This window comes from Chiloscyllium plagiosum, unplaced genomic scaffold, assembly GCF_037043375.1.
Source record: "Chiloscyllium plagiosum isolate Xiang-an unplaced genomic scaffold, Cpla_swu_hap1 HiC_scaffold_32, whole genome shotgun sequence".
Lineage (NCBI taxonomy): Eukaryota > Metazoa > Chordata > Chondrichthyes > Orectolobiformes > Hemiscylliidae > Chiloscyllium > Chiloscyllium plagiosum.
In genome coordinates this window covers 43,358,766-43,502,944 of record NW_028270170.1, presented here as the reverse complement: position 1 = coordinate 43,502,944, position 144,179 = coordinate 43,358,766, and the positions used below count along the sequence as shown (strand labels likewise).

Sequence of the window (144,179 nt, the reverse complement as noted above, 5' to 3'; positions counted from 1 at the left end):
ATTTAACTCAATGAGTAGAGCTTACCTCATGACTTCAATGTCTCGAGCTAAACGCATTCATTCAATAAATACAAACTGTATTCATTTATTCTTGGAATCAAACATCAATCGTGCATTCAAGGAATCAAGCGTATTTCTTTGATTCAATGAAACAAACTTTACACAGTCTGTAATGGAATCCTTTTGCACTCTTTTAATGAAACAAACATTCAAAACACGTTCATTTCATGACAACCAACTGCATTCATTCATTCATTTCATCACATTTTAATCGTACATTCAATGAATCAACAGCTATATATTGATTCGATGAAACTTTGTTAACACGTTTACTTCATGAAATTAAATGCATTCATTCTTTCATTCATGGAAGCAAATTGCACGTGTTAATTCAATGAGTAGAGCTTATCCCATTCATTCCTTGCCATATTCATGCAATGCAACAAACTGAACCAAACTTCAAATTGATGGAAACATTCTTCACTCATTCGTTTAATGGATCCATTTGCATTCATTCATTCAATGTCTCAAGCTGAACTCCCTCATTGAAAGAATCAAACTGTATACATTGATATGTTGAATGGAACTTCAAGCATGCATTCAATGAATCAAGCATTGCTTATTGATTTTATCAAACCTAACACGAACATTGACTGAATCAAACTGCACTAACTTATTTATTGAAACAAACCGCATTGATTCATTAATTGTGAGAATTAAATTGAACTCATTCAGTTCATGAAGTAATCTGTACGTTTTATGGCAATGAGTAGAACTTATCTCAATCATTCAATATCTCGACTTAAACGCATTCATTCAATGAAACAAGCTGCATTCATCCATTTATGGAATCAGACGTCAACCGTACATTCAATGAATCAAGCGTTATTCATTGATTCAATGAAACACACTTAAAATATTCATTCAAGGGATAGTTTTGCATTCATTCAATGCAACAAACTGAACGTGTTCATTAAATGAAGAGAGCTTATCTCATTCATTCAATATCTCGACTTTAATGCATTCATTCAATGAAACACCCTGCATTCATTCACTGAATGAAACTTCAATCGTACATTCAATAAATCGAACGTTATTCATTGATTCAATGAAACATTCTTAAAACTTAATGAATCAGACTGTACTCAGTCATTCAATGAAACACACTGCACGTTTTAATGCAAAGAGTCGAGCTTAGTTCCTTAATAGAGTACATCGAGCTGAACGCATTCATTCAACGAAATAACCTGCATTCATTCATTTAATGAATCATAGGTCAACCGTACATTCAGTGAATCAAGCGTTATTCATTGATTCAATGAAACAAACTTAACATATTCATGCACGGGATAGTTTTGCATTCATTCAATGTCACAAACGGAACATGCTCATTAAATTGATGAACATTTTAATGAATCAGACTGTACTCAGTCATACAATGAAACACACTGCACGAGTTAATGCCAATGAGTAGACCTTTTCTCATTGATTCAAGACCACCAACTTAACTTGTTTATTCAGAGATTAAACTGCATTCGTTCTTTCATTGAATCAAACTGCATTCATTCTTTCTTTCAATGAAACAAACTGCACATGTTAATTCAACGAGTAGAGCTTATCCCATTCATTCAATGCCACCAGCGTGACATATTCATTCAATGCAACAAACTGAACCAAACTTCAATTTGATGGAAACATTCTTGACACATTTGTTTAATGGCTTCAACCGCATTCATTCATTCAATGTATCAAACTGTACTCAGTTTTTCTATAAAGCAACGACATAATGCAACGAGTAGAGCTCATCTCGTTTATTCAATACCACAAGTTTAACTCGTTAATTCGAACGTTAAAACTGCATTCGGTCTGTCTTTGAATCAAACTGCATGCATTCTTCTTTTCAATGTCTCGAGCTGATCGCATTCTTTCAATGAACGAAACTGCATTCATTCATTCATAGAATCCAACGTCAATCGTGCATTCAATGAATCATTCTTTACACATTCATTGAATGAATCCTACCGTACTCATTCATTCTATGAAACAATCTGTACAAGTTATTTCAATTAAATGAGCTCATCTCATGATGTAAATATCTCGACCTTAACGCATTTATTCAATGAAACAAACTGCACTCATTCATTGAATCTTACTTCAATCGTACAGTCAAATTGTATTGTTTCAATGAGAGTTCTACTCATTGGCAATTAGTCGTGCAGTCATTGAATCAAACTGCATGCAATCTGTCTTTCAATGGACCAAACTGCATGTATTAATTCAATGAGTAGAGCTTCTCTCATTTATTCAATGACTCGAGCTGAGCGCATTCTTTCAATGAAACAAACTGCATTCAAGGAATCAAACGCCAATCGTACATACAATGAATCAAACGTTATTCATTGATTCAATGAAACTTTCTGAACACATTCGTTTAATGGATCCATTTGCATTCAATGTGTCAGACTGTACTCAGTCATTCAATGAAACAGACTGCACGAGTTAATGCCAATGAGTAGAGCTTCTCTCATTGATCCATTTATATGTTGAATGGAAGTTCAAACATGCATTCAATGAATCAAGCAGTATTCAATGAAACAAACTGCACTCATTCATTGAATCTTACTTCAATCGTACAATCAATGAATCAAACATTATTCATTGATTCAATGCAACAAACGTAACATATTCATTTCATGAGACCAATTGCATTCATTCATTCATTCGGAGAATCAAACTGCTCTCGTTCATTCAATGAAACAAACTGCACCATTTAACTCAATGAGTAGAGCTTACCTCATGACTTCAATGTCTCGAGCTAAACGCATTCATTCAATAAATACAAACTGTATTCATTTATTCTTGGAATCAAACATCAATCGTGCATTCAAGGAATCAAGCGTATTTCTTTGATTCAATGAAACAAACTTTACACAGTCTGTAATGGAATCCTTTTGCACTCTTTTAATGAAACAAACATTCAAAACACGTTCATTTCATGACAACCAACTGCATTCATTCATTCATTTCATCACATTTTAATCGTACATTCAATGAATCAACAGCTATATATTGATTCGATGAAACTTTGTTAACACGTTTACTTCATGAAATTAAATGCATTCATTCTTTCATTCATGGAAGCAAATTGCACGTGTTAATTCAATGAGTAGAGCTTATCCCATTCATTCCTTGCCATATTCATGCAATGCAACAAACTGAACCAAACTTCAAATTGATGGAAACATTCTTCACTCATTCGTTTAATGGATCCATTTGCATTCATTCATTCAATGTCTCAAGCTGAACCCCCTCATTGAAAGAATCAAACTGTATACATTGATATGTTGAATGGAACTTCAAGCATGCATTCAATGAATCAAGCATTGCTTATTGATTTTATCAGACCTAACACGAACATTGACTGAATCAAACTGCACTAACTTATTTATTGAAACAAACCGCATTGATTCATTAATTGTGAGAATTAAATTGAACTCATTCAGTTCATGAAGTAATCTGTACGTTTTATGGCAATGAGTAGAACTTATCTCAATCATTCAATATCTCGACTTAAACGCATTCATTCAATGAAACAAGCTGCATTCATCCATTTATGGAATCAGACGTCAACCGTACATTCAATGAATCAAGCGTTATTCATTGATTCAATGAAACACACTTCAAATATTCATTCAAGGGATAGTTTTGCATTCATTCAATGCAACAAACTGAACGTGTTCATTAAATGAAGAGAGCTTATCTCATTCATTCAATATCTCGACTTTAATGCATTCATTCAATGAAACACCCTGCATTCATTCACTGAATGAAACTTCAATCGTACATTCAATGAATCGAACGTTATTCATTGATTCAATGAAACATTCTTAAAACTTAATGAATCAGACTGTACTCAGTCATTCAATGAAACACACTGCACGTTTTAATGCAAAGAGTCGAGCTTAGTTCCTTAATAGAGTACCTCGAGCTGAACGCATTCATTCAACGAAACAACCTGCATTCATTCATTTAATGAATCATAGGTCAACCGTACATTCAGTGAATCAAGCGTTATTCATTGATTCAATGAAACAAACTTCACATATTCATGCACGGGATAGTTTTGCATTCATTCAATGTCACAAACGGAACATGCTCATTAAATTGATGAACATTTTAATGAATCAGACTGTACTCAGTCATACAATGAAACACACTGCACGAGTTAATGCCAATGAGTAGACCTTTTCTCATTGATTCAAGACCACCAACTTAACTTGTTTATTCAGAGATTAAACTGCATTCGTTCTTTCATTGAATCAAACTGCATTCATTCTTTCTTTCAATGAAACAAACTGCACATGTTAATTCAACGAGTAGAGCTTATCCCATTCATTCAATGCCACCAGCGTGACATATTCATTCAATGCAACAAACTGAACCAAACTTCAATTTGATGGAAACATTCTTGACACATTCGTTTAATGGCTTCAACCGCATTCATTCATTCAATGTATCAAACTGTACTCAGTTTTTCTATAAAGCAACGACATAATGCAACGAGTAGAGCTCATCTCGTTTATTCAATACCACAAGTTTAACTCGTTAATTCGAACGTTAAAGCTGCATTCGGTCTGTCTTTGAATCAAACTGCGTGCATTCTTCTTTTCAATGTCTCGAGCCGATCGCATTCTTTCAATGAACGAAACTGCATTCATTCATTCATAGAATCCAACGTCAATCGTGCATTCAATGAATCATTCTTTACACATTCATTGAATGAATCCTACCGTACTCATTCATTCTATGAAACAATCTGTGCAAGTTATTTCAATTAAATGAGCTCATCTCATGATGTAAATATCTCGACCTTAACGCATTTATTCAATGAAACAAACTGCACTCATTCATTGAATCTTACTTCAATTGTACAGTCAAATTGTATTGTTTCAATGAGAGTTCTACTCATTGGCAATAAGTCGTGCAGTCATTGAATCAAACTGCATGCAATCTGTCTTTCAATGGACCAAACTGCATGTATTAATTCAATGAGTAGAGCTTCTCTCATTTATTCAATGACTCGAGCTGAGCGCATTCTTTCAATGAAACAAACTGCATTCAAGGAATCAAACGCCAATCGTACATACAATGAATCAAACGTTATTCATTGATTCAATGAAACATTCTGAACACATTGGTTTAATGGATCCATTTGCATTCATTCATTCAATGTGTCAGACTGTACTCAGTCATTCAATGAAACACACTGCACGAGTTAATGCCAATGAGTAGAGCTTCTCTCATTGATCCATTTATATGTTGAATGGAAGTTCAAAAATGCATTCAATGAATCAAGCAGTATTCAATGAAACAAACTGCACTCATTCATTGAATCTTACTTCAATCGTACAATCAATGAATCAAACATTATTCATTGATTCAATGCAACAAACATAACATATTCATTTCATGAGACCAATTGCATTCATTCATTCATTCGGAGAATCAAACTGCTCTCGTTCATTCAATGAAACAAACTGCACCATTTAACTCAATGAGTAGAGCTTACCTCATGACTTCAATGTCTCGAGCTAAACGCATTCATTCAATAAATACAAACTGTATTCATTTATTCTTGGAATCAAACATCAATCGTGCATTCAAGGAATCAAGCGTATTTCTTTGATTCAATGAAACAAACTTTACACAGTCTGTAATGGAATCCTTTTGCACTCTTTTAATGAAACAAACATTCAAAACACGTTCATTTCATGACAACCAACTGCATTCATTCATTCATTCATTCATTTCATCACATTTTAATCGTACATTCAATGAATCAACTGTTATATATTGATTCGATGAAACATTGTTAACACGTTTACTTCATGAAATTAAATGCATTCATTCTTTCATTCATGGAAGCAAATTGCACGTGTTAATTCAATGAGTCGAGCTTATCCCATTCATTCCTTGCCACCAGCGTGACATATTCATGCAATGCAACAAACTGAACCAAACTTCAATTTGATGGAAACATTCTTGACACATTCGTTTAATGGATACATTTGCATTCATTCATTCAATGTCTCAAGCTGAACTCCCTCATTGAAAGACTCAAAGTGTATACATTGATATGTTCAATGGAACTTCAAGCATGCATTCAATGAATCAAGCATTGCTTATTGATTTTATCAAACCTAACACGAACATTGACTGAATCAAACTGCACTAACTTATTTATTGAAACAAACCGCATTGATTCATTAATGGTGAGAATTAAATTGAACTCATTCAGTTCATGAAGTAATCTGTACGTTTTATGGCAATGGGTAGAACTTATCTCAATCATTCAATATCTCGACTTAAACGCATTCATTCAATGAAACAAGCTGCATTCATCCATTTATGGAATCAGACGTCAACCGCACATTCAATGAATCAAGCGTTATTCATTGATTCAATGAAACACACTTAAAATATTCATTCAAGGGATAGTTTTGCATTCATTCAATGCAACAAACTGAACGTGTTCATTAAATGAAGAGAGCTTATCTCATTCATTCAATATCTCGACTTTAATGCATTCATTCAATGAAACACCCTGCATTCATTCACTGAATGAAACTTCAATCGTACATTCAATGAATCGAACGTTATTCATTGATTCAATGAAACATTCTTAAAACTTAATGAATCAGACTGTACTCAGTCATTCAATGAAACACACTGCACGTTTTAATGCAAAGAGTCGAGCTTAGTTCCTTAATAGAGTACCTCGAGCTGAACGCATTCATTCAACGAAACAACCTGCATTCATTCATTTAATGAATCATAGGTCAACCGTACATTCAGTGAATCAAGCGTTATTCATTGATTCAATGAAACAAACTTCACATATTCATGCAAGGGATAGTTTTGCATTCATTCAATGTCACAAACGGAACATGCTCATTAAATTGATGAACATTTTAATGAATCAGACTGTACTCAGTCATACAATGAAACACACTGCACGAGTTAATGCCAATGAGTAGACCTTTTCTCATTGATTCAAGACCACCAACTTAACTTGTTTATTCAGAGATTAAACTGCATTCGTTCTTTCATTGAATCAAACTGCATTCATTCTTTCTTTCAATGAAACAAACTGCACATGTTAATTCAACGAGTAGAGCTTATCCCATTCATTCAATGCCACCAGCGTGACATATTCATTCAATGCAACAAACTGAACCAAACTTCAATTTGATGGAAACATTCTTGACACATTCGTTTAATGGCTTCAACCGCATTCATTCATTCAATGTATCAAACTGTACTCAGTTTTTCTATAAAGCAACGACATAATGCAACGAGTAGAGCTCATCTCGTTTATTCAATACCACAAGTTTAACTCGTTAATTCGAACGTTAAAGCTGCATTCGGTCTGTCTTTGAATCAAACTGCGTGCATTCTTCTTTTCAATGTCTCGAGCCGATCGCATTCTTTCAATGAACGAAACTGCATTCATTCATTCATAGAATCCAACGTCAATCGTGCATTCAATGAATCATTCTTTACACATTCATTGAATGAATCCTACCGTACTCATTCATTCTATGAAACAATCTGTGCAAGTTATTTCAATTAAATGAGCTCATCTCATGATGTAAATATCTCGACCTTAACGCATTTATTCAATGAAACAAACTGCACTCATTCATTGAATCTTACTTCAATCGTACAGTCAAATTGTATTGTTTCAATGAGAGTTCTACTCATTGGCAATAAGTCGTGCAGTCATTGAATCAAACTGCATGCAATCTGTCTTTCAATGGACCAAACTGCATGTATTAATTCAATGAGTAGAGCTTCTCTCATTTATTCAATGACTCGAGCTGAGCGCATTCTTTCAATGAAACAAACTGCATTCAAGGAATCAAACGCCAATCGTACATACAATGAATCAAACGTTATTCATTGATTCAATGAAACATTCTGAACACATTCGTTTAATGGATCCATTTGCATTCATTCATTCAATGTGTCAGACTGTACTCAGTCATTCAATGAAACACACTGCACGAGTTAATGCCAATGAGTAGAGCTTCTCTCATTGATCCATTTATATGTTGAATGGAAGTTCAAAAATGCATTCAATGAATCAAGCAGTATTCAATGAAACAAACTGCACTCATTCATTGAATCTTACTTCAATCGTACAATCAATGAATCAAACATTATTCATTGATTCAATGCAACAAACATAACATATTCATTTCATGAGACCAATTGCATTCATTCATTCATTCGGAGAATCAAACTGCTCTCGTTCATTCAATGAAACAAACTGCACCATTTAACTCAATGAGTAGAGCTTACCTCATGACTTCAATGTCTCGAGCTAAACGCATTCATTCAATAAATACAAACTGTATTCATTTATTCTTGGAATCAAACATCAATCGTGCATTCAAGGAATCAAGCGTATTTCTTTGATTCAATGAAACAAACTTTACACAGTCTGTAATGGAATCCTTTTGCACTCTTTTAATGAAACAAACATTCAAAACACGTTCATTTCATGACAACCAACTGCATTCATTCATTCATTCATTCATTTCATCACATTTTAATCGTACATTCAATGAATCAACTGTTATATATTGATTCGATGAAACATTGTTAACACGTTTACTTCATGAAATTAAATGCATTCATTCTTTCATTCATGGAAGCAAATTGCACGTGTTAATTCAATGAGTCGAGCTTATCCCATTCATTCCTTGCCACCAGCGTGACATATTCATGCAATGCAACAAACTGAACCAAACTTCAATTTGATGGAAACATTCTTGACACATTCGTTTAATGGATACATTTGCATTCATTCATTCAATGTCTCAAGCTGAACTCCCTCATTGAAAGACTCAAAGTGTATACATTGATATGTTCAATGGAACTTCAAGCATGCATTCAATGAATCGAACGTTATTCATTGATTGAATGAAACATTCTAAAAACGTAATGAATCAGACTGTACTCAGTCATTCAATGAAACACACTGCACGTTTTAATGCAAAGAGTCGAGCTTAGTTCCTTAATAGAGTACCTCGAGCTGAACGCATTCATTCAACGAAACAACTTGCATTCATTCATTTAATGAATCATAGGTCAACCGTACATTCAGTGAATCAAGCGTTATTCATTGATTCAATGAAACAAACTTAACATATTCATGCACGGGATAGTTTTGCATTCATTCAATGTCACAAACGGAACATTGAATTGATGAACATTTTAATGAATCAGACTGTACTCAGTCATACAATGAATCACACTGCACGAGTTAATGCCAATGAGTAGACCTTTTCTCATTGATTCAAGACCACCAACTTAACTTGTTTATTCAGAGATTAAACTGCATTCGTTCTTTCATTGAATCAAACTGCATTCATTTTTTCTTTCAATGAAACAAACTGCACGTGTTAATTCAATGAGTAGAGCTTATCCCATTCATTCAATGCCACCAGCGTGACATATTCATTCAATGCAACAAACTGAACCAAACTCAATTTGATGGAAACATTCTTGACACATTCGTTTAATGGATCCAACTGCATTCATTCATTCAATGTCTCAAGCTGAACTCCCTCATTCAATGAATCAAACTGTTTATATTCATTCGTTGAATGTAACTTCAAACATGCATTCAATGAATCAAGCATTATTTATTGATTTGATCAAACAAACTAAACTCACACTTTGACTGAATCAAACTGCACAAACTTATTTACTGAAACAAACCGCATTGATTCATTAATTCTGACAATCAAACTTAACTCATTCAGTTCATGAAATAATCTGTACGTGTTATTGCAACGAGTAAAACCTATCCAAGTCATTCAATATCTCGAGCTACACACAATCATTCAATGAAACAAACTGCATTCAGTCATTCATTGAATCAAACTTCAATCGTGCATTCAATAAATGAAACGTTATACATTGAATCAATGAAACATTCTTAACACGTTCATATAATGAATCCGACATACAATGACACACACTGCACGAGTAAATGCCATTAGTAGACCTTCTCGAATTGATTCAATACCACCAATCAATCTGCATTCATTCTTCCTTTCAATGAAACAAACTGCAAATGTTAATTCAACGAGTAGAGCTTATTTACTTAATACAATGCCTCGAGCTGAACGCATTCATTCAATGAAACATTCATTCATTTATGGAATCAGACGGCAGCCATACATTCAACGAATCCAGCGTTAATCATTGATTCACTGAAACAAACGTAACATATTCAATGCAACAAACTGAACCAAACTTCAATTTGATGGAAATATTCTTGACACATTCGTTCAATGGATCCAATTGCATTCATTCATTCAATGTCTCAAGCTGAACTCCCTCATTCAAAGAATCAAACTGTATACATTTATATATTGAAAGGAACTTCAAACAGGCATTCAATGAATCAAGCGCTACTTATTGATTTGATCAAACAAACTTAACTCGCACATTGAAAGAATCAAACTGCACTATCTTATTCACTGAAACAAACCGCATTGATTCATTAATTCTGAGCATCAAATTGAGCTCATTCAGTTCATGAAATAATCTGTACGTGTTATTGCAATGAGTAGAACTTATCCCATTCGTTCAATATCTCGACCTTAACGCATTCATTCAATGAAACAAACTGCATTCATTCATTCATTGAATCAAACTTCAATCGTGCATTCAATAAATGAAACGTTATACATTGAATCAATGAAACATTCTTAACACGTTCATATAATGAATCGGACTGTACTCAGTCATACAATGAAACACACTGCACGAGTTAATGCCAGTGAGTGGAGCTACTCTCATTGATTCAATACCACCAGCTTAACTTGACTAATCAGAAATTAAAATTCATTGGTTCTGTCATTGAATCAAACTGCATTCATTCTTTCTTTCAATGAAACAAACTGCACGTGTTAATTCAATGAGTAGAGCTTGTCCCATTCATTCAATGCCACCGGCGTGACATATTCATTCAATGCAACAAAGTGAATCAGTCTTCAACCCTACATTCAATGAAACATTCTTGACACATTCGTTTAATGGATCCATTCATTCAATGTCTCAAGCTGAACTCCCTCATTCAATGAATCAACCTGATTATATTCATTCGTTGAATGTAACTTCAAACATGCATTCAATGAATCAAGCATTATTTATTGATATGATCAACAAACGTAACTCGAACATTGAATGAATCAATCTGCAGTAAGCTATCTACTGAAACAAACCGCATTGATTCATTGATTCAGAGAATAAACTGAACTTATTCAATTCACTTAATGCTTCAAGTAAGCTGATTTAAGATGGTGTCTGTGATTTCTACACTGCCAGGTCACATGCTGTGACATATTGATCATATCATTAGCATAATTTGGAGATGTCGGTGTTGGACTGGGATGTACAAAGTTAAACATCACACAACACCAGGTTATAGTCCAACAGACTTAATTGGAAGCACTAGCTTTCGAAGCACTGCTCTGAAAACACCTCATGAAGGACCAGCGCTCGAAAATCAGTGCTTCCAATTAAATCTGTTGGTCTATAACCTGGTGTTGTCTGATTTTCATCATTAGCATATATCTTAAAGATATACTGATTTACTAACTATGAGATGACACATCCCCAATTGCCCTTGAACTGAATAACAGACTAGGCAATTTCAAAGGACAGTTATGAGTCAATTACATTAATGTAGATTTGGAGGCTTACATGAACTAGACCAGACTAGATGGATGACACATTTCCTTCTCTGAAGGAGGTTTGTAAACTACAGTAAGTGCATTATTAAAAAATAACTGATGATAGTTTTGTGGTCACTTTTACTGAGGCAAGCTTCATATTCCAGATTTCATGAACTGAATTTAAATTCCACCAGGTGCTGTGATGTTATTCAAATCTGTGGCTCCACAATATTTGCCTGGGTCTCTGATTTACTAGGCCAGTGACATTATAATGCTACCATCTCCCCAACTGAGACGGACAATAAACTATGATTGAATATACCACAGGGAATATATCTCAGCAAACTTCCTCAAATCTCTCATTGGGCTCATCAGGTCACATTAAATTTCAGGCAGGATTATAAATCTTCTCTTTTGCTGATCTGACTTGATTGTCTATTTCAGGTGTTATTCTGTTATGGACTTCCTCATTGGCAGCTCCCATTCTGGTTGATCACCCTTTCTTGGATCGGCAACATCTTATTGGGATTGTATTATAGACCCCCTAATAGTCAGAGGGAAATTGAGAAACAAACTTATAAGGAGATCTCAGCTATTTGAAAAAATAATAGGGTGGTTATGGTAGGGGATTTTAACTTTCCAAACATCGACTGGGACTGCCACAGTGCTAAAAGTTTAGATGGAGAGGAAATTGTTAAATGCGTACAAAACAATTTTCTGATTCAGTATGTGTATGTACCTACTAGAGAAGGTGCAAAACCTGACCTCTTGGGAAATAAGGCAGGGCAGGTGACTGAGGTGTCAGTGGGGGTGCACTTTGGGGCCGGCAACCATAATTCTATTAGATTTAAAATAGTGATGGAAAAGGATAGAACAGATCTAAAAGATCTAAAAATTGGAGAAAGGCCAATTTTGAGCAAGAACTTTCAAAAGCTGATTGGGGGCAGATGTTCGCAGGTACAGAGACGCTGGAAAATGAGAAGCCTTCAGAAATGAGATTACGAGAATCCAGAGAAAGTATATTGCTGTCAGGGTGAAAGGAAAGGCTGGTAGGTATAGGGAATGCTGGATGACTGGATAAATTGAGGGTTTGGTTAAGAAAAAGAAGGAAGCATATGTAAGCTATAGACAGGATAGATCGAGTGAAATCTTAGAAGAGTATAAAGGAAGTAGGAGTTTACTTAAGAGGAAAATCAGGAGGGCAAAAAGGGGACTTGAGATAGCTTTGGCAAATAGAAATAAGGAGACTCCAAAGGGTTTTTACAAATATATTAAGGACAAAAGGGTAACGAGGGAGGGAATAGGGCCCCTCAAAGATCAGCAAGGCGGACTTTGTGTAGAGCCACAGAAAATGGGGGAGATACTAAATGAGTATTTTGCATCAGTATTTACAATGGAAAATGATATGGAAGATTTGGATTGTAGAGACATAGATGGTGATATCTTGCAAAATGTCCAGATTACAGGACCTGATCAGATGTACCCGAGAACTCTGTGGGAAGCTCGAGAAGTGATTGTTGGGCGTCTTGTTGTAATATTTGTATCATTGATAGTCACAGGGAGTGTTGCTGAAAAAAAGAGACCTTGGAGTGCAGATTCATAGCACCTTGAAAGTGGAGTCGCAGGTAGAATGGATAGTAAAGAAGGCGTTTGGTATGCTTTCCTTTATTGGTCAGAGTATTGAGTACAGGGCATGTTGCGGCTGTACAGGACATTGGTTAGGCCACTATTGGAATATTGCATGCAATTCTGGTCTCCTTCCTATCGGAAAGATGTTGTGAAACTTGAAAGGGTTCAGAAAAGATTTACAAGGGATGTTGCCTGGGTTGGAGGATTTGAGTATAGGGAGAGGCTGAACGGGCTGGGGCTGTTTTCCCTGGAGCGTCGGAGGCTGAGGGGCATGAATAGTGTAAATAGGCCAAGTCTTTTCCCTGGTGAGTCCAGAACTAGAGGGCATAGGTTTAGGATGAGAGGGGAAAGATATAAAAGAGACGTAAGGGGCAACCTTTTCACACAGAGGGTGGAATGAGCTGCCAGAGGATGTGGTGGAGGCTGGTACAATTGCAACATTTAGGAGGCATTTGGATGGGTACATGAATAGGAAGGGTTTGGAGGGATATGGGCCGGGTGCTGGCAGGTGGGACTAGATTGGGTTGGAATATCTGGTTGGCATGGACGGGTTGGACCGAAGGGTCTGTTTCCATGCTGTACATCTCTATGACTCTAAGTGATGTACTGCTGCTGATGGGTGCAATAGGAACCAAGGGCAGTGTTGGTGCCATCAAAAGGGATTGTCCAACCATTCATGAAGTGTCAGAAGTGCGATTTACTGTTCGTCCTTCCCTGTGTCAGGTAAGGCTTTCCAAAGCTATTGGAATATTACCAAAACATTTTTCCAATTTTTTCAGATTGACTGGCCAGTTCAACCAAGTCGCAAGAATGGTGACCATGGGAACCAGTTGCAGATATGTTGTTTCTGTAAAGGATTCAGAATGGGGAAGAGACAAAGAAGAGTAAGCCCACAAACTTCCTATGTATCAGTGTGGGCCTGGCTCTGAGCTGATATACTTGCAGCTGTAAACAGAGATAGAAAATAGAAAACCTGATAATATATTTCTGAAGAAGGGCTTATGCCTGAAACGTCGATTCTCCTGCTCCTTGGATGCTGCCTGACCTGCTGTGATTTTCCAGCAACACATTTTTCAGTTTAAATTATGCCCCAAGTTCCCAAAACCCAATTGAATTTGAAAAAAAGATAATGTTTTCGCAACACTAAACCAATGAAATGATCCGATGTTTTGGGGTATAAATAGCAGACATTGTGAACAGTTACTCACGTTGGCAAAGAGCAGCCAGCATCAACAACTAGAGAGACTGCTTGCAGAAAGATCTGCTCTCTTAAAGGTAACTTCATCTCTCAAAGACCTGGGAAGCAGAATTCCAAAAAGGAAAAGACAGAGAAAAATCTACAGAGGACACTTGCAAAGCTGACTGGTTTTAAAGCACGATTTTTTTTGTCAATCATCCCCAGGATTATTTATCAGACCTGTATTGTAGAGGGGAAGGTCAAAGAGGTTTAGAGAAAGGAGTTACGAATAGTTGTTAGTTAAGTATTCTCTGTTTGACTTTAAAGAAAAGTTGTTAATTTTTAATTTAAATAATGACTTTTGGGATAGATCTTTGTCTCTCAAATTTTAACAGACTGCAGCATTGGGTGAATCTTTTCTGTGTTGCTGTTTTTCTGTGTAACATGGCACTGTTCAATTCGAATACCGCCAACCAGATGTCAGAATTGACAGATGACACAGGTCGTGGTGAGATTCACCATAAGGGTTTGCTTCAGAAAAGCTACAATGGGCATATATTAAAAATTCGCTGAAGGGATATGGGCATTGCTGTAAGTCATCAGTGAACTTCTCCATCTTATGATGGAATGAAGATCATTGATGAAGCAACTGAAGATGGTTAGACTTGACTATGAGAACTCCTGCAGAAGCATCCTGGAAATGATTGACCTTCAACAACCACAGTTATCTTTCTTTGTGTGAGCAATGACTTGAATCATCGAATGCGAGTGCTTTCCCTTGTATTTTTATGGACTTCAGTTTTGCTAAGACTCCTTGATACCACACTTGGTCAAATGATGCTTTGATGTCTAGTAGAATCGCTCTCATCTCACCTCTGGAATTCAGCTCTTTTTTCTGGTGTGGACGAAAGTTATAATGAGGTGTGAAGCTGAACAGAACCTAAACTGAGCATCAGTGAGAAAGTTATGTACATAGATATTCTGTCTGTTGATGATTTTACTGCGCTGTAATGTTCTATGTTCTATTTCCAGGCATTATCATCGTAAGGTATGAGTCGAACATTTGGGGGTGATAAAGTTATTTCAATTTTCATTAAAGGGGAAATAGTGGCTTGCCACTATGTTCTATGTTCTATGTTGGCTAGAACACAATTCTGGCACCATTAGTTTAAATGGTGAAGCTATTGCACAATTTTCTCATAACGTGAGATCGCATGAGAATGGAACTATTGTGTGACATTAGAACTGACAGTATTATGTATTTATAACAATTCTGCTTTTACATCCTTTTACAATAGATTCTAGTTTTTTTCGACTGACAGAAGTTAAGCCAATTCGCCTACTTACCCCTCTTTTCATCTCGATTCGTTTTTGAAGAAGGGTGCTACATTGGCAATGTTACTGTGTTGTAGGTAGCTTGTTAAAGTACTGTTAATATGATTTCTGCGCACCATATGTTGTTTATTGGTTGCACACAGCAGCAGGGGAACTAATGTTGCTGGTTGTTGCTACTACCTGAAGGCAACTTGTTCATGGTGAAGTGCATCATGACTACGAGAAGCAGTCATTTGAAATGTGTATCTGAACTCTAATAAACATGTAACAGAATGTGTACCAAGGTTTTCAGACACTTTGCTGGAGGTTTTGGGGCATGAGGTGGAAATGAGAAATATCCTGTAACAACAGCAAGAGGCTGTCTCGAGATTACCCAGAAGGAAATGGAAGCAACTAGCAGGAGAGGTCAATGCGCCAAATATGGATCTCGATCAAAGAATCATATAGTAAAGAAGAGGCCCTTCGGTTCATCGAGTCTGTATCACCAAAAATACACTACCTATGCTAGTGCCACTCTACACTCATAGACTTAAATGTTATGACACTCCAAATGTTTGTCCAAGTACTTTCGACAAGTTATGAGGCCATCCACCTCAACCACCCTCTAAGGCAGTGCATTCTGTTGCCCAGATATGGTGCCAAAAGTTCAAAATTGGGTGGTTCTTCTGCACAGAGCATCAGTGAGCTGGAAAATAGCCGAACTGCTTCCTTAGCAGACATTGCAAATAAGGGTGCCCAAAAGCAGCCCAAACCTCACAAATTGAGAGTGGTGCGACCTTCATATTCCCAGATGGAAAAATACTAGTTGATTCGTGACCTTTCAGATTTTGTTGAATCACCAGGTTATAGTTCAACAGGTTCATGTAGAAGTTCAAGCTTTTACAGCGTTGCCCCTTCGTCAGGTAGCTAGTGGAGTAAGATCATAGGGAACAGAATTTATAGCAAAAAATCATGGTGTCATACATTGATGCAACATATTGAACAGTGGTCAAAGACATTTGACCTCAGATTTTCAGGTGACCGTCCTTCAAAGCGGACTTCGGTACCTGTGGGGATGGCCTCAACCGGGACCATGGGTTCATGTCACACTACAGGTGACCCCACGACACTATACACTCTCCCACACACACACACAAGCACACTTAGACACAAGCTCTTACATAGTCATACACTCACACAGACCCTCTCTCATACACATGCTCTCTCAGGCACATACACACCCCCCAACACTCACACCCATGCGCACACTGTCTCACAGGGATATACTCCATCACACACACACACACTCTCATTCACATGCATGCACACACACATATGGGGTGAATTTGCATTTGCAGCATTGTATTCGCAGATACATTCTATTTTGTTCAAAAACCACACAATCTGAAGGCAGTCAATTTTTTTTATAATCCATATGACATTTTATAAATTTCCACTTTGCAAATAGAACCAGTCTGACTCAAGATTGGAATACATACAGACTCTACTCTCACACCTTTACAATACTGTCAGAGCTGAGATATCTTTTCAAAAATAAAACCTGAAGTTATCTCAGGAATGTGACTTGAAAGAAGTTCTGGGATTTACATATTAATAAATTGAAACCTGCAACCCCATTCTAAAAGATGAAAGGCTGAACAGCAATGTAGGTTTGTTCAAAACATTGCATCACTATGATCTTTTGCTATAAATTCTGTGCCCTATGATGCTGCTCCACAAGCTACCTGATGAAAGAGCAGCTTTCTGAAAGCCACTACTTCCAAATAAACCTGTTGGACTATAATCTAGTGTTGTGTAATTGTTATCAGTTTCTGAAGCAATGTGTCGTTCAGCAGTACTTTTCAAACATTTTTCCACCGTGATTCCCATTTCAAAAAGTGTCCTGGGCCTTCTGAGAGAGCAGGTCGGAGTTGGGAAGACCTGTGAAGACAGGGTAGGAGGTAGAAGATGTCAGGGGGAGGTGGTGTGGGTGGACGTACAAGGTAGCAGGTACTCATGTGACTCAGCCAACGTTGTTGATCTTATACATTGCAGGGAAGGATGCCCTGAGGGATGGTACATTGGTGAAACCGAGCAAAGGCTACGACAATGGATGAATGGGCACTGCATAACAATCAACAGACAGGAGGGTTCCATCCCAGTTGGGGAACACCTCAGTGGTCCAGGGCATTTGACCTCAGACCTTCGTGTGACCATCCTCCAAGGCGGACTTCAGGTCAGGCAGCATGGAGGGCCTCAACCAGGACCTTGGGTTCATGTCACATTACCGGTGACCACCATTGCACTAAAAACACTCACACACACACAAACAGGCATTTCTATATACACACATACACACGGACACACATATACACAGACACACACACACCCTTACAGACACCCACACTCACACAGGGACTTAGACCACTCATGCACACACATATACACTCTCGCTCACAGACACTCACAACCCCCCAGCCCAGACACGCGCACACACTCCCACACTCACACATGCACCCCTTCACAGACTTAAGGCACTCTACACTCACTACACACACATATACACTCCCTCTCACACTCACAACCCCCAACCCAGACAGACACACACACTGACAGACAAAGACCCACATGCACACATACATTTTGTGGGGTGAATTTGTACTTGCAAAGTTACATTGTACTTTGCTCAAACACTGCATGAATCCATGTAAAATTATGTTATCTCACTGCTTAGATTAGAATCAATCTAAACATCATGGCATAGACAGAGAACACAGGGGGCTAAACACCTTGAACATATTGTCTAGCTACACCCATTGTTACAGCTAAACTGAGAACGCAACTTTTATATAAAAAGTTAAAAATCACAGGTTATAGTCCAACAGGTTTAATTGGAAGCACACTAGCTTTCGGAGTGACACTCCTTCATCAGGTGACACTGGAGGGCTTAATCGTAACACAGAATTTATAACAACAATTTACAGTGTGATGTAACTGAAATTATACATTAGAAAATTGATTGTCTGTTAAGCCTTTCATCTGTTAGAATACAGTGATAGTTTCACTTCTTTCATGTGTAAATCACAAAACATTTTTTTAAAAGTTGCATTCTCGGGTTAGCTGTTAACAATGATGATAGCTAGACAATGTTGAAGGTATTAGCCCCCTGTGTTCTCTGTCTATGATGTTTAGATTGATTCTAATCTAAAAAGTGAAATAACAGAGTTTTACATAAATTCATGCAGTTTTTGAGCTCACAGTTCTACATGAATGAATGCAGTTTTTAAGCAAAGTGCAATGTAACTCTGCAAGTACAAATTCACCCCACAAAATATATGTGTGCATGTGGGTCTTTGTTTGTCTGTGTGTGTGTGTCTGTCTGGAATGGGGGTGGTGAGTGTGAGAGTGCGTCTATGTGTGTGTGTGTGTAGTGAGTGCAGAGTGTCTCAAGTCTGTGAGGGGGTGCATGTGTGAGTGTGGGAGTGTGTGTGTCTATAAGGGTTTGTGTGGGTGTCTGTGTCCGTGTGTGTGTGAGAGTGTGTGTAGGAACATATGTGTGTGTGTGTGTGTGTGTGTGTGTAGTGCAATGGTGATCACCTGTAATGTGACATGAACCCAAGGTCCCGGTTGAGGCCCTCCCTATGGGTACCGAACTTAGCTATCTGACTCTGCTCGGCCACTTTCCTCAGCTGTCTGTCCCGAAGTCCATCTTGGAGGATGTTCACACGAAGGTCCGAGGCTGAATGTCCTGGACCACTGAAGTGTTCCCCAACTGGGAGGGAACCCTCCTGTCTGTTGATTGTTGTGCAGTACCCATTCATCTGTTGTCGTAGCCTTTGTTCGGTTTCCCCAATGTACCATGCCTCCGGGCATCCTTGCCTGCAACGTATAAGATAGACAACATTTGCTGAGTCACATGGGTACCTGCCATGTACAAGGTGGGAGGTGTTCCCATGCGTAATAGTGGTATCTATGTCCACAATCTGACACGTCTTGCAGCGTCCACTGTGACAGGGGTGTATGGAGTTGTCGTGAGAGCCGGGCAGCTTGCTATGAACAATGATCTGCTTGAGGTTTGGCGGTTGTTTAAAGGCAAGTAGCGGAGGTCTTGGTGAGGTGCTCATCCTCATTGATAATGTGTTGCAGGTCACGAAGAACATGGCGTAATATATCAGCCCCTGGGAAGTACTGAACAACGAAAGGTACTCTGTCAGTTGCAACAAGTGTCTGTCTTCTGAGGAGGTCATTACGGTTCCTTGCTGTGGCACGTCTGAACTGGCGGTCGATGAGTTGAGCATTGTACCTCATTCTTGTGAGGGCATCCTTGAGTACTTCCAGGTGTCCGTCACATTCCTTCTCATCTGAACAGGTCCGGTGTAGGCGTAGGGCTTGTCCATAGGGAATGGCTGTTTTAATATGTTTTGGGTGGAAGCTGGAGAAGTGTAGCATTGTGAGGTTGTCTGTGGGTTTGCAGTAGAGTGTGGTGCTAAAGTGTCCATCCTTGATGGAGGTGCGTGTGTCCAAGAATGAGACAGACAGTCGAGAGTAGTCCATGATGAGTTTGATGGTGGGATGAAACTTGTTGATGTCACTGTGTAGTTTTATCAGTGACTCCTCGCCATGGGTCCAGAGCATGAAAATGTTGTCAATGTACCTGGTGTACAATGTTGGTTGGAGATCCTGCATAGAGAAGAAATCTGTGCATAAAAATGTTGGCAAATTTGGTCTCCATGGCTGTTCCGTGTGTCTGGATGAAGAATTGGTAGTCAAAGGTCGTTATGATCGAGGATAAAGCGGAAAAGTTGTAGGATGGTGTTTGGAGACTGGCAGTTGTTGGTGTTGAGTACTGAGGCTGTTGCCGCGATGCCATCATTGTTGGGGATGCTGGTGCAGAGTGCGGAAACATCCATTGTGACAAGGAATGTTCCCAGTTCGACTGGTCCGTGGGTGTTGAGTTTCTGTAAGAAAAACATAGTGTCATGACAGAAGCTGGAGAAACCCGTTACAAGAATGAATGAATGAATGAATGCAGTTTGTTAAGGTCGAGAAATTGAATTAATGAAATCAGCTCTCTTCATTTAATGAGCACGTTCAGTTTGTTACATTGAATGAATGCAAAACTACCCCTTGCATGAATGTGTTAAGTTTGTTTCAGTGAATCAATCAATAACGCTTGATTAATTGAATAGACGGTTGACGTCTGATTCCATCAATGAATGAATGCAGTTTGTTTCATTGAATGAATGCGTTCAGCTCGAGGCATTGTATTAAGGAAATAAGCTCTACTCGTTGAATTAACATGTGCAGTTTGTTTCATCAAATGAAAGAAAGAATGCATTTTAATCTCTGAATGAACAAGTTAAGTTGGTGGTATTGAATCAATTCGAGAAGCTCTACTCATTGGCATTAACTCGTGTAGTGTGTGTCATTGTATGACTGAGTACAAGTCCGATTCATTATATGAACGTGTTAAGAATGTTTCATTGATTCAATGAATAACGTTTGATTTATTGAATGCACGATTGAAGTTTGATTCAATGAATGAATGAATGCAGTTTGTTTCATTGAATGAATGCGTTAAGGTCTAGATATTGAATGATATTGACAGATTCCAGCTTGAGATTCCAGCATTATGTCGTTGTTTCATGGAAAAGCTGAGTACAGTTTGATCAATTGAATGAATGAATGCACTTGGAGTCGTTAAATGAATGTGTTCAGAATGTTTCATTGAATCAATGAACTTTTGGTTCACTGATTGTACTGAAGTTTGATTGAATGGATGAATGAATTCAGTTTGTTAAGGTCGAGAAATTGAATTAATGAGATAAGCTCTCTTCATTTAATGAGCATTCTTATCACATTCATTGAATGAATCCTACCGCACTCATTCATTGTATGAAACATACTGTACAATTAAATGAGATAATCTCATGATGTAAATATCTCGACGTGAACGCATTCATTCAATGAAACAAACTGCATTCATTCATTTAATCTTACTTCAATCATACAATCAATGAATCAATTGATTCAATGAAACAAACATAACATATTCATTTCATCAGACCAATTGCGTTCAGAGAATCAAACTGCTCTCGTTCATTCAATGAAATAAACTACACCAGTTAATTCAATGTGTAGAGCTTACCTCATGACTTCAATGTCTCGAACCTAACGCATTCATTCAATGAAACAAATTGCATTCATTCATGGAATCTAACATCAATCGTGCATTCAATGAGTAAAGCGTAATTCATTGATTCAATGAAACAAACTTTTCACAGTCTGTAATGGAACCCTTTTGCACTCTTTCAATGAGACAAAAATTCAAAGCACATTCATTACATGACAACCAAGTGCATTCATTCGTTCATTTCATCAAACTTTAATCGTGCATTCAATGTATCAACAGTTATGTCTTGATTCGATGAAACATTTTTAACACGTTTATTTCATGAAACCAAATGCATTCATTCATTTATTCATGGAATCAAACTGCATGTATGAATGAACCAAACTGCACGTATTAATTCAATGAGTACAGCATATCCCATTCATTCCATGCCACCAGCATGACATATTCATTCAATGCAACAAAGTGAATCAAACTTCAATTTGATGGAAACATTCTTGACACATTCGTTTAATGGATCCAACTGCAATCATTCATTCAATGTCTCAAGCTGTAATCTCTCATTCAAAGAATCAAACTGTATACATTTACTCCTTGAATGAAACTTCAAACATGCATTCAATGAATCAAGCATTACTTATTGATTTAACCAAACAAATCTAACTCGAACACTGACTGAATCAAAATGCACTAACATATTTACTGAAACAAACCGCATTGATTCATTAATTCTGATAATCAAACTGAACACATTCAGTTCATGAAATAATCTGTACGTGTTAACTTATCGCATTCATTTAATATCTCGACCTTAACGCATTCATTCAATGAAACAAACTGCATTCATTCATTCACTGAATCAAACTTCTATTGTACATTCAATGAACCAAACGTTATTCATTGATTCAATGAAACATTCTTAACACATTCACTTCACGACACGAAGTGCATTCTTTCATTCAATGGATCAAACTGTACTCAGCTTTTCTATGAAACAACGACATAATACATGAGTAGAGATTCTCTCCTTCATTCAATACCGCAAGTATAACTCGTTAATTCGAACATTAAAGCTGCATTCGGTCTGTCATTGAATTAAACTGCTTGCATTCTTTCTTTCAATGAACCAAACAGCACGTGTTCATTCAATGAGTAGAGCTTATCCCATTCATTCAATGCCACCAGCGTGACATATTCATGCAATGCAACGAACTGAATCAAATTTCAATTTGATTGAAACATTCTTGACACATTCGTTTTATGGATCCAACGGCATTCATTCATTTGATGTCTCAAGCTGAACTCACTCATGCAAAGAATCAAACTGTATGCATTAATATGTTGAATGGAACTTCAAACATGCATTCAATAAATCAAGCATTATTTTTTGGTTTGTGCAAACTTTACTCGAACATTGACTTAATCAAACTGCACTAACGTATTTACTGAAACAAACCGCGTTGGTTCATTAATTCTGAGAATCAAACTGAACACATTCAATTCATGAAATAATCTGTACGTGTTATTGCAATGAGTAGAACTTATCGCATTCATTCAATATCTCGACCTTAACGCATTCATTCAATGAAACAAACTGCATTCATTCATTCACTGAATCAAACGTTATTCATTGATTCAATGAACCAAACGTTTTTCATTGATTCAATGAAACATTCTTAACACATTCAGTTAACGACTCCAAGAGCATTCATTCATTCAATGTATCAAACTGTACTCAGTTTTTCGATGAAACAACGACATAATGCAACGAATAGAGCTTATCTCATTTATTCAATACCACGAGTTTAACTCGTTAATTCGAACACTGAAGCTGCATTCGGTCTGTCATTGAATCAAACTGCATGCATTCTTCCTTTCAATGAAACAAATTGCACGTGCTAATTCAATGAGGAGAGCTTATCGCATTTATTCAATGTCTCGAGCTGAGCGCATTCTTTCAATGAACGAAACTGCATTCATTCATTCATGGAATCAAACGTCAATCGTACATTCAATGAATCATTCTTAACACATTCATTGAATGAATCCTACCGCTCTCATTCATTCTATGAAACAAACTGTACAAGTTATTTCAATGAAAGGAGCAAATCTCATGATGTAAATATCTCGACCTTAAGGCATTGATTCAATGAAACAAACATAACATATTCATTTTATGAGACAAATTGCGTTCATTCATTCAGAGAATCAAACTGCTCTCGTTTATTCAATGAAATAAACTGCACCAGTTAATTCAATGAGTAGAGCTTACCTCATTGACTTCAATGTCTCGAGCTTAATGCATTCATTCAATAAAACAAACTGCATTCAATCATTCATGGAATCAAGCATCAATCGTGCATTCAAATAATCACCGTAATTCATTGATTCAATGAAACAAACTTTACACAGTCTGTAATGGAATCCTTTTGCACTCTTTCAATGAGACAAACATTCAAAACACGTTCATTTCATGACAATCAAGTGCATTCCTTCGTTCATTTCATCAAACTTTATTCGTGCATTCAATGAATCAACAGTTATGTCTTGATTCGATGAAACATTTTTAACACGTTTGTTCCATGAAACCAAATGCATTCATTCTTTCATTCATGGATTCAAACTGCATGTATCAATGAACCAAACTGCACGTATTAATTCAATGAGTAGAGCTTATCCCATTCATTCCATGCCACCAGCATGACATATTCATTCAATGCAACAAAGTGAATCAAACTTCAATTTGATGGAAACATTCTTGACACATTCGATTAATGGATCCAACTGCAATCATTCATTCAATGTCTCAAGCTGTAATCTCTCATTCAAAGAATCAAACTGTATACATTCACTCCTTGAATGAAACTTCAAACATGCATTCAATGAATCAAGCATTACTTATTGATTTAACCAGACAAATTTAACTCGAACACTGACTGAATCAAAATGCACTAACATATTTACTGAAACAAACCGCATTGATTCATTAATTCTGATAATCAAACTGAACAGATTCAGTTCATGAAATAATCTGTATGTGTTAACTTATCGCATTCATTCAATATCTCGACCTTAACGTATTCATTCAATGAAACAAACTGCATTCATTCAATCACTGAATCAAACTTCTATTGTTCATTCAATGGACCAAACGTTATTCATTGATTCAATGAAACATTCTTAACACATTCATTTAACGATTCATTCAATGTATCAAACTGTACTCAGTTTTTCTATGAAACAACGACATAATGCAATGAGTAGAGATTCTCTCCTTCATTCAATACCGCAAGTTTAACTTGTTAATTCGAACATTAAAGCTGCATTCGGTCTGTCATTGAATTAAACTGCATGCATTCTTTCTTTCAATGAACCAAACAGCACGTGTTCATTCAATGAATAGAGCTTATCCCATTCATTCAATGCCACCAGCGTCACATATTCATGCAACTGAATCAAACTTCAATTTGATTGAAACATTCTTGACATTCTTTTTATGGATCCAACGGCATTCATTCATTTGATGTCTCAAGATGAACTTACTCATGCAAATAATCAAACTGTATGCATTAATATGTTGAATGGAACTTCAAACATGCATTCAATAAATCAAGCATTATTTTTGATTTGAGCATACTGAACTCGAACATTGACTGAATCAAACTGCACTAACGTATTTACTGAAACAAACCGCATTGGTTCATGAATTCTGGGAATCAAACTGAACACATTCAGTTCATGAAATAATCTGTACGTGTTATTGCAATGAGTAGAACTTATCCCATTCATTCAATATCTCGACCTTATCGCATTCATTCAATGAAACAAATTGCATTCATTCATTCATTGAATCAAACTTCAATCGTGCAATCAATAAATGAAACGTTATTCATTGAATCAATGAAACATTCTCAACACGTTCATATAATGAATCGGACTGTACTCAGTCATACAATGAAACACACTGCACGAGTTAATGCCAATGAGTAGAGCTTCTCTCATTGATCCAATACCACCAACTTAACTTGTTCATTCAGAGATTAAACTGCAATCTTTCTTTCATTGAATGAATCTGCATTCATTCTTCCTTTCAATGAAACAAACTCCAGATGTGAATTCAACGAGTAGAGCTTATTTCCTTAATACAATGCCTCGAGCTGAACGCATTCATTCAATGAAACAAACTTCATTCTTTCATTTGTGGAAACAGACGTCAAGCGTTATTCATTGATTCACTGAAACAAAACTTAACATATTCATGCAAGGGATAGTTTTGCATTCATTCAATGTAACAAACTGAACGTGCTCATTAAATGAATAGACCTTATCTCATTAATTCAATTTCTCGACCTTAACGCACTCATTCCATGAAACAAACTGCATTCATTCGTTCATTGAATCAAATTTCAATCGTTCATTCAATGAACCAAACGTTATTCATTGATTCAATGAAACAGTCTTCACAAATTCATTTAACGACTCCCAGTGCATTCATTCATTCAATGGATCAAACTGTACTCAGTTTTTCTACGAAACAACGTCATAATGCAACGATTAGAGCTTATCTCATTTATTCAATACCACAAGTTTAACTCGTTAACTCGATCACTAAAGCTGCATTCGGTCTGTCATTGAATCAAATTGCATGCATTCTTCCTTTCAATGAAACAAACTGCAGATGTTAAGTCAATGAGTAGAGCTTATCTCATTCAATGACTCGAGCTGAGCGCATTCTTTCAATGAACGAAACTGCATTCATTCATTCATGGAATCAAACGTCAATCGTACATTCAATGAATCAAGCGTTATTCATTGATTCAACGAATCATCCTTAACTCATTCATTGAATGAATCCTACCGCACTCATTCATTCAATGAAACAAACTGCACTCATTCATTGAATCTAACTTCAATCGTATAATCAATGAATTAAAGATTATTCATTGATTCAATGAAATAAACATAACATATTCATTTCATGAGACCAATTGCGTTCTTTCATTCATTCAGAGAATCAAACTGCTCTCGTTCATTCAATGAAACAAACTGCACCATCTAACTCAATGAGTAGAGCTTACCTCATGACCTCAATATCTCGAACTTAATGCATTCATTCAATGAAACAAACTGCATTCATTCATGGAATCAAACATCAATCGTGCATTCAATGACTCAGCGTAATTCTTTGATTCAATGAAACAAACTTTACACAGTCTGTAATGGAATCCTTTTGCACTCTTTCAATGAGACAAACATTCTAAACACGTTCATTTGATCACAACCAACTGCAGTCATTCATTCATTCATTGCATCAAACTTTAATTGTACATTCAATGATTAAAAAGTTATGTATTGATTCGATGAACGTTGTGAACACGTTCATTTCATGAAACCAAATGCATTCATTCTTTCATTCATGGAATCAAACTGCAGTGGTTCATTCAATCTACCAAACTGCACGTTTTAATTCAATGAGTAGAGCTTACCCCATTCATTCAATGGGGTGACATATTCAATCAATGCAACAAAGTGAATCAGTCTTCAATCGTACATTCAATGAAACAATCTTGACACATTCGTTTTATGGATCCAACTGCATTCATTCATTCTATGACTCAAGCTGAAATCCCTCATTCAATGAATCAAACTGTTTATTAACTGTTGAATGGAACTTCAAACATGCATTCAATGAATCAAGCATTATTTATTGATTTGATAAAGCAAATTTAACTCGAACATTGACTGAATCAAACGTATTTACTGAAACAAACCTCATTGATTCATTAATTCTGAGAATCAAACTGAGCTCATTCAGTTCACGAAATAATCTGTACGTGTTATTGCAATGAGTAGAACTTATCCCATTTGTTCAATATCTCGACCTTAACGCATTCATTCAATGAAACAAACTGCATTCATTCATTCATTGAATCAAACTTCAATCGTGCATTCAATAAATGAAACGTTATTCATTGAATCAATGAAACATTCTTAACACGTTCATATAATGAATCGGACTGTACTCAGTCATACAATGAAACACACTGCACGAGTTAATGCCAATGAGGAGAGCTTCTCTCATTGCTCCAATACCACCAACTTAACTTGTTCGTTCAGAGATTAAACTGCATTCTTTCTTTCATTGAATCAATCTGCATTCATTCTTCCTTTTGATGAAACAAACTCCAGATGTGAATTCAATGAGTAGAGCTTATTTCCTAAATACAATGCTGAACGCATTCATTCAATGGAACAAACTGCATTCATTCATTTATGGAAACAGACGTCAACCGTGCATTCAATGAATCAAGCGTTATTCATTGATTCAATGAAACAAACTTAACATATTCATGCAAGGGATAGTTTTGCATTCATTCAATGTAACAAACTGAACGTACTCATTAAATGAAGAGAGCTTATCTCATTGATTCAATTTCTCGACCTTAAGAAACTGCATCATTCATTCATTCAATCAAACTTCAATCGTACATTCAATGGACCAAACGTTATTCATTGATTCAATGAAACATTCTTAACACATTCATTTAACGACTCCAAAGTGCATTCATTCATTCAATGAATCCAACTGTACTCAGTTTTTCTATGAAACAACGACATAATGCAATGAGTAGAGATTCACTCCTTCATTCAATACCGCAAGTTTAACTCGTTAATTCGAATATTAAAGCTGCATTCGGTCTGCCACTGAATCAACTGCACGCATTCTTTCTTTCAAGGAAACAAACTGCACGTGTTAATGCAATGAGTAGAGCTTATCTCACTTATTCAATGACTCGAGCTGAGCGCATTCTTTCAATGAAACAAACTGCATTCATTGATTCATGGATTCAAACGTCAATCGTACATTCAATGAATCAAGCGTTATTCATTGATTCAATGAATCATTCTTAACATATTCATTGAATGAATCCTACCGCTCTCATTCATTCTCTGAAAGAAACTGTACAAGTTATTTCAATTAAATGAGCTCATCTCATGATGTAAATATCTCGACCTTAACGCATTCACTCAATGAAACAAACTGCACTCATTCATTGAATCTAACTTCAATTGTATAGTCAATGAATCAAACATTATTCATTGATTCAATGAAACAAACATAACATATTCATTTCATGCGACCAATTGCATTCATTCATTCATTCAGAGAATCAAACTGCTCTGGTTCATTCAATGAAACAAACTGCACCAGTTAATTCAATGAGTAGAGCTTACCTCATGACTTCAATGTCTCGAGCTTAACTCACCCAGACCCATTCCCCTACCCTATTACATTTACCCCTAACCCCACACATCCCTGAACACTTTGGGTAATTTAGCAAAGCCAATTCACCTAACCTGCACATTTTTAGACTGTGTGAAGAAACCGTAGCACCCGGAGGAAGCCGAGGCAGACACTGGGAGAATGTGCAAACTCCACACACACAATTGTCTGAGGCTGGAATCGAACCCGGGTCCCTGTGAGGCAGCAGCGCTTACTATTGAGTCACCATGCCACCCCATTTGTACATTATATAAATATGCCCTTGTGTGTAATACAGAGACGCATGTACGTTAGAGAGAACAATAATCCCTGTCTTTATTGTAGACAACTGCTGTCCCTGCCTTCGATGAAGAGAACAACAATTGCTATCTTTGTTATACAGATCACTGCGGAGTGATTGTAGAGTACTAGGAAAACAGTTAAAAACCAGGACCTCGATGGTAGTAATCTCTGGATTACTTCCAGTGCCACGCGTTATCGAGGGTAGGAACAGAAGAATGTGATGGATGAACATATGGCTAAAGCAATGGATTCAGATTCTTAGATCATTGGTATCTCTTCTATGGCAGAGGTCACCTATTCAAGAGCGTGGGTTGCACGTAAACTGAAGGGGGACCAATATTTAGGGGGGCAGATCTGTTAGTCTTCAAGGGGAGGTTTAAACAAGTTTGGTAGGAGAGTGGGATCCTCAACAGTGGGGAGACAAGTGCGAGGTTGGAAGGAGATATAATAATCAGAAATAATAAGCTGAAGAGATTGGTCAGGCTGGAACATGATAAGGAACGAGGAATGCTATTGGATTAAATTGAATCTATTTCAATGCAAGAGGGCTAACAGGTAAGTCCGATGAAATCAAGGCATGGATAGAGACGTGGCACTGGGATATTATAGCCATTACAGAAACATGGTTAAGAACATAGAACATAGAACAGTACAGCACAGAACAGGCCCTTCAGCCCACGATGTTGTGCCGACCACTGATCCTCATGTATGCACCCTCAAATTTCTGTGACCATATGTATGTCGAGGAATCTCTTAAAGGTCCCCAATGACCCTGCCTCCACAACTGCTGCTGGCAACGCATTCCATGCTCTCACAACGCTCTGTGTAAAGAACCCGCCTCTGACATCCCCTCTATACTTTCCTCCAACCAGCTTAAAACTATGACCCGTCGTGTTAGTCATTTCTGCCCTGGGAAATAGTCTCTGGCTATCGACGCCTCTCATTATCATGTATACCTCAAAGAGGTCCCCTCTTCTTCTCCCTTTCTCCAATGAAAAATGTCCGAGCTCAGTCAACCTTTCCTTATAAGATAAGCCCTCCAGTCCAGGCAGCATCCTTGTAAACCTCCTCTGAACCCTCTCCAAAGCATCCACATCTTTCTTATAATAGGGCGACCAGAACTGGACGCAGTATTCCAAGTGCAGTCTAACCAAAGTTTTATAGAGCTGCAACAAGATCTCACGACTCTTAAACTTAATCCCCCTGTTAATGAAAGCCAAAACACCATATGCTTTCTTAACAACCCTGTTCACTTGGGGGGCCATTTTAAGGGATCTATTTACCTGCACCCCAAGATCCCTCTGTTCCTCCACACTACCAAGAATCCTATCCTTAATCCTGTACTCAGCTTTCAAATTTGACCTTCCAAAATGCATCACCTCACGTTTATCCAGGTTGAACTCCATCTGCCACCTCTCAGCCCATCTCTGCATCCTGTCAATGTCCAGCTGCAGCCGACAACAGCCCTCTATACTGTCAACGACACCTCCAACCTTTGTGTCATCTGCAAACTTGCTGACCCATCCTTCAATCCCCACATCCAAGTCATTAATAAAAATTACTAACAATAGAGACCCAAGGACAGATCCCTGTGGAACACCACTCACCACAGACTTCCAGGTAGAATATTTTCCTTCTATTACCACTCGCTGCCTTCTGTTGGCCAGCCAATTCTGAATCCAGGCAGCTATGTTCCCCTGAATCCCATTACTCCTGACCTTCTGAATGAGCCTACCATGGGGAATCTTGTCAAATGCCTTGCTAAAGTCCATATACACCACATCCACAGCTCGACCCTCATCAACTTTTCTAGTCACATCCTCAAAGAACTCGATAAGGTTTGTGAGGCATGACCTGCCCCTCACAAAGCCGTGCTGACTGCATTTAATCAAGCCATGCTCTTCCAGATGGTTATAAATCCTATCCCTCAGAATCCTTTCTAACACCTTGCAGACGACAGACAAGGGACAAGACTGGGTCAAGACTGGCAGCTTAATGTGCCACGGTACAGGTGCTTTAGGCAAGACAGAAGTGGTGGAAACAGGGCAGGGGAAGTTGCATTTTTAATTAAAGTTCCAAATAGCCAATCGGAATCAAAGGAACAAAGATGCAAAAGGAGACTGGGGAGACTTGCAGGAGCAATAGACCTATCATTGTAGGGGCCTTATTTTTTTCTAACACAGACTGGAACTGCCAGATTGTTAAGGACATAGTTGGGGTAGAATGTGTTAACTGTGTTCAGGAAAGTTTCCACAAGCAGTACATAGAGGGTCCAACTCAAAAAGGTCCAAAACCTGAGCTATTCTTGTGAAAAAGGGCAGGAACGGGTGATGGAGGTGAAAGTGGACAGTGACCATAGTTCTATTAAATTTAAAATAGTTCTGGAGAGGGAAAACCTTGTCCACAAGTTCAAGTTCTAAACTGTGGCAAGGCAAATTTTGGTGGAATTAAACAGGAGCTTACACGGGATGATTGGAATAGTTTGGCAGGGATAGTGAACCTTAGATGACAAGAGATGTTGAGGCTTTGACCAGAAAACAAAAGGAGGCATGGGTCATGGACAGGCAGCTGGGATCAAGGGAATCGCTGGAGGTACATCGGGGATATGAAACTTTACGGAAGAAGGAAATCAGGAGGGCAAAAAGGTGGCATGAGATAACTGAGATAACATAACTGAGAAGATTAGGGTGAATCCAAAAGGTTCTTTAAGCATATTAAAGGAAAATGAATAACTAAAGAGAGAATAGAATCCTTGAAGGACCATTGTGGACATGTATTTGTGGAACTGCAGGTGGGTGAGGTCCTCAATGAATATTTCTCCTCTGTGTTTACATGGTGAAAGACATGAAGACTTGGGAACTTGGGTGATATCTTGGGGACAATACATATCACAGTAGAGGAGATGTCAGACATATTAGAATGTATGAAAGTATCTAAATCTCCTGGTCCTGATCAGATATATCCAGGAACACTGCAAAAGATTAGAGAAGAAATTGTGTGTGTGGGGGGGGGGGGCTGGCTGTTTTTTGGATTATTGTTAGCCACAAAAGAAGTCCTGAAAGACTGGAGCGTAGCAAACATTGTGCCATTATTCAAGAAGGACTTCAAAGAAAAACTGAGGAACTACAGAGAGGCGAAACTAATATTTGTGGAAGGTAAGTTACTTGAGAAGATTCTGAGAGATAAAATATACATGTTTTTGGAAAGAGAGTGTATGATTAGGAGTATGTGTGCAAGATCATTCCTCACAAATTTGCTAGAGTTCATTGATGAAGTGACCAGGAAGATTGGTGAGGGCAGAGTGGGTAGATGTAGTCATGTCATCTACAAATGGATTTCATTAAGGCTTTTGGTAAGGTTCCACATGGTAGGCTGCTTTTTTAGATTACCTACAGTGTGGAAACAGGCCCTACAGCTCAACAAGTCCACACCGACCCTCTGAAGAGTAACCCACCCAGACCCATTTCCCTCTGATTAATGCATCTAACACTATGGGCAATTTAGCATGGCCAATCCACCAGACCTGCACATCTTTGGACTGTGGGAGAGAACCGGAGCACCCGGAGGAAACCGACGCAGACACGGGGAGAATGCGCAAACTCCACACAGACAATCACCCAAGGCTGGAATCGAACCCAGGTCCCTGCCACTGTGAGCCAGCATTGCTAACAACTGAGCCACTGTGCTGCCCCTAAACTCCTGCTCTGGGAGTTAAGATCACATAGAATCTAGGAGAGCTGGCCAATTGATGGCAGGAAGCAGAGGGGAATAGTAGAAAGATGCTTGTCAGACTAGAGGCCTGTGACAAGTGGTGTGACTCAGGGGTCGGTGCTGGGCACATTGCTGTTTATTATCCATACTTGGATTTGGATGAAAACATACAAGGCATGACTGGTAAGTCTATAGATGACACAAATGTAGGTGCTACTGTGACCAGTGATGAAGGTTATTAAATATCGCAGCAGGATCTTGATCAGCTGGGGAAGTGGGTTGAGATATGGCAAATAGAGTTTAATAAAGATAAGTGTGAGGTCTTCCGTTTTGGAAAGTCAAATCAAGGTAGGGGTTTCATGGAAAATGGAGTGCAGTGGAACTGAAGAATCTTAAAGGTCAGGTGCTCTGAAAGTGGAGTCACAGGTAGACAGTGCAGTGAAGATGGTTTTTGGCACACTGGCCTTTATCAATCAGGCCATTGAGTACAGAGATTGGGAAGTTATGTTGCAATAGTACAGGATGCTGGTGAGGCCACACTTGGAGTTGTGGTCACCTTGCTATGGGAAATTTGATATTAAACTGGAAAGGGTGCAGAAGAAATTCACATTGATGGTGCTAGGGATCAATGGTCTGAGTAATAGACAGAGGTTGGAGAAGCCAAGCCTTTTTTTCGTTAGAGGGTAGGAGACTGCTGGTGGATCTTCTCGAAGTGTATAAGATCATGACAGGCATGGATAGGGTGAATGCCTTTTTCCCAGGTTTGGGGAATGAGCTCGTATGGAATGAGCTGTCAGCAATAGTGGTTGAGTCATGTACACTAACAAGATTTAAAAGACATTTGGACAAATACGTGTAGAAAATGTTTAGAAGGATATAGGCCAAGTGCAGGGAAATGGAAGAACATTTTAGCCGGCGTGGACCAGTTTGGGCTAAAACGTTGGTCTCTGTGCTGTACGACTCCACAACTCTATGAGCAGTCCCTGTTGTTAATGTACAGAACTGCAGTTCCCCTGTCGTCAAATGCAGCACTGCCTGTTGTAGAGAGGCGCAGTCTCATCATTATTGTAAAGAATAGCAACCCCTGTCTTTATTGTAGACTACAGCAGTCCCTGTTGTTGGTAAAGAGAACAGCAGACCCAGTCATTTCTGTAGAGAACGCTGTATATCTAATATAGAGAACAGCAATTCCTGTGAATATTACCAGCAGTCCCTTTGTTATGAGAGAGAACAGTAGTCACCACCTTTCCTGTAGGAAAGAGCAGGCCTTGTCTCTGTCATAGAGAACAGAAGTCCCTGCTGTTATTACTGAAAACATCAGTCTTTGAGGAGAGAATGCTCATTAAAGTGAACAAATGTCCCTGTCCCTGTACTATAGAAAATAGCACTTCCTGTCTTCATCATTGTGAACATCAGTCTCTGATCTTAATACAGAGAACATCAGCCCATGTCTTGATCATAGAAAGCAGCCGTCCCTATCTTTGTCAAACAAAACAGCAGTCCAGTCCCTGTTCCAGTTCTTAAAGCAAATAGCAGTCACTGTCTTTATTATTGATTACAGCAGTCCCTGTCCCTGTCATAAAGAACAGCAGTCTCTGTCATTATTATGGAAAACATCAATGCCTGTCTTCATTACGGAGAACAACAGTATCTGCACATCTTGTCGAGAATATCAGTTCCTGTGATACTAAATCTGTGATAACACATCTATGGCCTGCATCATGCATGAGTTTTAAATTAAAAGTCTGTAACATAAGACTCCAATGAAATAGTTGCATATTTTAGTCTTTAAACATCCCCAAAAATGTGAGAGGATTGTGGTTCGTCCATCCATCTCTGACACAACTATCTCTGACTTATTGTTCATCACGTAAACATTAAGATGTTGTAAGGTCAGTACCAAACTCAATCATTCTTTCTCTATGGAAGTGTATCTTCTATGGTGGGTATTGAATTTTTTTTGAAAATTGATTGTTCAATTCCAGCATCATCTTCCTGCATCAGTACAGCTTTAATTCCTGTATCACGAGCATTGATTGAAACTTTGAAGGGTTTCAAAAAATTTGATGTCACTAAAAAGTGATGTAATGGTTAATATAATTTTTAAATTCTCAAATGCCTCCTGGCATTGTTTTGTCCACCGAAATTTTTTTGTTCTTCTTTAGTAAATCCATCAGTGATGCCACCACGCTGCTGAAGTTGGAACAAACTTCCAGTAGAATCCATTCAGTCCCACTTCTTTCTTTGAGGATGGTCATGGAAATTCGTTTTTGGCTTTCGTCTTCAATGCCCGTGGTATGCCCCAAGAATGTCACCTCTGCCATCGCAAATTTTATTTTCTCTCAGTTTATTGAGGTTTGCTTTTCATAATCACTTAAAGAGCTCTGCCAACTACGCCATTTGATCTTTCCAAGACTTGCTAAAGTTCACTACATCATCGAGATATAACACAGAACCCAGAACTCAGAAGACAACAGTACAGCACAGTACAGGCTCTTCAGCCCTCAATGTTGTGCTGACCTTTTATCCTATTCTAAGATCAAACTAACCTACATACCCTTCATTTTACTATCATCCATGTGCCTATCCAAGTGTCAATTAAATGTCCCGAATCTACTACCACTGCTGGAAGTGCATTTCACACACTCACCACTCTCTGTGTATCTCCCCCAAACCTTCCTCCAATCACCTTAAAATTATGCTATCTTGTGATAGCCATTTCCACCATGGGAAGAGGTCTCTGTCTATTCATTCTATGCCTCTCATCATCTTGTACATCTCTATCAAGTAACCTCTCATTCTTCTTCACTCCAATGAGAAAAGCCCCCCATTATACGACCTACACCATCATACCTCCAGTACAGGCAGCATCTTGGTAAATCTGCTCTGTACCCTCTCTAAAGTTTCCACATCCTTCCTACAAGGAGGCAACCAGAACGGAACACAATATTCCAAGCATGGCCGAACCAGACTTTAGAGAGCTGCAGCATAACCTCGCAGCTTTTAAACTCGATCCTCCTGCTAATGAAAGCCAAAACACCATATGCCTTCTTAACAACCCTATCAACCTGGGTGGCAGCTTTGAGGGATCTATAGACGTGGACCATATGATTCCACTGTACTTCCACACTGTCAAGAATCCTGCCTTTAACCTTGCATTCAAATTCGACCTTCCAAAATTAATCACTTCACAGTTCCAGGTTGAACTCCATTTGCCACTTCGCAGTCCAGATCTGCATTCTGCCAATGTCCCATTGCAACCTACAACAGTCCTTCATACTATCCACAACTCCACCAACCGTTGCGATCAGCAAACTTACTAACCCAACCTTCCACTTCCTTTTTTGCGTCATTTAGAGAAGTCACAAAGATCCCAGAACAGATCCCTGTGGTCACTGAACTCCAGGCTGAATACTTTCCATCTATTACCACCCTCTGTCTTTTATGGGCCAGCCAATTCTGTACCCAGACAGCCAAATTTACCTATATCCCATGCCACCTTACTTTCTGAATGAGCCCATCATGGGGAACCTTATCAAATGCCTTGCAAAAATCCATGTACACCACATCTACCTTCGATCAATATATTCTGTCACATTCTTAAAGAATTTGTTACGAGGTTGAAGGCATGTATTGTACCTTTATGAGAGAGTGAATGCTGCTTTGCACTGAGAGCTTAGAAGTACCTGTCCTATGACGAACTAGCAGTCTCAGAGTGTACTGGAAAATTGAAAATATGTAACATTTGGTTTTGAAATAGATACCTGAATTCGTTGCTATTTTGACAACAATTCGAATTAGCTAATCAGTTTAAATTATGCCACAGGATACTAAAACCCGAACGATTTTGAATGTATTGTTTTCCCAAAATCAAACCAATGAGACAATCCGGTATTGGTGGAATAAAAGAGGCAGGCAGTTTAAAAGTCATACAGAGTAACTGCCACCAGGAGAGTAATTGCCATCGAGAGAGTAACTAGGAGAAAGTGAGGACTGCAGATGCTGGAGATCAGAGCTTAAAAATGTGTTGCTGGAAAAGCACAGCTGGTCAGGCAGCATCAAAAGAGCAGGAGAATCAACTTTTCGGGCATAAGCCCTTCTTCAGGAATGAGGAGGGTGTGCCAAGCAGGCTAAGATAAAAGGTAGGGAGGAGGGACTTGGGGGAGGGTTGTTGGGAATGCGATAGGTGGAAAGAAGTTAAGGTGAGGGTGATAGGCTGGAGATGTCGGGAAGAAGATTGCAGGTCAAGATGGCGGTGCTGAGTCCGAGGGTTGGGATGGGAAATGAGGAAGCTGGAGAAATCTGTATTCATCCCTTGTGGTTGGAGGGTTCCTAGGCAGAAGATGAGGCGCTCTTCCTCCAGGCATCGTGTTACCATGGTCTGGCGATGGAGGAGGCCAAGGACATGCATGTCCTTGGCGGAGTGGGAGGGGGAGTTAAAGTGTTCAGCCACAGGGCGGTTGGGTTGGTTTGTGCGGGTATCCCAGAGGTGTTCACTGAAATGTTCCGCAAGTAGGCGGCTTGTCTCCCCAATGTAGAGGAGGCCACATCGGGTGCAGCGGATGCAGTAAACGATGTGAGTGGAGGTGCAGGTGAATTTGTGACGGATATGGAAGGATCCCTTGGGGCCTTGGAGGGAAGTGAGGGGGGAGGTGTGGGCGCAGGTTTTGCATTTCTTGCAGTTGCAGGGGAAGGTGCCGGGAGTGGAGGTTGTGTTGGTGGGAGGGGTGTGGACCTGACGAGGGAGTCGCGGAGGGAGTGGTCTTTCCGGAACGCTGATAGGGGAGGGGAAGAAAATATTTGGAGATGGCAGAAATGACGAAGGATGATGCGATGTATCTGGAGGTTGCAGGAGCGGGAAGTGGAGGAGACATGGTTGACGATGCTCTCCACCGCATCTCCTCCGCCCTTGAACACCGCCCCTCCAATCGCCACCAGGACAGAACCCCACTGGTCCTCACCTACCACCCCACTAACCTCCAGATATATCGCATCATTCTTCGTTATTTCCGCCACCTCGAAACAGACCCCACCACCAAGGATATATTTCCCTCCCCTCCCCTAACAGTGTTCCGGAAAGACCACTCCCTCCGCGACTCCCTCGTCAGGTCCACACCCCCCACCAACCCAACCTCCACTCCCGGCACCTTCCCCTGCAATCGCAAGAAATGCAAAACTTGCACCCACACCTCCCCCATCACGTCCCTCCAAGGCCCCAAGGGATCCTTCCATATAGAACATAGAACATAGAAGAATACAGCGCAGTACAGGCCCTTCGGCCCTCGATGTTGCGCCGATCCAAGCCCACCTAACCTACACTAGCCCACTATCCTCCATTTGCCTCTCCAATGCCCACTTAAATGCCCATAATGAGGGAGAGTCCACCACTGCTACTGGCAGGGCATTCCATGAACTCACGACTCGCTGAGTAAAGAACCTACCCCCAACATCTGTCCTATACCTACCACCCCTTAATTTAAAGCTATGCCCCCTTGTAATAGCTGATTCCATACGTGGAAAAAGATTCTCACTGTCGACCCTATCTAAACCCCTAATCCGTCACAAATTCACCTGCACCTCCACACACATCATTTACTGCATCCACTGCACCCGATGTGGCCTCTTCTACATTGGGGAGACAGGCCGCCTACATGCAGAACATTTCATAGAACACCTATGGGGCACCCGCACCAACCAACCCAACCGCCCTTGGCTGAACACTTTAACTTCCCCTCCCACTCCGCCAAGGACATGCAGGTCCTGGGCCTCCTCCATCGCCAGACCATGGCAACACGACGCCTGGAGGAAGAGCGCCTCATCTTCCGCCTAGGAACCCTCCCACCACAAGGGATGAATACAGATTTCTCCAGCTTCCTCATTTCCCCTGCCCCCACCTTATCTCAGTCACAACCTTCGGACTCAGCACCGCCTTCTTGACCTGCAATCTTCTTCCCGACCTCTCAGCCCACCCCCTCTCCAGCCTATCACCCTCACCTTAACCTCCTTCCATCTATCGCATTCCCAACGCCCCTCCCCCAAGTTCCTCCTCCCTACCTTTTACCTTAGCCTGCTTGGCACACCCTCCTCATTTCTGAAGAAGGGCTTATACCCGAAGCGTCGATTCTCCAGTCCCTTGGATGCTTCCTGACCTGCTGCGCTTTTCAGCAACACATTTTTCAGCTCTGATCTCCAGCATCTGCAGTCCTCACTTTCTCCAAGCTGGTAGTCAGCCTCAGTTTGGCTGCTGTAACCGAGTAGCATAAACCTCTTTCACATCTTGAGTTTCCAATGCAGATTTTAACTAGAGAGACAGTATCGTAATTTAAAAGAACCTATATAACTGCAAGGTTACTCTGCAAATAGACAGGTTTCATAGAACAATGTACATATATCTCAGGTATTTCAACAATAATAAACCACCTCTCATAGTGAACCAGGTCTCATCAGCAAGTAATTCAGACTGAAATAACACTGACAAGGGTTATTCCAGATTTCAAATAGGAGGTTGAAATAATTATTGCCTCTGCAGAAACAACAAGTGCAGATTCATAGCTCCTTGAAAGTGGAGTCGCAGGTAGATAGGTTAGTGAAGTATGCTTTCCTTTATTGGTCAGAGTACTGAGTACAAGAGTTGGGAGGTCATGTTGTAGCTGTACAGGACATTGGTTAGGCCACTGTTGGAATATTGTGTGGAATTCTGGTCTCCTTCCTATCAGAAAGATGTTGTGAAACTTGAAAGGTTTCAGAAAAGATTTACAAGGACGTTGCCAGGGTTGGAGGATTTGAGCTATAGGGAGAGATTGAAAAGGCTTGGGCTATTTTGGGACTGTTTCCCCTGGAGGCTGATGAGTGACCTTATAGAGGTTTACAAAATTATGAGGGGCATGAATAGGGTAAACAGGCAAAGTCTTTTCCCTGGGGTCAGGGAGTCTAGAACTAGAGGGCATAGGTTTAGGGTGAGAGGGAAAAGATATAAAAGAGACCTAAGGGACACGTTTTTCACACAGAGGGTGGTATGTGTATGGAATGAACTGCCAGAGGAGTTGGTGGAGACTGGTACAATTGCAACATTTAAGAGACATTTGGATGGGTATATAAATAGGAAGGGTTTGGAGGGATATGGACCAGGTGCTGGCAGGTGGGACGAGATTTGGTTGGGATACTTGGTCGGCATGGATGGGTTGGTCTGTTTGCATGCTGTACATCTGTATAATCCGAGTTTACAAACTATAGCTGGAAATGTGTTGCTGGAAAAGCACAGCAGGTCAAGCAGCATCCAAGGAGCAGGAGAATCGACGTTTCGGGTATGAGCCCTTCTTCAGGAATGCCCGAAACGTTGATTCTCCTGTTCCCTGGATGCTGCCTGACCTGCTGCGCTTTTCCAGCAACACATTTCCAGCTCTGATCTCCAGCATCTGCAGACCTCACTTTCTCCTTTACAAACTATAGGCCTTGCTGACCATAGGGTAAGTGAAGGAAACAGTTTAATAAAATGCTGGAGATTCTTAGTTGATTGGGTTGCTACTAGCCAAGATGAGTTGAGTAATTCTACTTGACCTACATATTCTCTTTTGTTCAGCGGACAGGAGCCTGGACTATCCAGAAACCACCATCCCTGGTATAAAGTAATCAGCCGACAATTGAAGGGAAACTTTGGCAGTCAACAGCAGAATGTTGCATTCTGGAATGTGGGGAGCATATCACTGCATCTTCTAAAATTTTACAGGGAAGAAGTCTTTAAAAAGTTTCAACTTGCGAAATAATCTTAAGCCTAAAAAGAATTTGGATTCCTACAGATAAAATACCAATACTGGAGGTTATCACAAATTTTAAGTTTTCCATTCATGAATTCACCAGCGACAATTCTGATGAGGTTAACTCACAATTTGAAGTTAACCCCCACCACAGTTTAATCCAGACCTAAGTCAGTCCAGCTGTCTGTCTCTCCCTCTGTCTCTCCCTCACCCTTCAAAACTCTAAAGAGCAGAGTTAATTAGATTCTCTTTGGCCCAACAAGTCCATACCAGCCCTCTGAAGAGGCACCCACCCAGACCCATTCCTCATATTTACTACTGCCTATGGGGAATTTAGCATGAGCAATTCACCTAAACTGCACATTTTTGGACACTGGAGGAACAGGAGGAAACCCCCACAGACACGGGGAAAATGTGCATACTCCACACAGTCACCCAAGGAGGGAATTGAACCTGGGTCCCTGGCACTGAGGCAACAGTGCTAACCACTGAGCCACCACAAACTCCTACAGAAATACTTTGTTGTTTATATGGTATTTCGAATGTTCAGCCAACTTCAATATTAAGCTAAACATTCAAACTAGTACAACAGCTTCCACAAATAGAGATCCATTCAACTGTAACACAATATTCATAACAGGGAGCCTCAATTTACAGAGATACTTGCAGTAGTCTGAAGCCTTTAACATAAAACATAAAAGCGCAGTAGAGGCCCTTCAGCCCTCTACTGCACCAACCTGCACCAACCTGCGAAACCAATCTGAAGCCAATCTAACCTACACTATTCCATTCGCATCCATATGTTTATCCAAGGACCATTTAAATGCCCTTAAAGTTGGCAAGTCTACTACTGTTGCAGGCAGTGTGTTCCACGCCCCTACTACTGAATAAAGTAATTACCTCTGACATCTGTCCTATATCTATCACCCTTTAATTTAAAGCTATGTCCCCTTGTGTTAGCCATTGTCATCAGAGGAAAATGGCCTTCACTGTCCACCCTATTATCCTCTGATTATCTTAGATGTCTCAATTAATTCACCTCTCAACCTTCTTCGTTCTAAAGAAAACAGGCTCAAGTCCCTCAGGTTTTCCTTGTAAGACCTTCCCTCCATACCAGGCAACATCCTAATAAGTCTCCTCTGAACCCCTTCCAAAGCTTCCATAGCCTTCCTATAATACGGTGACCAGAACTGTACGCAATACTCCACATGTGGCCATACCAGTGTTTTGTACAGCTGTAGCACAACCTCATGGTTCCAAGTGTCAACCCCTCTACCAATAAAAGCTAACACACCATATGCCTTCTTAACAACCCTATCCAGCTGGGTGGCAATTTTCAAGGATCTATATACCTGGACACATCTACAATACCAAGAATCTTACTATTAGCATTCCTGTTAATCCTTCCAAAGTGAATCACCTCCACTTTTCTGCAGCAAACTCCATTTGCCAGCCTTGCAGCTTATTTATGTCCCTCTGTTAACCTACAACATCCTTTGTCACTATCCACACTCTACTGACCTTCGTCTCATAGGACAGTAGCAGCAATTATATTGCCCATTCCTGGCAGAGGAAGATATAGAATATTGGGATGAGGTTTTTGCTGTATTTTATGCATTAATATTCCACGAAATTCCCCTCACCACTACCTCCAGGTGATTCTTCCCCCTTTTTCCTCCCTTATCTTCTCTACATTCTAATTCATTACACCCATCTCTCTTAACTACTGATATGGGATTGTGACCATTTCTATCACATTGTAGTTGCAATTGTGTTTTAAACAGGATCAACTGATTAATAGATGGATTCTGGATTAGAGGTGTTGGAAAAGCACAGCAGTTCAGGTAGCATCCAAGGAGCAGTAAAATTGACGTTTCGGGCAAAAGCCCTTCATCAGGAATACAGGCAGAGTGCCTGAAGGGTGGAGAGATAAATGAGTTGGGGGGTGGGGGGGGGGGGGGGGGGTGGGGAGAATAGCAAAAAGCAAGACCTTCAGGGCAGAGGAAATGACCTGGGAGTTGCAGTGGGAGAGGGACTCCCTGAGATTCTTGGAGAGAGGAGGAGGGTTATGGAACCAGTCCACTACTTCATTGATTCAATTCAATTTTCAGATCCAACAGTCCCAGGGAGAATGTGCCATTTATAAATCTCCTCTGCAACTTTTCCAATGCTTCCATATCCTTCCTGAAATATGGCGACCAGAACTTTACACAATATTCCAAGTGAGGCCACACTAGTGTTTTGTACAGTTACAGCATGACATCACAGCTCCGGAACTCAATCCCTCTACCAATAAAATTTAACCACTTTAAGGCTTCTTAACAGTGGTATCAACATGGGAGGCAACTTGTAGGGATCTATGTACATGGACACCAAGATCTCTCTGCACATCCACACGACCAAGAATCTTGCCATTGACCCAGTATTCTGCCTTCCTGTTATTCTTCCCAATGTGAATCACCTCACATTTATCCGCATTGAACTCCATTTACCACCTCTTAGCCCAATTCTCCAATTTATCCAAGTCCCCTTGCAACTTTCAATATTCTTCCACACAGTCCACCCCACTGACTTTAGTGTCATCTGCAAGCTTACCTATTCACCCAAGCTTGCATCGAAGTCATTTATAAAAATGACCAACAGCAGTGGTCCCAAAACAGATCCTTGTGGCACACAACCAGTAACTGGACTCCAGGCTGAATATTTTATATCAACCACCACCTTCTTACTTAAGCCAGTTTCTAATCCAAACTGATAAATCACCGTCAATCCTATGCCTCCGCATTTTCTCCAAAAGGATACCACGTGGAACCTTATCATAGGTTTTACTGAAGTCCATGAACACCATTTCAACTGCCCTACCCTCATCCACATGCTTCTGGATTAGTGGTGCTGGAAAAGCACAACAGTTCAGGCAGCATCCAAGTTACAGTAAAATCGATGTTTTGGGTAAAAGCCCTGCTTGGTCACCTTCTCAAAAAACTCAGTGGCTTGTGAGACATGATCTGCCCTTGACAAAATTATGTTGACTACCTGAAATCAAATTGTTGCTTTCTAGATGATTATAAATCTCATCTCTTATAATCCTTTCCAAATCTTTTTCTACAACAGACATAAGACTCACTGGTCTATAATACCTTGGTCATCTCTGCTGCCCTTCTTGAACATTTGCAATCCTCCAGTTCTCTGGTACTAAATCTGATGACTCAAAGATCAAAGCCAAAAGCTCTGCCCTTCCTTCCCAGAGAATCCTTGGATAAATCCCACCCGGCCCAGGGGACTTATCTACTTCCACTCCTTTGAGAATTGATAACATGTCCTCCTTACTAACCTCAATCATTTCTACTCTAATAGCCTACATCTCAGTCATCTCCTCTACAATATTCTCCCTTTCCTGAATGAAAACAGATGACAAATATTCATTTAGCACCTCTCCGATCTCTGCAGGGTCCACACACAACTTCCCACTTCTATCTTTGACAGACCCTATTTCTACTCAAATCTTCCTTTTATTCCACACATACCTACTGAAAGTGCGAGCACTCTCCTTTATTCCACCTGCTAATGACTGCTCATTTCCACTCCTTGCTCTTTAAATCCTTCCTGGCTAATCTGTAACTCTCCATGGCCTCGCCTGAATGATTTTGCCTCAACATCACATAAGCCTCCATATTCTGCTTAACAAGAAATGCAATTTCTTTAGTAAACCACAGTTCCCTTATGTTATCACACTCTCCCTGTCTGACAGGGACATACCTATCAAGGACATGCAATACCCGTTCTTTAAACCAGCTCCACAATTCGATTGCCCGCATCCCCTGCATTTTGCTAGCCCATTCTATGCCTCCGAAGTCTTGCCTAATCACATTATAATTGTCCTTCCCCCATCTCTCTCCAAAGTGCTCACCTACCACTAAATTAAACACATGGCCTGGATAATTACCAAGTACCAGATCCAGTGTGGCCTCCCCTCTTGTCAGCCACACTGTCAGTTTTATTAGATACTTAAGACTGATCATGGTTTTGTCTCATTGCTGTCTCAGTACGCACACAATCTAGATTCACTTTCACTCCCTAGTGTCAATTAAAAGCTTTTATAATTAACCAGTCAGATCATTAATTAGACATTGTCAGCCCTTCCTTCCATCACTGCTTCATTTTACAATTCAAAGTTTAACTTTCATACTGTGGAGGTGCTGGTGTTGGACAGCACACAACACCAGGTTATGGTACCAAATACTTACAAGTCAACCCAGTTTGACTATAGTACCAAATACAGTCAAGTAAACCTGTTTGACTATAACCTCATTGATACAAGAATTTTATACAGTAGTCCCATAATCCCTCTCAGTACTAACAGACTTTGTCTAGGAATTGGAAGATTTGTAAGCTTCCCTATATAGTGAAATACATGAATGTAAAACAAGGAGGGCACAACTCCGGCTGTTGGCCAGGAACAATCTGCTCCAACACCTTCAACTGGTTTCCCAGACTGAGGAAGGACCTGAATACTCTCTTTGACAGTTAAACCATGTAGAGCAAGTTCCTGCAAAAGCAATCCTCCTTTGCTGAACTAGCTATCCTTGACCCCCCCCCCCGCAGCTCAGGAAGCTCCCTATCCACACAGCCACCATAACTAAAATAAACAGCTCTAACCCACAAGCTCTTTTAATAAGCTGCCAATCATGTCATTAGCTGCTTCAGCTGAGCAATGAATTAATAAGAGATGGAAAACAAAGTGATCCTGAGTGGATGGAACAGACACAAAGAAACTATTTAATTAGACAAACATGAACAAAACCTCATTTGAAAATGTGGAAGAAAACTGGGAGAGAGGAAAAGTTAAACATTTCAAGGTTTTAAATTTATTCTCTGTATTCTATCAATATTGCAGGAAATAACATTGCCTAATATTCCCATTAAAATGGAGTGGTTCCAATCTTGTAATGTGTGAGACTAACCTGAATTAATTGCAGATTAACAATTAAGAGGTACTGGTGTAGTGAGAATGTCACTGAACCAGCAATCCATAGCCCCATGTTAATGCTTTAGGGGCATGTGTTCAAATCTGACCATGGCAGATCATGAAATTTGAATTAAATAAATTTCTGGAATTAGAAGTTAGTCTCATGGCAACCATGTAACTATTTTCATAAAAACCACTGTGGGTCGCTAATGTCCTTTATGGATAAAATTCTGCCATCCTAATCTTGTCTGGCCTAAATGGGCGGTTCACATGTGGAATGAACTTCCTGAAGAAGTGATGGTTATCAATACAATTACAACATTTAAAAGACATTTGGATAAGTACATGAATAGGAAAGGTTTGGAAAGATATGGGCCATAAGCAGGCAGGCAAGTGGGACTAGTTTTGTTAGGGATTATGGTCTGGTTGGACCCAACGTGTCTGTGCCCGTTCTCTGTGACTCGATGACATGTGATTCCAGACCCGTGGGATGGACGATAAATACTGGACCGGCCAGTGCTATCCAAGTTGCATGAATGAGTAAAACAAGAAGATCTTAGGGTGCTCTTGTTGAAAAGGTTAAAGATTTTATCACATCCACTGCACAAATTCTGTGTGCAGTTACTTGATGCACATTCTCACCTGAGTAACAGCATGTATTTAAAAATTATTTTTAATGTAAAGGAAAAGATCTTCCCAGAGTTTGAAGACAAACTATATTAGATTAGATTACTTACAGTGTGGAAACAGACCATTCGGCCCAACAAGTTCACACCGACCCTCCGAAGAGCAACCCACCCAGACCCATTCTCCTAAATTTACCCCTTCATCTGACACAACGGGCAATTTAGCATGGCCAATTCACCTGACCTGCACATCTTTGGACTGTGGGAAGAAACCGGAGCACTTGGAGGAAACCCACGCAGACACGGGGAGAATGTGCAAACTCCACACAGACAGTTGCCCAAGGCGGGAATTGAATCCGGGTTCCTGCCACAGTGCCGCCCAACCAATTAAGTTCATATGGGGGAGGAGTCAGTGGCAAGATTTAAGGTGAGAAGTTTGGAAGGACATAGATAACTGAGGATATGCCTGCCTTTGGTTGACAGCTCTTTCCAAACTCATGTCCTCTTCCAGCTAGAGACAAAAGACTGCAGATGCTGGAATGCAAAAGAGACAGGCTGGAAGAACACAGCAAGCCAGGCAGCATCAGGCAGTAGAGATGTCGACATTTTGGGTGTGACTGTTTTTCAGGAAAGGGGGTGGGTGTAGGGGAAGCTGCTGGTAAAGGCTGGGGAGTGGTTGGGCAGGGAGTTGGGGCTGGGGAGGGAGGTTATTTTAAATTGGGGAACTCAATGTTGAGTCCTCTGGGCTGAAGACTGCCTAGGTGGAAGATGAAGTGTTGTTCCTCCAATTTGTGGTGTGGCTCATTGAGCCATTGGAGGAGGCCAACGATGGTCATGTTGAAAAGGGAGTGGTTAGAGGAACTGAAATGGTCAGTGACTGGTCAGTTCCTATGAGCCCGGCTATGATGATCAGTGAACCAAGTTTAAGTTTGCTCTCCCCGATGTCGAGAAGACCACAAAGGGAGCACCTGATGCAGTAAACTAGGTTGGAAGAGAGGCAGTGGAACCTCTGTTTTGGGCCCTGGATGGAGATGAGCAGGGTGATGTGCCGGGAGGTTTCGTATCTTTTCCGGTTGCAGAAGTACCTGGGGATTCGGGTGTGTTAGTGGGGAGAGTGGTGCAACCCATGGACTGTCAAATGGAACAGTCCTTGCAGAAGGCAGAGAGGGATGGGGAGGGGAAGATATTCTTGGGACCCGAATGGGCCTGGCTATTTCTGCCTCTTTTTTGGCTATATCAAACAGTTCCTCTTCAGTTCCTACACCAGCACCTTGCTCCAACTCTTCCACCGCTACATCAATGATAGCATCGGTGCAGCGTCCTGCATCTGGGCTGAACTGGAACAGTTCATCAACTTTGCTCAGAACTTCCAGCCCTCCCTCAAATTCACTTGGTCCATCTTGGACAACTCCCTCCCCTTTCTTGACCTCTCGTTCCATCTCCGGGGACAGTCTCCAGATGAATGTTTACTACAAATCCACAGACTTCCATACATACCTGGACTACACCTCCTGCAATCCAGTATCCTGCAAGCACTCCATCCCATTCTCTCAAATACTCTGCCTCTACCGCATCTGCTCGGATGAGGAGACATTCCATTGTGAGCATTCTAGATGTCCACCTATTTAGAACAACGTGCTTTTCCTCCCTCTGTCATCCACACAGCCCTCTGCCATACTACCTCCACTGCTCTAAACCCTCCTCTCCCAACATAATAAAGACAGATTCGCCCTTGTCCTCACTTCCCTCCCCACCAGTCTCCACATCAAACGAATCATCCTTAAACACTTCTGCGGACTCCAACTAGACCCCACCACCAAGGACATCTTCCCCTCCCCACCCATCTCTGCCTTCCATAAGGACTGTTCATGGCTTGCACCACTCTCCCCACCGACACTCCCAAACCTTCTTTTCTGACATGACCATCCTTGGCCTCCTCCATTGGCACAAAAAACCACATTGCAAATTGGAGAGACAACACCTCATCTTCTGCGTGGGCAGCCTACATTGAGTTCTTCAATTTCAAATAACCTTCCTTTCCATTCCTTGACTCCCTTCCTATCCCTTCCACTCCTCCCTGACACCAACAGGATTCATTCCTCCTATTAACTAACCAGGGTCATACCTTCAACCCATCTTCACCTATTCCCCACCTTCATCACCCCCTTTATCTGTACCTTCCCCTACATCCACCCTCAGTCCTGAAGAAGGGTTACACCTGAAACACCGACTTCTCCACCTCCTTGCTGTGTTCTTCCAGTCTCTGCCTCTTCCAACTAGAGGCTAGGAGAGCAGGCACATGGAACACTACCATCATATGATCCAACCATCCCACATTACACACAATCCTGACTTGAAGCGATCTCTTTGCTGTTTCTAGGGTCCATGAGGGCTGATAGGCATCAGGCGATGAAGGCGTTGGGAGAGGGCAAGATGGGCACAGGTGTGCACAGGACATAGGTAAAGCCGTGCAAGGTAGATACATGGACATCGATTGAGGATGTCAAACAGGATGTTTCCCTCCAAGCAGCTTATGGAATGAATGAATGTGAGTCACTTTACGCTATGCATGTCGTACAAGTTACTTGCTGGATAGTACGAGTGCTACTTACCCATTGTAAAGCCGTTATATACCAATTGGAATGACTCTATTTTCCTATCCGCCTATAAGAAAAGGGAGCTCACACTGAAGTGATTACTAGGACATGATGCCCATGAAATTAGAATATTGACCTCCTCTGAAGACGAAGGTGTGGAACTGAACAGAAATGAATGAGGATGATTATATGTAGAAAGCAGTGCTAGAGTTTCAAAGTATTCACTTGACAATGCCTCCAGCTGGGTGCACAAAATTGGGTGTTCCTGACAGTGACAGTGATGGGAAATCAGATTGAATATGACTTTGAGCTAATTCTCTGTGTTCTGTACAAGCACAAGTGGGAGGTGGCCTGCTCCAGTTCCACATCTGAGGGGAAAGAGGTAATACATTCAGATGAAACAGTATTACAGCCTCACCCTCCACCTGCTCAGAGACAATCACCTCAGCTGCTTGACATTCTAGGTTCAGCTCAGGTTGCATGCCGTGATATATCATGGATATGGCAGATGGTGGCTGAGAGAACAATGGTGTCTGATATGAAGAATGGCTGGAGCCCAGGCCTGCTGAGCCCTGTCCAGATGTTATGTCTCCACACTGGCCTTCACAAACCTGCTGCTGATACTGAGATGGTCAGTAGTGTCCTGGCACAGATTTGAATGAAAGGGGGCTCCATGCATTCAAGACCAAGGTGCTGGGATACGTCCCACTGCATGCACTTGACTTTCACCATGCAGAAGTTGCTGATCTGTGGTGAGAGAGCCGGGCTGAGCATTCAGTATCTGTCAGTTATGTTCCCAGACCAGCATTTGTCTCAATTCATTGTGCTGAGGCCCTTCTACAGTTGCTAGGCAAGAGAAGGGTGAGGAGCATTGGCCACTCTTCCAGTGTTCTTTCTCCTCCCAGATTCAGGGAGGTGCTTTCATAAACAGGACATTGTTGCCGATGTGAATACTGAGTCAATTAATTAGAATGGATGGCTTTGCGGTGTGTAGGGAAGAGGTGTAGGAAATTCTGGAAAGGGTGGCACAGTGGTTAGCACTGCTGCCTCACAGTGCTAGAGACCCGGGTTCAATTCCCGCCTCAGGCGACTGACTATGTGGAGTTTGCACGTTCTCCCCGCGTCTGCGTGGGTTTCCTCCGGGTGCTCCGGTTTCCTCCCACAGTCCAAAGATGTGCAGGTCAAGTGAATTGGCCATGCTAAATTGCCCGTAGTGTTAGGTAAGGGGTAAATGTAGGGGTATGGGTGGGTTGCATTTCGGCGGGGCGGTGTGGACTTGTTGGGCCGAAGGGCCTGTTTCCACACTGTAAGTAATCTAATCTAATTTCCTGGGTGAAAATAGATAAATCCCCTGGGCCTGATGGCATTTATCCTAGGATTCTCTGGGAAGCAAGGGAGGAGATTGCAGAGCCATTAGCCTTGATTTTTATGTCCTCGTTGTCTACAGGAATAGTGCCAGAAGACTGGAGGATAGCAAATATGGTTCCCTTGTTCAAGAAGGGGAGTAGGGATAACCCTAGTAACTATAGGCCAGTGAGTCTCACTTCTGTTGTGGGCAAAGTCTTAGAGAGAATTGTAAGGGATAGGATTTATGAACATCTGGATAGAAATAATGTGATCAAGGATAGTCAGCATGGTTTTGTGAAGGGCAAGTCGTGCCTCACAAACCTTATTGAATTCTTTGAGAAGGTGACTAAGGAGGTGGACGAGGGGAAAGCGATAGATGTGGTGTATATGGATTTTAGTAAGGCGTTTGATAAGGTTCCCCATGGTAGGCTACTGCAAAAAATACGGAGGTATGGCATTGAGGGTGAGTTGGAGGTTTGGATTAGGAATTGGCTGGCTGGAAGAAGACAGAGGGTAGTAGTTGATGGTAAAGGTTCATCTTGGAGTGCAGTTACTAGCGGTGTTCCGCAAGGATCTGTTTTGGGACCATTGCTGTTTGTCATTTTTATAAATGACCTGGAGGAGTGGCTAGTAAGTTTGCGGATGATACGAAAGTCGTTGGAGTTGTTGACAGTGAGGAAGGATGTGTCAGGTTACAGTGGGCTATAGATAAGCTGCAGAGCTGGGCAGAAAGGTGGCAAATGGAGTTCAATGTAGGTAAGTGTGAGGTGATTCACTTTGGTATGAGTAACAAAAAGATGGGGTACTGGGCTAATGGTCGGATACTTGGTAGTGTGGATGAGCAGAGGGATCTTAGTGTCCAAGTACACAGATCTCTGAAAGTTGCCACCCAGGTAAATAGTGCGGTGAAGAAGGCATATGGTGTAGAGGAATTGGTAGAGGAATTGAGTTCCAGAGTCCTGAGGTCATGTTGCAGTTGTTTAGGACTCTGGTGCGGCCGCACCTGGAGTATTGTGTGCAGTTTTGGTCGCCATACTATAGGAAGGATGTGGAACAGGTGCAGGGGAGGTTTACCAGGATGTTGCCTGGTATGGCAGGAAGATCGTATGAGGAAAGGCTGAGGCACCTGGGGCTGTTTTCATTGGAGAAAAGAAGGTTTAGGGGTGACTTGATAGAGGTGTACAAGATGATTAGGGGTTTAGATAGGGTTGACCATGAGAATCTTTTTCCACGTATGGAGTCAGCTATTACGAGGGGGCATAGCTTTAAATTAAGGGGTGGTAGGTAGAGGACAGGTGTTGGGGGTAGATTCTTTACTCAGCGAGTCGTGAGTTCATGGAATGCCCTGCCAGTAGCAGTGATGGACTCTCCCTCTTTATGGGCATTGAAACGGGCATTGGATAGGCATATGGAGGATAGTGGGCTAGTGTAGGTTAGGTGGGCTTGGATCGGTGCAACATCGAGGGCGAAAGGGCCTGTACTGCGCTGTATTTTTCGATGTTCTAAAAACATTGTTCTATGTTCTAAACCAACAGGAAGAATGCCCCAGATATGGGTTTACTCGACTGATTATTTGGACAGCAGGACTGACATGTGAAGATACCCTGAATCAGTCTGAACTATATAGTATCTAATTCCCAGAACATTGAAGCTGCCCGTCCTGACTCTCCCTCAGCCACGTTTCTGTGTTGGTTTGATACCCTCGTTCCATGATCCCATACATGTCCTGAGTTCATTTGTCTTACCTATCAGACCTCTTGCATTGAAATAAATGCAATTACATTTTTCAGAATTTCCCTCATTCTCTGACTTGCTCTTTCCTGCCTTGTCTAATAACACTCTCTTTAAACAATTTGGATTGGAATTTAGGAGGTAAATTTGCAAGTAACATCAAAATAAATGACATAGTGTACAGTGAAGAAGGTTATCTAAGACTAAGAGAAATCTTAATCAATTAGCTCTATGGGCTGAGGAGTGCCAGATTGAGTTTAATTTGGATAAATGCGAAGTATTGCAGGTTGTAAGTTAGCTCGCTGAGCTGGAAGTTTTTTTTTGTTTGTTAAGGTGGGCGATATCATTTCCAGTTCTTTTTCTCAGCAGTTGGTAAATGGGGTTCAAATCAATGTGTTTATTGATAGAGCTCCGGTTTGAATGCCAGGACTCTCAGAATTTCCGTGCATGTCTTTGTTTAGCCTGTCTTAGGATGAATGTGTTATTCCAGTCAAAATGGTGCACTGCTTCATCTGTGCGTAAAGATACTAGTCATAGTTGGTCAAGTCTATGGTTAGTTGGTGCTCATGTATCCTGGTGCTACTTTCCTGCCTGTCTGTCTGACTCTGCAAGGTCTGCAGCAAAGACTACATACGATATTATTAAATTGGAGAGGGTTCAGAAAAGGTTTACCAGGATGTTGCTGGGACTGGAAGGTCTTTCACTGGAGCATAGCAGGTTGAGAGGTGAGCTTATTGAGACTTATAAAATCATGAAAGTCATAGACAAGGAGAATTGCATAGGTCTTTTTCCTAAGCTGGGAGAGTTCAAAACTAGGGAGTATAGTTTTAAGGTGAGAGGAAAAAGACCTAAAAGGGATGTGAGGGGAAACCTTTTCACACAGAGGGTGATTCAAATGTGGAAAAACAACCAGAGGAAGTGGCAGATGCAGATACAATTCCAAAATTTAAAAGACATTTGGATGGATACATGAATAGGAAAGGTTTAGTGGGAAATGGACCAAAAGGAAGCAAGAGACACTAGTGTGGTTTGGAAGTCTGTTTCCATGCTATATGACACGATGGCTCTATATTCACTGAAGGTTAGAAAAATATAGGGGGAGTCTCAGAAAATTTCGAACAGGATCATACACGATAAATGCAGGATGAATGTACTTGACGACCAGGGAGCTCAGCACCAGGGGTCACAATCAAGGGATACGAAGTAGGCCATTTAAGACTGAGATGGAGAAATTTCTTCACCAGAGAATGGAGAGTTTGTGGAATGCTCTGCCACAGAAAGTGGTTGAATGTGTTGAAAAGGGAGTTAGATATACTTCTTAGGAGTAAAGGGATAAAAAGGGAGAAAGAAGGAGCAGGGCACTAAGCTGGATGATCAAAGGGCTAAATGGGCAAAAGTGGGTACTGTAGATGCTGGAGATGCTAGAGTAGTGCTAGAAAAGTACAGCAATTCAGGCAGCATCCAAGGAGCAGGAAAATTGATGTTCCGTTAAAAGTCCTTTATCAGGAATTCCAGCACTACTGAAAGGGCTAAATGGCCTATCTCTCCTCCTATTTTCTATGTGAAGGAGCATTAGCAATCCACCCATGTGCCAAGGGACTGCAACATTTTTCCATCTAGTGTAGCAGTTTGGGATTATAATTTGTTCTGGTTCTGCTAGGAGTCCCACTACTAGAATCTGGATGTAAGAAGTATGTAGTTTATCATCGCTAACTGTTGCTGGTACCACCTTGCTTAGAAACATCATCTTTTTCCTCCTTGTCTGAGGAGGTACTGTGCTCCCCCATTTCCCTGATGGAAAGTTCTTCCCCCTTCCCTGCCTGAGCTTGTGTCGCGAGCAGTAGGCCACAGTGATCCTGCAAACTCTCTCTGTGGAAGGTGGTGCCAATTTCAGCTGCCCCATGTTCTGTTTTCATGCTTCCCATTTGTTGAGTCTGCAGTAGGTTTTGAGGTGATCTCAGTTTGCCCTAGTCTGAGGCCGATGCTGTGATTTTGCATTCACTCTTCATTGAATGTTCATGATACTTTCAATATTGTGCTCACCATTCTATGGACCATGAGTGAACCTGCATGCTCAGCTGGTCCTCTCTTCTATAGACTGTATTGTCCGAGAACAGGGGTATTGGAAATGTTGTAAGTGAACTCAGAGCCTTGCAAGTATCCTGCCTGTCAATGGCCTGAGATGGACACACATCTCAACAGTTTTGCCACCACTGTTTAGGACCATCATGTTTTTCTGGGACTGACTAGCCCAGCACCCTTTGTCCTCATCCCATCCAGGACTTCAGGCCCTTCCAACATCACCCCGACATGACTCATCTCCCAACCTCTGTCCACTCTGGAGTCCTCCTTCCTCTTCTATTTGCCCCTTACACCATTCCATGCCCATCTCCCACCACTACAGCCCCTTGCCATCCTGAGACTCTTCTGTCACTCTTCTGCTGTCCCACCTTGAGCCATAGAGTGAAACATGGAAATCCATAGATCCCAGAGAGAATTGCACCGGCATCGACTGGCACCAACTGAGATATCCCTGCCTTACCTTTAAACACATCTCTACCAGTGCCACAGAATTCTCACACATCGCTGACATTTTGTTAAGATGTATGATTTTATAAATGGCTCACGCTAATGGATATTTTCTGGCTGAGCTCAGACTTGTTCCAAACAGGTTGCTGACTCATGTCATCCCACTGGTCAGGAAATCAGGATTTCACATCTTGCTGAACTCACCCTGCTTTTGTGTCTCCTGCTTTTGTGGGATACATAAACCTCCCTAGTTTGGAAACCAGACAACCAGGATAATCGGATTCACTACAATCTCTTTCAGCTGATGGTAAAAAGATTTAAATAAAAGTAAACTACTGCAGATGCTGGAAATGTTCAGTTCCAAAGAAACGTTACACCAGACTTGAAATGTTAACTCTGTTTCTCTCTGCACAGATGTTGCCAAATCTGTTGAGTTTCTGCAGAAATTTCTGTTTTTATTTGATCTGACTTTGTTTCCTCTAAGAGCCTTAAATTCTTTCCCCAATAGAGTCATAGAGTAATACAGCATGGAAACAAGCCCTTCGGTGCAAACTGGTCCATGCTGACCATGGTACCTACTCAGCTTGTTCAATTGCCCACATGTCCATCTTTCCCATTTGTGTACTTTCCAAATGTTTCTGAAATGTTGCTATTGTAACTGCACTTTCTCTGGCAGCCCTTTCCATATACGCACTACTCTCTGCATGAAGAAGTTGTTGCCCAGGTCCTTCTTAAATCTTTCCCCTCTCACCTTAAACCCACGCCCTCTAGCTTTCAATTCTCCATTCCAGGGGAAAAGACTTATATACATTCATTCCATTTATGCCCCTCATAATTTTATTTACTTCAATAAGATCACCCCTCATTCTCCTACGTTCCAAAGAATAAATTCCTACCCTGGCTAACCTCTCCATATAACTCAGGCTTACTAGTCATGGCAACATCCTTGCAAATCTTCTTTGCACTTTTTCCTCTTGCCCTCTGCAGAAAAATGATCTATGTCTCAATCTATGAAAAGCTTGTGTCAAAATCTTAAAGTATACTGAAGACTTGTTGGATGACACAACATTATGGACAGACATACGTGCAACATTAATTTCTAATACTTTCAATTTTTCAGTCACTGTTGGGTAATTTGAGTAATCCCTCTGTTAATGCTGAAAAATGTGTTGCTGGAAAAGCGCAGCAGGTCAGGCAGCATCCAACGAGCAGGAGAACCAAAGGGCTTATGCCCGAAACGTCGATTCTCCTGCTCCTTGGATGCTGCCTATCCTGCTGCGCTTTTCCAGCAACACATTTTTCAGCTCTGATCTCCAGCATCTGCAGTCCTCACTTTCTCCTAATCCCTCTGTTAGACCAGTAGAGGGCAGCAGCAAAGTGTTCCTGTCTGAAATGTAAAGTGCACACTCTGAAGTTTCCAAACTTTTCACGTCACAAGCAAAATAACAACAGTTGAACAAATGATTAAACTGTGAAACTATAACAGTGTCTCCAGTGGGTTGTCAACTAGGATCGAATGTATCGAAGAAACTCAGCATGTCGGCGGTATCTGTGCAGAAAAAAAACCAAAGTCAACGTTTCCAGTCCAATGACCCTTCTTCACAACTGGTTATTGAAGTGACTTAATGCATCCTGGAGGTTTCAACACATGATTGCCCATTGCTCCGTCCATTGTTCAGCCAACATATATTCATCCATGTGATGCACTACCTCCTATCACCAATCTGAAAGTTAAAAGACTCATTGTCCAGTTGGATGGAACTTGACTGCCAATCAAATGGGCATCTTTCTCCTGTTTTAAATGCTTTTTTATGTCTGGTAACTGTTGTGTTAACACATTAATTATGGCATAAATTCTAGTCCAAATAAGCCTGTGCCTTTAAGTCAGTTACCTGGCATCAGGACATGTTACGTTCAAGTATAAAGGTACCCACCTCACCCTGAGTCACTCTGATGGTGTCATGGAGTCAGTATATTGTGTTCATCAGTCGTATAGTAAGATCAGTGAGCATAAAATCCAAACTTCGCATAAGTCTCTGATATTTAACTTTATGTTGTTCGTGAACTTCAAGGTTCTGTCTTAACAAAGGCCTGACTCTTTGAGATACGTATTATATGGGCTAATATGTAGAAAACAACCAAGAACATCAGTAATGAGAAAAATAAAAAGCGTCTGACAGAAAACAGAATTTTGTTATGTCCCGACGATTTCTCTCCAGGGTTGCACATAGCAGTGTAATTTTCAACTTTGCTTCACTTTTTCAATTTCAATTTGATTTTCAATTCATGGAGTCTCCATGCCATTTATAGAAGTATAACAATTTAGAGATCTGCACTGATGGCAAACCAATTAGCTGGACTGGAATTGTCTATTGGGCACAATAGTCTATGGTAATTTTCCATATTGTTGGGTGATGTTCAGTGATATGGATGTGCAGGAGCAGATTGTCGAGGGGCATGACTAGGTCTGGAGTATGGGTCTTTGATATGGAGTCAGAATATTGTCAGGATCAATAGCCTGTGCTGTATCCCATACATTAAATAGTTTCTTGATACCACATTGAATTAATCCACTTGAGTGACAAATAGCCTCTGTGATGATGGGATCTCAGGAGTGCTGAGTTCAATCAGCTGACAGAAATTGATTGCAAAATCTTGTCTTGTGTTCCACATGTTGGGCTCCACCATTGTTGCAGTTGAAATGTTCATTGAGACGCTTTATCCTGTCAGATATCTCATTTTACACTGCTTTCATGACAGGATGTGGCAGGACTACAATGAATCTACAAAGCATTGACTTGATCAGTTGGTTGGGACATCAGTCAGCTTCTGAAAGTGAGGACTGCAGATGCTGGAGATCAGAGTCAAAATTAGAGTGGTGCTGGAAAAGCACAGCCGGTCAGGAGCAGGAAAATTGACATTTCGGGCAGGAGACCTTCATCACCTCATTCCTGATTTTCCTGCTCCTCGGATGCTGCCAGAACTGCTGTGCTTTTCCAGCACCACTATAATCACTCAGCTCTGTCTATCACTTGCTATTTCTGCTGACTACCCCCCACATTGTCTTGTGTTATATCTTCACTGGATTGATCGCTCATATTTAGATATTCCTGATGTTGCTATTGGCTTGCTCTTCTGCAATCTTCAGTGAACAAGGGTTGATCCTCTGTCTTGATTGTGATGGTAGTATGGGGGCAGGGAGATGCTAGGCCAGGAGCTATAGATTGTAATTGAAAATAATTCTGCTACGGCTGGTGGTCCACAACACATCAATGATGCCCACATTTGAGTTGTGGAAAGGATGTTTCCATAAGTACATAAGACACAGGAGCAGAAATTAGGCCATTCAGCCCATCAAGTCTGCTCTACCATTCAATCATGGTTGATAAGTTTCTCAAACATAGTCTCCCGCTTTTTCCCTGTAATCCTTCATCCGCTTGACACTCAATGCGCTTGACACTTAAATGTACTCAATAACCTGGCCTCTACAGCCTTCTGTGGCAATGAATTCCATAGATTCACCACTCTGTAGCTGAAGAAGTTTCTCCTTATCTCAGTTCTAAAAGGTCATCCCTTTACTCTAAGCCTGTGCTCTCATGTCCTAGTCTCTCCTACCAATGGAAGCATCTTCCCAACATTCACTCTGTCTAGGGCAATCAGTATTCAATTAGATCCCCTCTCATCCTTCTAAACTCCATCACGTACAGGCCCAGAGTCCTCAAACATTCCTCATATGTTAAGCTGTTTTTTTCTTGGGACCATTCTCATGAACCTCCTCTGAACATGCACCAGGGCCAGTAGATCCTTCCTCAGATATGATTCTCAAAACTGCACACAATACTCCAAATGTGGTCTGACCAGAGTTTTATAGAGCTTCAGAAGTACACCACTGCTTTTATATTCAAGTCCTCTCAAAATAAATGCCATAACTGCATTTGCCTTCCTAACTACTTATTCAAACTGTAGGTGTACCTTGAGAGAATCCTGGACTAGAACTCCCAAGTCCCTTTGCACTTCAGATTTCTGAATTTTCTGCCTATTTCAAAAATAGTCCATGCCTCTATTCTTCCTACCAAAATGCATGACTTCACACTTTCTCATGTTGTACTCCATCTGCCACTTTGCCCACTCTCCTAAACTGCCCCAATCCTTCTATAGCCTCCCCGCCTCCTCAATGCTACATATCCCTCTAACTATCTTTGTAATGTCTGCAAACCTAGGTGCCCTCAGTTCCTACACTTTGATTGTTAAAGTAAATTTGTGGTGCCAACACTGAATTTGGGTGCCCTTGGGGAACACCACTTGTCACCAGCTGTCATCCTGAGAAGGACTCTTTTATCCCCACTCTCTGCTTTTTGCCATACAGCCAAGCTTCTATCTATGCTAGCACTTTGCCTCTAACACCGTTACTCAGTAGCCTCCTGTGCAGCACCTTGTCAAAGGCCTTCTTGAAGTCCAAGTAGATAACATCCATTGGCTCTCCTTGGTCTAGCCTGCTCATTACCTCCTCAAAGAAGTCTGTAAGATTTGACAGGTATGACCTCCCCTTGATGAAACCATGCTGAGTTTACCCTATTTTACCATACACTTTCATGTATTCAGAAATCTCATCCTTCACAATGGATTCTAGGGTCTTACCCACAACCGAGGTTAGGCTAATCAGTTTGTAATTTTCTGTCTTTTGCCTTGCTCCTTTTTTAAACAGGGGTGCCATGTTAGTGATTTTCCAGTGCTCTGGGAGCCTTCCTGATTCTAGAGATTCCTGAAAGATCACCACTAACGCCTCTACTATCTCTTCAGCTATCTCCCTTAGAACTCTGAGTCTTAGTCCACCAGTCCAGGTGGTTTATCCACCTTCATGCCTTTCAGTTTTTCATTTTCTTCTTGTGGGTGAATCTACAATAAGAATCATAGTTTAAAAATAAGGGGTACCCTCATTTAAAACCGAGATATGGAAACTTCCTTTTCACAAAATCCCTACATTATGGAAACAGGCCATTTAGCTCACCAAGTCCACACCGACCCTCCAAAAAGCAGCCCACCCAACTCCACTTCCCTGTCCTATCCCTGTAACCCTACATTTCCCATGGCCAATCCACCTAACTTACACATCTTTGGTCAGTGGAAGGAAACCAGCACACTCAGACACTGCACTGCCCTTTGGGCAATTGGGAATGGGCAATAAATTCTGACCTGGACAGTGATGCCCTCATCCCTGAATGAATTTTTAAAAAAGTTGAATACAAATGAACTGCTGGTCAGTTCAGAGGGCAGATTAAAGTCAACAATATTGTTTTTGGTATGGAGTCACATATACCTAGACTGGATGAGGATGGGAGATTTCCCTCCCTGAATGATATTAGTGTATCAGATAGGGTTTTAAATATAAATCCAATAATTTCTTTAGCAATGCAAAATTTTGTGCTTCTGATCTATTTAATGCACTGAATTTACATTGCACAGCTGCCATGGTGGGATTTGAACTCCTATATCTGGATCATTAGTCCAGATTCATTGGATTACCAGTCTACTACATAACTACTATCTTTGTTCCAACTTTCATTGCTCTGGTACTGTGAGGGTGAACAATGAATAAATGCCACATATTTTGATAGCAGGAATGATTATCAATAGGGAAAGGGAAAGTAGCTGACTCTACCTGCTTTGGAGTAACTGGTCATTAAACTTCCTCTGCATAAGAATCCACTTGCATTGAGGAGGAAGCACTTAGTACCTCCACAAAGTGGGTATCAGACTATTCATTGGCTTTTAACCATGAGCAGCACCTTCCCATGCTCTAAGGGTGTGCCATAATGACCGAATGTTTCTGCCATTCCAGAGCTGGTTGCATGTGTGCTAAGTAACATGAAGCTTCAGACCCATCACAAATATTAACCAATCCCAGAGTTTATGACAAGATCAGTCCCACTTTGTGAGGTGGATGAAACTTTGTTGTATCTTCATGTTTGGACTTTTAAGGGAAAAGGATTTCGACAGTAACTCCAGTATGAAGAATCAAGGAGAGTTTAAGTTAAATCATGGGTCCAACTTGATCTATCATGGAGTCACAGAGCCATGGAGTCATAGTCATAGAGCCATACAGCATGGAAACATCCCCTTCAATTCAACCAGTTCATGCTAACCATAATCTCAAATTAAACTAGTCCCATCTGCCTGCTCCTTATCCATATTCCTCCAAATCTTTCTTATTCATATACTTATCTAAACATTTTTAAACATCGTAACTGTACTCCACCACTTCCTTTGGCAGTTCCTTCCACAAATAGGCCACTCTCTGAGGGGGGGGGGGGGAGTTGTTAGTTGCCCCTTTTTCAATCTTTCTCCAGTCATCTTAAAACTATGCCTCCTAGTTTTGAAATCCCTCAACCTAGAGAAAAGACACTTGACATTGACCTTACCTGTACACATCATGGTTTTATAAAGCTCTCTAAGGTCATCCCTCAGCCTCTTACACTCCCCTGAAAAACAAATCAGTCTGTCTAGCATCTCCTTATAACTTAAACCCTCCAGTCCCGGCAACATTCTGGTAAATCTTTTCTGAACCCTCTCCGATTTATTAATACCGTTCCTATAACAGGGCAATCAGAACTAGTCAGCATAGTCCAGAAAAGGCCTCACCAACCTCCTGTGTAACTTTAATATGTCGTCTCAACTCCTATCCTCAAAAGGTCTGAGCAATGAAGGCAAGCATGGTAAACGCCTTCTTACCCACCTTGTCTACCCATGGTACAGGCACAATGTTTTCAAATTGCCAGCTGTAGAAGCCAATGGATGGTCAGACAAGGACTACTGAGGACATTATTGGGATGAGGAGCTCAAAAGCTGACTTCCAGATTGACATTGAACTAATAAATAACCATTAGTTTATAGTCCAATTTGCCTGCTGGACTGGGTTAGGGGAGGAGTTGTGAAAAGTCAGTGACCAGGAGAGAAAGGTTCACAATCTCAGAGACTTCTTTTGGATTTAATTCAGTAAAAGTAGTGACAGTAACAGGAATTGTTAATGTAAGGCTGTCTATATATACTGGCCTACATCAAAGCAAAAGAAGCACAGCCTGAGTATTTCAATACACATGCAAAAGGTCTTAATATTATCATGAAGGGGCCTCACCAACTCTGGAATCATAGCAGGAGTTTAACATGGCCCAAAACTTTGGGAATTAGAAACACAAAGCAAATCAGGTTAGTGTTAATTGATAGGTAGGATATAAAGGTGACGAAAGTTGGGAAAAGTGGACCAAAGAAAGTAGTCAGGCACCTACAAAATGACTATATTAAAATATAGTAATTATCAGATGAAACTTCAAACAAGTAATAGATATAAAGGAACAAAGTGAGAAATTGCTGGGAAAAACCCAGCAGTCCGACAGTATAGTGGAGAGAAATCAGAATTAACTTTTTGGTTCCGGTGACCCTTCTTCAGAACTGATCCTAGCAAGGAAAAGGTTAATACGTATGCAGGAGATGGGATGGGGGGGAGGAGTAAATGATAGGTGGAGATTGAGCCCAAAAAGAAAGAAAAACAGTTGGACAGAACAAGGACCGGCTGAAGGTTAGTCTGGGAGAATGAATAGCTGTTATAAGGGACTATTAGGAGCTGACAATGAGTTGTGTGTGGTAGAAGCCCATGTGATAACAAGGCCTGATGTGTGGGGTTCGGGTAAGGACATGGGAGAAGATGCCTCAAGCCCCAAAATTGGTGAACTCGATATTGAGTCCAGAAGGCTGCAGAGTTGCTAAACGGAAAATGAGGTGGTCTTCTTCCAGCTTGGACTAAGATTCATGGCAAGCTTGAGATGGAGATGTTGGCCAGAGAACAAAGTGATGTGTTGAAGCATTAGTAATCCTGGAAGCCAAGGATCAATTTTGCAGAGAGAACAAATAAAGGATTTGGGGTATCGTATGTAAAAGCAGGAAGTTACGTTGAACTTTTATGTACCTTTTGTTAGACTACAGTTAGAGACTGTGAAAGCTGTGAGGGTTCTTGAAAGGGGACACGAGGGAGTTCTTTGAACAGTTGCAAGGATGAGAGATTGCATTTACAATATTGGAGTGGAAAAGCTGACATTGTTCTCCTTGGAGCTCATGGGATTGTGGGCAGATTTAATAGAAGTGTAGAAAAATATGAGGTTTTGAAAAAACAGGGAAAAGCCGTTGTGATTTTTTTGACGGTACAATGACGAGGGGGCACAGTTTTAAGGTTCAGAGCAAAGGGTACAGGAAATTAGTGTTTTTCATGCAGCAATGAATAGTAACCTAGAACTTGCTGCCTGTAAGTGTAATAGAAACAGAGATAAAGAACAATTCAAAAAGAAAATGGCATGGGTATTCAAAGTAAATCAGGAGATGGCATGGTGAAATGAGATTGACTGGATTGTGCCAGATGGGCTCAATACGTCAGATGGCAGCCTTACTGTGCTGACTTTATAACAATAACCCTATTGCAAGTCACAGGAAAACAGGTTTGACATGCTCATTTAGGATTGTGATTTTATCTGAACCCAGGAAAAATGCACAATTCTGCAGCTCACAAAATATACACCTGGCCGATTGTGTGACTGTACAAAGCTTTTTTGCTGTTTTCACTGGGAGCGAGAGTTGTTGTATTTGTGAGCCGTGAGAAAGGTGACATGGAGTATGGTTGAGGAGGGCCAGTAGGGGTGACCATTTTCAGCAGCTAATTTCTAACACTGTTTCAAGAGCCCCCTAAATAATGTCCCTCAGCTTCTTATACCTCCACCCACCCTATGTCAGTTCATGCTATATACAATTCCCCCCAACCCACCACTTTGCCACCTCACCACTGCCCCCAGCACCCCCCACCCCCAGCCATACTATGTATCGTCCATATACTATGACCAGTATACACACAGATTTATTAGGAAGTTTGTTGGTCGACATCACAAGGGAATTTAAGTACTCAAGTAAAGATGCCTTCTTGCAATTGTATAGCAATACTCACCTGGAGTATTGTGTACAGTGTTCGTATTTTTATCTAAGAAGGTATTTGCTTGCCATCAAGGGAGTGCAACCAAGGCTCACTAGATAACCCCTGAGATTGAAAATATTGGATCTGTACTTCTTGGAGTTTCAAACAATAATGGGAGATCTCTTTGGAACTCTTACAATATGTATTAGAATTGATGCAAATAAATGTTTCCCTGGTTGGTGAGTCGAAAACCAGGCAACATAAACTCTAATAATGGTTTTAAAACTGAGATTGGAGGATTTCTTCTTTGAAGATCATATCATCATAAAGTCATACAGTACGAAATGAGATTCTTTGGTCCAACCAGTCCATACTGACCTTAATCCCAAACTAAACTGGTCCCTCTTCCCTGGTCCTGGTCCATATCTCTCCAAACCTTTCCTATTCATGTACTTACCTTTTAAACATTGTAACGGTGCTCAAATCCACCACAACCTCAGGAAGTTTCTTCCACACACAAACTACCATCTGAGTAAAAAGATTGGCCCTCATGTCTTTACTAAATCTCTCTCCTCTCACCTTAAAAAATGCCTTGAAATCCCGAGGGAAAAGACACTCTATATATATATATATATATATATATACACACACACCTCTCTTGATTTTATAAACCTTTATAAAGCTACCTCTCAACCTCCTACACTTCTGTGAAAAACGTCCCAGCCTGTCAGCCTTTCTTAAAAACTCAAACCTTCCATATCTGGCAACATGCTGGTAAATCTCTTCTGAACCCTCTCCAGCTTGATAAAATCCTTCCTATAACTAGGCAACCAGAACTGGACACAATTATCCATAAGAGGCTATTTGTTCAGGTTAACTCCAAGGTGCCTTGTGATTGAACATTGCTTTTTGTTCAGCCCCAACTGATTGATATAAATTATTTAGCTGGTTTGATTTAATATAGATGGAAAAGACACAGAGTTACTAAGTTTGTCTGAGTATGACAGTGTGATCTATAATCCTCATAAAGACGTAGAATATTATCAGGACTCTGTAATAAAACAGCAACATCAGTCACAGATAGAGAGTGTCATGTATATTTGTTTTAAAATATAATGTCTTCTCCTACATACCTCACTTACATTCTCAAAACAACCACTCTCATTGGCAAAGTGGTCTTTGCAGATGGAAGGTTGCTGCCATCAATCCTCTTTCTTTTGGCTAAGTCAAAAGGTTTAATTGGTTCACAGAGATACAGAGTCAACAACTAGTGAGTCTTAACAAGAAGAGACTCGTATCTTAACAAGAACTGGTTTATTGTATGATAGCAATTAGGAACAAGTTTGGCTAGCTAGTTGGGCATTGTAACTAAGACTATAAGGAGACCAGTGGAGATTGATCTATGCTCAATGAGATAAGATGTTCTGCTTTATCTCCATCTCAGTCTGTATGATTGGGTAAAACTTAATATATTAACCCTTTCAGAATCATTACCTTACACGACAGAGTCCCATGTAAGAGTAGAACATGCTGAAATAGGCACACAACACTGAACAGTAATCCAATGATCAGTAATACAGGCTGCCAAATTAAAAACAATACTGCATTGCACAAGAGCTCAGAATAGTGTTAAAATACTACATCAGGATTTATACTAATACCAAACTGACTCATTGAATCACCCCCAATTATATCACATCACAATTATCAATAACTCAATCATTAATTCAGATTGCTGTATTACAATACAATACTGCATTGTATCAAAACACTATTTTGCAAATAATACTGTGCTGTATTATGTGCTGTAATCCTGCATAGTAACACTGTGCTATATCAGAACAAAGATATAAATACAGAGATAAAGAAAAGCAAAGAAGATGCTAAAAATCTGAAATAAGAACAGAAATTGCTGGAGTATCTCAGCACATTTGGAGAGAGAAATCTGAAGTCTACTTTCTCCTGCAATTTCTGTTTTTAATTTATAAATACCTCAGATCACAACATAGAAACATTCATGTTGGTCCCACCAGATCTGTTGCTGTTCACCTGCTTTGTGGGAATTTGTTTTTTCAATCACAGGATGAGGGCATTGATGAATTGGCCAGCCTTTATTGCCCATCTCTAATTGTACAGAGGGTTGTGGGTTTAGATTTAGATTTTTAAATTCACTAGTGTGGAAACAGGCCCTTCGGCCCAACAATTCCACACCGATCCTCCGAAGAGCAACCCACCCAGACCTTTTCCTCTACATTCACCCCTGACTAATGCACCTAACACTATGGGCAATTTAGCGTGGCCAGTTCCCCTAACCTGCACATCATTGGACTGTGGGAGGAAACCGGAGCAGCTGGAGGAAACCTATATATAGGCCAGACCAGGTAAGGATGGCAGTTTCCATCCCTAAAAAACATTTGTGAACCAGATGAGTTTCCCCCAATAACAAATTCTAAGTTATCATTAGACTGTTAATTCCAGATATTTGTGAATTTAAATTCCATCTGCCATTGCAGGTTTTGAACCTAGGTCCCCAGAATGTTACCTGGGTCTCTAGATTAATAGGTCAAGTGATAACACCGCTAGGCTATCACCTACTGCTGTGAGGCAGCAGTGCTAACCACTGAGCTATCGAGACATGTTTAGCTGCCAGCACTCTGAGCTCAACCCAATAACTGTGAGAACTGTTGTCACTGGCCAGCATGGTGGCTCAGTGGTTAGCACTGTTGCCTCACAGCACCAGGGTCCTGGGTTTGATTGCTGCCTGTCTGTGTGGAGTTTGCACATTCTCCCTGTGTCTGCATGGGTTTCCTTTGGGTGCTCTGGTTTCCACCCACAGTGCAAAGATGTGCAGGTCAGGTGAATTGGCCATTATTATTGATGATAGGTATAGAAAGCTGTAAATGTGATTGAGGCTCTAAGATAGTGTGGCCATTGTTACTGATTCAAAGTAGGTTCTGAGGAGATTTAATAAAGATTATCTTAAATTGATTGAGTTGATTGAGTATGTAGTAACTATTTGTCCTGGTTAGTGAGTTAATGTTTGGGATCAAGTGATTGAAATCACATTTACCTTTTATACCAATATAGGTAGGAAAGCAAGTGAGGATGACATACAAGGTCAGTGGAGGGATTTTGGTTAGGTGTTAGGTGCATTAGTCAGAGGGAAAAAGGGTTTGGGTGGGTTACTCTTCGGAGGGTTGGTGTGGACTTGTTGGGCTGAAGGGCCTGTTTCCACATTGTAGGGAATCTAAACCTGTTGCAGGGACACTTGCTAACCATTGGAGAGAGATAACCCCATTCTCACAGTAATAGGGATGAGCTCAGCTAAACAGATTCCGAGATAGTTACAACTCAGTAAAAGGCCATTCAACTCGCTAGGTCTATACTGGATTTTGTGAGACCAATCCAAAACTAATTCCACTGTCACAAACTTTCCCTAAATCACACATTTGCTTCAGTTCCAAACGTGTTCAATTTTCTCCTAAAAGTTGCAACAGTCTCTACTTCAGCCATTTCCCTGTGAAAGAACACCGTGGCAGAAACTTATTGGTGCAGTTCCACTTCAGCGTGGACCTATGGGAATTGTGTGCCTACATTTTCATTGATAATACTGAGTGCCACTGTGACTAACCGCCCTGGACACTATAACGGGTGAATTTTTCCCCACTGGGTTAATTTTGCTCTCGTGATTCCCAATGTAAGGAGATTCCTCCCAAGCTCTTTCTCAATCTCTCTGCCCCAAAATTAATTTGATGACATCTCAAAGCACAGGAAACAGGAGCAGGAGTTGACATTTGGCCCCTCAAGCCTTCTCTGCCATTCAGTAAGCTCATTATGGATTTGATGGCAGCCTTAACTCCATTTTCTTGCCTGTCCCCCATAACTTTCTTGTAGATCAAAAATCTGTTGAACCCAGCCTTGGATATGTTCAATGACATAGCTTCCATTGCTATGTGAGGTAGCAAATTAAAAAAATTCCAAAGAAATTCCTCATCACCTCCATCTTCAATGAGTCACCCCTCATTGTGTCCCATCATTCTAGATTCTACTATGGGGGAAAACATCCTCTCAGCACCCCCACCACCCCTCTCAGAATTTGTATGTCCTCATAAGATTGTCTCTTAGTCTTCCACATTCCAATGGGTATTTATCCAAACTGTTCACCTTTTCCTCACTAGATACCACGCTCATCCCGAAATGTAGCCTTGTCATTTTCCTTTGTACAGTTTCCAATGCAAGTGCAATCCTCCTGGAAGAATTGTGCTCAATTTTCCAGGTACAATAACACTGTAAAGGTGTAGCAAGACTTCCTACTTTTATACTCTATCCCCCAGATCACAAAGGCTGACAGTCCAGTTCCCTTTATAATTACTGCAATTGTATGCTGGCTTCTTGTGATCTGGGTACAACGTTATCCAGATCCTGTGGCATTCTGAAATTTCTCTTCACATCAATCTCACCTTCTCACATTATACTCCACTTGCGTAATGTTGCTCACTCACCTCACTGATCAAAATCCCTCCACTGACCTTGTGTGTCATCCTCACTTGCTTTCCTACCTATATTGGTATAAAACGTAAATGTGATTTCAATCACTTGATCCCAAACACTAACTCATTAACCAGGACAAATAGTTACTACATACTCAATCAACCCTCAAAATTTAAGATAATCTTTATTAAATCTCCTCAGAACCTACTTTGAATCAGTAACAATGGCCACACTATCTTCGACCCTCAATCCCATTTACAGCTTTCCATACTGTAGTGATTTTTTTTATTTTTAATCTTGCATACTTTCTCCAATGAGGCATCAAAAGCCCATATAGTTCTCTCATTGTGTGCTAATACAGTGTTGAAATTCATGCTTATTTCATTTTTATTGTACCAATATATAAAACTCGAAATGAAATTCAGTGATTCTTAAGAATCTTACCAAGCTGCACTTGCAGTTCTTTTGGTTATTGTCACCTTTCAGTTTATTTCTATTTTATGTCCAATCTTTGACTTGCTCACAAAATGAACTAGCCAACACTTCGCCATCTCTAAATCAGTCTGTCACCTGTCTCCATTTTTCCAGCATCTATCAGTCTCTTTCAGTCTCTTCAGTCCCATCGTCAGCAGATGCTTACAAGAGTCCATCATTGATTTATAAAGGAAAAAGGTAGATTCAGCACTGACACCTGGGACTTAGCCCTTCTGCCTATCTCCAGCTTAAATAACAATTCATTTCCCAAAATCCCTATCCCCACTACAGTATTTCTTATGACAAACACCTATTTCTTCTCTAAAACACTTCATCAATTGCTTTCAGGAAATCCATATAAAGACACCTGCTGCATTCTTTGTTCATCCAATCAATAATTCTTCATAAATCTCTAGTGAATTTCTTGAACATGATTCATTTTGAACAAATCCATGGTGTTAGGCCCAATTCCACCTTTTCCCTAATTTCACAGTAATTTTATCTCAAACTATGGATTTGAATATTAAATAAAAGTTTAACAGCCAGAGATGGGTGGATGGTTTTGATAGGCTTAGGAGGAAATACCACTTTGAAAATCTCTCCAGAAAAAAGTAAACCCAAGACCCAAGTTTGGGTTAAATTGACAGAGAAATCTCTCCAAGCTTGCGTTTTCCAATCTGTGGTTTGTCATCAGTTCTTACATTTTAAAACTTTATATTCGATGTTGGTTGTTGATGTGAGTTTTATTTGATGACAATTTGTTCACTCACACTCCTCACTGCTGATGGCCATCAAACTGCTGTCCGTTCAGTTCGCCAAAGAACGCAAAGATCGTGATCAGTCTGTATGAGTGAAGCAAAGAGAATTGGGTCATAGTCATGAAATTCACCTCTTATTGTAGCAGTGGCAGCTCATGAATCTTATCATAGAATTCCTACAGTGTAGAAGCAGGCTATTCTGGCCATTGAGTCTAGACTGATACTCTGAAGTGCAGCCCATCCAGACGCACACCATCCTTGTCATCCTGCATTTCTCCTAGCTAGTCCATTTGGCCTGCACATTCCTGGATACTATAGGTGATTTAGCATGGCCAATCCACTCAACTTTTGGACTGTGGATGGATGTGACGAGACACATTGATGAAGGTAGAGGAGTGTATGTGCCTTACATGGATTTTAGCAAGGCATTTGCTAACGTTCCCCATGGTAGAAAGTAAGGAGGCATGGGATATAGAGAAATTTTGCTGTCTGGATACAGAATTGGCTGACCCATAGAGTTTGGTAGTAGATGGATAGTATTCAACCCAGAAGTCAGTGACTAGTAGTATTCTGCAATGATCTGTTCTGGGACCTCTGCTCTTTGTGATTTTTATAAAGGAAGTGGAAGGGTGGGTTAGTAAGTTTGCCAATGACACAAAGGTAGGTGGAATGGTGGATAGTGTGGAGGGCTGTTGTAGGTTACAAGGGGACGTTGACAGAATGCAGAACTGGGCTGATAAGTGGCAGATGGAGTTCAACCTGGAAAAGTGTGAAGTGATTCATTTTGGAAGGCAGAATACAGGGTTGAAGGCAGGATTCTTGGCAGAGTGGAGGAGCAGAGGGATCTTGGGGTCTATGTCCATAGATCCCTCAAAGTTGCCAACTAAGCTAATAGGGCTGTTAAGAAGGCGTACGGTGTGTTGGCTTTCATTTGCAGGGGGGTTGAGTTTAAGAGCCCTGAGGTTATGCTGCAGCTCTATAGAGCCCTGGTTCGATCACACTTGGAATATTATGTTGAGTTGTGGTTGCCTCATTATATCAATGTCGAAGCTTTAGGGAAGGTACAAAGTAGATTTACCAGGATGCTACTTGGACTGGAGGGCAGGTCTTATGAAGAACTGTTGAGGGAGCGAGGGCTTTTCTCATTGATGCAAAGAAGGGTGAGAAGTGACTTGATTGAGGTGTACAAGATGATGAGAGGCATAGATAGAGTGAATAGACAGAGACTTTTTCCCAGGGCAGAAATGGCTATCGCAAGCGGGCAAATTTTAAGGTGATTGGAGAAAGGTTCAGGGGAGATGTGAGAGGTTGGTTCTTTACACAGAGAGTGGTGGGTGCATGGAATGCACTGCCAGTTGTGGCAGTTGATTAGAGACAAAGAAACTGCAGATGCTGGAATCCAAAGTAGACAGGCAGGAGCTGGAAGCCAGGCAGCATCAGGAGGTGGAGAAGTCCATGTTTCAGTTGGAACCCTGCTTCAGGACTGGGGTTGAGTATAGGGGGAGCTGGAGATAAAAGGGGTGGTGGAGGCAGGGTGGTAAAGTGAGGATAGATGAAGACAGGTAGAGGGTACGACCTGGTTGTTCAATGGGAGGAATGAATCTGGTTGATGGTAGGGAGGGGTGGAAGGGAAAGGGAGGGACTGAGAAGGGAGTCGGGGATGAGAAGGGAGGTTATTCAAAATTGGTGAACTCAATGTTGAGTCCTCCAGGCTATAGGCTGCCCAGATGGATGATGAGGTGTTGTTTTTCCAATTTGTGGTGTGATTCGTTGTGGCAATGGAGGAGGCCAAGGATGGTCATGTCGGAAAAGGAGTGAGAATGAGAATTAAAATGGACAGTGACTGGAGGTCCGGTCAGCCTCTGTGGGCCAGTCTACTATGCTTGATAAACCATTCCCTAAGTTTACTTTCGGTCTCCCTGATGTAGAGAAGATCACAGCGGGAGCACCTGATGCAGCAAGCTAGATTGGAAGAAAGACAGGTGAACCCCTGTCTCACCTGGAAGGGGTCCTGGATGGAGGTGAGGGGGGTGCTGTGCCAGCAGGTTTTTGCATCTTTTCCAGTTGCAGGAGTAGTACCTGGGGGTTCGGGGCAGGTGGGGGGGGGGGGGGGTGTTGCTGGTGAGTAGAGTGGCTCAAAGTCAGATACATTGGAAAAATTTAAGCGACTCTTGGATAGGCACATTGATGATAGTAAATCGAAGGGTTACTTTGAACTTGGAGTAGTAGCAGGTGGAATCAAATCCGGGTCTCTGGTTGTAACTACTGAACCACTGTGCTATTCCAAACCTTCGTACCCAGACAATGAATTAATGAAGAAGCATTGCCACCTCCTCAGGCTGGTCACACTCACCTCCAGATAAGTCCATACACTCCACATTGCAACGATTTTAGAGCTAATCATCTGAACATTGAACATTATGAGGCCTTTCATTCCCTTTTATATATTCAATCATTCAACTGAATCATGGCAGATCCATATTCAACTCTATTTACCTCCATTTGCTCAATTTTCCCTCAATATTCTTGTGTAACAATCATCTATCAGTCTTTGATTATATTATATAAATGGATCTCTAGCATTCACAGTCTTTCATTGGGGAAGAGAGTTCAGAGATTCTGTTGCATTTTGCCTAAAAACTAAATCCTAGAACCTATCCTCTTATGACCTACCTCTTGTTCTAAAATTGAAACAGAGGCCATGGAGGTCTAATGCTTGGTGCATTGGGAAGCCTACCTGAACGTGTCTCAAGGAACACTTTTTAAAAATTCATTCACAGTATGAGAGCATCACTGGCTTGGCCAGCATTTATTGTCCATACCCAATTACAGACATGGCAGTTAAGAGTCAACCACATTGCTGTGGGTCTGGCCAGATCAGGCAAGGATGACAGATTTCCTTCCTTAAAGGCCATTAATGAACCAGACAGGCTTTTCCTGACAATTGACAATGGTTTCATGATTATCAGTAGATTCTTAATTCTAGATTTAAAAAAAAATGAATTACAAATTCCACCATCTGCCATGGTCCCCAGAACATTCCCTGGGTTTCTGGATTAATAGGTCTAGCAATAATAACACAAGGCATTGCCTCCCATTAAGACTTTGACCCAAGCATGGAGTCTACCCTTTCCAACACAGAAATCTCTCCAAACTCTTCCATGGAAACCACCATGATGCAATATGTGACAATGCAATACAAGCAGGATCCAGCAAAGCTCAGAATGCTCAGAGTGTTCTCACAATTGTACTATATACCACAGTTCAGGGTTAATCCTCAACCTATTCACCAGAGGAAGCAGCCAGATTGGTGAGGCACACCTCCAGTGCCAGTGGTTCTGAAGCATATTAACTTATCATCCACTGTCAGGCCAACAGCATTCTTGCTCTCACCCTGTCAATCTGCCTGGGCTCTGACTTGGTGTCTGGCAGTCAACTGAGGTTTTCTAATCCCAAAGCTACTTGATGCCATTCTGCAGTGCCATCAACCATGCTCCCAAATCAAACTAATCCCACTTGCCTGCATTTGGCCCATATCCCCCCAAACGTTTCCCATTCACGTACTTATCCTTTTAAACAATGTCTTTTAAACATTGTTACTGCGCCAGCATTCATCACTTCCTCTGCCAGTTCATTCCAAACATGAACAACTCTCTGTGTAAAAATGTTGCCCCTCAAGTCCTTTTCAAATCTTTCTCCTCTCACCTTAAAAATATGTCCCTTATGTGCTAAACGAATGGACAAGAGAAATTGGCTTAATTTCACACAGACTTTGTAATGGGTGAACTTATAAATTGAGAGTTGGAAATTGCATTTACCAATGGCTTTTACTGTTATATTTAGAAACATACAAACTAGGAGCAGAAGTAGAACAGTCAGCACTTCAAGGCTGCTCTGCCATTCAATATAATCATTCAAATCAGTTTCTTATTCCCACTTTCCCACCAACGCTTTGGTCCCTGTCGCCCTAAGACCTGTATCTAGCTCCTATATTAAATAACCACATCTAATTATTTTCAGTAATGCCCTTGAGAGAAGGAAACTACCATCTTTACCTGATCTTGGACTACATGTGTCTCCAGACCCACAGCAATGTGATCGACTCTTTTTTTTTATAGATATTTTTATTAGAAATTTAACATTTTTACAAGTTTACAAAAATAAACAAAACTCTCAGATATAAACATTGATATACAATTAGCTCAAATATACAATAGCCAAAATTTGACAAAAAAAAAACAAAACAACAAAAAAAAACCGAAAAAAAAACAACAAAAAAGAACAAACAGACAAAACTCAACTATCTACTAATCTAACCTACAACTAACCAGGGTGTATATTTAAGTCTCTTACATGCTCGGGATGTGTTAACATCAGATATGATAAACCCGTATTCGTGCGGGATTCCTCCCCCGAGGGGCCGCGGACCAGCCAGGTCTGTAGTCTCAATTAAATAAAAGCCCTTGTTAGGATAGCCGAAATATCTGTATTTATGTAATTCAAAAAGGGCTGCCATATTTTATAAAATAATTCGGTCTTTCGGTGCACCATGTTTGTAAGGAAGTCAAGGGGAATACATTCCATAATTAGTCTGTGCCAATTTGAAAGTCCAGGGGGGCCCTCCGCCACCCAATTCATCAAAATATTTTTCCTTGCACAGAAAGAAAGAATAGAAAATAGTCTCTTCCCGTACGTGTCCAGGGAGGGAAAGTTCGAAAAGCCCAATAAGAGAGATACGGGGTCCACTTTTATTTCCGTTCCTAAAATTTCTGTCAGGGTACTTGCTACTTTAGTCCAATATCCACGGATCTTATGACAGGTCCATAAGCAATGTACAAGAGTGCCCACCTCTATTTTGCATTTAGGACACATTGGAGATGCTCCTGCCTTAGATTTTGCCAATCGAACCGGTGCTATATGGGCCCTATGAAGTATCTTCAGCTGGATAGCCTGGGTTCTGTTACAAATAGTAATTCTTCTAGCATTTTCCCAGATATCATTCCACGTTTCTGTGGAGATTTCTAGTCCCAAATCCTGATCCCATGTTTTAAGCAGATTATCCATATCTCCCGATACTTCATCATGTAGCAAATGATAAATATTACTGACGGAAGATACCCCCACTGGTCGTAGGACACGACATTCTCTATCGGATTTATAAAGACTATCTAATAACGTAGTCTTCTTCTGTATAAAATCTCGAATTTGGAAGTATCGAAAGAGGTCTCCATTGGGTAATCCGAATTTCTGACGCAGCTGTCCGAAAGACATCAGGACCCCATCTTTAAATAAATCCCCGAGACATGAGATACCCCTGGCTCTCCAGAGTTTAAAAGTGGCATCTGTTAACCCCGGTTGGAATCCCCATGCTCCCACTATCGGTGCATAGGGGGATGTTTTATGTGAATTACCCTCATTTTGCCGCATTATATTCCAAGCCTTGATTGTATTCAGTATTATAGGGTTTTTACAGTGATCTGTAATGATTTTCCTCTTGTCTGAGAATAAAAGGTTAATAAGTGGGTATTTTACTTGAGAAGCCTCGATGTCCAACCAGATTGATTGTGGATCAGACAAGACCCAATCAGCTATATAACTTAATAGGGAACTTAATTGATATTTCCTAAAATCTGGGAAGTCCAATCCACCCCTTGCCTGTGGAAGCTGTAGCTTCTTCAGCTTAATGAGGGGCCGCCTATGGTTCCAGATAAAGGGTGATCGACTCTTAACTGCCCTCTGGGATGGGCCATAAATCCTGGTCTAGTCAGTGACACCCTCATCCCATGAATGAATGAATAAAATAAAGCTAACTGAAATACTGTTTAGACAATGGTGCTTTTAACTCATTTGTTACAGTAAAAAAAAGTGACAGCTAAAATCTTCTTGTGTAATTCTTTCAGTCAATTGTTGGAAATTCAGGCATCTTTTTTCAAAAGTTGTCTGTCTCCATAGGGATTTTAACAAAGGTAATGTACAATTTGGTCAATGGCACTATGTGATATGGGAAAGCCTACGATTCTAGCAAACCCCTGTGCTGGCATCGCCTGCTTCACTCTGTAGGAAAAAGATAATGGCATCTTTCGTTGCATAGCCAGATTAAGTGATCATTCTTATACAGCTGTTAGTGTACTGTAATTTATGAGGTTAGAACTCACACCACAGGTTTATTTGGGTTAAAACTCAGTCCAACAGGTTTATTTGGAAGCACTAGATTTCTGAGTGCCACTCCATTAGACTATAACCTGATGTTGTGTGACTTTTAACTTTGTCCCCCCCAGTCCACCACTGGCACCTCCAAAACATTTGAGGTGCTGTTAATATCTCTCTTATAGCCTTGATGGAGACAGCGACATAACCCAGTTCAGAAAGGTGGTCACCTCGTGATCCATAGGCAATGTTGTCCTTGCCCAGTTTTGAGGTTGCTGTTCAAGCTGTGGCAATTACATGAACATAAACACATGAATTAGGAGCAAAGGTAGGCCATCGACCCCATTGACCTTGCTTTTACCATTCAATAACGTTACAGATGACCTGTTTTCGTTTTCAATTTCACACTCCTATCTCCTCCCCTACTTAACAAGAATCAATCTACAACAATAAAAATAAAGAACTTCAGATGCTGGAAGTCAGAAACGAAAACAGAAATTACTGGAAAATCTCAAAAGGTCTGTAGAACAAAAGCAGAGATACCATTTTGGGGCCAATGACCCTTTTTCAGAATCTATCTACCTCTGCTTAATATTTATTCAGCCTCCACTTCTGAGGCAGGAAGTTCTGAAATTGCACAATGAGAAGAAATTCCCCTATATCTCTGTTCTAAAAGGGTGACTCCTCACGTTTAAGCTGTACCTCCTGGGCTGACCTACAGATGAAACATCCTTCTTATTTCCATCTTGTCAAGACCATATCAGATCTTATACACTCAACTAAATAAATCTCTTCTAAACTCAAGTGAAAACCAGCTCAGTCTGTCCAATATTTCCTCACTATTCCAGCTCTCAATCTTCCAAATCTTCCAAATCTTCACTGAGCTGCCCGCAATGCATTTAACCTTTCCTTAAAACAGGAGACCAAAATTGCACACGGTATTTGAACATAGAACATAGAACATAGAACAGTACAGCACAGAACAGGCCCTTCAGCCCATGATGTTGTGCCGACCACTGATCCTCATGTATGCACCCTCAAATTTCTGTGACCATATGCATGTCCAGGAGTCTCTTAAATGTCCCCAATGACCCTGCCTCCACAACTGCTGCTGGCAATGCATTCCATGCTCTCACAACTCTCTGTGTAAAGAACCCGCCTCTGACATCCCCTCTATACTTTCCTCCAACCAGCTTAAAACTATGACCCCTTGTGTTAGTCATTTCTGCCCTGGGAAATATCTCTGGCTGTCGACTCTATCTATGCCTCTCATTATCTTGTATACCTCAATTAGGTCCCCTCTTCTTCTCCTTTTCTCCAATGAAAAAAGTCTGAGCTCAGTCAACCTCTCCTCATAAGATAAGCCCTCCAGTCCAGGCAGCATCCTGGAAAACCTCCTCTGAACCCTCTCCAAAGCATCCACATCTTTCTTATAATAGGGCGACCAGAACTGGACTGCACTCCAAGTGCAGTCTAACCAAAGTTTTATAGAGCTGCAACAAGATCTCACGACTCTTAAACTCAATCCCCCTGTAAATGAAAGCCAAAACACCATATGCTTTCTTAACAACCCTGTTCACTTGGGGGGCCATTTTAAGGGATCTATGTACCTGCACCCCAAGATCCCTCTGTTCCTCCACACTGCCAAGAATCCTATCCTTGATCCTGTACTCAGCTTTCAAATTTGACCTTCCAAAATGCATCACCTCGCATTTATCCAGGTTGAACTCCATCTGCCACCTCTCAACGCATCTCTGCATCCTGTCAATGTCCCGCTGCAGCCTACAACAGCCCTCTATACTGTCAACGACAACTCCAACCTTTATGTCATCTGCAAACTTGCTGACCCATCCTTCAATCTCCTCATCCAAGTCATTAATAAAAATTACAAACAATCGAGCCCGAAGGACAGAGCCCTGTGGAACACCACTCACCACAGACTTCCAGGCAGAATATTTTCCTTCTACTACCACTCGCTGTCTTCTGTTGGCCAGCCAATTCTGTATCCAGGCAGCTATGTTCCCCTGAATCCCATTCCTCCTGACCTTCTGAATGAGCCTACCATGGGGAACCTTATTTGAGATGTGATCTCACCAATGTCCTGTATAACTGGAAGCATAGCGTCCCTGTTTTCATGTTCAATTTCGTTTGTTATAAATGATAATATTCTGTTCACTTTCCTAATTGCTCCTTGGATCTGTACATTAAACATTTCCTCGAAGCTCATGACAGCAGAATTCCAGATGTAACCGTATTCGACTTCCTGACCCCCACTTTGGGAAGTCTCACTCCAACACTTGAATACAAATTACTGCAGCATTGTTTGCCGAAATTCATTTCATTTCCCCAAATGCTTTGCAAGGCTGAAAAGTTTTTAAAAATAGAAATAAAAGTGTAGAATGCTGCAAGCTGTTTCTCAGAGATAAGGAAGACCAAGCACAGGAATGAAGCACTAAGTTGTTCAAAACACAGATGTATTTCGTTGCCATGACATTATAAAAAAATGTTCCTGTGAAACACCTTGAGAGATTTCATTGCATTAAAGGATCTACATAAATGCAAATTGTTAATATTGCTTTCCGCAAAGATCCTATTGGATAATTTTGTAATAAAGGGTTTGGCAATTAAATCCTATAAACACAACACAAATCTACCTCACAGTAAGGTAGAAGTGGTGTTGTAGTGTATTATTGCTCAGATCTCAGAAAGGCACTCGACGTATAAGAAAGCTGGATGACAATATGACGTGATTCTCTCCTACAAGAGGTCTTACACTCTGTACATTCATAATGTGGACGGCTCATGTTGGACTAGGGTGGACAAGGTCAGAAGTCACACAACACCAGGTTATAGTCTAACAGGTTTATTTGAAATCACAAATTTTCAAAGTGCTGCCCCTTCGTCAGGTGAAGTCTTCACAAACTCTGAAAGTTTGTGATTTCAAATAAACCTTTTGGGCTAAAACTTGGTGTTATATGACTTCTGACTCTGTACATTCAATCAGTTCGTCTGTTAGCAAACAGCTTGTCAGTCTGGTACTCAACCTGTTAGTCTGTCATCAGATAGCAATTCAGTCTGTTAGTCAGTCTGTTGGTGAACAGCTCGTCAGACTGCTGGAAAGACAATCAGTTTGTCAGGCTGTTGGCCAGTCTACTAGCAAATAACTAGCAAGTCTGCTAGTCAGTCTGTTAGTCAGCTAGCCAATGATGCATACAATATAATAGTAATAGACAATATTACTTTCAGGAGTAGGCCATTCTGCCCTTCGAGCCTGCACCACCATTCATTGTGATCATGGCTGATCATCCTCAATCAGTATCCTGTTCCTGCCTTATTTCCATAACCATTGATTCCACTATCCTTGAGAGCTCTATCCAACTCTTTCTTAAACGAATCCAGAGACTGGGCCTCCACTGCCTTCTGGGGCAGAGCATCCCACACACCCACCACTCTCTGGGTGAAGAAGTTTTTCCTCATCTCTGTCCTAAATGGCCTACCCCTTATTTTTAAGCTGTGTCCTCTGGTTCGGGACTCACCTATCAGCAAAAACATGCTTCCTGCCTCCAGAGTGTCCAATCCTTTAATAATCTTATAAGTCTCAATCAGATCCCCTCTCCGACTTCTAAACTCAAGGGCATACAAGCCCAGTCGCTCCAATCTTTCAACATAAGATAGTCCCGCCATTCCAGGAATTGACCTCATGAACCTACGCTGCACTCCCTCAATAGCCAGAATGTCTTTCCTCAAATTTGGAGACCAGAACTGCACACAATATTCCAGGTGCAGTCTCACCAGGGCCCTGTACAGCTGCAGTAATGTAAAATAAATACATGATTTAGACTGTAAGTGCGCGTCTGAGATGCCAAATTAGTGCACAGTTAGTTGCTAATAAACTTCCTGACATCAAACTCAATTTGAACTCTTATCTATAGAAAGTGTTGTGTGAGCCAACATAGAAAATCACAATCACATTAAAAGATTCTTCGAAAGGATTTGGGGCTGCTGCTGACTGACAGTTGATCAGACACCAATTAAAGCATTATGTTGATTCACTACTGAATTTATTCATCTTCATACATGATCTGGAGACGCTGGTGTTGGACTGGGGTGTACAAAGTTAAAAATCACACCACACCAGGTTATAGTCAAACAGATTTATTTGGAAGCACTAGCTTTCAGAGTGCTGCTCTTTCATCAGGTGGTTGAAGGAGCAGCGCTCCGAAAGCTAGTGGTTCCAACTAAACCTGTTGGGCTATAACCTGGTGTTGTATGATTTTTACCTTCATACATGTGATTTTTGCTTGAAATTAAATTAAAAGGATAAGTCTGAGCATGTTCATGTGAACCCCAAGAATAAAGTGTGGCATTTGTAATAGATTCTTACTTGGAATCACTTTGATTTTTAAATATATGGAATTATTCCTGAAATCTCACTGAGCGTAATTTCTTTTTTTTTAAATATCTGGTGAGTGGCATGATGGCTCAGTGGTTAGCACTGCAACCTTGCAGTGCCAGAGACCTGGGTTTGACTCCAGCCTTGGGAGACTGTCTGTGTGGAGTTGGCATATTCTCCTTTTGTCTGTGTGGTTTTCTCCAGGTGCTCTGGTTTCCTCCCACAATGTAAAGATGTGCAGGTTGGGTGGATTGGTCATGCCTGGTCATGCTAAATTGCCTGTAGTGTTAGGTGCATCATTTAGAGGAAATGTAGAGAAATAAAGGAATGGGTCTGGGTGGGTAACTCTTTGGACTTGCTGGGCTGAATGGCCCATGTCCACACTGTAGGGATTCTAAGTAATGCAGAAACGTGCTTACATATAACTGATATGTTTCTTATTACTGGGGGGAGGGAGAGGGAGCAGGAGAGACAAAATGAAGTTGCAAGGGGAAAAAAACCACTGCACCCCTTGGTGGTGGCTACCATTTTTGAAAATCAAAGCTGACTTTAGATATTTTCGAATCAACCTGTTCAGAGATGTTATTACACACTTCTGAAGTTGACAGGACTTAAACCCTTCACTCATATCTCAGAGACAGAGACTCTACCACTGTGCCAGACACGGAGGCCCCTTCATGCTGAAGAATGTTGAGTTCAGCTGTGAGAGGTTAGGTAGGTGTTAAGTTTGAAAGTGTCAGCACTGGCAGGAAATGTTTTACAGGGTGATTAACATCAGATTCTGTGTAGGACTTTTTTTATACATATTCATTCATGGGATGAGGGCATCACTGGCTAGGCCAGCATTATTGCTCATCCCTAATTACCCAGAGAGCAGTTAAGAGTCATCCATGTTGCTGTGGGTCTGGAGACACATATAGGCTAGGCAAGGATAGCAGTTTCCTTCCCTAAAGGTTTTTCCAACAATTGACAATGGATTTATGGTCATCATTAGACTCTGAATTCCAAATGGTTACTGAATTCAAATTCTACCATCTGCTATAGCAGGACTCAAACACAGTACCCAAGGACTTTGCCTGCGTCTCTGGGTTAACAGTCCAGTGATAATACCACTAGATCAATCGCCTCTTCTTTGTGTACATGCTTGCTATGCACAAACATGGCGCAGGGCACTTCCTATCAGACTTGTGCATATACGAATCAAACCCGATTGTCGAGCATAAAGGAGAACAAATTATACCTGACAAATAGATTCTCAGGAAGCTATTTTCTCCTTTACAGATTGAGCCTGATGCTTTGGGCAACACAGAGGCTCAGTGGTTCGCTCTGCTGCCTCACAGCGTAAGAGACCAAGTTCAATTCCACCCTCGGGTGGCTGAATGGGGTTTGCACAATTTCTGTGCGGGTTTCCTCCGGATGCTCTGTTTTCCTCCCACATTCCAAGGACGTGCAGGTTAGGTGGATTGGCCATGCTAAGTTGCCTATAGTGGCTACAGATGTGCAGACTAGGTAGGTTATGGAAATGTGTTGCTGGAAAAGCGCAGCAGGTCAGGCAGCATCTAGGGAACAGGAGAATCGACGTTTCGGGCATTAGCCCTTCTTCAGGAATAAGGAAAGTTGGTCCAGCAGGCTAAGATAAAAGATAGGGAGGAGGGACTTGGGGGAGGGGCGTCGGAAATGTGATAGGTGGAAAGAGGTCAAGGTGAGGGTGATAGGTCAGACTGGGGTGGGGGCGGAGAGGTCGGGAAGAAGATTGCAGGTTAGGAAGGCGGTGCTGAATTTGATGGATTTGACTGAGACAGGGTGGGGGGAGGGGAAATGAGGAAACTGGTGAAATCCGAGTTCATCCCTTGTGGTTGGAGGGTTCCTAGCCGGAAGATGAGGCGTTCTTCGTCCAACCGTCGTTTCGCTGTGGTCTGACGATGGAGGAGTCCAAAGACCTGCATATCCTTGGTGGAGTGGGAGGGGGAATTGAAATGTTGAGCTACAGGGTGGTTGGGTTGGTTGGTCCGGGTGTCCCAGAGGTGTTCCCTGAAACGCTCCGCAAGCACCTCTGGGACACCCGGACCAACCAACCCAACCACCCTGTAGCTCAACATTTCAATTCCCCCTCCCACTCCACCAAGGATATGCAGGTCTTTGGACTCCTCCATCGTCAGACCACAGCGAAACGACGGTTGGAGGAAGAACGCCTCATCTTCCGGCTAGGAACCCTCCAACCACAAGGGATGAACTCGGATTTCACCAGTTTCCTCATTTCCCCTCCCCCCACCCTGTCTCAGTCAAATCCATCAAATTCAGCACCGCCTTCCTAACCTGCAATCTTCTTCCCGACCTCTCCGCCCCCACCCCAGTCTGACCTATCACCCTCACCTTGACCTCTTTCCACCTATCACATTTCCGACGCCCCTCCCCCAAGTCCCTCCTCCCTATCTTTTATCTTAGCCTGCTGGACCAACTTTCCTCATTCCTGAAGAAGGGCTAATGCCCGAAACGTCGATTCTCCTGTTCCCTAGATGCTGCCTGACCTGCTGCGCTTTTCCAGCAACACATTTCCATCTCTGATCTCCAGCATCTGCAGACCTCACTTTCTCCTCAAAGACTAGGTAGGTTAGCCATGAGAAATACAGGGTAACAGAGATAGGTTGGGGTGGGGGGTGGTATGTCTCAGTGGGATGCTATTTGAAAGACTGGTGTGGACTCGATGGGTCAAATGGCCACTTCCACACTGTAAGAATTCTGTGACTGTAATACTTGTGCACCAGCCAGTCACAGACAATAAAGCATTTTAGAAATAAAAGCAAAATACTGTGGATGCTGCAGATCTGAAAGAAAAATAAAAAGTGCTGGAGAAACTCAGCAAGTCTGGAGTATCTGAGGAGACAAAAATAGAGTTGATTTGTTAAGTCAAATATGACCATTCTTTGGAGCTCAGTTATCCTGAAGAAGTGAGTTCTGAAGAAGGGTAATATTAGAATCAAAACTTTAACTCTGTTTCTCTCTCCATGGATACTGCCAGACCTGCTGAGGTTCTGAAGTACATTCTGCATTTTTTAGAGTTGTTTCTGAAGTCTGGGAGTAGTTCACTGTGCTGCCTTCATAGCAAGTACAGATTGAGATCGAGTTGTTTGTAAATTTTGCGGTGGGAAAGAAGTCAGAGAACTTTTGGAATGAGGTTACCTCAGCATTTTCATTACACTTTGAAATCCCAGTGTTTTGAATGTTCAGTGCCATATCTTCATCAGGGCTTCTGGTCAAAGCCTCTTTCTGCACATCCTGTTGTGATTTAAAGCTTCCCTGAAAAGAATTGGAAAACATCTCACAAAAGCCAGGCAAAGCAAGGTCTTATATTTGAACAGCACAAAATCACATTGACATGTCAAATAGGTTCATCGTAGTGAATTAATAGTAACATGCCTTGTAATTTTGGGTGGTGGCAATGGTGGAAAGAATATTAATCCTTCCGCCCTGCTTAAGAATGGAAACATGGGATCATTTCCATCCCACTGATCCTCTGTAGGATAAGGCTTTAGCTAAGGAAAGGCAGCATCAGCAAGGCAGGAATCATTAGAGTCAGAGCTCTATCTCTTGGAATTCGGATTCAAATAACAGCCTATCAAACTCTTGATAACAGTGCAACTGAGTGAATCAGATGGACAAACAATATGTGCTTGGTTAAAAATCACACAACACCAGGTTTTAGTCCAACAGGTTTAATTGGAAACACACTAGCTTTCGGAGCGACGCTCCTTCATTAGGTGATTGTGGAGGGCTCGATCGTAACACAGAATTTATAGCAAAAATTTGCAGTGTGATTTAACTGAAATTTTACATTCAGATTTTTAACTTTGTACACCCCAGTCCAACACCGGCATCTCCAAAATATGTGCTTGGTTTGAGATGTGTGTTACCTTGTTAAATTTTCACCCTACTCCTCTGTGTGGTCAATGTTGAGATAACAACTAATATTATGTTTTAAAAAGAATGTAAGAACCAGGAGAGCAGGGGTCTAACCGAAACCTTCTGCTGAATGTGGCAGGGCAAGGTGCATGGAAACTAACAGATTGGAATTGCAACCTCATGACCAGAGGAATATGGGTATAACTGAAAACAGGCAAGTTGTGAAATCTTTTCAAATCATTCGTGAGGCCTCCATTAGAGTATTATACCTAGATCAGGGCACCACACTTTAATAAGAATCTCAATGCTTTGGAGGGAACATAGAGCAGAAATATAAAAATGTTCTACAGGATATGGGATTTACAGTTGTTCTTCTCAGAGCAGGTTATGGGCAAATTTAATAAAATGTTCAAAACTATATTTGTTTTGATACTGTAAATGGCAGAGAGATCAGTCATACTGTGTTACTTCAGTTTAGGATGCACTAATTGAAGGTGTTTGTGATATTTTTGCTCATAGCTTATGCCAATAATTGAATCAATAACAGAAAAGGAAGGTTTTCAGGACTCTGGATAAAGAGCAAAGGGATGAGGTTAATTGTATAGTTCTTTTGAAGAGTTGACCCAGACAGGATGAATAGCCTCTTTCTGTGCTTCATGAGTCTAAGATTCTAACAAGGTTTTCCCTGTAATCCCACTGACCCAACAACAATCAGTTCTTCTTGGAACTGGGATCGTCATTTTAAGGACACAGTTTACCTCTTCAATGTGGAGAAAGTGAGGACTGGAGATAAGAGTCAAAAAGTGGGGCACTGGAAAGCCCAGCTGGTTAAGCAGCATCTGAGGAGCAGTTTCGTGCATAAGCTTTTCATCAGGAATGTGGGGGAGGCCCAAGGGGGCTGACAGATATGTGGAAGGGGAATGAGGCTGGGGTGGGGGGGCAGGTAGCTGGGAATGCGATAGGCCGATGAAGATCAGAGGTGATGGCAATAGGTTGGAGCATACAGTGTAGTGGAGAGGTAGGAAAGAAGATGCACAGGTAGGACAATTCAAGAGGGTGGTGCCGAGTTGGAGGGTTGGATTGGGATGAGGTGGGGGGAGGGGAAATGAGGAAACTGGTGAAATCAAAATTGATCCTGTGTGGTTGGAGCATCACGAAGCAGAAGATGAAGCATTCTTCCTCCATGCATTGGGTGACTAGAACCTGGCGGTGGAGGCGGCCCAGGACTTGCATGTTCTTGGTGGAGTGGGAAGGGTGTGTTGAAGTATTCGGCCACAGGGGTTGTTTAGTGCATGTGTTCTAGAGATGTTCTCTGAAATGTTCCGCAAGTTGGCATACTGTATCCCCAATGTAGAGGAGACCACATCAGGAGGTGCAGAAAATCTCTGCCATTCCATACTTTGGAACACTGACAGACTCTGTGGGACACTGTGTTTAGCTTCACGTGTCTATACCTCTGCTGCAACCACTGCATTGTGAGTGGAATTTATTCATGTTTCTCCACTTTTTATTTCCCTCCCCTGCGTGTTTCTTGGGTATAGTACACAACCAGCACCAGTCGGGCGGCACGGTGGCACAGCGCCAGAGACCCGGGTTCAATTCCCGCCTCAGGCGACTGACTGTGTGGAGTTTGCACATTCTCCCCGTGTCTGCGTGGGTTTCCTCCGGGTGCTCCGGTTTCCTCCCACAATCCAAAGATGTGCAGGTCAGGTGAATTGGCCATGCTAAATTGCCCGTAGTGTTAGGTAAGGGGTAAATGTAGGGGTATGGGTGGGTTGCGCTTCGGCGGGTCGGTGTGGACTTGTTGGGCCGAAGGGCCTGTTTCCACACTGTAAGTAATCTAATCTAATCTAATCTAATCTAATCTAAAAAACAGTAATTTACTTTAGCCAAGGATCAGTTTGATAGATTGATATGGAGATGCCAGTGTTGGACTGGATTGGACAAGGTCAAAAATCACATGACACCAGGTTATTGTCCAACAGGTTTATTTGAAAACACAAGCTTTGGAGCCCCGATCCTTTTTCAGCTGTGATTGATTGTTGATAGGCAAGCGCGTCAGGAATTATTGGGATAGACAGGAAATTGGAGTTGAGAGCACGAACAGGTCAGTCTTAATCTTGATGAATGGCAGAACGGGCTGAAAGGGCCAAAGGCCTACTGCCTTAGCAAAATCCAATGTTCCATAGGGAGCATTAAAACAAAGGGCTGATGTCTACAAAGTTAGTCTTTCTCTAGGGTCACTGGACAGAATTTTGTTCACAACGGAGGTCAACCCCTTACCACCATAGGAAACTTGGAACATTCAAAATGTTTAATACTTAATTTGGTCATGCCTCTAGTTATTGCCATTTGAGACCTGTCTTCATTTGACTGAGGGACTTGTTGGAACTCTTTAAATAAAAAGGTTAAGAGTCAACAATGTTGGTGCAGAATTCATACTACAGTCAGACCAGGTAAGAATAGAAAATTTCCTTTCCTAAAGGACATTAGTGAATAATTTAGTCTCTGCAACAGTCAACATAGCTCCATGCTCAACTTTACTGAATTGCCAAGCCTTTTATGACAAGTTCCTCATGGGAGACTGGTTAGCAAGCTTAGATCTCGTGGAATACAGGGAGAACTAGTCATTTGGAGACAGAATTGGCTTGAAGGTAGGAGACAGAACTGGCTTGAAGGTAGAAGAGAGAGGGTGGTGGTGGTGGAGGGTTGTTTTTCAGACTGGAGGTCTGTGACGAATGGTGTGTCACAAGGATCAGTGCTGGATCCACTACCTTTTGTAATTTTATAAAAATGATTTGGATATGAACAAATGATTTGGTAATAGTTAGTAAGTTTGCAGATGACACCAAAATTGGAGATGTAGTGGACAGCAAAGAAGGTTACTTCAGAGTACAATGGGATCTTGATCAGATAGGCTGAGGAGTGGCAGATGGAGCTTAATTTAGATAAATGTGAGGTGCTGCATTTTGGAAAAGCAAATCTTAGCCGGGCTTATGCACTTAACAGTAAGATCCTGGGGAGTGTTGCTGAACAAAGAGACCGTGGAGTGCAGGTTCATAGTTCCTTGGAAGTAGAGTCACAGGTAGAGAAGGTAGTGAAGAAGGCATTTGGTGTGTTTTCCTTTATTGGTCAGAGCATTGAGTAGAGGAGTTGCTGCTGTACAGGGCATTGGTTTTGCCACTTTTAGAATATTGCATGCAATTCTGGTCTCCTTTCAAGAATGCTGTGAAACTTGAAAGGATTCAAAAAGGATTTACAAGGATGTTGTCAGGGTTGGAGGATTTGAGCTATAGGAAGAGGCTGAGTAGGCTAGGGCTGTTTTCCCTGGAGCATCCCTCAGCCTTCTTCTAGACGTTTATAAAATAATGAGGGGCATGGATAGGATAAATAGACAAGGTCTTTTCCCTGGGTTGGGAGGAGTCCAGAATTAGAGACCATAGGTTTAGGGTGAAAGGGGAAAGATAGAAAAGGGATCTAAGAGGCAACTTGTTCACACAGAGGGTGGTGCATATATTGAATGAGCTGCCAGAGGAAGTGGTGAAGGCTGATCAGTTACAGCATTTATAAGACATCTGGATGGGTATAAGGATAGGAAGGGTTTAGAGGAATATGGACCAAGTGCTGGAAAATGGACTAGATTAGGTTAGGATATCTGGTCAGAATGGACAAGTTGGACTAAAGGGTCTATTTCCGTGTTGTACATCTCTATGTCTCTACCTATAACTCTAATTCAAACAAACAACTTGCTATTGATGTTTCAAATGTGCCCTTTCTCAATTATTAACCATCTAACAGAAACACATTGTCTTGTTATCATCTCATTTCTATCTGTGTATATTTGTTTTGCACAATTAGGTTACCAAGTTTCCTGTGTTCTAACAATGACTACATTTCATAAATATTCATTTGGCTGTCAAGTGCTTTGGAATGTCCAGTGACTCGGACAGGTGCTATATAAACACAGGCTCTTTCTTATGACAATGGATCATTGATTAATTGTGAGAAATTACAAAAGAAAGAATTATTGAGAGGATTTAATGTGATATGGTTTTACAACTTGAAATTGAAGGGAAAGGACTTTGACAATTGGCACAGGATATGTTTTATTGTAGGCCTGCTTGTGAACTAATGTGGCTGGAGGTTTGAGTGAGACTTATATATCTATATTTCTAACAAATTAATATGTATTTTGGACAAAATTATCTCAAACACTCAAATCAGTGCGGGGTCTTCGCAGAATCAGTCACTAACTGGACAGAAAATAGCTCTTTGAATCGTCTGTTAGACCTCCCTCAAGTCAAATGAATATATTGCCTCATTGAATGCTTTAACATAAAAATCAATAGTTTTTTTTAAACAGTAAAGGAATTAAGGGCTATGGTGAGTGGATAGTTAAGTGGAGCTGAGTCCACAAACTGAGCAGCGATGATCTTATTGAACGGAGGAGCAGGTTCAATGGGCCAGATGGCCTATTCCTGCTCCTATTTCTTATCATTACAGTGAGAAATAATTTTAGTTCAGAAGATCAAGATGTAGAATCAGGTTAGATGGAGATAAATAGCAAAGGAACAAAGCCACTGGTGGGGCTAATTTGCAGTTCCACCAGCTATACTTTATTATACATTGAAAGAAAAGTACTGCAATAATCATGGGGGATTTAAATCTTTACTTAGATTGATTAATTGAATTCAACCAAAGTTGGCTAATTCTTAGAGTATAATGAGGACAGTTTCTTCAAACAAAACATTCTGGAATCTGTCAGGCAGCAGCCTATATTAGAGTTAATAATGTATAAGGAGGCAGATTAATTGATGCGCTCATAGTAACGGATCTTCTAAGTAAGAGTTATCAAAAGATGGTAGAAATTCAGTTTGGTGGACTATGAATAAAACTATTGCCTTTAACTGAAATAAACCAAAGAGGAGACAGAAGAAAGACAACAACGACAAACATTTAAGAAGATAAGTCTGTGAGAAGATTTGTAGCTCGGGTGCTCGTTGTTGTGGTTCTGTTCACCGAGCTGGGAATTTGTGTTGCAGACGTTTCATCCCCTGTCTAGGTGACATCCTCAGTGCTTGGGAGCCTCCTGTGAAGTGCTTCTGTGATCTTTCCTCCAGCATTTGTAGTGGTTTGAATCTGCCGCTTCTGGTTGTCAGTTCCAGCTGTCCGCTGCAGCAAAGCCAATGTAGTGTACAAAATCCCATGCAAGGACTGCACAAAACACTACATAGGACAAACAGGAAGACAGCTAACGATCCGCATCCATGAACACCAACTAGCCACGAAACGACATGACCAGCTATCCTTAGTAGCCACACACACAGACGACAAGCAACATGAATTCGACTGGGACAACACTACTATTATATGACAAGCCAAACAGAGAACAGCCAGGGAATTCCTAGAGGCATGGCGCTTATCCACAGATTCAATCAATCAATAAGCACATCGACCTGGACCCAATATACCAACCACTGCAGCAGACAGCTGGAACTGACAACCGGAAGCGGCAGATTCAAACCACGACAGGGGACGAAACGTCTGTAACACAAATTCCCAGCTCGGCGAACAGAACCACAACATTTAACGAGATATTTTGTAACTCTCAACAATCATATATTCCATTAAGAAATAAAAAGGAAAAAGGATGTATTGCCCATGGCTAACGCAAAGTTAGGGAGGTGTCATTATAAAATAAAAGTTGTACATTTCTGTAAATTTAGTGATAGGATAGAAGATTGAAAGTTTTAGAACCCAGCAAAGGATGACTTTAAAAAAAGTAAGAAATTAGCATATAAGAGAAAATGCACGACAATATAAAAAATAATTAAAATCTTCCACAAGCATGTAAAAAGGAAAAGCGTAGCGAAGGTAAATGATAGTCATTTAGAGAGTCAGACTGACAAATTGATAATGAGTAGCCAGGAAATGGCAGACACTTTGAAAGAATATTTTGCACCTGTTTTCATAGTAGCTGAAACCAGAAGCGTTTCAAGCATTGTAAAAAATTCCAATGCAAAATGTTGACAATCCCTGAATATGATGACTTACATCATAAGATCTTTCTGGAAATGGCTGCAGAGATAGTGAGGTGGTCTTCTTGAAGGATATAGGATTCTGGGAAACTTGATAAAATAGATGTCTGCATCAGACCCCTACATCTTTGAATAAGATCGCCTTTCATTCTCAAACTCCAAGAGAATAGTGCCAACTTGCTCAACTTTGAATTGCAAAGTAGGCTCAATGGGCTGAATGGCCTACTCCTCCTCATATTTCTTATGATGCTTATGTTCAGTCTTCCAGTGCCTTGCAGGTCTTGGAAATTCTACATTATAGAATAATTAAAGGAAGTTTTTATTTATTTGATCATAGAGTAAGGACATTGCCGGAGGGCCACCATTTATTGCCCATTCCTAATTTTACCATGGGACATTTAAGAGTAAACCACACAGTGGGTTTGAAGTCTAATGGAAGTCAGACCAGGTAAGGATGGCAGATTTCCTTCCCTAAAGGACAGTAATGAACCAGATGTGTTTTTACAACAATCAACAGTGGTTACATGGTCACCATTAAATCACTTTTTTCACAATCCCATAATTTTACTGAATTCAACTTTTTCTCTCTGTCATAATGGGATTTTCACTCAGAACCCAGGACATGAGCCTAGAGTTCGCATTACAGTGTGGTGACATTGCCATTATGCCACCACCTTCCAGTGGTTTTATATATCTTTCACAATATAGCATTGATTATGTAAGGTTGACACTTAGAGAACAGAGGAGGCCAATCTGCTCATTATATCTGTCCCAAGTCTTTGAAAGGCCATCCATTTGGTCTCACACCCCTCTTTCTGAAGAAGGCTGTAAGTTGTCTTGTACAAAGATCTGCCCAAATCCCTTTAGAATATTTGCTTTAACTATCCTTTCAGGCAGTGCATTTCAGACCACTGTAACTCAAGTTAGGGGAATTCTCTCCTAATCTTCCCCCTGGTCCGTTTTGCCAATTATCATAAATCTATATCCTCTGGTAAGGAGAAAACAGTCTTTCCCTGTTTTCTCCTTATAATTGTTCACACTATTTTATTTTTCTTTAACCTTCTCTGCTTGAAGTAAAACAATCCCAATGTCTTTCGTCTTTTGCCCTGCAATCTGGCAGCACAGATGGTCAAGTGGACAATAGCCACTGGTTGGTATCTCCTTTATTAACCATCTGCAAGACAATTCCCATTGAATGAATGTAGGCACGGGAGGGATATGGGCCAGGAATAAATAGGTGGGACGAGCTTAGTTTGGGATTATGTTTGGCATGGACTGGTTGGGCCCAAGAGTTTGTTTCCATGTTGTATGACTCTATGCAGTAGAACTGCTACATTCCTAGAAATTGCAAAACGAAATATATTCGGCACTTGCCGCACTATTATTAGGTTACAGGCTTAAAATACATTGTGAACTACATAATGTGAATTGTAGGAAGACAGCAGAGGGAGCTAGAGAATGCACAGCCCATGAATAGAGAGATTTGGACTGAGAGATGGAACCATGAGTCTAGGTTGAGACACAATGAGCACACGGAGGGGGATGCCTGCATCGGATGAAGGAAGGGATAAGGAAAAAAAATTCAATGAAGCAATGGCAATGATAGTTTCTGAAAAATTTTATGAAATTTGAGAAATCTACAGTACACCGATCATCATCTGCTGGGGGATGGTGACAATTAACAAACAGTAACCTACATTTAGATAGTGTCTTTGGGAGGCAATGGCAAATAACATATGCAGTCAAACCACATAAAGAGATTGTGATTCACACAACAAAAACCTTGGGGAAAATGGTAGATTTTAAGGATAATTTCTGAGGCAAAGGTGGAGGGGTAGAGAACAGGTGCGATTTAGGAAGGGAATTCTGGAGTTTGGAGTCTACCCACCAGTAAAACTAGGAGATCAGATATTTTGAAGGGATGTAAGGATGGGGGAAGCCTCCAGAAATAGGGAGGGATTTAACTCTGCTGATAAAATTTAAAATCAATTTTAAGATGGTGTTGCTATCTGGGAGGCAATATTTAAGGGGAATAAAGAGAAACAAACCAAGAAAAGGCAATGACTCAAGACAAACAAAGCTTAAAGAATTGACAGAACAAATAGCCAGAAGGAGTAATTTACCTGAGTCAGGTGATTCTCACCGAGCAGTGTGGATTGAGAATTGGGGGCATGGCTAGCCAATGGGGAACAATCTCCCTGCTGACATATTTCGGACAAGAAAGAAGAGTTGATGTGTGGTGTTGAAGAAATCCACAGTTTGCTAAATAAATAAGAGAACATGTTAGAATCTCAGCAGTAGCCAATGATCTAATCAGCTTGACCAACTGAATGTCTACAATTATAGCATTCTTTTTGATGATTGGGCTCACCAAGTAAAATGAGTTTCCTCAGAGCTCCAGATGTACTGACAGAGCATTTAAACCAGCTGATTTACAATGTGTTATCAGGGCATTGCTCTACCCACGGTGGGCAGTCTGTATTCCTGCTTTACTTTCTCTAGGTGCACCCAAATTGCTTACATTCTGTCCAAAAGTAGAAATACAATGTTGATGGATCAATGTTGATAGAAAGTAAAGATATCAGCTCAGGAACAGATATGAACAAACTAAACCAATTGAATGAATCGCAAATGGTTTATTTGCACTATGAAATGTTTTCTTTTCCCCCTCACTTTAGAAACCTGACAATATAGGGTGAGGGGGGAAAGATTTAAAAGGAATTGAAGGAACAATTATTTCATGCAAAGGGAGGTGAGTGTATGGAATGAGATGCCAAAGGAAATGGTGGAGACTGGTACAATTACAACATTGAAAACGCATCTGGATGGGTCCATGAATAGGAAGGATTTAAAGGGATATGGGCTAACTGCTGGCAAATGGGACTAGGTTAATTTAGGATATCTGGTCAGCATGGATGAATTGGACTGAAGGGTCTGTTCCCATGCATTATATCTCTATGACTCTGTGACTTATACATTTAATGGTAAAGTCCAAGGGAGTGTTGCTGAACAAGGAGCCCTCAGAGTGCAGGTTCATAGTTCCTTGAAAGTAGAGTCGCAAGTAAATACGATAGTGAAGAAGGCATTTGGTCAGAGCAATGAGTTATGGCTGGACAGCACATTGGTTAAGCCACTTTTGGAATATTGTGTGCAATTCCGGTCTCCTTCCTATCAGGAGGATGTTATGGAACTGGAAAGGATTCAGAAAAGATTTACAAGGATGTTGCCAGGGTTGCAGGATTTGAGCTACAAACTACTGAATTGGCTGGGGCTGTTTTCCTTGGAGCATCGGAGGCTGAGGGGTGACATTATAGAAGTTTATAAAATTATGAATGGCACAGATAGGATAAACAGAAAAGGTCTTTTCTCTGGGGTGGGGGAGTCCAGAGGGGAAAGATATAAAAGGGACCTAAGGGTCAACTTTTTCATGCAGAGTGTATGGAATGGAATGAGTTGCCAGAGAAAGTGGTGGAGGGTAGTACAATTGCAACATTTAAAAGTCATCTGGATGGGTATAGGGTTTGGAGAGATATGGGCCAAGTGCTGGCAACTGAAATTAGAATAGGTTGGGATATCTGGTTAGCATGGACAAGTTGGACCAAAGTGTCTGTTTCCATGCTGTATATCTCTATGACTCGATGACTGTATGATTCTATGACTTGACAAAATATATTTTGACTCATCCCCAGAATGCTTACCATTTCACCCAAGGGGATGTTCTGTATTTCTAAACCTGAATCTAGATGATGGGTGTTGGGAAGTTTTCCAACTCAGTACACACCTGTCACCAGCTGTGCCTATCAGGGTCAATGCATACAGATCAGAAGCAGTAATTCCACCCCTCCCAATAGAGGCAACACAGAGACATATTGGAAAACCCAGCTGCTGTTTTGTCTGGCATCAACAAGGATAACACAAATGGGAACCCAGGCTGGTGTCTTTCTGATTTTATATTAGATTAGATTAGATTAGATTACTTACAGTGTGGAAACAGGCCCTTCGGCCCAACAAGTCCACACTGACCGGCCGAAGCACAACCCACCCATACCCCTACAATTACCCTTTTAACCTAACACTACGGGCAATTTAGCATGGCCAATTCACCTGACCCGCATATCTTTGGACTGTGGGAGGAAACCGGAGCACCCGGAGGAAACCCACGCAGACACGGGTAGAATGTGCAAACTCCACACAGTCAGTCGCCTGAGTCGGGAATTGAACCCAGGTCTCTGGCGCTGTGAGGCAGCAGTGCTAACCACTGTGCCACCGTGCCACCCATATATGGTTTTGTAACCAACACAGAACATAGAATATAGAGCAGTATAGCATAGAAACAGGCCCTTTGACCCACTGTGTCAGTGTTTACTATGACTCAATTCTAAATTAATCCCACCTGCCTGGACACTGTCTCTATCCTCTATTCCTTTCCTCTTCATGAGTCTGTGTAAATATCTCTTAAAAGTTGTTATTGTATCCGCTTCAATCACTTCCCCTGGCAGCACGTTCCAGACACCCACTACCCTCTGTATAAAAAAAACTTACTGCATCCATCATTGAATCCCTCCAGTATGAAGGCAGGTCATTTGGCCCATCAAGTCCACACTAACCTTTCAAAGAGCATTCCACCCACATGCACACCACCTACCCTATAACTCTACTTTTCTCATGGATAACATCTCTCTGCACATCAAAGAGAACAAAGAACAAAGAACGTTATGCCACAGGATCAGGCCCTAGGCGCCTCCAAGCCTGCGCAGCTCCAGATCCTCTATTTAAATCTGCAGCCTATTTTCTAAGGATCTGTATCCTTTGCTCTCTGCCTATTCGGGGTGGCACGGTGGCTCAGTGGTTAGCACAGTTACCTCACAGCACCAGGGATCCGGGCTCAATCTGGGTTCAATTCAATTCATGTATCTGTCTAGATACATCTTAAATGATGCAATCATTCCACCCCTACTGGCACTCACCACCCTCTGCATGAAGAACGTCCAATGTATATCTCCCCTAAAGTTTTCCCCTCTCACTTTGAACTTGTGACCCCTAGTAATCGAGTCCTCCACTCTGGGAAAAAGTTCCTTGCTATACACCCTGTCTACACCTCTCATGATTTTGTAGGCCTCAGTCAGGTTCTCCCCTCAACCTCCTTCTTTCCAATGAAATTAATCTTAATCTATGCAACCTTTCCTCATAGCTAGCACCCTCCATACCAGGCAATATCCCACTGAAGCTCTCTGCACCCTCTCCAAAGCATCCACATCCTTTTGGTAATGTGGAGACCAGATCTGTGCGCAGTATTCTAAATGTTGCTAAACTAAAGTCTTATATAACTGTAACATGACCTGCCAACTGTTGTACTCAATATCCCGTCCGATGATAGAAAGTGTGCTTTCTTGATGACCCTACTGACCTGCGTTGCCATCTTCAGGGAACAATAAACCCGAACACCCAGATCTATCTGTACAGCAATTTTCCCAAGGAATTTTCTATTTACTATATAGTTTGCTCTGGAATTGCATTTTCCAAAATACATCAACTCGCATTTGTCTGATTTGAACTCCATCTGCCATTTCTCTGCCCAACTTTCCAATCTAACTATATTTTGCTGTATTCTCTGACAGTCCCTTCACGATCTGCTACTTCACCAATTTTAGTGTCATCTGCAAGCTTGCTAATGAGGCAACCTACACGTTCCTCCAAATCATTTGTGTATATCACAAACAACAGTGTTCCTGTGGGACACCACTGGTCACAGGTCTCCAGTTTGAGAAGCTCCCTTTCACTACTACTCTCGGTCTCCTGTCTCTTGTTGCCCAACCAGTTCTCTATTCACCTAGCTTGTAAATCCTGGACCCCATGTGACTTCACCTTCTTCACCAGCCTACCATGTGGAAACTTATCAAATTTAGAGTGGTTCGGGGCTCAGCGGTGAGCACTGCAGCCTCACAGCGTGAGGAACCTGGGTTCAATTCCAACATCGGGTGACTGTGTGTGGAGTTTGTACATTCTCCCCACGTCTGCATGCGTTTCCTCCGGATGCACCAGTTTCCTCCCACGGTCCAAACTTGGCCATGCTCAGTTGCCCAAAGTGTTAGGTGCATTAGTCAGGGGTAAATGCAGGGGAATGGATTACTCTTCGGAGGGTCGGTGTGGACTTGTTGGGCCGAAGGGTAATCTAATCGAATCTAAGCAAACACTTTACTAAAGTCCATGTATATGACGTCAACATCCCTTCCCTAATCAACTTTGTCACATCTTTGAAGAATTATATTTGGTTTGTAAGACATGACCTTCCCTGCACAAAATCATGCTGCCTATCACTGGGTCAGTGGGGAGAGTGGTGTAAACCAAGGACTGTTGAAGGGAATGGTCCTTGTGGAAGGCAGAGAGGGGTGGGGAAGGGAAGATATTCTTGGTGGTGGGGTATAGTTGGAGTTGGCGTTGGATATGGTGGGGTGGTTGTTGAGGACAAGGGCGACTGTCTTTAATGCATTGTGGGGGTTAGAGCAGTGGAATGGGGAATGGAGGTTGCGCAGTAGAGGGCTGTCTAGATGACAGAGGGAGGAAAAGCACGTTATTTGAAAAGCATGTCTGGGATGCTCACAAGTGGATTGGCTCCTCGTCTGAGCAGATGTGGCGGAGGCAGAGGAATAGGGGGAATGGGATGGAGTTCTTGCAGGATACTGGGTGGGAGGAGGAGTAGTCCTGGAAGTAATGAGAATCTGTGGGTTTGTAGTAAACGTCCATTTGGAGACTGTCGCCGGAGATGGAGATGTTGAGGTCCAAAATGGGAAGGGAGGTGTCTGAGGTGGACCAAGTGAATTTGAGGGCGGAGTGGAAGTTGTGGGTGATGAACTGTTCCAGTTCAGCTCAGGTTCAGAATGCTGCACTAATGCAATCATCGACGTAACAGCGGAAGAGGTGGGGCACAGTACTTGTGTAGGTACTAAAGAGTGACTGATGAAGGGCTTTTGCCCGAAACGTCGATTTTACTGTTCCTCGGATGCTGCCTGAACTGCTGTGCTCTTCCAGCACCACTAATCCAGCATCTGCAGTCATTGTTTTTACCCACTAAAGAGTGACTGTTCGATATAGCTAACAAAGAGGCGGATGTAGCTGGGGCCCATCCGGGTGCCCATGGCCACACCCTTGATTTGGAGGAAATGGGAACAGTTAAATGAAAAGTTGTTGACGGTGAAGGCCTGTTCAGTGAGGCAGAGGAGGGTATTGCTGGATCAGCCTTTTGGAGAGGAAGAAGTGGAGGGATGGAGGTCATCCTGGTAGGGTATAGACATGTATGAGGGCTGCACGTCCATCGTGAAGATAAAGCACTGGGGGCCGGAAAACAGAAAGTTGCTGAAGAGATGGAGAGCATGGTTGGTGTCGTGAATGTAGGTGATAAGTACCTGAAGTAAGGGGGAAGAGGATGAAGTCAAGGTAGGACGAGATGGGTTCAGTGGGATAGGAGCATGCTGAAATTATGGGTAGGCCGGGGCTCTTCCCTATTCAGACCATCTACAAACCCTCCTGAATCACCTAACAAATTCTACCCCATCGAAGCCCTTGGCAGTAAGGGAGTTCCAGTCAATATTGCTCAAGTTAAAATCACCAACTACAACAACCCTGTTGTTTCTACATCTTACTTAACTGCTTACATATCTGTTGCACTAATTCCTGTTGGCTATTGGGAGGCCTATAGTGTAAGCCATCACAGCGATTGCACCTTTCTTATACTTGTGTTCTACCCATAAGTCCTCACTGGATGAGCCCTCCAAGATGTCCTGTCATGGTACAGCTGTGACATTCTCCTTAATCAGTAATGCAACTCTCCTACCCATTTTACATGCCTCTCATCACACTTAAAATATGTAAACCCTGAAACATTAAGCTGCCGGTCCTGCCCTTCACTTAGGTTTCTACAATGGCGACATCCCAGTTCCATCTACTAACCCATGTTTGAAGCTCATTTGCCTTACCTGTTCAGTAACGTGATCCTACTTCTTCTTCCTACTAAACTTTTCTTCTCTTCAAACACTCCAGATGCTGACCTACTGCTCTGGTTCCTACTTTCCTGCCACACTAGTTTAAACTCTCCCGAGTGGTACAAGCAAGATATTGATGCCCTTCCAGTTTATCATCTGCCCAACGTACAATGCCTTTATCTATTAAGCCACTTAATCACCAGTTTGGAGAGAGCTCTTGCCTCTTACTTCAGAGGTTGTGCATGAATCACAACATTAAGCTTGAGCTTGACCCAGGATGTTGTTGCATTGCTGAACAACATAGGAACAGAGGGAAAATTGCTCCTGTTTTACTTCTGAATGAAATTACAATTGTTCTGTGATCGAATGTCCCATGTCATCCCATTTAAAAAAAATTATATATCTCAGATTTAAATGAATAATTGATCTAACATTTTAAAAAGTACCCTATTCTATTCTTTTTAGGTACTGAAGCCTACTTACCAAGGTTTCACCTACTCGCTTCACCTTTTAATAAGTATCCCTCTGAACGTTTATGTTTCCATGTAAGATGTCTGAAATGCTCCCTATCTTTGTGTCATTGACAAACTTGCAATGTGGCTTTTGTGAGCTTCAACTGCAGCTAAACCGTTCTCTGTTGAGAGGATTTATGCAATACCTTCTGGAATTCCAGATAAATCACACCTAAAGGTCCCCCCTTATCCATTACTTTATTTCTCTCTTCCCAATTAGTCTAAATATACCAAGAGTGACCAGCACATACTCTCCTCCTCTCTCTCTTGTGCCCTAACATTTATTTAAGGTAACTGTTACCAGTACCATCTAGCAACTAGGTATTTTCAAGGCATTTCAATGTCATATCCTCAATTATAAATTATTGTCATAATGTGATAGTACAGAAAAATATGTGTATGGGGCTAATTGGTTCTGAAGTTCCCTCGCTTCCCTCTTTGACCTTTCTTAAAGAACAGAATAATATCAACAAATTTCCAGCCAAAATGACAATTCACCAATAAAAATAATTTTGGAAATTTATAGCTGGGGCATCTATAATGTTCTTACCCCTTCCTTAAAATTTTTGGCTATAAATTCTGTGGTTCTAAGGATCTGAAGATTTTTCTTTAATTCTTTCATGGAATGCGTCATTATTTTCAATCTGTCAGCCATCCCTAATTGCTATTGAAAAGCTGATGATAACGTACCTCCTTGAGCTGCTGGAGTCTATGTGAAGCAGGTAGTGCTTTCAATCAAGTGCTGAATGTTATTGGGTTGTGAAATCCGTACATGTAGTGTCCCTGAAGCTGCTTGCTCTGATTAGTCAGGAAGGCTTTGTGTACTGTAACACTTCATTAGATCTGAATATAGGTTCTCAAATACAGCTCTTAATGCATTGTCTGAGGTCTGTCTCTTCACCCACTCATTCGAGACTGACACCTTCTCTCTTACTGATGGTAGAATTGTAAGATCTATGGCAGTGGTGTCATAGAATAACAAATTCCCTACAATGTGGAAGCAGGTCATTCGGCTCATTGAATCCACACTGACCTTTTGAAGCACATCCCATTCAAACTCAACCCTGTAACTATGAGTTTCCTATGGCTGGTCGACTTAGCCTGCACATCCCTGAACTGTGGAAAGCAATTGGAGCAAACCCATGCAGTCAAGGGGAGAATGTGCAAAATCCACATAAAGTCATCCAAGAATGACTCTGAACCCAGGTCTCTGGCACTGTAAGGCAGCAGTGCTAACCACTGAAGCACTTTTGGAATGTCACTGGGTTACTAATTCAAAGCCCCCAATTAATATTTTTGGAAAGGTGTTCGAATCCCACCATTTTGATGGTGAAATTTGAATTCAATAGAATCTGAAATTTAAAGCTTGCCGAACAGCATTGTTAATTATTACAAATACCCATCTGGTTCACTATTGTCCTTCAGGGAAGGAAGTCTGCCACCTTTCCATGGTATGGCCTATATGTGACACCAGACCTACAGCAATGTGATCAACTCTGAAATGGTCAAACACAGTGCTTAGTTCAAGGGCAGTTAGGGATCTGCTACAAATGTTGGCCTCGCAACCTATAAAGGAATTTAAAAAATCATGTTTTACATGAATCTCCTTATAGTGCAGCAGGACATGTAGGAAGGGAGTTCCAGGATTTTAACCAATGGACAGTGGCGATTCAGAGCAGAATTTTCTGCAGACATCAAGGGCACTATCTGCTGGCTGGAAGGCTGCTTTTTGATGCTACCTTTATTGGGCAAGGTCCTCTGACCCACACACCAAATAGGCGAGACCACCAGCTGGAAGCAAGACCCCAAGGACAGAAGTACAATCTCCCAATCTGCTCCTGGTAAAATCTGTCAGCCAATCAAGGGATTGCAGCTCTTCAGTTCAACAGTGTCATAGAAGATTTAGTGACTGCTGCATGAAGTGTGACCTTGGACTCCCAGGATCAAGACAACAAGGGAAAGAGTGTCGTGGGTTCCTTGGGTTGGTCTATGTTCAGAGAGAAATGTACAGGTGTTGGAAGCAAGGGCAGTAGTGTGACTTTTAGTGGGCAGCACCTCTCTGGCCCAGTGTCCAGCCCCTTGATAAAGGACTGATTGGCATTAATTGAGGGATTCTCCATCCCATGAAGATAAGTTGCCCATGTAGTTGCAGTGAAGTACACTGCATGATGACCGGCCTGGATGCAGCAGGGTTAATCTACTTAAGGGCCTCAATGGGAAGCAGGATGGCAAAGTTGACCATGGCCCTCAACAACCAGAAATTAATGCTGGCAGACACAAGAAGAAATATTATCAGTAAAAATCAAAATATATTGTAACCATTTTCACAGTAGATGCAAAATCATTGAATATCACAGGTCTGCATTGACCCTTCGAAGAATATACTAACTTATTCTCGTGTAGCCATTTACTCAGACTCATCCACATAACCTGCATATTCCTGGACACCAAAGGGTAGGTACAGGGATAGGAAAGATTTAGAGGGATATATACATGAAGAAGAAAGGTTTGGAGGGATGTTGGCCAAGAGCAGGCAGGTGGGACTAGTTTAGTTTGGGATTATGGTCAGAATGTATTGGTTGGCGCAAAGGATCTGTTTCTGTGCTGTTGAACTCTATGACACTATGACAATGATATGGGCCAAATGCAGGCAAATGAAACTAGTTCATTTGGGAAATCTGGTTGGCATGGATGAGCTGAGCCAAAGGACTTGCTTCCGTGCTGTATGACAATTACTTTATTTTAGTGGACCTGTTAGGCGATTTCCTGGTTTTTTGGCTAATGTCCAATTATTTTGTTTTCCCTGTTCAAGTTGTTATAATAACACACACCTGATCTTGGGTGCCCAAATTTCCAAACAGGACCTAATTCAAACATTCCATGAACAGCAATATAGTCTTGTAAGGCTACTAATGCAGATATCCTTCAATAGTTCATTTGAAGATAAGGGTACATACAATGTGTCACCAACCTTCTGGAGTCAAATGTTTGCTGTTTGTTTTTTAGTGACCGTAGTTTTACAACAAAGGCTACCATCAGTGTGAGGAATAGGAGAAGAGTGATTAAGCATGCTCCAATCAATATGCACGTGATCTGAATCTCTGTGAGTACTGATTGACAGCGCTGTCCTTTGTACCAAGTGTGTTCCTTCTCACTGCACCTAGTCACAAAGGCAAAGAGTTAGAAGAATGGGCATGCATGACAGGCATAAAAAACAATATAATACTGGTGTAGTTTAAAGATTTCATTAGATTAGACTGAATTGCATTGGATAGAACTGGGTGATTGAAATTGACTGAACTAGGCCAGAGTGGACTAGATTGGATGAGTCTGGCAAGATTAAATGGTATGGACGTGCAGGTGTTGGACTGGGGTTGATAAAGTTAAAAATCACAGAACACCAGATTATACTCTAACAGGTTTACTTGGAAGTGCAAGCTTCCAGAGTGCTGCTCCTTTGTCAGGTAACTAGTGGGGCAGGATCATAGGACATAGAATTTCTTGTAAAAGATCAAAGTGTCATACAACCGATGTGATAGATTGAATCACATAGATTGTTACTAAGTCTTTAACCACTTAGAATGGGTTGCAGGTTTCAATTAATATGTAAATCCCAGAACTTCTTTCAAGTCACATTCCCAAAATAACTTAAGGTTTTATTAAAAAAAAAGTGACATCTCAGCCCAGACAATGCATTTAAGGTGTGAGGTTAGAGTCTGTCTGTATCCCAACCTTGAGTCAGACTGGTTCTATTTCCAAAGGAGGGGTTGATAGAATGCATGGACTGACTGTCTATAGATTGTGAGCTTTTTGAACAAAAAGTGTATCTGCGAATAAAAATCTGTAAATGCAAATTCACCCCATAAACTTATATGTGTGTGCATTTGTGGGAGAGAGAGAGAGCGCGAGAGAGAGCGAGAGCGAGAGCATAGTGTATAAATGTAGGTCACCTGTAGTGTGACATGAACCCAAGATCCCAGTAGAGGCCATTCTCATGAACTAGGCAATCAGTCTCTACTCAGCGACTCTGCATTTTTGTGTATCCTGAAGTCCGCCTTGGAGGATGGTCACCTGAAGGTCTGAGGTCGAATGTCATGAAGTATTCCTTGACTGGGAGGGAACATCCCTGCATGAAGATTGTTGTGCGATGTTCTCTCATCCGTTGTCGTAGTGTCGGCTTGGTCTCACCAATATTCTATGCCTCAGAGCATCCTTTTCTGTAGTGTATGAGGTAGACAACATTGGCCGAGTCATATGAAAACCTACTGCGCACATGGTGGGTGATGAACCCACGTGTAATGGTGGTATCCGTGTTGACACTGACACATCTTGCAATGGTTGTCATGACAGGATTGCATGGTGTTGTGGTCGATGCTGTCCTGAAGACTGGGCAGTTTGCTGTGAACAATGGCCTGTTTAAGGTTTGGTGGCTGTTTAAAGGTGAGAAGTGGGGGTGTAGGGAAGATTTTGGTAAGGTGGTCATCGCCATCGATAACGTGTTGCAGGCTGACAAGAACATGGTGTAGTTTCTCTGCTCTTGGGAAGCGCTAGATAACGAAGGGTACCCATGTCGTATCCCATGTCTCTCTCCTGAAGAGATTGTTTCAGTTTCTCGCCATGGCACATTGGAACTGGTAATTAATGAGTTGGGCATTGTATCTTGTTCTAATGAGGGCGTCCTTCAGCATCTTCAGATGTCAATCATGTTCCTGCTCATCTGAACAGATCCTGTACATGTGCAGGACTTGTCCATAGTGAATGGTTGTTTTGATATGTTCATGGTGGAAGCGAGAGAAGTGCAGCATCGTGAAGTTATCCATGGTATCTGCAGTACAGTGAGGCATGAAGGTGCCCATCCATGGAGATGCTTGTATCCAAGAATGAGACTAAGAGTAGTCCATGGTAAGTCGGATGGTGGGATGAAACTTGTTGATATCACTGCAGTTGTTTCAGTGACTCCTTGCTGTGGGACCAGAGGACGAAAATGTCAATGTATCTGGTGTTTAGTGTTGGTTGGAGATCCTGTGCAGCAAAGAGGTCTTGTTCAAACTTGTGCATGAAAATTTTGATATATTGGGGTGCACATTTGGTACCCAATGGCTATTCTCCACGTTTGGTTGTCAAAGGTGAAGACGTTGTGGACAAGGATGAAGCAGATGATTTGTAGGATGGTGCCTGGAGATTAGCAGTTGTTGGTACTGAGTGCTGAGACTACTGCAGCAATGCCGTTGTGGTGGTGTGTGCTTGTGTAGAGTACTGAAATGTCCATTGTGACATAGAATGTTCCTTGTTTGACTGGTCCAGGTGTGCCGAGTTCTGGAAGAAATCTGTAGTGTCGCAACAGAAGCTGGGGATTCTCTATACAATGGATGTCAGGATGCCTTCAACATAGCCAGAGAGGTTCTCACACAGGGTTTTGTAGCCTGATACAGTGGGACATCCAGGTGTGTTGGCTTCCTGTATCTTCACAAGGCTGCAAAAGTTCCTGACATGAGAAATATATGAAATGACTGGATCAAAAGTCTTGATCAATTTGTTTAAGTTCTTTGGTCAGATTGGCCAGTAGCTGCCTGTAATGTTCCTGGTTGTTCAGTTGTCAGTACACTTTGTTGCAGTAATCCATGCTATTCTGAATGTCCTCCTTTATCTGCTGTTTTGATGACAATGTTGTGATTGGTCTTGAAAGCATGGTTGGCGTTGCGCTGTGATTGGGTGATATTTTGCTCTACCTTGAATGAATCTGACATTTATACATTTCCTGACATTTTGAGTATACATGTCAAGCCCAGGGAAATGGCTCTCTAGAGGGATCCAAATCAACTCCTTCTTTGGTCACTACACTAAAGGTCGCTCTGATGACTGTTCCAGTTCATTGGTTGCCCTTTGGGCTCGCTGCTGACATCTTCGAAGAATTCCAGGAGTCTCATGCATCTGATGAACTCCTCTGTGTCTGCCGCAAGACCAATGGTGGTGGTGGAGCAGAAACTGAGCCCTCAGCAGAGTCACAGAGTCGCACAGCATGGAAAAAGACTTTGGTCCAACTCGTCCATGCCGACCAGATATCCCAACGTAATCTAATCATATTTACCAGCACTTGGACCATATCCCTCTAAACCCTTCCTGTTCATATACCCATCCATTTAAATGTTGCAATTGCACAAGTCTCCACCACTTCCTCTGGCAACTCTCTCCATACACCACCACCATCTGCATGAAAAAGTTGCCCCTCAGGTCCCATCTTTCTCCTCTCACCCTAAACCTATGCCCTCTAGTTCTGGACTCCTCCACCCCAGGGAAAAAACTTTGCCAATTTATCCCATCCATGCCCCTCATGATTTTATAAATGTCTAAAAGGTCACCCCTCAGCCTCTGAAGACCCAGGGAAAGCAGCCCTAAGCTATTCAGCTTCAAATCCTCCAACCCTGGCACAATCCTTGTCAATCTTTTCTGAACCCTTTCAAGTTTCACACCATCCTTCTGATAGGAAGGGAACCAGAATTGCATGCAATATTCCAAAAGTGGCCTCAACAACATTCTGTACAGCTGCAACATGACCTCCCCACTCCTATACCCAATACTCTGATCAGTAAAGAAAGCATAACAAATGCCTTTCTCCACTATCTTATCTACCTGCAAATTTACTTTCAATGACTATAAACTTGCAGTTTAAGATCTCTTTGTTTAGCAACACTCCCCAGGACCTTACCATAAAGCGTATAAGTCCTGCTAAAATTTGCTTTCCCAAAATTCAAAATCTGTCATTAACCTAAATTAAACTCCATCTGCCACTCCTCGGCCCACTGGCTCATCTGATCAAGATCCCATTGTAATCTGAGATAACTCCCTTCTCTGTCCACTAAACCTCCAATTTTGGTGTCACCTGCAAACTTACTAACCATACCTCTTATGCTCACATCCAAATCATTTAAATAAATGACGAAAAGCAGTGGACCCAGCACCAATCCTTGTGGCATTCCACTGGTCATAGGGCTCCAGTCTGAACGGCAACCTTCCACCAGCACTTGGTCTTCTACCTTTGAACCAGTTCTGTATCCAAATGGCTAGCTCTCCCTGTATTCCATGAGATCTAACCTTTCCAGCCAGTCTCCCATGGGGAACCTTGTTGAACATCTTCTGAAGTCCATAAAGATCACATCCATCGCTCTGCCCACATCAATCCACTTTGTTAGTTCTTCAAAAAACTCAATCAAGTTGGTGAGACATGATTTCCCATGCACAAACCCTGACTATTCCTAATCAGTCTTTGCCTTTCCAAATACATGTAAATACTGTCCCTCAGGATTCCCTCTAACAATTTGCCCACCATCGATGTCAGGCTCACTGGTCTATAGTTCCCTGACTTGTCCTTACCACCTTTCTTAAATAGTGGTACCACGTTAGCCAACCTCTAGTCTTCTGGCACTTCACCTGTATCTATCGATGATACAACTATCTCAGCAAGGGGCCCAGCAATCACTTCCTTAGCTTCCCACAGAGTTCTAGGGTACACCTGATCAGTCCTGGGGATTTATCCACCTTTATGCATTTCAAGACATCAAGCACTTCCTCCTCTAATATGGGCATTTTTCAAGATGTCACCATCTATTTCCCATTCTATATCTTCCATGTCCTTCTCCACAGTAAACACTGATGCAAAATACTCATTAAGTATCCCCCTCTCTCTTGTGGCTCCACACTAAAGGCTGCCTTGCTGAAATTTGAGGGGCCGTATTATTCTCTTCCCAGTTACCCTTTTGTCCTGAATGTATTTGTAAAAACTCTTTGGATTCTCCTTAACCTGATTTGTCAAAGCTATCTCATGTCCCCTTTTTGCCCTCCTGATTTCCCTCTTAATTATACTCCTACTGCCTTTATACTCTTCTCAGGATTCACTCAATCTCTCCTGTCTTATACCTGACATATGCTTCCTTCTTTTTCTTAACCAAACCCTCAATTTCTCCAGTCACCCAGCATTCTCTATACCTACCTGCCTTTCCTTTCACCCTAGCAGGAATATAATGTCTCTGGACTCCCTTTATCTCATTTCTGAAGGCTTCCCATTTTCCAGCCATCCCTTTACCTGTGAACATCTGCCCCCAAGCAGCATTTGAAATTTCTTGCTTCATACTGTCAAAATTAGCCTTCCTCCAATTTAGAACTTCAACTTTTAGATCTGGTCCATCCTTTTCCATCACTATTTTAAAACTAACAGAACTATGGTCACTAGCCCCAAACTGCTCCCCCCCCCCACCCCCTCCGTCTTATTTCCCAAGAATAGGTCAGATTTTGCACTTTCTCTAGTAGGTACATCCATATACTGAATCAGAAATTTTTCTTGTCCACACTTAACAAATTCCTTTCAATCTAAACCCATAACACTATGGCAGTTCCACTCTGTTTGGAAAGGTAAAGTCCTCTACCATTACTACCCATTTATTCTTCCAGATAACTGAAATCTCCTTACAAATTTGTTCCTCAATTTCCTGCTGACTATTAGGGGGTCTATGGTACAATCCTAATAAGGTGATCATCCTTTTCTTATTTCTCACTTCTACCCAAATAACTTCCCTGGATGTATTTCCAGGAATATCCTCCCTCAGTACAACTGTAACACTATCCCTAAACAAAAATGCCACTCCCCCTCCTCTCTTGCCCCTCTTTCTATCCTTCCTGTAGCATTTGTGTCCTGGAATATTAAGCTGCCACTCCTATCCAAACTGAGCCACGTTTCCATAATTGCTACAACTGCCCCATCCCATGTTCCTAACCATGTCCTGAGTTCATCTGCCTTCCCTGTTAGGCCTCTTGCATTGAAGTAAATGCAGTTTAATTTATCAAATAAACCTGTTGGACTATAACCTGTTGTTGTGTGATTATACACCCCGGTCCAACACTGGCATCTCCAAATCATAATTTATCAGCCCTACCTTGTTCTCTGCTTTGTCCTTGCCTGCCCTGACTGTTGGACTTGCTCCCTTTCCTGACTGTACCAGTCTCAGATTGATTTCTTTCCTCACTATCTCCCTTGGGCCCACCCTCTGTCCCCATCTGCCTAGTTTAAATCCTCCCAAGCAACTCTTGCAAACCTCCCTGCCAATATGTTAGTCCCCTTCCAATTTAGGTGCAATTCATCCTTCTTGTATAGGTCACTTCTAGCCCAGAAGAGATTTCAATGATCCAAAAATGTGAATCCTTCTCCCATACACCAGCTCCTCAGCCACATATACATCTGCTCTATCCTCCTATTCCAACCCTTACTAGCTTGTAGCACCGGGAGTAATCCAGATATTACTACCCTCAAAGACATTCTTTTTAAATTCCTGCCGAACTTCCTATATTCTCCCTTCAAAATCTCAACTTTCACCATTCCTAGGTCTTTGGTTCCAATGTGTATAATGACCTCCTGCTGGTCCATGTCCCCTTTGAGAACATTCTGCACCCTCTCTAAGACACTCGTGATCCTAGCACCAAGGAGGTAACACACCATTCTGATTTTTCACTGCTGGCCATATATCTGACCAGCCATCTGCAAAACACTGCTCCAGGCAAACTTAATACTTACAGCTTATATTTTTAAAATTTAACCAAGAGACAGATCTCAGTAAAACATATAATCAAGAAAGAACCTACTCTACTCACTATTATAGATTTACAGCAAGGCCACACTTAAAATTATGCACTTATCTGTTTGTGTTGTGACCTCTCCCAAATAGGTTTCTCCAAGATCATTTGTCAATTTTGCTGTACCATTTCTTTTAGTTGAAGAGTGTGATCTGATAAGTTGACAATCGATTTCCTGTTTCTCTTGTGCCAGGACTGACTTGGCTACTGCTGGTGGTAAGGCCATGTTTCTCCAGTTTCTTGTTCTTGGTGTTCATGTAGGTGGTGTAATTCCATTGCCTCATCTGCTTGGCAGTGTCTCATCACTGTACTGCTGTATCTTGAGCACAAGCAGAGAATATGGACTCTATCTCGATTTCAAATTTATGGCACCTATTGTGGAGTTGGAGCATGAGATGATTGAAGAGTTTGAGAGAGGTGTGACAGCAAAGTCTCTCAGCATAGTCTGTGATGTAGGTCTACTTGAGTGGGTTTGTGACCCGTAGTCATTTTGGGATCTTTCCTGCTTTCTTGCATTTTTTCAGAAACTTGATGTCTATGTTGATATGTGCAATCTTTTTGGTAATCCTCTCCACTTTGAGCCGGCAGTTGGTGGTGTCAATGGTAGCCATGATGTGGGGGTGCCAGTGTTGGACTGGGGTTGACAAAGTTAAAAATCACACAACACCAGGTTAAAGTCCAACAAGTTTATTTGGAAGTGCAAACTTTCAGAATGTTGCTCCTTCATTAGGTAGCTAGTGGGGCAGGATCATACGAGACAGAATTTATAGTAAAATTTGTGGGCGGCACGGTGGCACAGTGGTTAGCACTGCTGCCTCGCAGCGCCAGAGACCCGGGTTCAATTCCCGACTCAGGCGACTGACTGTGTGGAGTTTGCACGTTCTCCCCGTGTCTGCGTGGGTTTCCTCCGGGTGCTCCGGTTTCCTCCCACAGTCCAAAGATGTGCAGGGTCAGGTGAATTGGCCATACTAAATTGCCCGTAGTGTTAGATAAGGGGTAAATGTAGGGGTATGGGTGGGTTTCGCTTCGGCAGGTCGGTGTGGACTTGTTGGGCCGAAGGGCCTGTTTCCACACTGTAATCTAATCTAAAAAATCTAATCTAAAAAAAAAATCTAAAAGATCAAAGTGTCATGCAACTGATGTGATGTATTGTACAAACCTAGATTGCTGTTAAGCCTTTAGTCACATAGAATGGGGTTTCAGGTTGTGTTTCCTTAACATGTAAATCCCAGAACTTCCTTCAAGTCACATTCCTGAGATAACTTAAGGTTTTAAGTTAGACAGACTTTAACCTCACACTTTTACTGCATTGTCTGAGCTGACACGACACCACTTTGTCACCTTGGGAATGTGACTTGAAGGATGTTTGAAAATCAAACCTGCATCCCCATTCTAAGTGATTAAAGACTTAACAGCAATCTAGGTTTGTTCAATATATTGCATCAGTTGTATGACACTTTGATCTTTTGCTATAAATTCTATGTCCTATGTTCCTGCCCCACTAGTTACCTGATGAAGGAGCAGCGCTCTAGAAGCTGGTGCAGCCCAATAAACCTGTTGGACTATAACTTGTGATTTTTAAGATTTAGATGAGGGTAGATTTGATTAAATTAGGCAGGACTAGGTTAGGTTTTATGGGTAGACCAATATCTCCCATTTTACTTGGTTTTCCCATTACTGTACTGAGGTCAGTAACATTAGAATATTATTAGTTTGCAGTGTGTCAGTATCATTAACTAGGTCAAACAAAACAAAAACATATGTGGATGCTGGAAATCAGAAATTGCTAGAATAACTCAGCAACAGAATTGCCACAGTTTTGAAGAAATGTCACTGGATCTAAACTGTTGGCTCTACTTTCTCCTCAAAGATGCCTGCTGATTCTTCCAGCAATTTCTGATTTTGTCACTAGATAGGTCAGCATTCATGTGCAATTCATGTTGATCTAGCCAGCTTACATCCACAACCCATGAATAAATAAAAAAAACACTAAATTCCAGACCAGTCTGTGAAAATAGGAATAAAGGAAGGGATAAGAGAGTGTGCTGGGTGAGGATAGACCTGATCAGTTTCAGATTATTGGGGTGCGGCAATGTCAATGGCTTCAGGAGCATGACAACGTTTATTTTGAAACAAAAGAGTTTCCTACCTGCAGAACACGCCAATATTTTCTATGACTCCACATTTGCCTCCATTAAAACAGTAATCAGGAATCACTTCACAGATTGACCAACAGGAATTGTTTTCATGGATATATCCTGGATTACAGACAATCTGGGAATCATTTGAGCTCTGATCTATATTTAATTCAGGGACCATCACTGGTTTGTTTGGCCAATGGTCATTTGATGCAATTCTTGTTCTGGTTGATGTCCTTTCTGGAATTGTCTTATTGTAATTCTCTCTCCTGCTATCTACCAACAGCTCATCCACTGGAGACTTAGGCTCTTGGAAACCGATGTTAGATTTTGTTGGGGTGGCAAAGCCCAGTGCTGGCCAAGGGTTTAATGTGTGAAATGTAGTCAAGCTGTTTTCTGGTTGATTTTCTTTGGAAGGAGGGATTACCAAACTTTTGTATCTTTCAGTGATTCCTTCAATTTCCAAACTGATTATTCTTTGGGATTCAAGGTCAGTGTCATTACGATCAGGCAACTGTTTATGCATATCACCACTTCCCTCTGTCACCTCACTGAAAATGGGAACAAGAAAAGTATTTGAGGGAAACCTAGAATTTTGATTTGAGTCTTTGTTATCCTGAGGGGATGAATTTGAATTGGTCAGAAATCTGGAGTCCAGTGTAGCATCAAGAGCACAGTCATTGGATATGCATGTGTCAGGGTGCTCAACCTCATTATATTCTTTGTCTGCATTTTCGAAGGAGTCTTGTGGAATAAGGTCAGGTTTTGCCCTGGCCTGGTCAAGAATGGCATCTTTGTTCCCAGCTTGTGATTTGTCAACAGCTATGGTTTCAAACTGAGGACTTTCATCAAAAACAATTGGTTCTTCCAAGTAGAGATGGTCAATGGACCCAGAGTTGGCCATGTACTGGAATTGAAGGGACTCATAGGTAGCTTCTGGTGAGAAGTCTGCAAGCTGCTGCCCTTCATTGTGGGAGGTCCTTTCACCAGATGCTCCAATATCTGTTTAAAATGACAGCATCAAATAGAAGTGGTTAGTACACAGGTCCTGTGTCTTATCTCTTACTCAAACGGGGTGGGTCAAAGCTAGGCTTTTTACTTGACTTGCTGGGATTCTGTATTTGCGGGCACATAGCGTGAAGGTATGACCATGTGACAGCTGAACAAAGAATTTGGAGGGAGGACAAAGGACTCAAAGTACGGAAATTGCTCCTTAGGAAGGCCAACATGGAGCCTATGTATCCAATGGCCTTCTTCTGTGCTGCAACAATTCCACAATTCCATGATGACACTTGTCTTCTGTTTTTAAGTGATTTGAGTCACAGTTTAAACATTGTCAAAATGTGGTTTAAAAATTCTACATTTTGAAAACTGTAACACCTTTGGGGCTTCAGCCCTCAGGCTTTCAGGTTGCCTCTCTGCCAGGGGAAGATGTCACCATATAAGCTAGAATATTGCTCCCCGTTTCTGTATTCCCATGGTGTTTACACCAAGCCTGGAAGAACTAGAAATGCAAGTCCCTTTAAGGTTTGATCAAAATAGCTCCTCGTTGATTGAGAGCAAGTGATGCTAAGTGGACTTTGTATTTAAGAGCTGAGTCCTCCCTCTTTCCCTTGGGAACTTGAGGTGAAGAATGTTGCATGCAGCAGTCCTGTAAAACCACAGATTGTGGCACACTCCCAGCCCAACTGTTTCTTTTGCTGTGCTGTGGAGTGCATGGACCATGAATACATTGTTTGTAATGTTTCTACTCCCTGTTTAGTTATTTGAAAAACCTCTTGTTCTGTTTTTGATTGCACCTGGCCAGGCTGGCTGTAAACAGGTCCAGGCAGTGGGCTGTGGAAGGGGTCATCTCTGCTAACTACCTACCTTCTTCCGCAGTTATGTTTTAGCCCTGATGTCCACCAATACTCCTTGATGCCTTCAAGGAGAGGTGGGTGCTGTGTTGGGCGGAGTGCTTTATTTCCTCCTCTAATTCCATTTTGATTTAGCCCTGTCCTGCTCTCTCTCACCCTTTCTCACTTTTGATGGTTTGTATTGCCAACAGTGGGCTTTGCTTGTAAATATCCAATTGGTTACATGGCTCGACTGGTGGCAGTTGAAGGTTAAAAACAAAACGAAGAGCTACAGTGACTTTCTGTGGGTAAGCCATTTGGTTCTCTGTACATATCTCTCCCCCATCTTTGGTGCTATCAGATAGTCCTGGATGGGCTCAGCATATAAACTGAACAATTGGAAACTGGTTGATTTAGTGATGCTGGTTAATAGATAAATAATTGCCATGGTGATTTGGTGATGGGGAAGAAAAAATTTCAGTTGTACGTAAGATCACTTCTGAATATAAAAAGATGAGCTGTGTTCTTCTGCAGTGGAGAGTTAGCTTGAGAACAAGGAATAAGTCCAGGAGGGAAATGTGGAAACTGATAATTGTGCTAAACTGTTATTTGGCAATAAAATCTTTATAAATTTCAGGAAGTCTTTTGCTGCCAAATTCAACATATGAATTTTGATTAATAAAAACCAAACATTACCTCAATCAGGAGTGAATGGGTAAGTCTGTAATGACTACAATCATATGGTATTATAATGGCAAGAGTAGTGGAAATGTGCTCTTCATCTCAAATATCACATGACTACCAATTTTAAAATTGCTGCTTCACATATCTGTCAAATCACAAGAAGGGGATTTAGTTTGATAATTAATGCACTCGCTGCCTCCTCATTGTGAAGCTAGCTGTTAGAAGTGTCCTTGTTCTTTGACTCACCGGTTCAGTCTGTGGGCTACCTATCACACACATATTTCTGCTGATTCACCCAGTTTGCATCCAGTGACATTAGTCAGCATGACAAAAATAGGATGGCAATTGGAAACAGAAATTAATAATGCTGCCGGAAAATGCTGCCAAGCAGACATTTTCCATTGGTTTGGTAGAGATTTGGAGTTAAGTACAGAAATTTCAGTCAAAGACTCATCCAAAACCTCAAAAAGCAATCAAAATGTAACTTCCGATGTGTGAGTGAGACTATGTGTGAGAGGGTGCATGTGTTTGTGTGTTTATGGTCTGTATGTATTTGTTTGTGAGAAAGTACATGTGCATGTCTGTGTGTCTAAAGATCAGTGTGTGTGCTTGTGTGTGAGAGAGTCAGCATGCATGTGTTTGTGAGTGAGTCAGTGTGTCCCTGTTTGTGTGAGAGATTCAGTGTTTGTTTGTTTATGTGCAAGGTAAGTGTGTGTGTGTGAGAGAGTTAATGTGTGCATGTTTGTGTGTGAGAATCAGTGTGTGTGAGACTGTGTGTGACTGTGTATGAGAGAGTCAGAGTGTGTGAGAATCAGTGCATCCATGTTTGTGGGAGAGAAACAGTGTGGGTGTGTGGGTATGTGTGTGTGTATGCCTGTGTGAGACCTTGTGTGTGCTTGTGGGTCTGTGCATTTGTGTGCCTGGGGCGCGATGGTCTGAATCTCTTGATGGCAGATGAGGAAACTTGAATTCAATAAAATAAATCTGGAATTAAAACTAGCCTAATGGCAGCTTCTGTTGGTTGTTGTGTAAAAACCCATCTGGCTCACTCATATCCTTTAGAGAAACTAATCTGCTGTTCTTACCTAATCTGGCCCAAATATGACTCCCGACCCACTTAAGAGTAATAGACTCTTAAGTGCCTTCTGAAATGGCCCTAGAAAACAACTGGGTGGGCAATTAGGAATGGATAAGAAATGCTGGTTCAGCAAAAGATACCAAAGATTCAATTTCTTTGAATATTCATGTGTAGAACATGAATGTCACTAGCTGGCCAGCATTTATTTCCAGGCCCTACTTGCCCTTGAGAAGGTAGTGGTGAACAATCTTTTTGAATTGCTTCAGTTCATGGCCTGTAGGTAGACTCACAATGCCCTTAAGGGGGAATTTCCAAGATTTTCACCCAGCAACTATGACAGAGTGACAATATATTTCCAAGTCAGGGAAATACAGCTGATAGTATTCCCATATAGCTGCTGCCCTTGTCTTTCAAGATGAAAGTGGTCATAGATTTGGAAAATGATAGCTGGGAACATTGGAGAATTCCTGTTGTGCACCTTGTAGATAGTACACATTGTTGTGGTTCTGTTCGCCGAGCTGGAAGTTTTTGTTGCAAACGTTTCGTCCCCTGGCTAGGCGCCATCATCAGTGCTTGGGAGCCTCCTGCGAAGCGCTTCTTTGATGTTTCCTCCGGTGTTTATAGTGGTCTGTCCCTGCCGCTTCCGGTTGTCAGTTTCAGCTGTCTGCTGTAGTGGTTGGTATATTGGGTCCAGGTCGATGTGTTTGTTGATGGAGTTTGTGGATGAAGCCATGCCTCTAGGAATTCCCTGGCTGTTCTCTGTCTGGCTTGCCCTATGATAGTAGTGTTGTCCCAGTCGAATTCATGTTGCTTGTTGTCTGCGTGTGTGGCGTGTATGGTCGTGTCGTTTCGTGGCTAGTTGATGTTCATGTATGCGGATTGTTAGCTGTCTTCCTGTTTGTCCTATATAGTGTTTTGTGCAGTCCTTGCATGGTATTTTGTACACTACATTAGTTTTGCTCATGTTGGGTATTGGGTCCTTCGTTCTGGTGAGTTGTTGTCTGAGCGTGACTGTTGGTTTGTGTGCCGTTATGAGTCCTAGGGGTCGCATTAGTCTGGCTGTCAGTTCTGAGATGCTCCTGATGTATGGTAGTGTGGCTAGACCATGGAACGAGGACATACCACAACCAAAAGGACTAGCCACACTACCATACATCAGGGGCATCTTAGAACTGACAGTCAGACTACTGCAACCCCTAGGACTCATAACGGCACACAAACCAACAGCCACGCTCAGACAACTCACCAGAACGAAGGACCCGATACCCAACATGAGCAAAACTAATGTAGTGTACAAAATACCATGCAAGGACTGCACAAAACACTATATAGGACAAACAGGAAGACAGCTAATAATCAGCATACATGAACATCAACTAGCCACGAAACGACACGACCAGCTATCCTTAGTAGCCACACACGCAGACAACAAGCAACATGAATTCGACTGGGACAACACTACTATCATAGGGCAAGCCAGACAGAGAACAGCCAGGGAATTCCTAGAGGCATGGCATTCATCCACAAACTCCATCAACAAACACATCGACCTGGACCCAATATACCAACCACTACAGCGGACAGCTGAATCTGACAACTGGAAGCGGCAGGGACAGACCACTATAAACACCGGAGGAAACATCAAAGAAGCGCTTCGCAGGAGGCTCCCAAGCACTGATGATGTCGCCTAGCCAGGGGACGAAACGTTTGCAACAAAAACTTCCAGCTCGGCGAACAGAACCACAACAACGAGCACCCGAGCTACAGATCTTCGCACAAACTTTGAATAGTACACATTACTGCTACTGAGCTTCAATGGCGGAGGGCGTGGATGCTTGTGGATGTGCTGCCAATCAAGCAGGCTGCTTTGTCCTGGAAGGTGTCAAGCTTCTGGAGTGTTGTTGGAGTTGTACCCATCCAGCCAAATTAAGAGTATTCCATCATAATCCTGACTTGTGCCTTGTAGATGGTGGACAGGCTTAGGGGAGTCAGGAGGTGAGTCACTCACTGCTATATTCCTAGCCATTGACCCCTCTTGTAGCTACTGTGTTTATGTGGTGAGTCCCGTTGAGTTTCTGGTCAATGATAACCTCCAGGATGTTGACAGTTGGGATTCAGTGATAGTAACATTATTGAATGTCAAGGAGCAGTGATTAGATTGTCTCTCATTGCACGGGATTTATGTGGCACGAAGGTTACTTGCCTCAGTATATGAGGAATTGTGATTGTGCTGAACATTGTGCAATTATCAGTGAACGTCCCCACTTCTGACCTTATTATGCAGGGGAGGTCAAACAGCTGAAGGTGGTTTGGCCTACAATTGAATGTTTTAAACAATGCCTCGTCCGTCTGTGCTGCCTGTTTGGTGAACAAGTGGGGTATGTCTATCTAGCAAGTGGCATGTGTACCTCTGTGAGAACCACTATCTGTGCTCAACTTTGTCTCAACTTCACGAGGGATTAACAAGGTTTGGCCATGATCTTTGTAATGGAGAGGATATTGTATCAGAAACTCAACTCAGCATCAAATAGAATCTGCCCAGGACAGAACCCCACTGGTCCTCACCTACCACCCCACCAATCTCCATGTACAGCGCATCATCCGCCGTCATTTCCGCCACCTCCAAACGGACCCCACCACCAAGGATATATTTCCCTCCCCTCCCCTATCAGCATTCCATAAAGACCACTCCCTCCGTGACTCCCTCGTCAGATCCACACCCCTCACCAACCCAACCTCCACTCCCGCACCTTCCCCTGCAACCGCAGGAGGTGCAAGACTTGCGCCCACACCTCCCCCCTCACCTCCCTCCAAGGCCCCAAAGGAAACTTCCATATCCGCCACAGATTCACCTGCACCTCCACACACATCATCTATTGCATCCTCTGCACCCGATGTGGCCTCCTCTATATTGGGGAGACAGGCCGGCTACTTGCGGAGCGTTTCAGAGAACACCTCTGGGACACCCGGACCAACCAACCTAACCACCCTGTGGCTCAACACTTCAACTCCCCCTCCCACTCCACCAAGGATATGCAGGTCTTTGGACTCCTCCATCGCCAGACCACAACAAAACGACGGTTGGAGGAAGAGCGCCTCATCTTCCGCCTAGGAACCCTCCAACCACAAGGGATGAACTCGGATTTCACCAGTTTCCTTATTTCCCCTCCCCTCACCTTGTCTCAGTCAAATCCATCGAATTCAGCACCGCCTTCCTAACCTGCAATCTTCTTCCTGACCTCTCCGCCCCCACCCCAGTCTGACCTATCACCCTCACCTTTACCTCTTTCCACCTATCACATTTGCGACGCCCCTCCCCCAAGTCCCTCCTCCCTACCTTTTATCTTAGCCTGCTGGACAAACTTTCCTCATTCCTGAAGAAGGGCTTATGCCCGAAACATCGATTCTCCTGTTCCCTGGATGCTGCCTGACCTGCTGCGCTTTTCCAGCAACACATTTTCAGCTCAGCATCAAATAGGACCATGAGTTTCAAACAGTGCAATCCAGTTTGAGATTGTGCACCGACCAAACTTGTGGTATGATTGAAAAACATACCTTGAGTTTTCCAAGTGTTAAAACAGACTGAATGTCAAACACCCTGATGGTACAAAAAAATCAAGTCAGGGATAACCGGTTGGTTTAGCTTACATGTGCAAGATGGCTCATTATGTTCAAAGATGGGCATAATTTTTGGGAGGAAGCAGAAAAGGCAAGGGTCTTCAGAAATTATATTTCTGGGGCTGTGAAGAGATTGCTGGAGATATTCCATCTGAAATTAGATTGTAAGACCATTCAGCCATTTGAGTCTGCTCCACCATTCAATAATGGCTGATGTTTCTCAATCCCATTCTCCTACCTTCTCTCTGTAAACTTTTTAAATCAAGAACCTATCTATCTCTGTCTCACATTGCATCTTTTACCCCCTTCATGCTGTTAGTTGTCCTCTGCTGGTTTTCAAAGACATCATAAATTCTCTTGCTATCTAATAATCTTCACCACATTGTAGGTTTTTTCTTTTGCGCTTGTTGAGTTACTCGTCCAATTGTTAGACTTAGCTGAGAAGAGTGAGGTCGAAGATGCAATATATCATGAGGCATTCTTTTCCAGTATTGATTACAGGAATATCACACTTACTTGTACATTTTCATCAATTTTGTAGCTATTTCACAATTTTGCCACTGACATTGGAAAAAGTCTACATCTGTCTTATATTTCCTTTCATTTTCACAGCAAATTGAATGGAAATTCTACAGCCATTCTGACTCACTAAGCATTTTGAAGTTGCAGTTTTAATCAATCATTTTTTTTTACAGTTTGTTGGCTCTCTTGTAGCTCTGAAAAGACACCCAATGTCAGCTTTGCACTTCTGAAACCATGTTTCATGTCATATTTTTTCATGGATACTAAAATGAAAGAAGTCATGTGACTAAAACAATCCAACATGTCCACTGTGTACAAGTGTATTTCTCTAAAGAAATACTGTTCCTTCAACCTGCTCAACCTTAATGCTATTTCTCCACTCCTTCAGTACTGCCCCTTCATCAGGGGAGCACCTAATCTATACTGCTCCTCCAACAGTGCAGTGCTATCCCAATACTTTCAGTAATATCTGATAGTGTAGTATCCACACATTACAGTACTTCCTCAGCACAACATCTGTCACACTCCAACACCAAACGGAGAATTCACCACTAAGGTACACAGGAAAGCCACACACACAGACCAAGTCCTGAACTATGAAAGCAACTACCCCAATACACACAAACGAAGTTGAATCAAGACACTGTTCAAAAGGGCCACAACACACTGCAGCACACCAGAACAGCAAAAAGAGGAAGAGGAACACCTATACAAGGTATTCGCAAAAAACGGATATCCTCGCAATTTCATCAACAGATGCCTAAGGGAGAGACAACAGAACGAGGACATGCCGCAACCCAAAGGACTAGCCACACTACCATACATCAAGAACATCTCTGAAATGACAGCCAGACTACTGCAACTACTAGGACTTATAACAGCACACAAACCAACAGCCACTCCCAGACAACAACTCACCAAAACAAAGGACCCGATACTCAGCATGAGCAAAACTAACGTAGTGTACAAAATCCCATGCAAGGACTGCACAAAACACTATATAGGACAAACAGGAAGACAGCTAACAATCCGCATCCACGAACATCAACTAGCCACGAAACGACATGACCAGCTATCCCTAGTAGTCACACACGCAGACGACAAGCAACATGAATTTGACTGGGACAACACCACCATTATAGGGCAAGCGAAACAAAGAACAGTCAGGGAATTCCTAGAAGCTTGGCACTCATCCATCAACAAACACATAGACCTGGACCCAATATACCGGCCACTACAGCGGACAGCTGAAACTGACAACCGGAAGCGGCAGGGACAGGACACTATAAATGCCGGAGGAAACACCACAGAAGCGCTTCACAGGAGGCTCCCAAGCACTGAGGATGTCACCTAGACAGGGGACGAAACGTTTGCAACAAAAACTTCCAGCTTGGCGAACAGAACCACAGCAACGAGCACCCGAGCTACAAATCTTCTCACAAACTTTGAACACTCCAACACTGAACCTCTGATAGCGTGGCACTCCCTCAATACTGCCTTGCCAACAGTGCTGTGCTCCCTTAGTACTTTCCCTTTGCCAGTATTCACTCTCTCAGTATTGTCTTTTGCCAGCAGATCGTCTGCACTACCCCTCTGCGAGTAGAAAACTATTGCAATAATGCCTCACTGATTGGGTAGTAACCTCTCATTTCTGCAGTGTTGACACACTGACAGTGCAATTTACCCTCAGTGTTAGTATGGAGGGTCAACTGTGTATTCTGAAGAAGAGTCACTGAACGTGAAATATTGACTCTGCTTTCTGTCCACAGTTGCTGCCAGATGTGCTGAGTTTCTCGAGCAATTCATGATTGCCAGTATCTGGATTCCTTTTATTTTATTATGTCAGCTATGATGCAAGCTGTGTCATACATAATATGCATAGATATCATTTATTTTGGATTTTTGAACTAGTGACATGGGAGTGAATGAAGGGAATTAATCATTAAACATGTAACATTTCTGCAACCATGGTAATTTATTATGAAGCACATTATTAGAGAGACATTCTGAAGAGTAATGCGAATTTGATTACATTAGAAGAGTTCATGAGTGACCAAAGTAAACAAGGTTTCACTAAGCTTTTGTATAGAAGACTCTGGAATTTTACTTTGGCTTAGGGGAAATACTGGTAGCATAGAAAGAAAATACCTTTAGTTTCAGTTTGTGGCAATTTTGCAGTAATCCTGGCTGAAGCTGGACATTTAAATCAATATCTCCCGAGACAGGAAGATAGTTTAGAATTGTTAGGAAGAAGTTACCTCAGAAAAGGAGTTTTGTTTCAAATTTTGAAACTGAGGAAGTCTTAGCTCCAAGAAGCTAAGACTTGACTCCAAGAAGAGGAGTCATAAGAGGTTCTTATGACTAGAAAATGAAGACACATCTAAATCTTCTTTGTATGGTATTTGAATGTTTAAATGGAATGCTTTTGTTTAATAAGGGTAGCAGGGATAATCCAGGTAATTATAGACCGATGAGCTTGATGTCAGTGGTTGGGAAGCTGCTGGAGAACATACGGAGGAATACGATCTATTTACATTTGGAAGAAAATGGGCTTATCAGTGACCGGCAACATGGTTTGTGGAGGCAAGGTCATGTCTTACCAACTTAATAGAAGTCTTTGAGGAAGTGACAAAGTTGATTGATGAGGGAAGGGCTATAAATGTCATATATATGGGACTTCATTTAGGCGTCTGTTAAAGGTTCCCCTTAATAGTGATGGAGAAAGTGAAGTCGCATGTGGTTCAGGATGTACTAGCTAGAAGGATAGGGAACTGGCTGGGCAGCAGGAGACTGAGTACTAGTGGAAGGGAGTCTGTCAAAATGGAAAACTGTAACCAGTGGTGCTCCACAAGAATCCATGCTGGGACCACTGTTGTTCCTGATATACATAAATGATCTGGAGGAAGGTATTGGTGGTCTGATTAACAAGTTTGCAGATCATCCTAAGATTGGTGGAAATCACCTAGGAGAAAGTGAGGACTGCAGACACTAGAGATCAGAGGTCAAGAGTGTAGTGCTGGAAAAGCACAGCAGGTCAGGTGGCATCTGAGGAGTAGAAGAATCAATGTTTTGGGCATAAGCCCTTCATCTTCTTTCTGATAAAGGGCTCATGCCTGAAAAGTCGATTCTCCTGCTCCTCAGATGATGCCTGACCTGCTGTGCTTTCCCAGCACTATACTCTTGACTAATATTGGTGGAGTAGCAGATAGTGAAGGGAACAGTCAGAGAATACAGCAGAATATAGATAGATTGGAGAGTTGGGCAGAGAAATGGCAGATGGAGTTCAATCCAGGTAAATGCGTGGTGATGCATTTTGGAAGACAGTGCTATTTTCTGGGTCAGTAGATTGAAAGAAGCAAGAATGGCCTTTAATAGAGTGATATGCTCCTCTTGTTGGACGTGGGAGTTTAGGGAGAGTTTATAGGTTACTGAGGATTATGTCTGCAATAAATGTCATTGGTTGCGAATCCTATCAGATTAAATGGATCGGTTGGAGAGACAGTTAGAGGCAATGAGGAATTTACAAGAGCAAGGGGATGCGATGGTTGACAGTTATAGGAAGGGGGAAAAGTCACAGATACAGTCACAAAGATGGACTAACTCCAGGAAAGGTAAGAGAGGTAGGCAGTTAGTGCAGGAGTCTTCTGTGGCTATTCCCATTTCAAACAAGTATGCTGTTTTGGAAAATGTAGGGGGTAATGGATTCTCAGGGGAATGTGGCATGAACAGCCAAGTCTTTGGCATTGAGACTGACCCTAATGCAATAAGGGGTATGTCACGTTCCAAGAGATCGATTGTGTTAGGGGGCTCTCTAGTCAGCAGCGAAAAATCAGAATGGCGTGTTGCTTCCTTGGTGCCAGGATCAAGGATGTCTCAGAGAGGGTGCAACATGTTCTCAAGGGGAGAGGAGCCAGCCGGAGGCCATTGGACACATTGGAACCAATGACATAGGAAGGGAAAAGGTTGAGACTCTGAAGGGAGATTATAGACAGATAGGCAGTAATTTAAAAAGGAGGCCCTTGAGAATAGTAATATCTAGATTACTCCCGGTGCTACAAGCTAGTGAGGGCAGGAATAGGAGGATAGAGCAGATGAATGTATGGCTGAGGAGTTAATGTATGGGAAAAGGATTCACATTTTCGGATCATTTGAAGCTCTTTTTGGATAGAAGTGACCGGTACAAGAAGGACGGATTGAACCTTACTTGGAAGAGGACTAATATATTGACAGGGACACTTGCTAGGCTGCTCGAGAGGATTTAAACGAGTCAGGAAGTGGGGTGGAACCCAGGGAGATAGTGAGGAAAGCGATCAATCTGAGACTGGTATAGATGAGAACAAAGGCAAGTCAAAGAGTCAGGGCAGGCAGGGACAAAGCAGAGAACAAGGTAGAACTGATAAATTAAACTGTATTTATTTTAATGCAAGAGGCCTTACAGGGAAGGCAGATGAACTCAGGGCATGGTTAGGAACATGGGACTGAGATATCATAAACATGGCTCAAGGATGGACAGAACTGGCAGCTTAATATTCCAGGATACAAATACAACAGGAAGGACAGAAAGGGAGGCAAGAGAGGAGGGGGAGTGGCGTTTTTGATGAGGGATAGCATGACAGCTGTACTGAGGGAGGATATTCCTGGAAATACATCTAGGGAAATTAGTTGGGTGGAACTGAAAAATAAGAAAGGGATGATCACCATATTGGGATTGTAATGGAGACGCTCTAATAGAGGGAAATTGAGAAACAAATTTGTAATAAGGAGATCTCAGTTATCTGGAAGAATAATAGGGTGGTTATCGTAAGGATTTTAACTTTCCAAACATAGACTGGGACTGCCATAGTGTTAAGGGTTTAGATGGAGAGGAATTTGTTAAATGTGTACAAAAAAATTTTCTGATTCAATATATGGATGTACCTACTACAGAAAGTGCAAAACGTGACCTACACTTGGGAAATAAGGTAGGGCAGGTGACTGAGGTGTCAGTGAGGGAGCGGTTTGGGGTCAGTGATCATAACTTTATTAGTTTTAAAATAGTGATGGAAAAGGGTAGACCAGATCTAAAAGTTGAAGTTCCAAACTGGAGAAAGGCCAATTTTGATGGTTTTAGGCAATAACTTTCAAAAGCTGATTGGGGGCAGATGTTCACAGGTAAAGGGACGGCTGGAAAATGAGAAGCCTTCAGAAATGAGATAACAAGTGTCCAGAGAAAATATAGTCCTGTTATGGTAAAAAAAAGGCTGGTAGGTACAGGGAATGCTGGATGACTAAAGAAATTGATTGTTTGGTTAAGAAATAGAAGAAAGCATATGCCACATATAGACAGGATAGATCCAATGAATCCTTAGAAGAGCGAAAAGGCAGTAGGAGTATACTTAAGAGAGAAATCAGGAGGGTAAAAAGGGGACATGAGATTAAGGACCCAAAAGTAACCAGCAAGAGAATAGGGCCCTCAAAGATCAGTAAGGTGGCCTTTGTGTGGAGCCATAGGAGATGGGGGCGGGTGGGGGGGAGCGATACTAAACGAGTATTTACTGTGGAAAAGGACATGGAAGATATAGAATTTAGGGAAATAGAAGGTGACATCTTGAAAAATGTCCATATTACAGAGGAGAAAGTGCTGATCAGGTGTATCCTAGAACTCTGTGGGAAGCTAAGGAAATGATATGTGGAACTTGTTCAAGGGGCAACTATTGAGTGTCCTTGATAATTATGTACCTGTCAGGCAGGAAGGAAAGGGTCGTGCGAGGGAGCCGTGGTTTAATAAGGAATTGGAATCCCTTGTTAAATGGAAGAGGGCGGCCTATCTCAAGATGAGACGTGAAGGTTCAATTGGGGCGATTGAGAGTTATAGGGTAGCCAGGAAGGACCTGAAGAGAGAGCTAAAAGCAGCAAGGAGGGGACATGAAAGGTCCTTAGTAGATAGGATTAGGGAAAACCCTAAGGCTTTCTATAGGTATGTTAGGAATAAAAGAATGACTAGGGTAGGAATAGGTCCAGTCAAGGATAGTAGGGGGAAGTTGCGTGTGGAGGCGGAAGAGATTGGGGAGATACTGAATGAATACTTTTCTTCAGTATTCACTCAGGAACAGGGCATTGTTGTCGATGAGAATACTGAGGAACAAATAAGTAGAATGGATGGCTTTGAGGTATGTAGAGAAGAGGTGTTGGAAATCCTGGAAAAGGTGAAAATAGATAAGTCCCCTGGGCCTGATGGCATTTATCCTAGGATTCTCTGGGAAGCAAGGGAGGAGATTGCAGAGCCATTGGCCTTGATTTTTATGTCCTCTTTGTCTACAGGAGTAGTCCCAGAAGACTGGAGGATAGCAAATGTGGTTCCCTTGTTCAAAAAGGGGAGTAGGGATAGCCCTAGTAACTATAGGCCGGTGAGTCTCACTTCTGTTGTGGGCAAAGTCTTAGAGAGAATTGTAAGGGATAGGATTTATGCACATCTGGATAGGAATAATGTGATCAAGGATAGTCAGCATGGTTTTGTGAAGGGCAAGTCGTGCCTCACAAACCTTATTGAATTCTTTGAAAAGGTGACGAAGGAGGTTGATGAAGGGAAAGCGGTAGATGTGGTATATATGGATTTTAGTAAGGCGTTTGATAAGGTTCCCCATGGTAGGCTACTGCAGAAAATACGGAGATATGGCATTGAGGGTGAGTTGGAGGTTTGGATTAGGAATTGGCTGGATGGAAGAAGACAGAGGGTAGTAGTTGATGGCAAAGTTTCTTCATGGAGTGCCGTCACTAGCGGTGTTCCGCAAGGATCTGTTTTGGGACCATTGCTGTTTGTCATTTTTATAAATGACCTGGAAGAGGGGTTAGAAGGTTGGGTGAGCAAGTTTGCGGATGATACGAAAGTCGGAGGAGTTGTTGACAGTGAGGAAGCATGTGGCAGGTTACAGCAGGATATAGAGAAGCTGCAGAGCTGGGCAGAAAGGTGGCAGATGGAATTCAATGTAGCTAAGTGCGAGGTGATTCACTTTGGGAAGAATAACAAAAAGATGGGGTACTGGGCTAATGGTCGGATACTTGGTAGTGTGGATGAGCAGAGGGATCTTGGTGTCCATGTACACAGATCTCTGAAAGTTGCCACCCAGGTAAATAGTGCGGTGAGGAAGGCATATGGCGTACTGGCTTTTATTGGTAGAGGAATTGAGTTCCGGAGTCCTGAGGTCATGATGCAGTTGTATAAGACTCTGGTACGGCCGCATCTGGAATATTGTGTGCAGTTTTGGTCGCCATACTATAGGAAGGATGTGGAGGCATTGGAACGGGTGCAGAGGAGGTTTACCAGGATGTTGCCTGGTATGGAAGGAAAATCGTATGAGGAAAGACTGAGGCACTTGGGGCTGTTTTCACTAGAGAAAAGAAGGTTTAGGGGTGACTTGATTGAGGTGTACAAGATGATTAGGGGGTTAGATAGGGTCGACAGTATGAACCTTTTCCCGCGTATTGAGTCGGGTATTACAAGGGGGCATAGCTTTAAATTAAGGGGGGGTAGATATAGGACTGATGTTAGGGGTAGGTTCTTCACTCAGCGAGTCGTTAGTTCATGGAATGCCCTGCCAGTAACAGTGGTGGACTCTCCCTCTTTATGGGCATTTAAGAGGGCATTGGATAGGTATATGGAGGATAGTGGGTTAGTGTAGTTTAGGTGGGCTTGGATCGGCGCAACATCGAGGGCCCAAGGGCCTGTACTGCGCTGTATTCTTCTATGTTCTATGTTCTATGATTGCTGGGCCCCAACTATAGTCACAGGTAGTGCTGGAAGACTTGGCCACTGTTTAAGAAAGCCAGGGAACTATAGACCAGCAAGCCTGACGTCAGTGGTGGACAAGTTGTTGGAGGGAATCCTGAGGGACATGATGTACATGTATTTGGAAAGGCAAGGACTGATTAGGGATAGTCAACATGGCTTTGTGTGTGGAAAATCATGTCTCACAAACTAGATTGAGTTTTTTGAAGTAACAAAGAGAATTGATGAGGGCAGAGCAATAGATATGATTTATATGATCTTCAGTAAAGCGTTTGACAAGTTCCCTATGGTAGACTGGTGAGCAATGTTAGATCTCATGAAATACAGGGAGAACTAACCATTTAGATGCAGAACTGGCTCAAATGGAGAAGACAGAAAAGGGGGTGGAGCGTTGTTTTTCAGACTGGAGGCCTGTGGTTAATGGAGTGCCACAAAGATCAGTGCTGGGTCCACTACTTTTCATCAATTATATAAATGATTTGGATGGGAGCATAAGAAGTATAGTTAGTAAGCTTGCAGATGACACCAAAACTGGAGCTATAGGAGACAGCAAAGAAGGTTACCTCAAATTACAACAAGATCTTGATCAGATGGGCCAATGGGCTGATTAGTGGCAGATGAAGTTTTAGATAAATATGAGGTGCTGCATTTTTGGGAAGCAAATCTTAGCAGGCCTTACATACCTCATGGTAAGGTACAAGGGAGTGTTGCTGAACAAAGAGATCTTGGAGTGCAGGTTAATAACTCTTTGAAAGTAGAGTCGCAGGTAGACAGGATAGTGAAGGCGGCGTTTGGTATGCTTTCCTTTATTATTCAGAGTATTGAGTATTGAAGTTGGGAGGTCATGTTACAGCTGTACAGGACATTAGTTAGGCCACTGTTGGAATATTGCGTGCAATTCTGGTCTCTATCCTATCGGAAAGATGTTGTGAAACTTGAAAGGGTTTAGAAAAGATTGACAAGAACGTTGTCAGGGTTAGAGGATTTGAGCTATAGGGAGAGATTGAGTAGGCTTGGGCTATTTTCCCTGGAGTGTCGGAGGCTGAGGAGTGACGCTATAGAGGTTCATAAAATCATGAGGGGCATAGATATGATAAATAGACAAAGTTTTTTTCCCTGGGCTGGAGAAGTCCAGAACGATAGGGCATAGGTGAGAGAGAGGAAAGATATAGAAGAGATTAAGGGACAACGTTTTCACGCAGAGAGTGATATGTGTATGGAATGAGCTACCAGAGGAAGTGATGGAGTCTGGTACAATTGCAACATTTAAAAAGGCATCTGGATGGGTATATGAATAAAAAGGGTTTGGAAGGATATGGGCCAGGTGCTAGCAGGTGGGACTAGATTGGGTTGAGATATCTGGTCGGCCTGGACGAGTTGGACCGAAGGGTCTTTTTCCGTGCTGTACATCTATGACTCTAAGAGCAAACTATACAGTAAATGGGAAAGTCCTGCGGAAAATTGATGTACAGAGAGATCTGGGTGTTGAAGTCCATTATACCCTGAAGGTGGCAACGCAGGTCGATAGAGTGGTCAAGAAGGCATACGACATGCTGTCCTTCATCGGATGAGGTATTGAGTACAAAAGTTGGCAGGTTGTGTTACACTTGTATCGGAGTTGGTTTGGCCACATTTGGAATACTGCGTACAGTTCTGGTCACCACATTGCCAAAAGGATGTGGATGCTTTGGAGAGAGTGCAGAGGAGATTCACCAGGATATTGCCTGGTATGGAAGGCACTAGCTATGAAGAGAGTTTGAGTAGATTAGGATTATTTTCATTAGAAAGACGAAAGTTGAGCAGGGACCTGATTGAGACCTACAAAATCATGGGAGGTATAGACAGGGTGTATAGCAAGAAGCTTTTTGTCCCCAGAGTGGGGGTCTCAATTGCTAGGGGTCATGAGTTCAAGGTTAGAAGGGAAATGTTGAGAGATATGCGTGGAAAGTTCTTTTCGCAGTGGCTGGAACATTTTGCCAGTCAAGGTGTAGAGGTGGGTATGATAGCATAATTTAAGATGTATCTAGAGAGATATGTGAATGGGCAGGGAGCAGAGGGATACAAATCGTTAGAAAAGAGTTGACAGGTTTAGTTTGAAGATCTGAATCAATACAGGCTTAGAGGACTGAAGAGCCTGTTTCTTTACTGTAGTTTTCTTTGTTCTTTATTCATTGTTGAGACTAATGCGATTGTATTTTCATTGTGTGTTTTGATATCTTTAAACATTTGTTACATGGAGATAGTTTGATTTATTCTACTTTTTCTTTATTTCTTTTATGTATTAACTTTCCGTTTCATTGTTAAACCCAAATCAGCTGCACTGGGTGTTTTTCTTTCAGTAAAAGACCATCACATTAAAACCGCCAACAAAAAAAAAAGTTGATCTATCATGAGAGATTTCAGACTGGCATCTGACTTTTCCAGTGGTAACATAAGTTGAGATCATAAGTTGAGCTTGATGATATATTCAAGGGTCAGAAATAAAGATTGGGCCACAACTTGCTAATTCTGAAGTGAGACTGCCAGCTATTGAGTCAAGGTGCAGGAACTGATTGAAACCTTTCCAGTAGGTGAGAAATCTCAAATGAAGCAGTATTCATAAAAAAAAGGAACAGCTACACTTTTATAGCTAATGTATATGGATACATTGTATAACAATAAAACATTGACAGGATCTAATGTCAGGACACATAGATTAGATTAGCTTCCCTACAGTATGGAATCAGGCCATTTGGCCCAACAAATGCACACTGACCCTCTGAAGAGTAACCCACCCAGACCCATTTCCCTTTGACTAATGCACCTAACACTACGGGCAATTTAGCATGGCCAATCCACCTGACCTGCACATCTTTGGATTGTGGGAGGCAATCAGAGCACCCGGAGGAAACCCACGCAGACAGAGGGGAAAATGCCTCTGTGGAGATTGCACAATCACCCAATGCTGGAATCAAACCCAGGTCCCTGGTGCTGTGGGGCTGCAGTGCTAATCACTAAGCTACCGTGCCGCCCATACATAACAATGGTATTAAGGCAGAAAACCAGACCTTTGGTCATGGAGGTTTTGTGAATTGTCTTCAAGTGAGAGATTATGACTGAGAGGTAGAGAGGGGCAGGGATAGCATTCCTAAACTTACTAGGTGAAAATGAGGACTGCAGATGCTGGAGAGTAGAGTCAAGATTAGTGTGGTGCTGGAAATGCACAGCAGGTCAGGTAGCATTTGAGGATGAAGGGCTCCTGCCCAAAACGTCGATTTTTCTGCTCCTCAATGCTGCCTGATCTGCTGAGCATTTCCAACACCACTCTAATCTTGATTTCTGAACTTACGTCTTGGCAGCTAAATGGCTGCCAGTTAGGGATTAAAATAGGGATGTGAAAGTACCAGAATTGAAAGAGATTTCATTCTCTGAATGTTTCAGAGAACATCTCTGGAATACCCGCACCCACCAACCCCACCGCCCTGAGGCTGAACACTTCAATTCCCCCTCCCACTTTGTTATGGATATGTGGGTCCTGGGCCTCCTGCACCACCTGATGCCTGAAGAAGGAACACCTCATATTCTGTCTTGGGACCCTGCAACCACACGCGATAAATGTGGATTTCAACAGCTTCCTCATTTCCCCTCCCCCCCATATTGTGCCTGTCCAAAGCTTCCAACTCTGCACTGCCCTCCGGACCTGTCCATCACTCCCCCCTCTGACCTATCACCTTCTCATTCACCTTCATCCACCTATCGCTTTCTCAGCTACCTATCCCCAACCCCATCCCCATCCCATTTATCTCTCAGCTATAGCCCCCACGCCTCATTCCTCTGCCTAAAACATTGATTCTTCTGCTCCTCAGATGCTGCCTGACCTGCTGTGCTTTCCCAGCAGCACAATCTTGACTCTGATCTCCAGTCCTCACTTTCTCCTGGCCAGATTATGATGCAGAGCAACACCAATTCCATTTAAAGCAGAGGTCACCATGAAGGTCCTGCCTTCCCAACCTCACCTCTCACCTGAGGCCAAGCAACCCTCAGGTTAAACTCACCCCCCATTGTCGCTCTTTAATGAGAGAGCAGCCCAATGGTCCGCTGAGTTTAAGATCACTTTCATTACAGGAGAGATAGGTCCATGATAGGCACTGGGATGAAAGCATGAGATTCAGAACAATGCAGGAAGGAAATACTTTTTCAGCCAGACAGTCACATTTAGGCCAGACCAGGTAAGGATGGCAGTTTCCATCCCTAAAGAACATGAGTAAACCTGACAATCGACAATGCATTCATGGTCATCATTAAACCCTTAATTCTCAAGTTTTGTTTTAAATGAATTCCATCATGTGCCATGGCAGAATTCAAAAACCACATCCCCAGAACATTCCCTGGGTCTCTGGATTGTCCAATGATAATATGACTAAGCTGTAACCACCCGCTTATTCTGACATGATTAACTAATAAACCAACTGAGGAGGATCAATCATCTCACTCAAGGCTGGGATTCCTCCTCTGATTTTGCTCAGTTTCTTGCGGATGGAGGATCACATGAGTTTGGCAATTGGACTGATAGCCAAAATTAGCCCTAAATTGCCACAAAGGGGTCAATTTCCTTCTTACATTTCCATGAAAGAATCATTACCACAAGGAACAAATCTTTTGAAACAATTTGGAAATTCACCAACTGTAGCGAGTAACTCACCTCCTGACTCCCAAAAGCCTGCACAAGGCACTACTGTAGAATGTGATGGAATACTCCCCACTTGCCTGGATGGGTGCAGCTTCAACAACGCTCAAGAAACTTGACACAATCCAGGACTAAGCAACCCACTTGACTGGCACCATCTTCAATCACTGACACAAAAGGACAGGTCTACGATCAACAAGATGCATTGTGACAATTCATAAAAGTTCCTTTGACAGAAATTCCCAAACCTGCAACTGTAACTACCTAGAAGGAGAAGAGCAACAGATACATGGGAACACACCACCATCTGCAATTTCTCCCTCCAAGCCACTCACCATCCTGACTTGGAAATTTATCGCTATTTTCAGTGTCACTGGGTCAAAATCCTGGAATTCCATTCCCAAAGGTTTTGTGGGTTTACTTACACTGCAAGGACTCCAACAGTTCAAGAAAACAGCTCACCATCACCTTCTCTGGAGGAATTAGGGTTAAACAGTAAATGCTGTAAATGCACAACCCATGAGCAAATGAAAAAAAAAAAATCAGCATAATTCACTGATATGTGTTTGTATTGGGCATGGGTTAATGCAAGTTATGATGGAGGGGAACATGCATACAGTGGTGTTCCCATACATCTGCATCCCTTGTCCTTGTAAGTGATTGAGGTTGTTGGTTTGGAAGCTGTTGCAGATGGTACACACAGCTGCCACTCTGTGTTTATGATGGAGTGAATGAATACTTGACAGTCATAGCATCATACAGTTGTACAACATGGAAACAGACCCTTCAGTCAACTCATCCACACCAACCACATATCCTAAATTAATCTGGTCTCATTTGCCAGCATTTGGCCCATATCCCTCTGAACCTTTCCTATTTATGTACCCATTCAGATGCCTTTTAAATGTTGCAATTGTAACAGCCTCCACCACTTCCTCTGGCAGCTCATTCCATACATGCTCCACCCTCAGTGTGAAAAAATTGCCCTTAGGTCCCTTTTAAATCTTCCACAGCTTACCGTAAAGATATAGTTTTAGACTCCCTTGCCCTGGGAAGAAGACCTTGCCAATTATTCTATCCATGTCCCTCATGATTTTATAAACGTCTATAAGGTTACCCTTTAGCCTCTGACACTCCAGGGGAAATAGCCCCAGCTGAGAAGTCTCTCCCGTTGCTCAATCCTCCATCCTGGCAATGTCCTTGTAAATGTTTTGTGAACCTTTTCAAGTTTAACAACATCTTTCCCATAGCAGGGAGACCAGAATTGAATGCAGTATTCCAAAAGTGGCCTAACCAGTATCCTGTACAGCTGCAACATGACATCCCAACTCTGATACTCAATGCATTGACCAATGAAGGCAAGCATATCAAATGCCTTCTTTTCAGTACCATGTCTACCTGCAACTCCACTTTTAAGGAACCATGAACCTGTACCCTAAGGTCTCTGTTCAGCAACACTCCCTCGGCCCTTACCAGGACTTACCATAAGTCCTGGCCTTAAATTGGCTGAAAGTGGGCTGCCTTGTTCTGGATGGCAACAATCTTCTTCAGTGCAAGAGCTGCACCCATTCAGGCATGTGAGGAGTATTCCATCACTCTCCTGATATGTGCATTGTAGATTGTGAAGAGGCTTTGGGGAGTCAGTGCTGTATTCCTCGCCTCTGACCTGCTCTTGTAGCCACTGTGGTTGTGTAGCTGGTTAAGTTTATTAATCCAGAAGGTAGTTTAGATTAGAAGGGAACAAGTAGTGACTTATAATTAATTGTCTGAATATATTAAAAAGGGCCAGCTGGGATTGAAAGACAGGCTGTTGGACTGGTGTAGCCAATCTATACAGAAAATCTACGCCTCTTAGATTTTGTTTGACCAAGCAAGTTAGAACCCAATAACCCGAACAATTTCTGGTCAATAATGGCCAGGATATAATGCTGGCTAATAAATTCCTGTTGGGGGTGGCATTGTTCAGATGAATCAAGATGGGATTCTATTTTCCTCTTAGATTGGAGTAAAAGACCCCACATTATATGTCTTAAAAAATGACAGTAAATTATGTTGGTTTCTGTGGCAGCATTTACCCTCATGAGCATCTGAGTTGATTATTGTTTGCACTATTTCTGCTTCTGAGTGTAAAAATTATTCCAACGTTATGGCTGTGACTATACTTTCAAAGTGCTCAGTTAGTTTAAAGTATTGCTTTTCAGTGCCCTGAGGCCATGAGTGATGGTAAATACATGCAAATCTTTCTTTTTATCACTCTTCCAGTGCCGGCACAAACCATGCATAGCTTTTACTCAGTATTAAGCCCGGAATGATTTCCCGAATTTTCAAAATTGCACTGAAACTGAGGGAAAGTTATGAAACGCGGATAGTGAGAAAGCATGTTAAATTGTTTGGCTAACAGAGAGAAGGAACCTTACCATCGATGAGGAGAAATACAATCACTAATCGAAGCATTCCGTCAAAAGTGTAGCATCGAGTACTACGAGCTCCAGTCTTTACTCTCACTGATGCTTTTTAATCTAACTCAAGCAGCTCAGAACTGTTTGACACTCGGTTGCGAATGTTGCTGCCTTTTCTGTCTCATTGCTTTCAGACGACAGCTCATCGATGATCTGGCTACTGGCACATTGCTGAGATAATTGGATACACACCGTGTCTCTCTACTTCTATTACAAGCTCAATGTTCAAAGCTATTGCAACTTAAATCTTTCCAATCTAGTTCTTTTTCCCCTGGAATGAGCAGCTTTTCGCTGCGGTCTCTCCTTGGTCTAATACTCACTGTGAGCTGAAATTAAAATGAGATTGAGCCCTAACTGTTTCAGACAGTTTCCGACATTGCTCAGACACGCAGAACAACGTGAACAGAAAAGAAATCTGAGACTGAACCAATCCCTTTGCAGTCTTGTTGAATCTTGATTTGAGTTTTTAAATTTATATTCACACTATCACCTATTCCTATCAAAATAACATTGCCCAAGTTCACCCCACTTTACTGCTGAAGCCCACATTGGTTTCCCAATACATTCCGAACTGATTTTCCACATTCTACCCACTATAAACTTGAGATCATCCTAAACTCCATGTCTTAACTTCCACCAAGTTCTGCCCTTTGATCTACATCAGCATAAGGCCAAGCAATGTTTTGACTTTAAGATTCACATTCTTGATTTCAAATCATCCACAGTCTTGTTTCTCCCTTTCTCTAAAATCTCCTCCAACCCCATCTGAGATATCAGTGAGTCTCTATTTCTGGACAATTATTCACAGTTTCAATTGTTCGATCACTGGCACCTATGCCTCAGTTACTTCTGGAATTCTCACCCTATACCTTTCCATTTCTCAGCCTCAATTTCATCCCTTAAGATGGTCCTTAAACTTACATCTTTGAGAAACTGGTGGAGAAATTGCTGGAGGAACTCAGCAGCAACTGTCGAAAGAAAACTGGGCTGAAGTTTTGAGTCTGGAAAGACTCTTCTTCGGAACTGGAGAAGAAGAGTCACATCAGATTTGAACCATTGATTTAATGGTTAACTCACGTAGCTCAGTGTCATACTTTGATTTATAGTGTTATAGTGGAATGCTGCATTATATTAAAGGTCAGGTGTGGGATGAAGTTCAATGCAGAGAAATGAGAGGTAATGCATTTTGGTCAGAAGAAAATGGATAGACAATAGAAAATAAGGGTTACAATTCTCAGGTGGGTGCAGGAGCAGGAGCTTATATGAGCACGGAATATTTGAGATGGCAGGACAGGTGGAGAGGGCAGTTAAAAAGCATGCATGGTCCTCAGCTTTATTAATGGAACATAGAGTACAAGAACAAAGAGATGATGTTGAATCTGTATAAGACAGTTGTTAGACCTCAGCTGAAGTAATGTGTACAGTTGTGGATGCCACACTATAGGAACAATATGAATGTATTGGAGAGAGTGCAGTAATGATTGACAAAGATGGGTTTGACGATGAGAAGCTTTAGTGATGAGGATAGATTGAAACAATTGGAACTGTTCTCCTTGGAGAGAAGAAGGCTGTAAGGAGATTTGACAGAGGTTTTCAAAATCATGAATGAGCTAGATAGAGGTGATAGGGAGAAGCTGTTCCCATTCATAAAAAAAAACAAGAACAGGAGAGCATAGATTGAAAGTGATGTGCAAAAGAAGCAAGAATGATGTGTGAAATAAATTATTTCACTCAGTAAGTTGTTGTCATCTGGAATGCATTGGCATAGGAGGGGTAGGTTCAATCGAAGCATTCATGGAATAATATTTGGATAGAAATGGTGTGTAGGGAAATAGAGAAAAGGTAGCGATTGATTCAAGGTAATGATTCTAGATTAGAGTGGTGCTGGAAAAGCACAACAGTTCAGGCAGCATCCGAGCAGCAGGAAAATCGACGTTTCGGGCAAAAGCTCTTCATCAGGAATAGAGGATGCTGCTCATTTGAAGAGCCAGTTGTGATACAATGGACTGAGTGGTCTCCTCTGCACTATAACAATTCTGTGATTTCCGATGCTTTATATGTTGTTGTTGCGAGTAACTTCTATTCTTATATACAGTTACAAATCACACAGCACCAGCTTACAGTCCAACAGGTTTATTTGGAAGTACTAGCTTTCAGAGCACTGCTCCTTCATCAGTTAGCTAGTGGGGCAGGATCATAAGACACAGAATTTACAGCAAAAGATCACAGTGTCATGCAATTAAAACAATATATTGACAATATATAAAACAATATACCTTTTTAATTGTATAACATAGCTCTGAAAGCTAATACTTCCAAATAAACTGCTGGTGGGGGCAGCCTACTCGGGTAAAGCCATACTTGTCAGGTCTCTAGCACTGAGCCTGGTGCTGTGGCTCAGAAGGGAAGAGGGAGAATAGAAAAGCGCTAGTGGTAGTGGACTCAATAGTTAGATGGATTGACAGGAGATTTTGTGGTCAGGAACGGGACTCCCGGAAGGTAAGTTGCCTCCCTGGTGCCAGGGTCTGGGATGTCGCTGTTTGGGTTGACAGGATTCTGAAGGGGTAGGGTGAGCAGCCAGAAATTGTGATACATATTGGCACTAATGATATAACCAGGAAAGGGACTGAGGATCTGAAAAGTATTTACAGAGAGTTAGGTTAGAAGCTGAAGAGTAGGATGAGTAGAGTAGTGATCTCAGGTGAGGAACAGTCAACGAATGCAGCTTAACACGTGGCGCAAGGCTGGTGCTGGAGGGAGGGCTTCAGATACCTAGACCATTGGGTGGGAAGGTGGGACCTCTACGTGAAGGATGGGTTGCATCTGAACTGGAGGGGTATAAATGTCCTGGGTGGGAGATTTGATCATGTGATTCGGGAGGGTTTAAACTAGTTTATCAGAGGGGTGGGAATCAGAGCCACATATCTGAGAGGGGGGCAGTTGCAGATGGGTCAGTGACAGGATGTAGTGAATCTATCGGGAAGGTTTCTCACAGGATGAAACAAAGGGATTGGTTAAAGTGTGTCTGCTTTAACGAAATAAGAGTGACGAACTTAGAGCATGGATCACTACTTGAGGCTACGATGTTGTGGCCATAACGGAGACGTGGGTTTCACAGGTGCAGGAATGGTTGCAAGATGTTCGGGATTTAGATCGTTTAAAAATAACGGAGGGGGTGGAAAGGGGGGCGGGGGGTGTTGGGGGGGGGGGGGTACCAATGCTAATCAGAGAGTGCATCACAGCTACAGAAACGAAGGTTGTTGAGGAAAGTTTGTCTACTGAGTCAGTATGGATGGAAGTTAGGAACATCAAGGGAACAGCCACCTCATTGGGAGTTTTATAAAGACCCCCTAATAGCAGTAGAGAAAATGAAAAACTTGTGGCGGTCAGATTCTGGAAAAATGCAGATGTAACAGTGTTTTTGTTATGGGTGATTTCAACTTTCCCAATATTGACTGGAACCTCCCAAGTGCAGATGGTTTGGTTGGAGCCATTTTTGTCAGATGTGTTCAATAGGGTTTCCTTACTCAGTATGTAGACAGACCGATGAGGGGAGAGGCCATTTTGGATTTGGTGCTTGGCAATGAGCAAGAACAGGTGTCAGATCTCTTGGTGGGAGAACACTTTGGTGACAGTGATCACAACTGCCTCACATTCCCTGCCTTAGAGAGGGAAAGGAGAGTTCCAAGGGAAGATATTTAATTGGGGAAAAGGAAATTATGACACTATCAGACAGGAATTGGGAAGTATAGACTGGGTGTAATTGTTCCATAGTAAGGGCACAGCAGACATGTGAAGACTATTTAAGGAGCAGTTGTTGCGAGTGATGCAGAAATTTGTTCCTCTGAGACAGGTAAGAAGGGGTAAGATTAAGGAACCTTGAATGATAAGAACAGAGGAGCTTCTCGTCAAAAGGAAGAGGCAGCATACGTAAGATGGAGAAAGCAAGGATCTAGCACAGCTTTAGAGGATTATAGGCTTGCTAGAAAGGAGCTCAGAAATGGACTGAGGAAAGCCAGGAGGGGGCATGAATAAGGCTTGGCAAGAAGGATTAGGGAGAACCCAAAGGCATTTTACTCATATGTGAGGAATTGGAGAATGATCAGGGAGAAGGTAGGGTTGAACAGGGATAGCGTAGGAAACTTGTGCATGGTGTATTAGGGGAAGCCCTAAATTAGTTTTTTGCTTCGGTTTTCAAGGAAAGGGACCTTGTTGTGAATGAGAACTTTGAGGAGCTGGGATACTGGCTTGACCAGATCAAGATTGATGAAGTTGATGTGCTGGAAAGTTTGGAAAATGTTAAGATTGATAAGTCCCCAGGGCCAGACCAGATTTATCTTAGGCTGCTCCGAGAAGTGAGAAAGGAGGTTGCTAAGCCACTGGTGAAGATTTTGCCTCCTCAGTCTCCATAGGAGTCATACCAGAGGATTGGAAGGAGGCAAATGTTGTTCCTCTTTTCAAGAAGGGTAATAGGGAAATCTCTGGCAATTACAGACCAATTAGTTTTACGCCTGTGGTCAGCAAAGTTTTGGAAAGAATTTTGAGGGATAGGATTTAAAACTATTTGGCAAAGCAGAGCATAATTCAAGGCAGTCAGCATGGCTTCGTTAGGGGCAGGTCTTATTGAGTATTGAGTTCTTTGAGGCGGTGACAAGACAGGTCAACGAATGTTGAACAGTGAATGTGGTGTATATGGACTTCAGCAAGGCATTTGATGAGGTTCCCCATGGTAGGCTCATTCATAAAGTCAGGAGGTATGGGATACAGGGAGATTTGGCTATCTGGATTCAGAATTGGTTGGCTGACAGAAGGCAGGAGTGTTTGTAGATGGAAAATATTCTGCCTGGAGGTCAGTGTGGAGTCAGGTCCCACATGGCTCTGTTCTTGGGCCCCTGCCCTTTGTAGTTTTTATAAATGACTTGGATGAAGAGGTTGAGGGGTGGGTTAGTTAATTGGCAGATGACACAAACGGAGGTGCAGTTGATAGTATTGAGGGCTATTGTAGGCTGCAGCGTGACATAGACAGGATGCAGAGTTGGGCTGAGTAATGGCATATGGAGTTTAACCTGGATAAATGTGAAGTTATGCATTTTGGAAGGTAGAACCCGAATGCTGAATATAGGATTAAAGACAGCATTCTTGGCAGTGTGGAGGAACAGAGGGGTCTTGTGTGCAAGTATCTCTCAAAGTTGCCACCCAAGTGGATAGGGTTGTTAAGAAATCATATGGTATTTTGGCTTTCATTAACAGGGGGATCGAGTTTAAGAACCATGAGGTGAGGTGCTGGAAGACTGGAGGTTAGCAAACGTGCTGCCACTGTTTAAGAAGGACGGTAAAGACAAGCCAGGGAACTATAGACCGGTGAGCCTGACCTCGGTGGTGGGCAAGTTGTTGGAGGGAATCCTGAGGGACAGGATGTACATGTATTTGGAAAGGCAAGGACTGATTTGGGATAGTCAACATGGCTTTGTGCGTAGGAAATCATGTCTCACAAACTTGATTGAGTTTTTTGAAGAAGTAATAAAGAAGATTGATGAGGGCAGAGCAGCAGATGTGATCTATATGGACTTCAGTAAGGCGTCTGACAAGGTTCTCCATGGGAGACTGATTAGCAAGGTTAGATCTCATGGAATACAGGGAGAACTAGCCATTTGGATACAGAACTGGCTCAAAGGTAGAAGACAGAGGGTGATGGTGGAGGGTTGTTTTTCAGACTGGAGGCCTTTGACCAGTGGAGTGCCACAAGGATCGGTGCTCGGCCCTCTACTTCTTGTCATTTACATAAATGATTTAGATGCGAGCAAAGAGGTACAGTTAGTAAGTTTGCAGATGACACCAAAATTGGAGGTGTAGTGGACAGCGAAGAGGGTTACCTCAGATTACAACAGGATCTGGACCAGATGGGCCAATGGGCTGAGAAGTGGCAGATGGAGTTTAATTCAGATAAATGCGAGGTGCTGCATTTTGGGAAAGCAAATCTAAGCAGGACTTATACACTTAATGGTAAGATCCTAGGGAGTGTTGCTGAACAAAGAGACCTTGGAGTGCAGGTTCATAGCTCCTTGAAAGTGGAGTCGCAGGTAAATAGGATAGTGAAGAAGGCATTTGTTATGCTTTTCTTTATTGGTCAGAGTATTGAGTACAGGAGTTGGGAGGTCATGTTGCGGCTGTACAAAACATTGGTTAGGCCACTGTTGGAATATTGCGTGGAATTCTGGTCTCCTTCTTATCGGAAAGATGTTGTGAAACTTGAAAGGGCTCAGAAAAGATTTACAAGGATGTTGCCGGGATTGTAGGATCTGAGCTACAGGGAGAGGCTGAACAGGCTGGGGCTGTTTTCCCTGGAGCGACTGAGGTTGAGGGGTGACCTTATAGAGGTTTACAAAATTATGAGGGGTATGGATAGGATAAATAGACAATCTTTTCCCTGAGGTTGGGGAGTCCAGAACTAGAGGGTGAGAGGGGAAAGATATAAAAGAGACCTAAGGGGCAATCTTTTCACACAGAGGGTGGTACATGTATGGAATGAGCTGCCAGAGGATGTGGTGGAGACATTTGAGAGGCATTCGGATGGTTATATGAATAGGAAGGGTTTGGAGGGATATGGGCCAGGTGCTGGCAGATGGGACTAGATTGGGTCGGGATATCTGGTCGGCATGGACGGGTTGGACCGAAGGGTCTGTTTCCATGCTGTACATCTCTATGTCTCTATTATTGAGTTTTTACCCATTAAATACTTGAATGACCTTGTGCTGACCACCTCTTCATCACCTCTCTCTGTTTTTTCTCTATCTCTTCCTTTTTCTCTCTCTTTATTTCTTTCTCTCCCATTCTCACCACTCTTTTAAAATCATCCTTAGAATACCCTGATGATCAAGGCACCCTTCCCGGTGAAAGGTTTATGCCCGAAACATTGACTCTCCTGCTCCTCGGATGCTACCTAACCTGTGTGCTTTTCCAACACCACACTCTCAACTATAACCAAGACACCCTTCCTAATATTGTATTATTTTGCTGATCACATTTTTCAGGATGTTCCCAATATTTTTAAGGTGCTATGCAAATGCAAGCCTTCTCAGGTAGATGTAAATGATCATATGACACTATCTCAATATACAGCAGGTTACTCTCTCATGAATTGAACAAAGAATGGAGAACAAAGAACATTACAGCATAGGAACAGGCCCTTCGGCCCTCCAAGCCTGCACCGATCCTGATCCTCTATCTAAACCTTCCACTTACTTTCTAAGGTGCTATATCCCTTTGCTCCCTGCCCATTCATGTATCTGTCAAGGTATATCTTAAATGACATTGTCTTTCCCGCCCCTACCATCTCCGCTAACAATGCATTCCAGACACCCACCACCCTCTGCATGAAGAACTTTCCATGCATATCTCCCCTCGTAATTGAGTCCTCCGTCTGGGAAAAAGTTCCTTGCTATATACCCTGTCTACACCTCTCATGATTTTGTAGGCCACAGGCAGGTTTCCCCCTCAACCTCTCTTCATAGCTAGCACCCTCCATACCAGGCAATATCTCAGTGAATCTCCTCTGAACCCTCGCCAAAGCATCCACATCCTTTTGGTAATGTGGCGACCGGAACTGTACGCAGCATTCTAAATGTAACTGAACCGAAGTCTTATACAACCGCAGCATGTCCTGCCAACTCTTGTACACAATACACTGTTCGATGAAGGAAAGCATGCCGTATCCCTTCTGGACCACTCTAAGAAACCTACATTGCCATCTTCAGGGAACAATGGACCTGAACACCACGATCTCTCTGTTCATCGATTTACCCCAGGACTTTTCCATTTACTAGGTAAAAACAATGACTGCAGATGCTGGAAACCAGATTCTGGATTAGTGGTGCTGGAAGAGCACAGCAGTTCAGGCAGCATTTAAGGAGCTTCGAAATCGACGTTTCCGGCAAAAGCCGAAGGGCTTTCGAAGCTCGATTTCGTTGATTTTAACCCTACTGCGAATCCTCTTGCAAGGATGCCTGCCTTGAAGAAGTTTTCCTCCTCGTTTTATTCCTCGGCTTTTGCCCGAAATGTCGATTTTGAAGCTCCTTGGATGCTGCCTGAACTGCTGTGCTCTTCCAGCACCACTAATCCTTTTCCATTTACTGTTGAATTGAATCTTCCAAAATTCAACACCTCACATTTTTCTGGATTGAACTCCATCTGCCATTTTGTCTGCCCAACTTTCCAATCTATCTATATTCTGCTGTACTCTCTGACAGTCCTCTTCACTATCTACTACTCCACCAATCTTTCTGTTATCTGAAAACTTGCTAATGCAGCAACCTACACCTTCTTCCAAATCATTTATATATATCACAAAAACCAGTGGTGTCCCAGCAGCCTCTGGAACACCACTGGTCACAGGTCTCCAGTTTGAGAAGCTCCCTTCCACTACTACTCTCTGTCTCCTGTTGAACTAGAACACCCTGGACCCCACACGACCTCACTGTCTTCATCAGCCTTTCTAATGCTTGCTGAAGTCCATATATATGACATCTACATCCCTTCCCTCATCAATCAACTTTGTTACCTCTTTGAAAAATTCTATTAGGTTTGTAAGACATGACCTTCCCTCCACAAAACCATGCTGCCTGTCACTGGTAGCCCATTTTCTTCCAAAAGGGTATATATCCTATCCCTCAGCATCTTCTACAGTAGCTTCCCTACCACTGACATTAGGCTCACACGTCAGTAATAACCCAAATTATCCCTGCTACTCTTCTTAAACAAGGGAACAACATTAGCATTTCTCCAGTCCTCTAGGACCTCCCTGTGTTCAGGGATGCTGCAAAGATACCTGTTAAAGGCCCAGCTCTTTCCTCTGTCGCTTCCCTCGGTAACCTGGGATAGATCCCATCTGGACCAGGGGACTTGCCTACCTTAATGCCTTTTAGAATACCCAACACTTCCTCCCTCCTCATGCTGACTTAACCTAGAGTAATCAAAAATCTACTGCTAACCTCAACATCCGCCTCATCCTTGGTGAATGCCGATGCAAAGTACTCATTAAGAATCTCACCCATTTTCTCAGACTCATGTACATGTTTTCTCCTTTGTCTTTGAGTTGGCCAACCTTTTCCCTAATTACCCTCTTGCACCTTATACATGAATAAAAGACTTTGGGTCTTTCCTTAACCCTGCTCGCTAAGGATATCTCGTGACCCCTTTTCTAATGCTTGCTGAAGTCCATATATATGACATCTTACTTCCTCATTTCAGATTTGTCCTCCATTCCCGATATTCTTCCAAAGCTTTGACTGTCTTCAGTCACCTAGACCTTATGTCTGCATCTTTTTTCCTCTTATCTAGTCTCACAATTTCACCTGTCATCCAAGGTTCTCTAATCTTGCCATTTCTCTCCCTCATTTTCATAGGAACTTATCTCTCCTGAACTCCAATCAACCTCTCTTTAAAAGCCTCCCACATATTGAATGTGAACTCCCCTTCAAACAATTGCTCCCAATCTACATTTCCCAGTTCCTGCCAAATTTTGGTATAGGTGGCCTTCGCCCAATTTAGCAATCATCCTTTAGGAACACGCTCGTCTTTGTCCATGAGTATTCTAAAACTTATGGAATTCTGAGCACTATTCCTAAAGCAATATCCTACTGAAACTTCAACCACCTGGCTGGACTCATTTCCCAACACCAGGTCCAATATGTCCCCTTCCCAAGTTGGACTATTTGCATACTGCTCTCAAAAACCCTCGTGGATGCTCCTTACAAATTCTACTCCATCTAAACCTTTAGCACTAAGTGAATCCCAGTCAATGTTGGGAAAATTAAAATTGCCTATCACCACCCTCCTGTTGCTCCTACATCTTTCTATGATCTCTCGACACATTTGTACCTCTACCTCACGCTCACTGTTAGGAGGCCTGTAGTATAGCCTCAACATTGTTATCACATCCTTCCTATTTCTGAGCTCTGCCCATGTTGCCTCACTGCTCAAGTCTTCCGTACTGCCCTCCTTCAACAGACTGTGATATCTTCTTTGACCAGTAATGCAACTCCTCCACCTGTTTTACCTCCCTCTCTACCCTCCCTGAAGTATTGATATCCTCGGATATTTAGTTGCCAATCATGCCCTTCCCTCAACCAAGTCTCAGTAATAGCATTAACATCATACTCCCAGGTATTAATCCAAACCTTAAGTTCATCTGCCTTACCTATAATACTTCTTGCATTAAAACAAATGCACCTCAGACCACCAGTCCCTCTGCATTTATCCTCTGCTCCCTATCTTCTCTTTCCCTTAGTCACTCTCGAGTTCCTTACAGGCTTTAGTTACTATCTCTTTCCTGTCCATGACCCTCCTCATTTTGTTCCCAACCCCTTGCCACAATTGGCCAATGACTTTTCCTTATTTGTACCACAAAAAACAGATGATCTGATCTGGCTTTTATCTCAATGCTGTTTGTAGGGTTTTGATGTGAGTGAACTGGTTGCCACCTTTCCTACATTACAACAAAGGCTACGTATTGATATTTTAATTGGTTGCAAAATGCTTTCAGTCATCCAGCGTTTATGGATTAGGACAATGAAATGTGCACATGGGAACTAAGAGAATCTGGTTATGATTGAAACACTGATGATATCTGTCACATGATATTTTTTCAGGTTGTGATTGGTTTGGTCTGTCACCCCAACAGCCCACCATGATGGTCAAGCACAGAGAAAATTGTCAGACCCAGAGCAAATTGTCAAGCCAGTTTAAATTCTCTGGGCATGATTACCCTTCACAGTTTTCTATGACTGAACCAGGTGACCAATATGAGGAAGAAGTGGAAAAATAGACACAAATTGCATCACTACCAAGATGGAACCAAGTCTTGGTGTTGATGATCCCTCACAAAAGTAAGCAAAATGATTTTTCAATCACAGAATTATCAAATCCCTACAGTGTGGAAGCAGACCATTGTCCCACTGAGTCCACACCGACCCTCTGAAGAGCATCTCACCCTCTACCCTCTCCCAGTGACCCTGTATTTCCCATGGTTAATCCTCCTAGCCTGTTAACCCCTGGACACTATGAGCAATTTAGCACAGCCAATCCATCTAAGCTGCTCATCTTTAGACAGTGGGAGGAAACTGGAGCACCCAGAGGAAAGTCACGCAGACACAGGGAGAACCCGCACAGACCCGCCTGAGGTGGGAATCAAACTTGAGTCCTTGGCACTGTGAGGCAGCACTGTTAACTAGTAAGCCAACATGCCATCCCTGCATTGTGTTCAAGTGTCACATTTAGACAGACTCCTGGTTTTTACAGGGGTTCAGTTCTCAGAATG

At 41.9% G+C, this 144,179-nt stretch overlaps 1 protein-coding gene across 2 annotated transcripts; it reads right to left on the bottom strand.

The window, feature by feature from the left end:
* Positions 1-66,990: 66,990 nt before the first annotated feature.
* Positions 66,991-132,952, bottom strand: LOC122539684 (uncharacterized). Of its 2 annotated transcripts, XM_087977661.1 has the most exons (6): positions 132,824-132,952; positions 110,250-111,240; positions 101,451-101,639; positions 92,112-92,250; positions 83,231-83,368; positions 66,991-69,594 (listed from the first exon to the last, which is right to left on the bottom strand). In XM_087977661.1, exons 1-6 carry the CDS (start codon positions 132,858-132,860, stop codon positions 69,544-69,546), a joined length of 1,545 nt encoding a protein of 514 aa, XP_087833787.1. In that variant the 5' UTR covers positions 132,861-132,952; the 3' UTR covers positions 66,991-69,543. The 2 variants fall into 2 exon arrangements, with proteins under 2 accessions (XP_087833787.1, XP_043530608.2); XM_043674673.2 differs by lacking the exon at positions 83,231-83,368.
* Positions 132,953-144,179: the final 11,227 nt, after the last annotated feature.

What these genes read in the sequence shown, in the direction of transcription:
- LOC122539684 (XM_087977661.1), bottom strand. Translation starts at nt 132,860, where the DNA reads ATGCTTCGATTAGTGATTGTATTTCTCCTCATCGATG. An exon ending in AATATTGGCGTGTTCTGCAG is followed by an intron (nt 101,640 to 110,249) that starts GTAGGAAACTCT and finishes CTTTGTGACTAG; the next exon opens with GTGCAGTGAGAAGGAACACA. An exon ending in CAAACATTTGACTCCAGAAG is followed by an intron (nt 92,251 to 101,450) that starts GTTGGTGACACA and finishes TTATTTATTTAG; the next exon opens with CAAACTGTGGATTTCTTCAA.